A 144,179-nucleotide genomic window follows, 5' to 3' on the forward strand; every position below is an offset into this window, starting at 1 on the left:
ATGAAACTAGTCATGTTGGCAAGCTCCGAGATTGATTGACAGCTCTTGTTTCAATGATAAGTGAAAAGAGCCACAGAGGTAGATTTCCAACCTCAACCTCCAGCTTTCAAGTGTGTACACATACATGGGAAAAGATGAAGCAAAGTATAAGGGCTTGTTAGTCAGAAAACATACCAGTGAGGCAAACATGAATTTTCAACATGACTCTTGTTCTTGCATGTACTTGAGGTTAAGTCCCAGCTTGCATCATTAAGGATGGGGACACTAACAGAGTCTAATCGCCATGGAAGGGGTCAAGAAACTCTGAGAACCAATGTTTTGTTTGGAGTCTAGAGTCTCCTGGAGGCCATCTCTATGGTTCTCTTTTAAGGTCTTGGATACTGCTCTATTGTGAAGAGACACTAGACCAAAGCAGCTTATAAAACAGAGCGTTTAGTTGAAAGTTTGCTTACAGCTTCATAAGATTAGTCCATTACCACCATGTTGTGCAGTGTGGCAGCAGTCAGGCAGACACTGGAGCAATAGTTGAGAGGTTGTGTGTAGAGACAACAACCATGAGGCAGAGAGAAAGTGAACTGGGGCATGGCATGTGCTTTTGAAACCTCAAAGCCCGCACCCTGTGACACACTTCCTCCAACAAGGCCACACCCACTTCAACAAGGCCACACCTCCTAACTCTTTTCCGAGAGATCTACACCGTGGGGATCAAGTGTTCACGTAAACGAGTCTAAGAGGGCCATTCTTATCCAAACCATCAGATTTGATATACCTGAAGCAAACAGCCTTGGATAAGACAATGAAAATGACTGATAAGGCAAGTTATTTCTTGACTATCAAGTGTGAAGAAATTCTGTATTTCTACTTTTTAAAGATCTTGCCTTCATATGTTTAAATGTGCTTCAAATGAATTGTTTGAGAAGACAGTGTTCCTTTGAAAACATGTTGCATCAGGACAGGATGTGAACATGGCTGAGTGCTGTTGTGGTTAGAAGATGGAATCAGGCATAGCACTCACTACAGGCAGATTGAAAATGGCAAAAAACGCAGAAACAAGTTGCCATGGAAACGAGCCCACTAAATGGAGCTTGGCAGTTCTAAACCTCTGTATCATATAAAGAAAAGCAAACGGGTGAGGTAGGACTTGACGGCATAAGCCTGAAATTATAACACTTGGGAAGCTGAAGTCCCAGGTTTGAAAGAGACGGAGAGACAGAGAGACAGAGAGACAGAGAAAGAGAAATAGAAACAGAGAGACAGACACACAGAGAAACAGGGAGAGAGACAGAGAATTTGGGGTAAGCTAAGTCTTGGTTCCAGGCCCATGGTCACATAAATTTGGCTCTAGAATAAACTATCTCCGTTTTAGGTGAGAGCTGTCATTGTTTTGTTTCCAGTCAACAGTATGAAACAAAGACCAAGACAGATGACCATTGTTGTTAAGGACTGAGAAGTGGTCCCTGTTAACTGTCTGCTACCAGAAAGAAAGCTAATTGTTGCCATAAAAGGGGTTCAAATTCAGAGCCTGTTAGTGCTTTTCAAATTGTCATTTGTTTCTCTTTGTAGTGTTACAATTGAACCTAGGGTCTGGCACATGCTGGGCAAGTGTATTATCCCTGAGCTACCTTTCCTAGCACACTGAGTTATTATATTTTTATTTTGACATATAATTTCAGTAAGTTACAATCTCCTGCCTCAGTTTTCTGAATAACTAGGGTCTCAGGCCTGGTTTGCTGGATTCTCTCTCTCTCTCTCTCTCTATCTCTCTCTCTCTCTCTCTCTCTCTCTCTCTTTCTTTCTCAGAGCTGAGGACCGAACCCAGAGCCTTGTGCTTGCTAGGCAAGTACTCTACCACTGAGCTAAAAATCCCCAACAGTTGCTGGACTCTTTCAATTCACCTGTTCTCTCTCATCTGTCAGTTCACTCCGACTTGACTAAGGGTGACCTCTGAATGACAGAACACCCCAAATGTCCTGAATCTGACAACCCAAACAGAGTTTATGTCACTCCAGAGAACCAGCCTCCCTTTACCCTGTAGTTTTGGTCCTATGGATTGTCCCTTCTAGGCCTCCTTTCTAGCCAACAAACCCCACTGTCACCTTGCCTAGGACTCTCATCTTCTTGGCCATCACCCCCAGCCCAGTGGCACGACACCTCTCTTGAGGTCACCCTCTGCGTGTTCAAGCCTTGTCCCACAGAACTCACTTATACCACCTGTCTTACTCACCCTGGTCCACCCCCCTACAGCCTCTTTCTCTCAGCCCGACCTTAGCTTTGGTGTGCTTGCATCTGGCTCTGGATTGAGCATGTGTCCCTCAGTGTGGATTGACTCAGAAAGTGCCACACTGTGAGCTGTCACCCATACCCCAAGCCTCTGTACCAATAAACAAAGCTCTAGCTTCCCCCAGCAGGGCGGGCGACACCTCCACTTCCTGGAGACAAGGCTCACCTTCCTTTTTTACCCACGTTTTTTTTTTTTCTCCCCAGCCTGTGGCACTCTCCTTGCAGAACAACCCTTCAGTGTGACTGTGAGCTCATTCATCTATTTTTACAGCCCCCCCCTTCGCTTTCTAATTTCTCTCACCCTATGTCTGCTCTTACTAGCAATTTCCAGAGCAGCTGACTGAGCATGACGCTCAGATTGTCATTCTATTGCACGCGTTACACTGTTATTGCTTGCTCACAAATGTCGCCTCTTTGGGTTCTTTTAAACAATGCAGTCAAGGAAGCAGAGGAAATTTTACTGTCTCCAGTTCATAGATCAAGAAATGGAAGTTCATAAATGGGAAGTGACGTCATGTTCCCCAGACTACATATATTCTGAGAATCGCAGATACCAAGGCATCTCCAAATGCCTATGTTGTATATTCTTATTGCAGGAGGTGGTGTCACCACCATCCACTCTTGCTGAGTCCTTTCTTGTTGACAGGTACACCAGCATCCTGTAAAGAACTGGTGCATATTAACATCAAGCCGTGTCTGTCCTCTTTCCTCAGCCTTCAGATCCAGGGCCATAACTTCATAGTCTGAAGAATCATCATTTGTCCTTTGTTGTCTACAATCAAAATGAAACAAGGCAACAGGCCTATCCTCAGAGTCGGCCTGCCTGCCTTCCTTCCTTCCTTCCTTCCTTCCTCCCACTCCGAAGGACCCTGAAGTCCCAGCCCCTTGGGCAGAGCTGCCCGCTGCACCTCCAGGAGCTCCCCCCACCCCGCACCTCCAGGAGCCCCACCAGGCATTCCCAGATGCCTCCACTGCTACGTTTTGCTCCCCCAGACTCATTTTCCTATCTTCTTAATGTGCTGTAAACCTCTTGTCTCCACAGACCTGTGCCTAACTGTAAATATTGATTGGAGGAGGCGTGTGCTGTGTTCCTTAAGAATGGAAAACAAGCCTTCTTACTACAAGAGTTCCCAAGACAAGTGAATTATTTTCAGTGAGATTGGCCCCAAGATGTGAAACCTCACAGAGTATTGTAAACAGCTTAAGAAAGCAGAACTAGGGGAGGTGGAGGCCAGGAGCATGAATTACTCCTAACCCGCTTATCTGAGGTGCAGAGAGACGTGCCTGTGTAAGAATGGCTGCAGGAACAGAGGGAGGAGGCAGGCTGAAGGAGCTCGGTGCACCCTACAGTCAAGTCTGCGACAGGTCCAGCCGGATTGGCTGGGTAGGCAGCGGATTGTGGTGACACCTGCTTTCCCCGCAGTCCCTTCCCAGGGCTTTGCAGTAACTGGGGAATGGCACAGGCTGGATAATGTGCCAGATGCTGGCTCCCTTCCGGCTCTGTGCTGGCTGCTCTGTGTGCATTCGCCTCTGCCTCACCACATCCCTACGACTCTTCTGCTCATTGCATTGTCACAGTGACTCAGTTCCTTGGCCACGGTCTCTGCTGATCGATGCTGCCTATTGGAACCTAAACCACCATAAAACACGGTGTTCAGAGCTGTCAGTAGCTGGATAGATATTCTCTTCGGGGTGGAAACGACTGTGTCCTCTCTGAGAATGTGGGTTCCTTGTGTGTCTTGTTTTGGGGCTGAAGAACCATCTGACTTACATTTGCATGACAACATTTGCATTACAACAGTTATTTACAAATAGACTGGGGTTTACATCTTGAGTCACTTGCTAACCAGATGCCAACACTTTGGGCAATTACTAAGCCTCTCTGAGTTTTGGTATTCTCATTGTTAACTAGGAGCAATGCCTTCTCAGAAGCTTGTAGACAGAATAAGGTGATAGAGTCCACATAGAGCTTATAGCCCTGGTGCAGGCACATAACATAATAAAGGTAACTAGGGGTTACCATTTAGGATCTACTGAGCACATTTAAGGTTTCATTAGAGAAAAACCCAGAGGTCCTGTGTTCTTCTGGAGACTACATTCTATTGTAAGGCAAAAATAACAAAACAAACAAATAAAAACACAGTTCGAAAATGCCCAGCTAACATGTTCTACCCCTCTAGCTTTTATACAAACACCCCGTCTCAGAATCCTAAGGGCCAGGCTTGTAAACTTTGTAAGTTGACAAGCACCACTGATTCACCATAGATGGCTCTTGAAAGAGCAGTAGCCCCGCTCATGAACACACATCACTATTGTTTGTTGAGTTGGCTTTCATTATGCAGCCCAGCCCTCTTCTACTCACTCACTACCTCTTATTCCCAAGATTACTCATTCCTCCAGTGTGCTTTCCTGGGCTGCTCCGTGCAGCTTTTCAGGGGCAGTAGCAACTGAAAAAAAGGGTCTGCAACTGAAAAAGAAAGGGTCTGCACACAACAGGTACGCAATAAACAATGGCAGGGTTGTGGTTGCGCTGTTTAAAAGACTTGTCCACAACCATTTTCCAGAAAGAGGTAAAAGGAGAGAATAAGTTTGACAAAAAGAAATCTCATTATTATATTGTGTGCCTCCTTTGTGACCCAGTGTTGGGTAGTTGGAAAAGAAGAGGGGAAAGGCAGGTGGAGGGAGGATAGGAGACAGAGACACAGAGAGCCAGGGCATTATGCATAGTATCTTGGTTGTACTGGCTTAGTTGTATCAACTTAACAGACTTTAGAGTCATCAGAGAGGAAGGAGCCTCAATTGAGAAAATGCCTCCATGAGATCCAGCTGTAAGCCATTTTCTCAATTAGTCATCAATGGAGGAGGACCAGCCCATTGTGGGTGGTGTCATCCCTGGGCTGGTGGTCCTGGATTTTATAAGAAAGCAGGCTGAGCAAGCCATGGGGAGCGAGCCAGTAAGCAGCACCCCTCCACGGCCTCTGCATCAGCTCCTCCAGGTTCCTGCCCTGCTTGAGTTCCTGTCCTGACTTCCTCCAGAGGTGGACTCTAAATGAACTTTTTCCTCTCCAATTTGTTTTTTGGTCATGGAATTTCATTGCAGCAATAGGAACCCTAAGATTTTAGTCTTTAACCATTCTTGCATAGAAAACAATCTTAGCTACTGCATTTCATTAATATAAGAACTGAAACTTAGGATGTTTATATGTCTTGCTCAGCTGGTTCAAATGCAGCTTTTGCAACCTTCCAGCCTTTGACAAGTCTACAGTTCTGCCCCTTCCTACAGAGGGAGAAGAGCTCTTGCTGTGTGGCTGCCTCCATGTTTATCATCTCCCATGCTTCCAAATGTATCCCTGCTCATTCTGCTCATGGTACCCACATCCTGGCCTTCATGCCCACTGATGTCTCCAAGATGGCTGAATGCCCTCATCTTGTGCCTGGACTTGGACCACATCCCTTTTCAGAGCTTCTTTCTATTCTTCTTCCACCACTGAGAGATTGGTACTAACAAATGTCGTGAACTTCAAGGAAAGGACAGTGCGGACTAGGTTTTCTGGACAGCCATTTTTATTGACATTGCCAGCATTGGGCACTAAATTGTTTAGGACTTAGGTATCAAGGGCCTCAAGGTACCCTACAGGGACTCTTAGGGTTTTGCTTTGTAAATGAAGAAACTCTGGTTTAGGAAGATCAATCAAACTCCATAAGGAAAATGACCTTGGTCTCCCAGGCCATCTGGAAAAAACAAAAGGAGTCCCATATGCATTTCCAAGGACTTTGCTGAAGCCCAGGAATCCTGTAGCTACCTCCCTCTCTCCTAGACAGTGGTGCGGCTCCAGGGTTGTTTCTGCTTCTGAAGACTCTCTCACTTCATCTGTATCCACTGAAGAATTGGGCAGGAAGTCCTTCACTTCCTCTCCTATTTAAAAACTATAAAGTATCCACTGAGTGCCCCGAACTCACCTCACACTCTGCTGGGTGTGAGGGAGGAATAGTGAGCCAGACAAGCCCCTCCTTGTAGGAGCTTTCAGCTTCTGGAGGGAGGAGGAAGGAGGGAAAAAGGAGAAAGGAGGAGACAGAGAAGTGAAGCCATCAGCTATCTCAGTCCCTCAGTGAGTGTGCTTGGGGAATTGCCTTCAGCACAGTGTGGGTTACCCAGTCTGAGGATGCTGACCTTACTTATCTAGGATGACATCATGTTAACTACCCATGCTCACCCTCCCTTACACTTGAACCCATCTCTTGATCACTTTTATCCCCTAATGTGAAGTAAATGCCGTGTAGAATCTACAGATACAAAGGGTAACGGTACCCTGCAAGGGGTAAGGCACAGTGGTGGAATGGATGCTGGAGCCCACCATGGAGCTGAATAAAAGAAGGACCAACCTACTTTGGAAAGCCTCCAGGAGATGGTGACATTTCTAGAGCACAGTAAATGATGTGTGAGGACTGACTACTGGGTAAGGAAGCAGCTTACTCACTCACTGGTAAAGCAGTCTGGGTTCTAGAACTGCTTTTGTAGAACAAAGTGTATGGAGGGAAAAAAAAATAAGACGTTTTGCAATGCCTTTTAACCTGAGGGAAAAAAAGATTTGCAGTTTAATTGAGCTAAAGATTTCTATTCAGGTACAGCTTATCATCCTACCTTCTGTGTGCTCAGAGCAAGTGACACTGGGCTCCACTACCCTTCCTTAAAGGATCACATCCTCTCCTGGGCTGGTATACCAGAGTGTGGGTACAGCCCAAGAGAAGCCCAGCCTTGCTGCACAGAGGGACCAAGACATGACCAAGACACAAGAAAGGGCCTGGGAGGAAGAGATCACCATGGTGACCTCATGTGATGCCAATTTCATTTAATCCCCTCAAATCCTGAATCCATCAATGGAATTGGATATTTTGCCACAGACTCATTTAATGGTTGAGTACCGGATCTGATTTCTTGAGACCCGTCATGGGGCTTGACTTACAGGTGACACTGATACACAAGAAATCATGTTCTCTCACCAAGACCAATCCTCAGGGTCTTAGTCCCATCCTGTAGGTAGAAGGGCACACATGGAACTCAGACACTAGAATACAGAACAAAGCTCCCGATGTTTATTAATTGTGATGAAATGTAAAATCACAGTGATTTTTCAAACAAATGTAGACATTAAAACAAAACAAACAAACAAAACCTTTTTTTTTTTTCTTTAAAATTCCAAAGAAAGAAATCTAGTGCAAGGAAAGATGGCATTTGAAAGGAATCCTCAATGAGTCTTCATGCAGACGTTTCATCCCAATAATGTTCATTTATATCTTCAGTCTTCCACAGCCACAAAGGCACAGTGAGGCAGACAGTTATCGCTTCTGAGAGAAAAATCAAAGAGGCCTAGATCGATGATTTCTCCTAAAGGATTGGGGGGTGGTGCTTCTCCAGGGGTTTGCAGCGCGGTGGGAGAGGGACCTCGGAAGCCTTTGCTCTGCCTTTGCCTTTGAAGAGAATAAAAGGCATTCAGTGTAGCATTCTCCCTCACAAAGAGACACTGGATTCAAGCTAGCGCCAAGAAACGCTCTAATCAAAGCAAACACTAAGCCGGCTCCTACAAAAAAGCTCCATGTAACACGTGATCACATCGAACACCATTTCTTTCTCTTGCTAATCTCCAGAATTTTAAATATAAACTTTCCGAATCACATGAATATTCCTGAAATGTGGAAATGACAGAAACTCTGAAGCTTGAGGCTGGTGTTGTAAATAATAATAATAATAATAATAATAATAATAATAATAATAATAATAATAATGTTCAACAATGAGAGAGCTCACTGCGCGTGGGTGCCAGGTCTGCAAGGTCTCGGTGCTCATTGTCCAAATCCCCGTGGTCACAAGGCTTTTGACACACAGGCTGTCAGATGGGAATGTATGCAGTGCCACAGTATGTAGAAACCAGACCTGCGTCCAGCAGTGTTCCAACCGACACACATGTACACCTCCATCCATCCGGTCGACTTCTAACAGCAGTGCCTGTCTCTTTGACATCGCCCTGTGACATTTGTCCTCTCTAAAGTTTACACTTGAGAAACGTACAGTTGCTGGGCAGTGGTGGCGCACGCCTTTAATCTCAGTACTTGGGAGGCAGAGACAGGTGGATTTCTGAGTTCGAGGCCAGCCTGGTCTACAGAGTGAGTTCCAGAACAGCCAGGGCTATACAGAGAAACCCTGTCTCCAAAAGAGAGAGAGAGAGAGAGAGGGAGAGGGAGAGGGAGAGGGAGAGGGAGAGGGAGAGGGAGAGGGAGAGGGAGAGGGAGAGGGAGAGGGAGAGGGAGAGGGAGAGGGAGAGAGAGAGAGAGAGAGAAATGTACAGTCAAGTCCCCAAGAAAACAGCTGATTTAGTGTTGGCTGTATTAACAATCTCTGACCCACAGGTTATAAACTGCACATGTCCACTAGTGTAGGACTCTCCAGATGGCTACATGTTGAAGCATACAATATACATCACAATATACATCACAATATACATCACAAGTACAGCCATCAAATGGCAAAAATGTGCATTTTACTGACTCAGTGGAAGTGACCTCATAGAGACGCTAAAACTGTAGCTCTGTCCTTTAATACCAATTTGGCAGAGGAGGAACAGAAAACAATGGAGGGAAAGAAGCAGAAAAATAGAAGGAAATAGTGGGAGTTTCAAAACAGAAAGCTCTGTATGTCCAATGACATCATGAGACTGGACAGTGTTTCAAAGTCTTCCTGTACTGAAATCTACACTCCTCCAGAAACTCCATGTCAGTGTTGCCAAATACTTCTAGAAAACTATAAAAGTTGTGTAACTTTATTTCCTCATTTGTATTCATTTTCCATGCACTCTGAATCATAGAACACAGCTGCATTTACAATACAAAGATTCCTCTTCTTCCACATAAAGTTCTAGTTGGTTGTCAAATATTGACCATGGAACATGCTTTTAGTACAGCAGGCAGGGCTCTCTGCCTGAGCTAGCTTTCTGCCTGAGCTAGCCTACCGCTTTGTTCTCATAAAAGATTCTCTGGGGCTCTTTTGGAATATTCGTGAACACTCTACAGAATGAATATTTAGCTAGCCCAAGGCCTACTTCATCTAATCAAGGCCCATCTAATGTTCTAACTCTCAGGGCCTTTATCAGAGTTCCTTCTACTCTGAAGCTCTGGACTCTTCAAAAGCCTGGGAAGAAAGACGCTGATCTTACGTGCTGTCATCATATGCTGGTACTCACTCCCTAGCTCCACAACACTTACATCAGGAGTAGCCCTGCATCCTGGTTCCAGCTGTGACATCTTCTTTTGTTTCTCTGGGTTTCAGTGTGGTGGCTTCTCCCTTGTAGGGCGCACGCTTCACTGGCACAGGCGTGCAGGTCTGGAACAGAACACATGCCATTTCTCTCTTGTGCCTTCCTCACATCGTGAATTCCAACTTACCTTCTTGAGTAGCCAAGTTAGTGTGAATCGTGAGCAACAACTCTGAGTGTATCATATGCAACCTATGCTCTTACCGTCCAGTCTCCCTCTGGATTGTCTTCTTAGTTGGTGTTAATCTGCATCACAGAAAGACCCACGAGGGCTGGGGAGGGTGGCTCAGTGGGTAAAGTGCTGCCACTCAAGCTTGGGGATTAGAGTTGTCTCCTAAGAACCCAGGTATAAGTTAGGTAGGTAGGGAAGCTGCTTGTAATTCCATCCTAGGGAGGCAGTGACAAGGGCTCTCCAGGATGAGCTGGTTAGCAGGACTAGCTGATCAGCGAGTTCTAGGTTCAACTGAGAGACCTTCCCTCATTAAATGAAAGTGGCAGAGTAACAGAGGAAGGCACATGAGGTCAACTTTGGGTCCCAACATGAATGACATATGCACATACACGTACATATACATACATGTATGTGTACATACCTGTGTCTACACACATTCAAACACCCATATACACAAGCAAACAATTCTAGGAAAAAGAAAGCAAGCCAGGAATTGTTCCAGCTGGCCTCACACTCTGTAAATCTCACACCATTCCCCATAGCCCTCTCTCCCATTCTTACAGCATATTTGGAGGATCAGGCAACGAGAGCCTCTGCCTCTGCCCTACCTCTGTCCTAGGTCCATCAGGACTTTGCTTGATCCCCATCATGGCTTTCCTTGATTCTAGTCCTATTGTCATCTCCACACGTGCCACTCAAGTGATGCTCTGGTTACTTGGAGATCTAAAACTTTAAACTTACCTTAACCCCATGGTCTCTGACTATATCCTTCATCTCAGGTTTTTATCTCTGGGCTTCTCTCTCTCTAGGCTCTAGCTGCCCCAATAGGCTGAACCCTATGTAGTTATCGTCCAAATCAGGACACTTCTGAAAGTGGGAAAGGTACCCGACGTTGTAAGCCACCATAACCCAGGCTGCCCTGCAAGCAAACCAAGATTTCCTCGCACCCTCTTTTCACCCTCTCTTGCCTACTACTTGTGGGTCTTGTCATTTTCTCTGTCCCTCTTGGCTAACCCCATGGTGTATTTCAGTGACTGCTCTTGGGGAACCAACACAGCAGGCAGACATTTGTTCATGCATTTGTTTGACCTGCCACTTCCCAGACCCTGCTCCACCTTCCTCTTTCTACAGCAGTGTCTGGACCTTAACTGCCTTGTTGTGTTCCCTTGTCACCTTTCTGTGTGTCCTGAGCACACCCAGAACAGACCACAGCACCAAGTGTGTGGGGTCCTCCTCATTTATGGGAGGCTTGTTCTAGGGCAGTGATTCTCAACCTTCCTGTTGTGGTGATACCCAGTCATAAAATTATTTTCATTGCTACTTCAGAACTGTAACTTTGCGACTGCTATGTAAACATCTGTGTTTTTAGATGGTCTTAACCCTTCCCTGTGAAAGAATTATTTAACCCTCCAAAGGGGTTGTGACCCATATGTTGAGAACTACTCTTCTACAGGCTGGTCAGCTGCTCTAAATATCCCTTTTCAGGCTTGTGCATGGGCTGGGATACTTAAACTTTTCTTTCCTTTTGGTTTGTTTTTGTTTGTTTGTTTGTTTTTCTGTCTTTTAATGCTCAGCCCAGGCAAACACCAGGCCTGAAGCTGCAGTCCTCTTTCCCTCGGGAACTCTTGGGTACACATACCACTGTGTTCTGCAGTTGCCTTTGCCTTGTCTGTCTCTCCCAGAAGACTGGGGCTTGGTAGATTACTCTGTTGTCTCACAATGATAAATATAAGTAGTATGCTAAAAAATAAGGAAAATGGTCTTTGGAGCAGAGAGTCAGGGTGTTTTCCAGATAACCCCCCTTTCTTCTTGTGTGAGATGTTCCGGTCCAGACTGACTCCATTTTCCCCAAGCTCCTTTGTTGAACCCATCATGCATTACGTTCTGGGCTGCCCTTTCTTGTTAATTAGCTGCATTCAATGTCCAGGTCTCAGGTCACCTGGTATCTAATAATTGCTTTCCAGCTGTCTAGTCACTGCCCTGGTCAGGCCTCTGAACAGCATGTAGCCTGGTAGTGCCCACTTTGGTCACACCATCTATGTCTCTGGCCTGCCAGCCAGGTCCAGACAAACATTCTACTGTATGTCCACCTCAGACACTTTGGGTGGGTAAGGCCTGGTTTTCTACCAGAATAATGAGGTGACAGTGGCCACTCCTACCCACACTGCCACCTTAGAAATAAATTAACTCCTCTCAAGTGCCCTGCCACCCTACATTGCACAACCTTTCACGCTATCAGATATGTGAGCAGGAATCTATGACAATGACGGTCTAGCCTCCAGCTTCCCAGAAATTTTAACCTTTTGATATTTTCCTTTCCTTAGAGGTAGGTAAACTCTGGAGCTCTGTCCTGGCTGGAATTAAATCAAATCATCTGCATTCCTATGCTGGGGCTTGGTAGCTTCCTCTTGGTAGATGTTCCCCTGACATCCTGCTCTATGTGCTTCTCAGAACCTCAAGGGATAATCACTGTGACAAAATGACGCTGGCTCTGCAGCACTGCCCAGGTGAGCATTTGTTTTCTAAGTAAATGCAACCTACCACTTTTAGCAAATTGAGTCTTAATCCTCTCCTCTAGTTAGAATCACAAATTTCCATGTGAAACATGAAATGCCAGCATAATACAGAGCCCAGATTCAGTGGAACCTCACATTGATGCTCAGAGATTACACTATTGGTTCAGACTCCACCCCAGTGTCCCCTGCTGAAAGGATACTCAATTCCCAGCAGATTTTTAATGACGCATAAATCACAGGGTCCTGGGTGAAGGCTGAGATGATGCAGTTGAACATAATAAGTGGATTCAAACTCCTGCTTGAAGGAATTCTTCTCTCTTTTGCTCTACCTTGCAGGCCAGCTTTCTCCAGCTCCCTGGGTAGCTTTGCTTTACTTGTTCTCTGAAGCTTGGGCTCCCTGAGCATGAGTAGGACCTCTCTTTTAGCCGGTTAACAGTTGCCTTGGTGACCTCGGACTTGGGATGTAAATCTATATTTGATGACTCTTAACTTGATCTCTAGCCTTCATCTTTCTCATTTCAGATTCTTCCATCCAGATAGCTAGAGAGGTATGTAAAGTGAGTCACTAAGGAGGACTTACACACTAGGAGCTGGAGTTAAAAGAGGTAGGATGTGACCCTTTGGGATCATTGACTGCTGGTTTCTGGGTCCCATATCCTGGAGGTCCCACATGCTAGTACCTTGAATCTTCCTGACGATCAACAGTATTTGTGAAATGAAGGGAGGGTGCTTGGATATTGGACTTCTGTGAACTGTTTATCATTCTGTTGAGAGCAACATTATTTAAATTATTCAACAGCTCTCTCAAGTTGTATCTCAAGACACTGGGGACCTAAGGACACATCTGGTACAGGTCATGTAGTCTCTCTGAGATTTGCCAATCATACTTGGGCAACGGTAGTTTCCATCTCAAGAGTACAGTAATCAAATAAGATGATTTGAAGGTAAATACACATGAAAGGGTCCCCTGAGTGCAGGGAAACCAAATTAGCCCCTCACTTAACGGAATACCGGTGGATTATTTTAGCAGATGAGAGTTCAATTTGAGTTCATATTTAATTATGATTGTCATTGCGATGTTTTAATAGAAAGACAAAAATGAGAATTATATGTAGTGCTATGAATAAACATTAATTGCAATCATCATTATATCTACATAATTACAGAAATGCTTTTTGGTTAGTTGATCAGTCGAAGAGGAACATGTAAATTGATAGAAAATGTGACTGTATTATCTACTGAGAGAGAAATGAAGGGATGCCAGATTTCTGAAGGTAGCAAGAACAATAGAAGAGACTCCTTTGACCTCAACGGAATGACTGATACTGTGTCACCCGCGGAGAACAAGATGACAGCCCCTTGATAAAGAAATTCAGCCCACCTCTAGTGAAGTTCAGGGGAGGGGGTGGGCTTTTGGACATGCTAAGCTGAGCCACCCACGATTTCCCATGAGTCATTACAACGTGAGCAGCCCTTGGGTTCAATGGAAGAGGCTCAACAATAAAAACATATGTACTTTAGAATTCTTGAAGTGTGCTGTGAACTATTGCCCAAAGGCAGTGCAACGACATTGAACCTTCTCACTTTGGGGCTGGCTCCCTGTTTAAGTTTGTTAGCTGAAGGGGGAGCCCCTCCATGTTGCAGAGGGAAGACTGAGGACCCATTGAGAGATAGGAGGCGGGGCTACATACAGAGTAGGGTTAAAACCTTATGATTAATGTGCTTTATAGTGAGCCTCAATTTCTTAATCTATAAAATAGGATCACTTCCTTCATCTCCAGGATTGTGAGATCTAAACTGTGACACCTCAGTGATGGTCAATAAATATTACCAGCTGAACAACGTTGAATGGTTAGGTGAAGCAAAGAAAGAACACAGGCTGAGTGCCCCTCGAAATCCTAGAGACTAGACATCTTTTATATTTTGATGTGTTTTGTTTGGGCATTCCCAGCTATAAAATTGGACATTCAAAATTCCTAGTTTTCAGATTTTGGAGGCTCTCAGTTCTCAGAGAAAGTACCTTTCATGCAGTAGTAGTCTGGTGAATATTATCAGCAAGCCCCCCTCTTTCTTTCCTTTCCATCTTTAACATCCTGGGTGTAGTGGTTGCCCGTTTCTGGGATGTAAGTGTGCCCTTACATTTGCTTCCCCGCTGCCACACTGACATCAGTGGCTGAGGGCTGGACAGAGATAGAGATGCACCAAGTGTTTCTTTCAAGCCAGAGGCAGCTCCAGCAGATGCTCCACCTTTGCTGCTTATTAGCCATCAATCCAGTGAATCCGGACTGTACGGCAGGCGGTGACATGAATTAAATGACTTTCTCACACTACCACCTTGAGAGAGGCACTGACAAACTATAATGTTGAAAATGGAAAATACCCATTTCAAGGACCCAGTCAGTCATCCGTTCAATTTTCTCTTATCTACAAGGAAAATTACGCTTATCACTGCAAAGATACAAGGAGTTTCAAAGCTTTGGCAGCAGTAACCTGAAACCATATATTTCTCTAGGAGGCTGTTCTGATTTCTCTCTAAAGTGCAATGTGACCGTATTCTCCAGAAAAGGTTGCACTTGCCTAATACTGAAGAGAGACAGACAGAGACAGTATCTCAAAGAAGGCTCATATTTTCAATTTTTGTTGAAAATTATTATACTCTAAATATAAAAAAAAAAAAAATCCAGGGATATAATGCATTTGAAATTAAAGAGCTTTTGTGTTTGGTAAAGAATTAATAGTATGTAACTTCTTTTTGTGGATGGGCCTGGTACTGTTTGTATTCTAATGCTAATTCTACTCTCCTGGGAGGGGCAGTCTGGAACAAGGAATGAGTCACTACTCAGGACTTCTTGTGAATAATGAATAAAGGAGCCAATCACTGGGAGAGTAGGAGGCGGGACTTCTGGGTTAGACAGAGTGAGAGAGGAAGCAGGAAAGAGTTAGGGCCTTTTGAATCGGGGATAGTGTAAGGGCAAAATGTAGTTACTAGTGGTTTCCGGTGTTAATATTCTGTCTAAACTGCCCACAGCCTTTTTAGACTAGCTCACAGAGACAATACAGCCTTAGAGAGTGAGACTTAAATTATATATAAAGTTAAATGACTCTTTTGGCCTACAATAAGAAGACTCTAGAACCTAAAACAGATATTTTAAGATTAAAATTATTCACTAGACAAAAGGGGGAAATGAAAGAGAATTTTGAAATAGGCCCAAACTAATAAAAATAACAGGACCCTGTGATTCCATTCCTTTTCCTAACCTAAATAGTTAAAAGTGCCTGCCAGCAGGTTTGGGCCAAGTTAATTAGATACAGAGGAGGTGGAGTTACAAGACAAAGGCCTGTTAAAACATCCCAGAAACTGACTGGCCAAGAGAAGAACTACACCCTGCCCCCATGGACCGGTATAGCCTGCTGATGTTCAAAAAAGTAAAACAACCAATCGTGTGCACCCGTGCAAAAGTTTCCTCTTTTCCCCACCCTGCCCATATATAAACCCTAGACCCCTGAGCCTAGGAGTCAGTCCCTCTATCCCCTATGTGAAATATGGAGATATGGACTGGCCCAGAGCTCTGATTAAACCGCCTCATGTACTTGCATCAAGTCGGTCTCTTGTGTGTTTTGGGTGCGTGCTGTCCTGAGACTTGAATGGGGTCCCCTTCTGGGGAGTCTTAGACCTTTCACCAGCTTATGATGAATCCACAAAGATTTGTCACTGGAAGATTTAGATTTAATAATATGTATTACAAGATTATCATTCTAGTTGTTATGCCCAGAGATTGAGTTGCCATTGTTTCTAAACTAAGTTTGTGTGATGTTTCTCTTCTCATGATGACTCAACTGAATTCAAGAGGGAAAGGTACAGTGGCAAAGCCTGGGTTTGCCTGATGTGCCCTACAAAGGCTGTGGGGTGGGGATGGCTTGGTAGTTACCCGCCAGTGGGAACCTAGTGAGTTGGGTGGAGAGATTTTGGAGCTCTGGTGTCATGTGGCCCTCCAGTGCTGCCAGTAGCACGGGAACCAACCATCAGTTTTAATACTTACCACAACAACTTCTCCTTCAGGAAACTTGAAATATCAAGTTTCTGCTACTTTGGTCTTTCCTTTTATTTCTTTCATTTCTCTTTCCTTCCTGTTAAAGCTCTTCCTTGGGTGGCTTTTTGTGCAAAATTTAAGTACTTTTAATGTCTCCTTTTTTTAATTGAAAACGTTATGGGAAAAATTAGCTGCCTATATTCCAAAATAATAATAATTTTTAAAAAAAATTGCCTCCCCTTCCCTTCAGATTCATGTCTTTTATTTTGTACTTAAAATTAAAAAAATATTTTATGAGTATAAATATTTTGCCTACTATGTCTGTGTAGGCAGTAGAGTGTATCAAATCCCTAGGAACTGGAGCTACAGATGGTTCTGAGCTCACATAGGTAACCAAAACAGCAATGTGCTTTCTTAAGTGCTGAGCCAGCTCTTTATTTTAATTTTTTTATTGTTTTGTGTGTGTCACATGGCTGAAGGTCCCCACGGAAGCTAGACAGCTGCATCAGATCCCTGAGAGCTGAAGGTACAGGAGGTTGTCAGCCATCTGATGGGACTGTTGGGGACAGAACTTGGGTCCTCTAAAGATCAGCAAATGCTCTTAATGCCTTAATGGCTTCTCTCCAACTCCTGGACAGGCCTCTTAGTTCCTAAATATATCACTCACCTCACTGTGCTGTCAAGTCAGCCTGCAGGAAGCTCGCTCATTAAATGTTAAAACTGCTTCTTAGCACACAAAGCAGCAGAAAACCCCTGGGGTCTTCACAGTTACCACTTGTTACCTACCAGTGTCAACATTTCTAAATTAACCCCACAGCAAACTCAACACCATCTTAAGCATTGACTGTGTTGACTGAGAACTGTAAGGACAGGGTGTGGCTCAGCACAGCACAGGCCTAGGCTCTGTTCTAGGTGGTACCCAGAAAAAAAAAAAAAAAAGGAGAGGTATGTATGGGGGAAATAAAAATAGATTTGTAGTATTTGGGAGAAATTTAAAGTATTTAAGGGCACTGGTTTACCTAAGTAAAACCTTAGGAAATTATTTAAAAAGTAGATGTATTTATGTAAAGGACTCTTAGGTATCCTTAAGTCAAACAAATTCACAAGCCCTTAGAACAGAAATCAAAGAGACCATAAGAATTAAACAAAATGAATTGGAAAACAGCTAGAGAACTTTGGGGGAGGGGAATACATATATGAAACACGGGAAGCAAGCAAGTTCCTGAAGGGAATCCATGCATTACAAGGACTCTTGAGGTGGGGCTGTGAACATGGGTGAACTGGAGAACAGAAAAGCATGCTCTGTGAGGCCAGCCACCGCAGCTCCAAGCCACTTTGTTTGAGACTACAGAATTGCCTCCCCACCCTGAAAATGCAGAGTTCTAGATTTTTTTCATCTAAAAGATTTTAAACAGTATTTTAGTCCTTTTAGTGAATTTTAAAAACTATTCAAAACTGCATAAACTAAACATGAAAAATGCAAAATAAATTAAAAACAAATACAGTTTTAAAAATAGTCACTGAATGGTTACAAAGATTCTGAGCCTTTGTTAAGGAATCCATTATCAAACTGAGAAAGCAAAGAGATACGACTGACATTAATTAATTCTGACATTTCAAACTCTTATTTGAGGGTTAAGATGTTTCACTTGCAGGTGGGAAAGCAGAACCTAAGGACCTTGCTCCAGGCTGTGCTGCCAGCACATGGGGAAGCAAGGGAGAGTGCATATTCAGATCTTCCTTCTCCAAACACCCATGATGGTTACCCTCAGAAAGCTCCTTTCAGATTTTTAGCTAAAGGGAACACATTTTTGCTGCACTAAGACCCATAAAAGTGCATAGTCAGGTAGACCACACCATCCACAGCAGCTCCCAGCCAATGACTGGTGCCATTAGGAGCTAGCTGACCCAGAGGTAGCCTAGAGATTCTCTCTGAACAGAACCCAACAGAATCTGACCTGTACAGCCCTCTAGAAGGTGTCCCTCACTTTCCTGTCCTCTCAGGTCATTCTTGAATTGCATTTTTGCCTCTCAGCGTTTCCCCAGCTCCTTTAATTTTCTCTCACAGGTGTCTCCGACAAACCCCACTCTTGATCCATCTGCACGCCTGGTTCTTGGAAGACCCAGACCTAATAGTTGCTCAAAGCCCTACCCTGAACAAGAAAGTTAAAAACACTATTAGAGATATATGTATGAACCTCTGGCTAGGAGCTCTTTCACTGAAAGCTGGAATGTGCCTGTCCTCTTCTGGTCAATCTCAACATTCCAGGAACATGTTAAACGCACTCTGACATGGTGCTACCACCATGAACAATAAATAACAAACCTGACGCCCAGGGTGGGTAGACAGCACTGGTCACCATGGTACTGCGGCTCACCTGGTCTCGCTGCTTGATTCGTTTGTAAATGTATTCAGCGAAAGGTTGGCGTGAAATAAACTTCCCGTGTCCTGCTGTGACGTCGAAAACACCTGCTTCATACACCACTCTGCCTCTTGAAATAGTCACCAGGGGCACCCCGTGGCAAACCATGCCCTCGAAGATGTTGAAGTTAACGGCCTGATGATGTGTTTTGGCTGAGATCTTCCTGTGTTTGTAAAACCAGAACAGCCTCCTGTCATCACCGGCTCATCTGGTGAATACAGAATGCTACAAGAGTCAATTCTGACTTGGGAGCAAACTTAAAACTCAAAGGCCAATGCCGGGCGGTGGTGGCACACACCTTTAATCCCAGCACTTGGGAGGCAGAGGCAGGCGGATTTCTGAGTTCAAGGCCAGCCTGGTCCAGGGCGACACAGAGAAACCCTGTCTCGGAAAAAAAAAAACAAAAAAAAAACATACACAAAAAAAACAAAAAACAAAAAACAAAAAAAAAAAAACCAAACCAAAAAAAAACCAAAAAAACAAAACAAAACAAAAAAAACAAAACAAACAAACAAACAAAAAAAACCAAAACAAAACCCCTCAAAGGCCAGGGCTTCATCTTGGTACCAGGAGGCTTCCAGAACAGAACAGACCACTGACATTTTATTGCAAAGTTATCATATTCTTGAAGAGGAAAACCCAAGAGACCCCTCTTTATGGTGACAAACGGAGATAGACTGAGGTAGGGCAATGTCTGTCGTATTGATTTCTTAAAAGCATTTCAAAGAACAGCATCCCCATTCCTACATTTTAGTTCTAAGGCATTCTAAGCATGCTGGCTCAGTTCTACAGGGTGCTGACTTTGACAGATGTAGCTGAGGCTCTCTCAATACCCCGTCCCAGATTCCATTCTCACTCCTGCCTTCCGGGGAAACTACTACTTGACAGTTATTAAATTGAATTTGGTAGTTATCAAGGAAAGAAACACAGTTGGAAAGATTTCCCCTGGTCAACGACAAATTAAAAATTTGAGAACAATGGGAATAGATATGTTAAAATAACCACTTAGCATTTTGGAAAACATGTTTGCACATTCATTTTCAACCCCAGTAGCTTATTTTAATTTTACTTTTTACATCAACAGATAAAACTATGTATTTGCTGTGGGCAGTTTGTTATTTTGATATAAGCAGTATGGACGACTAAATGGCTAGTTAACTGATACATTACCTCAAAGAATGGGCTTTTTTTTTTTTTTTTTTTTTTTTTCAAAGAATACTTTGTATCCACTGTGTGAATGCTTCTCTATTGTAAAGACCCAGGAGTTAAATAGCTGGGACATGGGGTCCTTGCAAGCTACAGCAAGGGCTCTTACAGGTGAGGGAATGTGGAAAAGATCACTGCTGAGGAGGAAGAAATACAAATACAACCAGAACTTCACATACTAAGAAGGTGGGGAGGGCTGGCTCAGGTGTCTAGTTACTAAACAGAAAAATGAAGACATCGGCTATAGACTCAGTTACGATGGAATGTGTGTTGGCGAGAGAAGACTGAAAAGAAAGAAAAAGCAAACAAGGAGTCATTGTAGAGGCAGGCCAGACTTCCAGGTTAAAGTGACATCTGTGGCCCTTACAGTGTGTGTCAAATATTCCCGCAGCTTGGGTGCCACCCTCCTACAATTCATGGCTACAGTTCTGTGTTCTTACTGTAGGCTGCAGCATGGGCCTTCTTAGGCTGGAGCTTCCTAGCACTAGCACTCCTGGGACCCTTGCTTCTGGTGCACTTGTCAGATCAAGGCTTCTTGAAGCCTGAATATGAAGACCAGAAGAAGAAAAAAAGTCCCAAGCTTTTTCCAGTTGATAGAATCTAGCAAAATCAAGCTTAAAACCAAGCTCTCTCTCTCTTTTTTTTTTTTTAAAGCAATTTAAGCAGCAAAGCATTCTCAAGAACAGAGGAGATGAAGGCAAGCTGTAAATGCTTCGTCTAAGAAACCCATTCCATTGGAGGACTCAAAGGACAAATGGCTTTTTAAAAAGATCACAAATGGACAAGCCCTGCCTTTCGATGGGGCAGATAAAAGGCTTATAATTGATGAAGGATTTAGGACCAAGGGCATCTTTTTTCCTTGAGATCTTTCTTCTAGGCCTGTCTTCCTTCATCTGGACTAAAGTCATTCTGCAATGCTGCAAGCTGGGATCCGATTCCCTTCGTGTCTTCAAAGATGTTTAAGCTGGACATTTTTGTCAGGACTAAACTCTGTTAAGTTTATATTGCAAAATAAATGAAGTTCAGCAGTCAAAACAAGTGTTTGAACTGATGCTTTGGTGAGGTGGTTTTAGGGCAAATGGTTAAAAATGCTTGCTGGTGCTTGGGCCTGTAACAGGTAGAGTTTGAGATCTGAAAGAAGTGGACATCCCATCTCAGCCAGAAGCCATCTCCAATTGACAAACACTTGCAAATGAAAATTTAGTTTTCTCTAAGGGAGTCTCACTGAGGAAACAAACTACCCTTTAGGGTAGGTATGTGCCCAGCCATAGATGGCCACCAGAGAATTAACCCACAAGCATCTTTGGAGGTGTTTTTTCATCTTACAATGTCATGTCTGGGGGCTTTTCTTTTCGATTTTTATCTTATTTTTTATTTTATTTATATATTTTTCTTCTCTCTTTCCCCCCTGCAGGTTCTTTGTCTATGTATTATGCCCTTTAGTTTAGGTTAGTGGCTTTATGGTATCTTTGAGTGTGGAAACTGAGTCTCTACTTCTGTGCTTATTCCCTGTGATTTTCTTGGGCTTTCCCCTTCTGTTTGTTTATTTTGTCCTATTCTGACATGTTAGTTTTTGTTTTACCATAGTATAGTAGAGTATAGTTCACTATCCTAATGAGAGACAGAAAGAGGGTGGATCCAGGAGGGAGGGGATGCAGGGAGGAACTGGAAGGAGAAGAGGGAGGAGAAACCATAATCAGGATATATTATTTGAGAAAAAAGTCTATTTTCAATAAAAGAGAAACATTAATGCTGATGAAATAATAAGTAATTTTCTTTTTTAAAAAAAGAGAGACCGTGGATTTGAAGGAGAGGGGGAAGATGTTTGTGGAAGGGTTTAGAGGGAAGAGAGGTGGTCAAATCTCAAAAAAATTAAATCCATACTGAAATGGCTTTGTGAAGTGAAGAAATGGGAGAGAAACAAGGGAGAATTTGAAGGTGGGAGCCTCTAAACTAAGGAAAGCATACTGATGGTGTGTGTGTGTGTGTGATCTGTGCAAGTGACCGCCATTACAGTATCGTCTACACTACTGAAGAGCTGAAGCAGAACAAGTTCCCACTGATTCGTCAATAGACTACTTAGCATTTGTGAAAGATAAGAAGAATATTCCATCTAATATTAGACAGAAAGAGAACAGGCTATTGAGTGTATTTACCACCCCTAGATATGAAACACGTGCACACGTGGGCAATTATGAAAGGAGGCTGGGGAAACAGTTGTGGAGAACCCCATTTGTGGACCCCTGTTTCTGTGAGTTGACTTGAAATTTTAAGAGACGATTGACACGGAAAAACATCAAATCAGATTTCTCTGCTTCACACCAAATAATGGACATTACTTTGATTTTTCTCACCCTCAGGCTTAGCAAGAAAAAGAGTCAATTAGATGGCATCCAGGAGATGCTTTCTTTATAAGGAAGGCACTGTATAAGTGCAGTCACACTCACACATGATGTAAATTCTAGGCATTATCACCAGCAGCTAGAAGAATTGCTTCCACTTTCACAAGGAAGGTGTCTGACAGGGTGTCATTGGCGCCTGCGTTTCCCTTCCAGTCAGAGCTATAATTCTGCGGTTCTTCAGAGCGTTCACATGCCTTCAGCTTTGTTCTTCCAGCCCTTTACCCAGAATGCCTCATTGCTTCTATCTCCCCCCCACGCCTGTGTTCTCAGAAAGATATGCTTTAATTATCACACAGTACATATATGTAACTGAATGTCACACTAGATCCCATGAATAGCTACAATTGTTCCGAATGAAAGATTAAAAGGATTGTGGATCCTGGAATCCAACCCCCGAGCTCTGGCAAAGCAGCCCCTTTCTTCTCCCGAAGCCTCCAATTCTCTGAGTTTTATTTTGTTTCATTTTTATCTCTGCATTTCTGGGAATGGAAACCAGGCCTCAACTATTTCGAATCAGCAACTCCGCCAGAACCCAGCTCTAATCCAAGTGTATTATCAGGATCTCTTGAGTCTTTTTTAATCTGGCTCTATTCTCTACTGGGTATTCACTCTAAGTCATAGATCAGGTTGTTTGATGCTCATCACATAGTGGGTGCTTTATAAATTTGAAATGGCCAAATAAAATGATCATCAAATCAGATTTCTCTGCTTCACACCAAATAATGGACAATGGACATTACTATGACCCTCAGTGGTATCTTGTCCTTCTTCAAGCAGCTTCCTGAGTCTTTATTGCACTGTCATGTGACATGTGTCACGTGATATCCCTCATGTGACACCCCTAACGTGACATCCCTCAGGCTTTTTAGGTTTCCAAAAGATGCTGTCTTTCCTGTGAAGGTCAAGGTCAGACTTAGAATCTTCTCTGCCAGTCTAGTTGGTCCTGTGTTATGGATAAGTGGACAGTGTCCTAACAAGGACAAAGGCAGTGACATGCATGCACTGGCTTTGACTATGAGGGACCTAGTCAAAGTAACTCGTGGTGAAGGTCGGCAGACCAGGAGGCAGCTAGAAAAAGCCTTGTGTGTCTTTGCAGTGTATTCGGAGCCACCCACAGACTCAGAGTTGGGGGTTGGGGTGAGAGCTGCGGTACTAACCCTGAGCAGACTTCTAAAGAATTCTAGTATTCCCTTAAGAAACGTCTTTTCCTCACTGGAGAGAATCTGGTGAGGAATCAGCCACTCTACCCTCCTGTTCCCTAACCAAGAGATGGAAGGCCATGTCTTCATTCCCAGTAACAAGAAGAATTGAAATGTTTAGAAGGTACAGCCTCCCCACCACACACACACACACACACACACACACACACAGAGAGAGAGAGAGAGAGAGAGAGAGAGAGAGAGAGAGAGAGAGAGAGAGAGCACCCTATTATAGACTGTCCTATGATACTGTAGACTCTCTCCTTTCAAAGCAGTGACTGAGCCTTGGAGTTCCCCTTGGCCTACCATAGACTATATCTTCACATCAGTAATCATAGTCGGTTACTATGATCTGCTGTGGAAGACTGACAGAGGCTGTGTCCTTAGGGGAACAACTCATTTAATGAAGACCTATGCATGCTGTTTACCACAGCACAATTCAAAACAGTCAAGTTACAGAATCAGCTCCAGGGCTTGTCAGCAGCTGAAATGGATCCATAAGACCTGGCACATATGTGCAGTGGAGTATTACTCAGCCATAAAGAAGAATAAAATACTGTTATTTACTATAAAATGGATACAAGTAGAAGACACTATGTTAAGTGCAATGAGCTAAGCAGAAATGGCTCACATCATCTCTTAGATGTGAAGTTAAGCAAACAAAGAGTTGACCTGAAGATAGAATCATAATTATTAGAGACTGCGATGGTGCCGACAGGCAGACGATGAAGCTGAGTTTGACCAACACAGGCATATAGATAATGTAGGAAACTTTACATTAAATACTATTATATGTACAATTAATTCATACTAATTTTTAAAGGAGAGAGAGGGAGATTGCATGGATTTTTGAGGCAGAGTTCAAATGGCCTGAATAGATAAGAGGGTTGTAAGCAAATCTGCCTAGGGGACAGACACGGATGTGGAGCAAGACTCAGACACTCACGGGCAGAATAGAACGGCAAGACTCGCTATCGTGTCCTTTTCCAACCTCACGGACATGCAGGGCATCTTGTGCCATCCATCCATTGCATGGCTGACCAACAGCTGCCCCAGCCGCTCAGTGATTAACACCCTTCTTTCCCTGCAGTGAAGTGGGTTGTTCTCTCCTGGCACTGACCTGGGGAAGCTGACCTTTGTTAAGCTCACCCTGAGCTGGTACCACGGGAGTCACAGACAGGTCTCACTATGAAGGGAGGGTGGGATCACCTATGTCTACTGAGTCCTCATTGTGATTTATACTTGTCTCTAACGCGCCCCCCTGAGCCTAGCATCCGTGGGAGAGAAAGCACGAGACGCAGAGATCGGGTAGTTACTGCAAAACGAGGCTTTTTAATCTGTCTCACACACGTGGAAAAACTCGGAGAGGCGCGGAAGGGAAGGGCTGTGGAAGGGGCCTGGCTTAAGTACAGTCTAGAGTGACGTATTCACTTCTGATTGGCTGTTCGCTCACCACCCAACATTCAGTGACTTTGGCACGCCTAGCAGCTGCGCAGATCATTGTTTACATCTGGAGAAGACACGAGGCTAGCGCCAACTTGGGGTGGCAGATTATATTGCGGCTCCTTACACTTGTCTAAGGCTGATGATGGCCACAGGGAAGCAGAGGCCTCAAAGCTGCTTTCTGACTTAGTCAATTGCTTTGATACCACTCACATCACAGCCGCAGAAGAGCCATCTGTCCCTTTGCAAATGACTTCTATCAACCAGCCAGCCGCCTGCTCTTATGAATGACATCAGTGATGCAAAGCTGGCCCAGGCAGCAGCCCCACCTCTGAGCATATCAAGAAAACTCCCTGGAGGAAGAGGCATTCCTTACAGCACCATGGGTCTTCCTGACCCCAGAAAAGTGACTTGTCTGGGCACTCTACCGTATTCTTTTTAAATCCTTCATTCTATCCATGGCATGAATGGATTCCTATGAGATTGCCAGGAGAACCAAATTACAGAAAGAAAGTCAATACAATCATCTCAGTGCTATTAATGGCATCTTATTATTAAAAGTATACCTCATCTTTCCACGTTACGATACCTTGTGTACTCAGCATGAAACAGGAAAAGTTCATTGTTAAATTTTTTTTCCTATTCCCTAGGAAATAGATGCAATTATTATTCCTGTGCTACAGAGGAGGCTGAGGTTTAAAACAGATTAATACTTCACCCATGGCACACAGCCTGTGTTCAAGAAGCAGAGGTATGGGGATGAGTTATGTATGGATGGATAGATAGATAGATAATAGATAGATAGATAGATATAGAGATAGAGAGGATCTTGTATCTTTGGCTTCAGAAGCTGGGCTCCTACCACTGGGAAAAACTGCCCTTTGAGCTTTACGGGGAGCTGTACAAAGCGTGTACAGTTGCTGGAAACATTCTTCATCCCCTGACAATAAGTAAGAAGTCACTCCTTTTCATTTGTCCTGGTGCTTCTTGGTCTGCTTTCTGTGTGGTACCAAAGGACTTCAGATGCTAGTAAAATTTCCTTTGCTAGAATTTGCCAGTCATTCTCAATGTGACCACAGCACAAGAGTTTTGCTTTTCTGATGTGTGTTCCAACTGCCTCTCTGTCAGCTCCATGGACTCGAAGAGTTATGTAAACGGAGAGCAGGGCAGTCTCTGCAAATGCTAGCTGGTGCTTTCTCAAGTACACTGCTGTCATTAGCAGAGTTGCTCTTGCTGCAAACATAAATCTCCTTTCCTCTGTTCAGACTTCCACATCAGCTTCCCACAGAAAGGAAGATGGGAACCACCTCAACCACATCGTTAATCTAAATTGGACAATTGCTTAGAATCCAACTGATATTCATTGATGACAAAACATTTGACACGGGTTCCTAAAAATGCTGCCCTAACATTGACTTAGTGCAACTAACCAACCCTGTGCCCTGTTCTTTTGCTTTGGACTGGAATATAGGCCATGGTTGGTGGCATAGATCACAGCGGCATAAATAGTGTTAGAACTAGAAATCTGGGGTAGACACTGTGTTCTTCAGCCCATGTACCTCACAGCACTGAACATCTAGAAGGCATTTGCTACTTAACATAAATACTGCACATTTTAATCACTAGGTTTCAGAAAATGAGAAACTAAAAATAATTTAATGTTGTGAAGAAATAGGAATTGAATGTGAGCCAGGCAAGCTAGCAGGATACGAGGAGGCACAGCCTATGAATACTGAACAGGTAAGTGCTTAGACATGAAGGATGATTATTCGGTTTCTGAAAAGCTAGTCTATGGGCCTGGCCAGTCAGTAAGAGTTAGAAATAGCTTCCTGGGGCGGCATGTGGAAATGACCTTATAATTTTGTGACTGTCCTAGGGGGTTGCTTCACCTTTGATAGATGACATTTCTTGACATATCCCCCAAGCACATCCTGAGAGGGAAAGGGTTGGCTTCTTACACAGGAGGTAACTAAGATGAAGCCATGAAGTACCCTTCTTAAAAGTACTCCATGGGCTAGGTTCCTATGGAAACAAAGACGGGGACAAAAAATAGCTGAGGGGTTCAAAATTCACTATTCTTTTTGATGGAAGATGAACTATTTTTCTTCTAGCCTTACGGTAGTAGACAACCCCCCCCCCCCCCAAAAAAAAAAAGTCAAGAAGAAGAAGGGAAGGAGGAGGAGAAAGAAAAAGGAGAAGAGGAGAAGGAGGAAGAAGAAGAGGAAGAGGAGGAGGAAGAAGAGCAGCAGGAGGGGAAGCTGTTAGTGAGCATGCTTGCTGACAGAGGAGTACAAGTGAATGGAGTGGAACAGGTGGGACCATGCAGCTAACCACAACCATGCAGCTAACCACAACCATGCAGCTAACCACAACCATGCAGCTAACCACAACCATGCAGCTAACCACAACCATGCAGATATCCGCTTGGAGGAAATCCACAGAAGATTTGCAGCAAAGAGAGTTGAATAATGGGCTGGAGAGAAATGATGGCCTCTTTCACAGAGCTCCAAGTGCTAAACATTATTTCTTTGTTCTTTTCAGGTAACGTTTAGGCAGAATTGTGGTGAAATTCCATTAGCTGTTGGTTATCTGCTGAGTAATAATAGAGTCACCGTCCACTTTAGAGTAATACTGTGTTGAAATAAGACTTAAAGCGTTAGCTCATTCCCAGTAAGCATATGATGGCAAAACTTTTAGTATGCCCACTGAGGCTGGAAAAATCTCAATCAGGGAAGGGACTCATGGACCTTCTTAAAAACATCCTTGATGGGTCCATGGAATGAAACAGGTGGTCAGGTTTAGCAGCAAGCCCTCCCACTCACTAAGCCATCTGGGGAGAGTCTTACAGATGTTCCTGGGACCCCTCCTTCCACAAGGAGACATTACAGGACAGATATAGTAAAGGTCTCGGTGATTCCAGCTGCCATGATTCAAGATGGCGGCAGGTAATTCTAACTTGGAACAAACAGCTGTGTAAGAGTCAAAGGTGAAACTCTGAACTTTGGGTAGAAGACTGCCACTCAATAGTGAAAAGTTGCTTGAACCGCATTGCAAGCTGTGCACACTTAACTGGAAACAACCTGAGACAAATAGTTATGCAATATGCAGGTGCCACCTTATGTGTATATACTTCTTTGCTCAGTGGTGACTTTTCAAAAGCCACCACTCAGCTTTGAGTTGATGATGTTACTTTTAATCCAACTGGCTAACAGAATTTCCATATAGACATTTCAAACATGCAACTAAGAACAAAAGAACATTTTTCTCCTTCCTTCCTTCCTTCCTTCCTTCCTTCCTTCCTTCCTTCCTTCCTTCCTTCCTTCCTTCCTTCCTTTCTTCCTTCCCTTCCTTGAATCCGAGTCTCTCTGCAGCCCAGGACCACCTCTAACTTGATAGGCAGCCCAAACAAGCCTCTCCAATCACCGCTTCAATTGCTGTCTGAACCCTGCCCTGTGGAAAAACAGCCCAAGAGGCACCAAAGATTTCTTGGGTGTCTCGGTGGAGATGAGGATGTCAGAGAATGGTAGTTCAGTGTGAGGAATCTGCAATCTCCAATAACTGAGCCAAGGTTGGTCAGCTACAGCTCCTGGTCTGCAGCCCAAAGCTGGCCCGCAGCGTGCTTCTGTCAAATAAAGTATTGGTAAGCAGTCCCCTCCTCCACTCAGATGTTATCTGTGACCGCAGCTGCATTACAGCAGCAGAAATGAACAGCAGAGCAGCGGAAACCTACGGCTCACGAAGCTTGCAAGAAGTATTTGGACAGTTACAGTCTTTTTTTTTTTTACTCTTCTGATATTTTAAACGTCTCCAGGGGGAAAACAAACAAACAAACAAACAAACAAAACAAAACAAAACAAAAAAAAACATGCAAAATAACCAAACAAAATAAAACACCCACACAACACACTTCGGAGATGTGCGGGGAACGGAGGATGAAGATTAAAGCATAGCAAGTGGAAGAGTCACAAAAAGAAGAAAAAAAAAATGGCGGGTAAGAACAGAAAGAGAAAAAGGAAGGGAGTAAAGAAAAGAAAAATAATTGAGGAAGGCAAGAGCAACAGCAGCCGTGCCCGACCCGGAAGTCATGGGATTAGCGGCAACTCCCCGGTCTAGGCACTGACCCCAGCTCCTGTGAAGCCCGAGGGCATGCATGCACACGGCTTTACTTTATTTCTCAACAGCTCACGTTACTATGCCCTCGTAACCAATGGAGAAGTGGAAGCTGACAGAGAATGAGAGACTTTGTAGGAGTCACTGAGAATCTGAGTGACAGGACCAGAAGCCAAACACAAGCAGGTTGCTCTTCCTGCCACCACAGGCCCTGCCAAAACAAAACAAACAAACAAACAAACAAATACGAAACAACAACAAAGAAAGATAGCTGGAAAATCTTCACTCCCTGGAATGACTAGAACACTTCGGATTCTGGGCTAATTGGCTGTTTTCCAGCTGGTTGAGAATTTAGAGACAGGTAATCATCTCTGTCTTCTGCCTGGTGTATTCTAACATTTTATCTACCCTCCTGATGAGAATCTCAGAGGAGCTGTCAGAACCCACAGCACAGCCTGAATACCAATTAGCAATACAATGCATGGCTTGAGCTTGACCCAGACCAAATGGCACCTGCTTCTAGGAAGCATAAGTAATGATGAGCGGCTGGCTCCCAGGGCATCAAGGGAACAAGGCTATCTCAATCAGGTACAAGGCTTCCTTGTGAGAAAGGGGGTGGGGGGAGATTAAAAACAAACAAACAAAAAAAACCCTGCAGAAATGAAGACTGCCAGTCTGACTCAGCTTCTCCACGGAGCAAGCCCGAGGGCAAACTCACCCAGAGCTGAGATGGGTAGGCAGTGACACCCAGGGGGGCATGAGGAGTTAGTTATCTGTCACAGCCAGATACTCTGAGATCCGCTGACTTCAATAGGCTGGGGATAATAATCTAGTTCATGAGATGGCTAAAATTCTGAGCACTGTTGCAGAGAAGTCTTGTCGATCGGCTCTGGCTCTACCAAGCAGCTTTGATAGGAATGCTGTAATCATCCCCTCATGGCTGACGAGGGCATGAGGCAATGCAAGGCTACAGTGTTCACCTCACTCAGGAACTGGATGGGGGTTACTAGCCATGAACTGGGAAACACTCTCTCCATCTCTGTGCCCTCGTCCTCACGAGGGATCCTTGAAGTGGATGTTCAGGTGGATAATGGCATACGAGTTTCAAAGGATGGAAGCGAAGGGCAGTTTCTTCCAGATTGAAGAATTTCCTCATGCCCATTGAGGAGGGGCTTAGCTCAGAAGACTCACAAGAAATGTATGATGCAGGAAGTTCATGGAACTTGTAAACTTCAGAAGCCCCACCCTGGTGGTGTATCCAGAAAAGACTTGGTGTGGAGAGAGGACTCATTTGTGATGTAGCTGCCTGTAGTTACACAGGAAACTCATGATACAACTTCCATGAGCCCTCGTCAATGCTGGAGCACAGGGCTATTCAGTGATGTTGTTGTGAGTAGTCCCTCATAAATCCTCCTGTGACAGTAGCCCCAGAAAACTCGCTAAGCTAGACTCGGACGTGATCATTCCGTTGTTCTGTCATTGATGCACTCTCTGAAATAAAAATAGGAAGTTGCCCACTAAGACATTGAGTGGCAGGAGGGTGGGTCTCAGACCTCCAACGCTCACTGCCCTGCATCTTCCTTCATGTGCTATAGCTCCTGGGTCATGCATGTGTGCTTGGGTCCAAGACCAGTGGTGTTACACCACTGAAGACTTGAACCGTGGGTCTCACTCTGTCTTTATGATTCTTTATACTATGTTTCTTCTTGTCCTGCTTTCTCCTGTCAGCCTTGTCTCTCCATGGCAGCAGTCTGCCCTCTGGACTTCAAGCTCCAGCATCAGATAGAGAATGAAACTGCAGTCCTAGTCAGTGTGGAAGGTCAATCTTACCTATATGTGTGAGAAGTGTATGAATGTACATGGACAGACGGACGGATGGACGGACGGACAGATGCATGTACACACGCAAATCCTGACATACCCTAGATGGTTTACAGCTGGGACAATTGCTCATAAAGATCTATCTTTCTTTCTCTTTTAAAATCTCAAATGGTTCACCTTCGAAGTCACTTGTTTCCCTTGCGTTTATAATAGCATCTCAGTGGTTCGAAGTATGGTCAAGGGTGTCTCTGATGAATGTGATGATATTTAGTTATGACTTCAATTAACTGCATGCTTATCTATGAGACTCTGATATCAGAAGTGAGTTAAACCCTATTTTATTTAATCCTCATTACACTGAGGCTCAGGGAAACTGGGTCAGCCAACCCTCTCCATAACAGGAGTCTCTGTCACTCAAACGCCAGAGGTCAGCTCTAGTGTGTTGCTTCCTGCTGGAAGTGACACTTCCAACAAGTCTGGACCTAAACACACTTACCTAAAATTCTTCCCCAGATCTTTTAGGAAATACTAGGATATCTTAAGAAAAAACTAGGGGTCAAAACATAAAACAAAACAAGAACAAACAAACAAAAAATCTTTGGAAAAGACGTTTCCAGGTGCCCATGAGTTTTTCTTTCTTTTTTTCTTTTTTTAAATAGGAAAATCTACTAATCAGCACAAACTTCTATCTAACATATTTTTCCCAACGAGGGCATCAAGGGCTGTGTCTCTATGAGGGCGTGTCACTGTGTTTTCCCTTTCCCTCAGAACTTGCATACAAAGTGTTCTCACAAGGACTAAAAAAAAAAAAACTGATAAATGGGCATAGGAAAAGTGGTGGGTTTGTCCTGTATTTGGAAATTAGATGCTGGTAAGTTGAAAATAGAGCAACACTTTGGGTCTTTTATCAAATCACTGCAGGCTACTCTTGCATTAGTAGACCTCTCTTGACTTTTATTTCTCACACAAATGAGGTAAGGTTGCTAATTAGGCCCATGATGTTACCATAGAGGGATTAGGTTCTTAGATATGTTGAGGATTTTAAGGTAACTGCTTCATACCTCTGGCCTCTCGGCTTCATCTATATCACTGTACTTATCTCTGGCTTCAAATGAATTGAAGCATGGAATGAAGGAGAATGGGGAGGGAGGAAGGGAGAGAAGAAGGGAGGAATGAAGACGAAAACAAAACAAACTCCATGTTGGTAAAAGAAGGTAGCCAACTCTTGACTGTTTATGGGCCCAACTACTTCTCTCTCATCTGTACACTTACTGCCTACCTGCTGCATCCCAGGCACTGTTCTAGGTGCTTCGAATGGGCCAAAAACAGATGAAAATTCCTGGCCCTTGAAGTTGACATTCCAGTCATGATGTCTCTGAATAACAAAGATTTCTTTTCTATAAACGGGTGTCTTAATTGTGGTTTTACTGCTGTGAACAGACACCATGACTAAGGCAGGTCTTATAAAGGACAACATTGAATTGTGGCTGACTTACAGGTTCAGAGGTTCAGTCCATGACTAAGGCAGGTCTTATAAAGGACAACAATGAACTGTGGCTGACTTACAGGTTCAGAGGTTCAGTCCAGTATCATCACACAGAAACATGACAGTATCCAGGCAAGAGCTGAGAGTTCTACATCTTCATCTGAAGGCTGCTAGTGGAAGACTGGCTTCCAGGCAGCTAAAATGAAGGTCTTAAAGCCCACACTCACAATGACACACCTACTTCAACAAGGCCACACCTACTCCAACAGAGCCCTATCTTCTAATAATGCCACTCCCTGGGCCAAGCATATACAAATCATCACAACAGGACTCTAATGTAAGTTAATGAACAAGGTCAGCATTTCAGTAATAGTAACAGGCACTTCAGGGTTTGCCCTGAACACTTTCCGGGGACTACAACATTTATTTCTCATAAAACGTTGGAGAGCTTGCAAGAAATGGGCTAGAACCCTTAAGAAGACAAATTATGTCACCTGAAGAGACAGTAACAGGCATGAATTCCTCTATAAGAAAAAACGAAACAAAACAAAACCTGGTGACTAATAAATGAAAAAGCTCTCGGCTTCATTAGTGCTCAACTATCAGCAATTTGCAGCTGAAAGGTAATAATTTTTACATATAAAAGAAGCAAGAAGTGGAAGGAGAGAAAACAGTTGGGGCACAGCAGGAGTGGACTGTTGGTTAGGCCGGCTGGGTCAGCAGTTAGAGGTTGATACAATGGAAACAATCAGAGGATCTGGTTTTAAAATAGCAAAACTTTAAAAACTGTAAAAGGTACTCATTACCATGAGCCCAGAAGAAGGACTTCACAGAGAAGTCTCAGATAATCTTCCCGAGGCCGCTGCTCCATGCTGTCAGGCTGCGCTCCTGAGAATCAAAGGATTCTGAGATATATTTGGATCACCCCCAAACTATATAATGCATTGGCACAATGTAGCATCCAAGGGACATTCTGGTGACATTGTGGTCAAAATAGCACCCTGCAGACCTGTTGATGAAAGTTCAGGAGAGAAAATGCATTCACAGGGATGGAGACATGATTGACAGGCCAAAAACCAGGAAGCTGGGACTGTTGGTTTTTCTAAGCTTTGTTTGCCTCCAGGATTCCTCGTGTATGTTATGTCTCCCGCCAGCCTCTGAAACTCTAAAACTGTCATTCTTACCCGAGGTGATGACTGCATTAGTGTTTCTTTCTCTTCTGCTACACACTGCACACCAGATTTCCTTCAATGTTCAAAAAAATGATGATGCTATTGTTATTGTATCTGCATTTTACCAAAGGCGGGGGGGGGGGGGAACCTACACTTTACCAAGGTCAGGGGAAAGTTGACCAAGGGCTGGCTCTTCTCTGCTCAATTAGGTCCTAAGTTAAAAATCTGCCACTGAATTGTGAGTGCAGTCTGTTACTATCACCTGGCATTTACTAAATTATGGGTCACAAATAAACAACAACTTCTCTTTAACTCCATTGCCAGTGTTTCATCAATTTCTTGGAGAGAGTTTTCCCTGCTAAGAAAACAAAACAAAACAACCACAAAAACAAAAACAAAACAAAAAACCCCTCTAAAATCAATTCCTCTTTCTCTCTCCCCGTTTCATGGCTTCTGGTGGTATTTGTTTATTTTTATTTTTTTTTAAGCTAGAGATAGAGCCAAGAGCCTCATGCACGTTATGTAAACATTTAACACTGGGCCATTCCCCTGCCTTCTTTTCTGCTTCTGTATTTTGAGGCCATCTCCTCTCATTGGGTTGCCCAGGTTGTGCTTACACTCATGATTATGGAACAGGCAATCCTTGAACTTGACACTTCCTAGTCTCGGTGTCACATCATCTTGCAGACACCACGTGTGGTCTGTCATAGCTCTTACTCCCTCCATCCAAATCCTACCAACTGCGTCCTACACTTCTCCCGACTCCAATCCATCCTACACACTCGGCTGCCTCTCTAAGACACGATTTAGTCAGACTTCCTTAATAAATGAGCTGCGCACAAGACAGAAGGTCTCAAACCTTCTCATAGGGTGATAGTTTACTATCATTAATTCATAATCGGGGTGGGGTGGGGGGAAGGTATTTCCAAGGACATGGGTATCCCATAAAATTGGCAATGTCCCTGGCAAAGCAGGATACAATGTTGCCACAACATCATCTTGGTTTCTTTTTCTTTACTACCATGTATACCTTGAAAATGTCATGTAATTATGTAGTGATATGAAAGAGAAATGAAAGTCCCCTGCAGTCTCAGGCATTGCAGTCTCAGGCATTCCAATATTGGTTGTTGTCACTGTCTGGGGAGGCTTAGGAGGTGTGGCCTTGAGGAAGTATGTCACTGGGATTGATATCACTTGATATCCTTCTATATTTGATTCGGCATTCAAAGCCCTTGTCTGTATGAGCAAACATAATCCTAGTTTCTCCTCCTCACCATCTGTACCTCACCTAGCAGTGTCTTTATGACTTCTTAGTTAATCTCCCCCAGTCTTCTCATGGATCCCTGCTTTCTCCATCATGACAGCATGTCTGCCCTCTGTTTACAAAACTCAGAGCCACCCTCTAGGATTCTCTTGATCCACTGCCCATTCCTAAGCACAAGCCAGCCTTCTGAGGAGTCATTGCAGACGAACCCAGCTCAGGATTATCTTTAGATCATGGTTTTTAATTTTTTTTTTCCCAATCAGGATTCACTTCTTCCCCCATCTCTTGTACTAAGATTAATTGTGTCATTTTTTTTTTCTTTTGAAATATTATTTGTATTTTCCCACATTTGTGCCTTGTCTGCCCATTAACACACACCCTTTTAAATAACAGGTATTTTCTTTATGTACTCCATGGTGTTCAGAAATCACACATAGTAAGCATGCAATGAATCTGTTTATAACTAGCTGCCAGTATTGTCTTTTCCCCTGCCATGTGGAATTGAGTAACCTTCTACACTGATAAATATTCCATTTTAAAACATGGACAAATTTGCCTTTTCATTGTTGTTCCTTTGGAAGCTTGGCAGGAAAGTAGAGTTGATGACAGAGTCTGGATTTCCTGTCAAGAAAGAGAAGCCAGAGACAGGCAGAGAGATAGTATAATGGCAAAGAAAAGAAGCTACATGTCAAAAACCCAGAGAGGCAAAGGGCATTACAAACACAGAAAGATTTAGATAAAGAGATTTCCAGGAAAGAAAAAAAGATGGCATATCTGTCTACCTCAGAGGACAGGCAGAGGCACCCAAACAGACATGGGTCCCCTGCTTATGTGCCACACTCTGCCCAAGAGGGGTGGCCTACTTGACCCCTCCAGAAGGTGTTTTGTGAGGGCTCTAGACAGATGGGAAGCCTCACTTCATGACCAGGGAGGCCCTATAGCCACAATTACAGCACTAAAGGCAGGCCTGGTAAACCAATGGAAAATTCCCTTCAGGCAACATAATCACAGCATAAAAACCAGTATTGATCGATTTACCTCCCAGACAAAGAAAAATCAGGTTAGACAAAGGAAATTAGGCAACAGGTTTAGTGTGACTCCAGTTCCAGTGGTCAAATGAATCTAGCCTGCCCTGTCTTCTTCCCAAGCTCTCTGTGGTGTGTGCAGTCGCTCTTTCCTCGGGAAGACACTGAGTAGGTGTTCTGCAGGCACACAGACTCTTTAAAATTGGAAAGTCGACTGCCTTCTGGTGTCCAGAGAAGCCATGCTGCCCGCCGGATGTGCTCTAGGCTGGGGTCCAAGCACCCTGGCAGGTATGCAGGGATCTGTGCCATGTCTCAGCCAAATGAACTCTTATAGCCAAGGACAGACGTGCAGTCTGTTGCCCAGGAGCATAGGGAAGAAGCCTTGGTCTTGCTTGGATCAAGAGTCTCAGTTTATATGTCCCAAGAGTCAGGAACTGAAGGGTTAGTGTGGGTATTTGTGCAGGATATGCATGTCTATAATCAAAGACCTTGGTTCACAGAAAGCATTTCACACGTCTTAGGTGTGAGACAATATTTTAAAGATTAACTGTGTAATCAGAACAACCAAATAAAAGCACACTAGAGTCTAAAGGTAAATTTTTGCATCACCAGAGACAAGAGAAGGGTTTGAACTCTCCAGGCCCCCAGGCTCAGTTTCCATGGGTCTGGCTTAGTTGATATGGGTAGGTAGGAACTACAAAAGACAAAGATTGGCAAATGTTTCCATTGTGTCCTCACTGTGTGCTGTACATATCTACTCTGTATATGAAGTTTTTATACCTTCATTTATTCCTTAGTCTCAAAGTTCCTCATATCTATGTCATATTTTATTTATTTACGATTTTATCTGTACTCGGTGTGCTTGCTTGGGAGTATTTTATTTTCTTAGCGGTGCTGGGCATTGAGCCCATGTATCTGAGGTAAATGCTCTCTACCAGGGAACCACAGCCTGTTTTTGTTTTCCCAGGTGATCTCAAACTCTCCCTATACCCAGTCTCCTGAATATCCAAGACTATGGCTGTGCAACACAGTTGGCTGGCTAGATGTTCTTCTGATCAGTAGAGCAATGAATGGAATCTGAGACCGTGAAGCAGAGCTCTTGGCAGTGTGCTGTGCAGAGCCGAGACATAATCCTGACAAGGATAATGTCTTGAGTGAATGGGTGTCTTTTTATCACTTTCTCTTCCCTTCACCATTAAGCATGGCCTTTTCTTCTTTAACTACAGAGACTCTTTATCTTGCTCTACATTAACAGAGATGTGAGCTTTTCGTATATTTTCTCATTTCGACTCAGCATGGATAGGCTCCAGACATTCACATGGGTTTAGAGGCCATGAATCATGGTTTGAATCGGAAATTTCCTCTACGAGCTCATATCTTGAATGTTGGTTTCTCAGCTGGTGGCACTATTTTGGGGAAGACTGTGGAACCTTTTGGTGGTGGGACCTGGCTCACAGCAGTAGGTTATTAGGGGCCCAGCCCTTAAGTGTTATAGCCTGGCTTCTGGTTCTTTCCTCTCTGCTCTCTGTTCTACTGTGATGTAAACAGCCCATGATAGGTATTGCTGCTGCTGTGAGCCAGGCTGCTTGGCCAGGCCTTCCTCTCCATGATGAAGACTCCCTAAAACCGTGAGCCAAAATGAATTCTCTCTCCCTTGTTTCCATGCATTCTGGTCACAGAGATTTAAAAAGCTAACTAATATGCTATGCCTTGGGATCTCTTATTGAACTGTCACAGTTATTCTTAAACCTCATTCTTCCAGTCTTGAATGAAGAGAAATTTAGAAAACTTTAAAAAGAAACAAAAGAGTGGTTGAAGCAATAAAACAGAAGGTATAACCTCTTTGCTGACCCTGCTTTAACAACTTGGGTATAAAAAGTGGGGTTAGGTCGTATGACTTTTCCCTCCTCCTTAGTGTGCCCACCATTGGAAGGGGCCAATCTATTGGCCTAAGTCATGGAATGCGTGAGCAAAGGACATATTACAATAGGAAATGTCTGTGTCCAGACAGCACTGGGTTTTCAAGGACTAAACAAGCAAAGATGAGTGAAGCCTTCTGCCTCTGGGGCCAACTGAGCTGCAGTCAACTTTATGAGTCTCCAACAAACTCCAGTGTGTCTTGGACCCCCTACAGGGCATGTTGAAACATGACTACTGCATGAAGAAGCCAGTGTGGGATAGGATTTGAGAATTCACATTTGGAATAAATTCCCAGTGGTGGCATGATTAGTCCAGGGACCTCTCCTCTGTAAAAAGCAGAAACAAACAAAACAAAAATCTCAAATTATGAATTGTGGTGTCTTGCTCACGCCATTGGGAAAACAAGCAAGCAAACACACAAAAAGCTTTTCCCTAAATTACTTCATCTCCAACTATCACTGTGATCTTTTTCCACGAGGGAGTGGTGTTTGCTGGGCTTTCTCCAAAGCCCCTTGTAGGAAGCCACGACTCTTCTGCACACGGCAAGTATAAGGTCCCTAGGATTCCTGTTAAGTACTGATATCAAATTTCCCTCAATCTTTTTGAAGTCCTTTGGGCTTCCTCTGTGACCTAGATCCCGTGTTGTCAGGGTAACTAGCTAGAACTAAGAGTGTCTCTAAGACCTACAAAAGGGTCCAACCTGGAGTAAGCCACCATAACGCCCAGGCTGGCGATGCTCCCTGGCTGTTGGCTATAGAGCATGGCTTTTATCAAGGGCAGCTTTAGGGGTGATGAGAGAAATGCCTGGAATCCATTTCTTCTTACCTTTTTAACTCAGAGGGGAAAACTGTAAAATGTGGATCTTGAGATGGGGCCAAAAGCTGGTTCAGAAGGGAGAAACACACACACACACACACACACAGAGAGAGAGAAAGAGAGAGAGAGAGAGAGAGAGAGAGAGAGAGAGAGAGAGAGAAAGAGAGAGAGAGAGAGAGGTCTAAAAGCACATATTTGCTTTTAGTAGTCCAAGGTTACTAAAATCTGGCTCATTCACTCAGCAAATAACCATTTAGCTCCTGTATTTTCCTGGAACTGTTCTGGCATCGAGGCCGAGATGAAGACATGAGAACACCAGTGTGCACTGGGTGGGAAGGAGCTTAGCTGAGCCTCGTAAGCAGCTTCTCTGGGGCCTTAAGCTTTTGCCTGGTTTTAATGCTGAACACAAACCCTGCTTGCTCTGGCAAAGGGAACCACTCAGGATTGGCTGGTCCCTGAGAGTCACCTCTGACTTGCTTCATTTTCATCAGGTGGAGAACAGTTTAGCCATTGCTAAGAAAATTCTCAGAAATCATTTCTAGTTCACTTGAAAGGTTCAGTTGCATAAGGACACGTTCAAATAAACAACATGCAATAAATAGTGGTTAATATTTTACCCCTGTGTGTTATCAGGGAAGCTAGACTTTTTTCATGAAGAGTCCAAACTTATTAAGCAACTGTCTTCCAAAGGCCATAAAATAATTTTAGGTGATTTGTTTGAACAGCTTCACTCCAAATAATTTCTAAGAGGTATCAGCTCCTGGAGGCACCCAATTCTGATTTCCTCAGGCTAATGAAAAAAACAAAAATATAAAAAAAAACCCTGCCAGCTTCTCAGTTTCTGTCTTTCTTGGTGAAAACTGGAGGTGTCTATGAAACAGGAGGTGCCTTAAGTGTCATTCTCTTACACTGTCTCCAGTTCCTGCCTGAATGAAGCCATTACACACTGAGCTCTGTTTGACAGCTATGGCTAGCCAGAGCTCCCACCCACTCCACACATTGGCCCCTGCTGATGCGTGGGCACTACTGTGGGCACTACCAAGTACTGTGAGCATGACTTATATGCTAAAGATTTATGTGTAGCCTCCTTATAACAGCAATGTTGCAAAACAACAACAACAAAAATGCTGTTATTGTTTTAACCAAGTAACATTTTCAACATCACAACCAGCTCAGAAAAGGCAAAGTTGTTAGTCTCAAACCATTTGAAAGAAAAGTTTTAATAAAAAGGTTTCTTCTCCCACCAGGGTATTACTACCCCAGTGCCTGAATAATGAGCTGGATTGTGTGTGGAATGATAACAAAAAAAAAAAAAAAAAAAAAAAAAAAAAAAAAAAAGGAACACTCCTACCTCAACATCTCTATAACTATCATCTACCAAGATATTGTCCTGGGATCATAGACATCTGTAGTAACAATTCTGTGGAGTTGCTCCTACAGCTGTGCAGATGCGCGTGCAGCACCCAACGCCATGCTGCATCATGACAACACGGCAGGGAAATCATGGGTTAACCACCCTTGTTTCTACGTAGGCACCTGTACAAGCCCCCGTGTGCGCACTCCTCTCCCCTTACCATGTGAATTGGGATAACCGAGCTTTGGGGACCCGGGAGCAAAGTTCTTTGGAGTCTGTCAGCAATGGGTGTGAAAAGTAAATCTTTATGCTGACCAGTTTTTCAAAAACGATCACAGACTGCGTGTGCATGTGCATGTGTGTGGTGTGATTGTCTGTTTGTGCATGCGCTTATGTGTGTGCTTGTGTGTGTGTGTGTGTGTGTGTGTGTGGTGTGCACATTCACATTCATGCATATACTTCTTTGGAGGAAGAAGAGAAGAATTCCAGTTCAGAAGTTAGATGACACACAATGAGCCACTGAAAGGAAAATGCCAAGGACTCTTTGAAGCTACCCCTGATGATGTGGCTGGATGCACACACCCTAAGCTTCACTGTTTGATTCTTGATGCTTTTTCCTCTGCATTGCTCCATACTCCTTAAAGAACCATCCCTCTCCTGCTCAATTTCATACAAAGGTTCCTTGACAGAACCCAGGGGCACATTCATAATCCTCTAGTCATTACTCTTTACTGAATATAAAGTTAAATTTGCTTATCTCTATCTACACTGAGAAAAGGAAGGAAATTTAGCAGGAGAGGCAGCACAATGCCTTCCAGAATAGCGGATTCAAGGTCAAAGCTTGCTGTAATTGAGTTTAAAAAAAAAAAAAAACCCAAAATAATTGGAAACAAAAATATGCCTCCTCTGCAGAATACAGACCAGCTAGAAGTCTTCATCAAATGTTTCGACACACACAGTAGTCAACTGTGTGTTTGTGTGCTTGAGATGCTGTGAGATACCCTGTAGCTCATAAATACTGAAAAAGGACGGTTTCCATAGTAACTAAGTGCTCTTTAATGAATACCAAAGAACCAGAGCTCAAAGGATAGCCTTAAATTGCCAGACCGTGAGTTACTGCTGCTCCTGCAGACCTGCAAGTAGTGCCTTCCCCTCTCTCTGATCAGACTTTTTAACAGGTTGTCCAATTTGGCTGATCTCTGTTTCAACCATATGACACCTTAAAATTCTGTTCCAATATCATATGAAAACCACACTCTTGATTTCTTCTCTGTAAGCTAAGTACCAGAATATTAAAAAAAAAAAAAAAAAAAAAAAAAGCCAAGCAACTAGATAAGGGACAAGTCCTTAGATCTGAAGCTTTGACCTGAGCAGTGAAGCATAGGGTACACACTTCTGTCACAAGAGATAGACGTTGGCTCAATGAGTTGTCAAGCTGAATATAGGGGACTCTTCATTTCCAAAGCAGGAAAAAAAAAAAGTTGATGACGTTCTCTTTGCACTAAATGCAGCCTTAAAAAAAAAAAAGTGCAATGACACAGAAGAGGTATTGCAGTTGATTTTGCAGGGACTTTTTTTTTTTCAGGCTTGTTAAGTCTCATCAGGATTTCCAACCCTTCCCCTCACACTCCCACTCCCAGTCCTCTCTCACTATCCAATAGCACACATGGTCAAATGCCTCACTCTGGAACCCTGCAGCTTCTTTACAGATCTACAGAACAAGAAACTGAGGAGAAAAGCATGGATGCCTTTCTTCTGACCTCCTTTGGTGACATTAATGAAACCCGGTTTTAGGGCAGCAAATTATGTGGCAGGCAAACTGTTTTCTACATGCCATTAATAATCAACACGAATCAAAAACAAGCAGAAACATCTAGGTACCATGTAGCCCCCAAAGCATTAGTAGCAATCTCCTCTCTCAGGAGGCTGCCTCTTTACATAATCAGCTGCTCTGGCAGCCCAGTGTGGGTTGTGGGCGCCCCCTTCAGGATACAGGGTTCAATGCACATTGTTGTCATCCGTAATAACTGATCAAAGCAGGCAATCATTTTTGCTGAAAGCACTTGAGGAATTTTGCAGAAAAATAACTGGTGTCTAATTATATAATAAAACAGAAACCATACATAAACACTGGACTATAGTTAATGTTAAAATCACAAACGTAGGATAAAGGGGAGTACTTTTTTTCCAAGACAAAACATCCCCCTTCAGATAAATCCATTTCTTCCCTTGATTAAATAATACTTTTCCACAAGGCTAACTTGTGGAACATTCAGCTCAATCTATGACAAACAAAATTAAAATTGAAGGCAGTCTGTGACTGCCTTGTCTTCCTATTCCCTGCAGTCTGGACTCCTCTCTCACACAATCCTCAGCTTTAACTGCTTCACTCCGGACTCCTTCCTGGTGCTTCATTTCTCTGCCTCTGCTTCAGTCTTGACTCAGATACGGATGTTCTACCCGCTTTCATCCCATGTGACGCACACCTCTCTCTGCCCTCATACAGGAGCGTTCTGCTCGGAACCTCTCAAATTGTATTCTCAGCACATCCCTTTGAGAAGAAGACCATCTCATTTTATATTTCCTCTCCTCTCCCTGGACTGACAGTGCTAGTTGTTTTAAGAAAAAGTCCGACCGCAGCTCAGAACAGACCACTCCAGACCAGGTGGTTCCAAGGAGGAGGAAGTTTATTCAGGGGATAGGGCAAAGGTGGGGAGAGGAAGGTGGAAGAGATAAGAGAAAAGAGAAGTAGAGGCTGGCCATGACCACGTGGAGAGAGAGGAAGGTGGGGGAGGGGACAGAGAGGCAAGAGGGTAAGAGAGAGAGTAAGAGAGTAAGAGTAAGAGAGCAAGAGAGTAAGGAGGGGGCAAGCAGCCCCTTTTATAGTGGATCAGGCTTACCTGGCGGTTGCCAGGTAACTGTGGGGAGGAGCATACCTGGCTGTTGCCAGGTAACTGGGGAGGTGGAGTTTAGACAGAAACTAACAGACAGTTTTCCAAAGGAAGGACCTGTACAACCTCGACCCTCAGAACCTGACTCCAAGGTGAAACAGCTCAGAGTTTGGGAGCACACGAGAGCAGTTCTCTTCGAGCCCCATCTACTTCTGCTTGACAAACTGCTCTTAAACTCAAAAGTCAAAGCCTGCTTCAAGAGAGAGAAGGGAGTCAAGCAGGGCATCCTCCTGCACTTAGAAAATCAAATCATATTTTTACTGATCTGTGTCTGCATTCGTTCAGTCCTTTAATCATTGCAAGATCTTGTACAGTAATTAAAAGCAGAGTGAGGGGATGCTCTCCTTGACTTCCTCCAAAGCACAGCTGTTGCTGAAGGCAACCTTCCCAGTGTCCCCAAGCCGCTGCCAAGTCCCAGCAGGCTCCTGTGCAATGTGGAAGGCTGTTCTCTTCCACTTCGCTCAACCTCATTCGCTGAAATTCTACTGTGCCGGCGCTTGACCCATCCCGAGTTGCAAAGTACCAATGTAAACGTCGGTCTAGGGCGTAGCACCTCACTCCTTAAATTTTGCTTGTGTACAGCAACTTCCTTTCCAAAAATGTCATACAGAAGAAGCAGATGCTGGACTATAGCTATGCCTGGCAAAGACTGCACTAGCCAGGTACCCAGTGCAGCATCAGCTGTGTGGCATTATATCTGCCACATTCACCCTTCATGGCTAATGGAAAGTGAGACTTTTGTATTATTTGTTCTCCAAACCTGTGGCTAGGAAAGAGAAATCCATCAGAAAGAAAAGCACAATGGAGACATTCTCCAAAGTAAAGCACAATGGAGACATTCTCCAAAATACTTGAGTATGATTCCTCAACACTGGCAAGGCGATTAAAAGCAAAGGCAGAGAAATGGTCACACCCCGGTCCAGACACGTGGTGAGGAATCTAACATGGGATCTTAGAGGGGATCCTGGAACAGAAATCTGCTGGGTGCGAGCTAAGCAAGCCTGAATGAAGGAGAGGCTCTACCTACTCATAACATAGCAATATCAGTTCATTGACTGTGACAGTAGTGTCATTCTGTCCATTAATAATAGTGGGAAAGAGCTGGGGGGCCCAAGGGGATTCTCTCTGCCATCATCGTAAGCCCCATTCCTTTTTTTTTTTTTTTTTTTTGCACCTCAACAATATAACGGAGAGTCAGAAAGTAAAGGAAGACTATGGCGGCACTGTGAACAGGTGTGAAGGAGTCACTAAGCTCCAGTGTACAAGGTAGGGAGAGGCAGGAGGTGATGGTGGTGAGTGAGCATTCTCCATCTCTAAGGACAGTAGGGAGCTGTGGATGATGTGTGCACTGAGGCTAAAAATATTGTGGTGCATTAGAAATGGCCCAGCTGAGGTCATCTGCATACATTTTGGCTGGGAACAGAGAGCCCAACTGAGTACCTTTCTCATAATAAGCAGGCCAAGAATAGAGAAAGCGGGTGTTGGTATTGACCTAGATACTCCTGTTTCTCCTTTTCTATGCGAACTATGCAAAAACACTCTTTTTCATTGTTTAAATGTTCATCCAATCCTTTATCCCATGAAGCCTCCTCCCCAAACACCCCCTCTCTCTTTTCTCCATATTCTACAAGTTTTGCATGTTAGTGCAAAATTCTTATGATGCATGAGTGAAAAAATTCACACAGAATTTAAAATGTCAAATAAAAGTTCCAAAGAGGATTGGGCTCCTTTATTAGCTTGATAATATTTTTCTGCCTTCAATTGAATAACAAAAGCAGAAAAAGTTGGAAAGATCTATGGTTTTCTAAGAGGATGTGGTAGTCAGCACAGTAGAATCCTTCGGTTTACCTGCCTGCCTGGTCAGGGAAAGGAACTGAGTATAACCCAAAGTGCAAATACTCAGCAAAGCACAACACCAGCCAAACTAGAAAGGATACTGTCATGATAACAATGTATCTTAATCACACCATCACCATGTTTCCTAGCAAGCTGTTTTAAAACTCACTATATATTCCAAGACAATCTTGAATTTCTGCTTCTCCTGCATCTACCTCCCAAACTCTTTAACCACAGGTATGGGACATCATTGAATCTAGTGTATGCAGTAACATTGTATCTAGTGTATGCAACATTGTATCTAGTGTACACAGCACCATTGCATCTGGTGTATGTAGCAACATTGTATCTAATGTACACAGCAACATTGTATCTAGTGTACACAGCAACATTGTTTCTAATGTATGCAGCAACATTGCACTTAGGGTATGCAGTGCTAGGGTTTGAACATGGGGCTTTCTACATAAAGCAAAGACTATCAACAGGGCTAGCTTAGCTTATAAAATATGTTCACATATGTTGCTTCATAGTAATCTTGTAGACACAGTAATGAATGACTTGTTTTATAAAAGAGGAGTAGGTATACAATGACCTACTTTCCTTTATTCTTTATGTTGTGCGCATGGTACCAGGAACAGAGCCCAGAACTTCAACAAGTCCAACAAGCTCTCTGCCACTAAGCTCTGCAGACTTTAAGTGGCCCTTGGTGGAGCCCAGTTCAGAACTTCCAGTCACTCAGGCCTGTGTTGCTTTTCATTGCTTCTTGCACTGGGATATTCATGATAAACAGACCTGACTTGGAAGCATAGGAGTGATCAGAGGACTGCATAGTGCTAACACATATGTGTCATGGTAAAAGAAGTTTAGTGCTCACAAGACTGAGTACATACATATACTCACCAAAAAAAAAAAAAAAAAAAAAAAAAAGGTTTTAAATATTTAACTTTCTTTTGTCATTATTATATAAGGAACAGTTGTTATGTAAAGATAGGTAAAGAATAAATAAAAGAGATGAACAACTGAATAAATACCTAAAAGATTATGAATAAGATGCTATGCAGTACAGAAGCAGGAGTTTGACCTTAAGTTAGTTATTCTTAGACTAAACTAGAGAAAAATTAAGTAAGTAATATATAGACCATTAAAAAAATAACTACACATCTGGATCATTATGCGCCATTCTGAAGCAAGTGACTAGGACAGGAGGGACAAAACAATGTTACAGAGATTAGTAACTGGAGCTTGTGAGAAAGTGATCTAAATTTGTATAGCCTCAGGCATGACTCAGGGAGACATAATCACAGCCTATAAATACCCAGCAAGCAGCAAAGTGTGGTAAATAAAGAGAGTGCATTATTCACAACCTTGCATTTCGGTCATTCCTTTGTCCAGTTGTCTGAGGAAGACAACGCTTTGTACCTGAGCTGGTGTGATTCACAGGACTCAAACCAGCCAAGGACTCTCAACTTGGGTCCTGCTGGAGACACTCAGGTAGAAGGTTAGAAAGAAGAGCCCAGCAACTCAAAATAAACTCAATGGCATTTTTAGAGGTGCCTTGTCTCACAATGCTTTGTCTGGATATACTCTTCCTTCCTTCCTTCTTTCTTTCTTTCTTTCTTTCCTTCCTTCCTTGTTCCTTCCTCATTACAGGCCTTTTGCATCTATTGTATGTTGTATTTTTCTGGAATTACTGTGTGTAATAATACGTGTAATAATAATATGTGTGTCTCTGCATCTATGTTTTTTGTGCTTTTTTCAAGCTCTTTTTCTTCTGTTAGTTTGTTTGCTTCTTTCTATTCCAGCTTGTTTGCCTTTACTTTATCTTATATTATTTATTGCTATTCTTTAGATGTCTGTTTGTAGCCTAATAAAAGAGTGAAAGAAAGGATGTAGGTTGAGTGGGTGGAGAATGAAGGGGGGAGTCTGGAAGGAGCTGGGGGAGATGAAACCATAAAGAGAATATATAATATGGCAAAAATCTACTTTCAATAAAAAAGTGAAATGTGTTACAAAAACTAGTAAATAAATAGCTGAAGAAGAAGAGGAGGAGAGAAGGAAGAGGAGGAGGAGGACCAGGAGGAGGAGCCATGGAACCAGCCTCCCAGTGTTCTCCCTGGGGTTAGAACTAGACTAAAGAGTTTCCTAGTTCAACAAGAGTATTTTATTTTCTTTCCACTTTGATACAGGAAAACACAGAATAGAAATAAACTGTCCACCCCAATGGGATAAAAATAGAACATGAATAAAACATGAATAAAAATAAAGTATAATTCTTGGACATTGTTGACAGTTACAGTTTTCTCATTACTTTAGATTTAGCTTTCTTGGTCTTACCTGATGAACGCCATCTTAGATACAAAGTACCTTCTGCCCCACTGACTTTCACACAGTGTTACTAAATATCATTGTGATGACTCAAACAGAATGCTTCACAAGTTATCGCTTTTCACATATTCCTTCCTTGAGAGAGGAATCTTGAGAATTTCTGGGTTTTCTAATTAAACCTTGTGATCTTTATAAGCCACAAGATATCTCTAAAGACCAACCTGGTTCCAGCCTTGAATCAATGGCCTATATTACGTGACTTGCACCAAGAGGACCATTGCTGAATAGCAGTAGGGCCTACAGAGTGGAACTTTCAGACTGAGGAGTTTTCCAAATGACAGCCAACACAGATCATGTGGAGGCTGTGAAGCCAAGCGATTGTCCTCCCATTGTCCTTCCTAGGCTAGAAGGCCTGTCCACATTCAGCTTTATCAGGGATAGATTCTTTAAATGTAACTCCCTCTCAACATAATGACAAAGGCCTCAGGTTGTGACTGGCTGTGAGCCCAGGATATCTCCTGACTTGCGGCTTTCACACAGCTTTTTACTGCTTGGCATGAATTTTAAAGCAGCAATGACGTGATGCCCTGGAGTGTTGGCCAAAGGCTACCTGCCATGACCATGGCCTGCCAATCCCACGAACTGATCCCTAGGTAGGGACAGTGAGTGTCCCGAGGAAAATGCCAACCACAAAAAGACCATCTGGGGCTTGTTTCTAGGCTCTCAGCCATAGGAGCTTCCTTCATGTTCCAAATTCCAAATGGCCATCTTTTTCCCAGAAGGTGGTCCAAGGGCACTTCTGTATCTTTGTAACAATATCACTTCCTAGAAACTATGCACTTTTGTTAACTACAATAAAAACAAACATAATAGACCTTGAATAAATCCCATATAGTGAAGGCAGAAGGACCATCAAATTTCCATGTTCACACACTGTGCACACAAAATGTTCATGTGCAGAATTTCCTCCCTTACCAGTGTTTGCTACAAGGACATGAGCAAACAAGTACTGTTGGGGACAGCATCTTACAAGAAGAATTTAGCAGAAATTCAACCTCTATCAGTGCTCTTTTGAATTGGTGGAATTTGCCAGACCCACAGTATTAACATAGAATTATGGAAATTGAGAACAAAGGCTTAAGCCTACTGGGAACAGCAGGATGAGGCTGAGCTCATCTGGAAAGTTCAGCTAACTAAAAGTGATGTCTTTTGTGCTAGAATCTTTCTATCTAAAAGCTTTTAAAAGGCTGTAATTATTTTGAGTTTCCAATTCAGTTCTTTTCAAATTAAGCCTTTCTTTTCTTCAGGGCTCTGCACTTTCCCTCCATGTGAACTTGGACCTTTGCCAAGCACTAGAATGGCAAACTCATATTGGTTTTCTATACATATCCATTTCCAGTGAGTTCTACACAACGTTAGCATCCTCTGTGCCAAGAAAAACAAAGAAACATTTGTACATCCAAACCTTTATCTTCTGCACAGGCTTAGAATTCCTGAGCACAGAGAAATAAATTACCTAGCACACGCTGGGAAAGGCCTAGATGAGATTTCTTTGCAACTTAAATGCTTTTCTTCAAGGGTAAAACCTGGTGACACAAGATCTCAGACTTACCTTGTGGCTTCCGGGTCCCAGATCACAATGTCAGCATCTGAGCCTACAGCTATTCTTCCTTTTTTTGGATAAAGATTAAAGATTCTGGCTGCATTTGTGCTGGTAACTGCCACAAATCTGTTTTCATCCATTTTACCACTGTGCTGTAAAACAATTCAAAGAAGATGCATTTGTTATGATGATCAAACACTAACGCTTCCTCTGGGGATAAAAGTGAAAGACTTACATCTATTAATTCAAACAGAACTGTATCTCATTTCCTACATCAAGGAGCTATGTCTGTGCATGCTCAGTATAAACCAGTCCCAGCACCATGGATGAAGATGAGAGTGTACAGAAGCCTGAAGACAGCTTTCCAAAAACCCCATCAGATTAAAAGACAACCCTAGTATCTCTTCCCCATGTGTCCCCAAAGCATCCAAGATTACTACACACAATAGCGAGTGGCTTATTATGGCACTTTCCATTCCCCTTTAAAGTTTTCCACTGTTATAGTAATATTTATTATCTACTTCATTTATTGTAGACTTAACTCTGTGAGATGATCATAGGCAAAATGGATATTAGGTAAAATACTACATAGTCAAAACAAGATAGTTACCATGCTTTTAAATTCCATGGCATTTTAAATTCCATGGCTTTTAAATTATCGTGTCTTTACAAGATAAATGATAAACACAAGAGGTACAATTTTATATAATTTAGATTTATGTGAAGCAAAAAATTATAGAAAGTCTATTTTAAGAAATCTTAACATAGAATCCTTATAGTATATGACAAGACTGCCACTGAGGATTTGTTTGTTATTTATATTAGTATCAGAAGTAAATAATTTTACTGTTTCAGAAAATTATACTTTCATGCATGCTATTGAAAATGCTCAATTATTTTAAAGATCATATTTAAAGATGCATATAAATATATCTTTATGTAATGGGAACTAGAATAGATTATGAACATCTTTAATAAAGATATTTACTGTAGTAACACAAGTGTAAGGAGGAAATTTGGACTGTAATTTAGAATATTCAAGCAAGGAAAAAGAGAGGAAGAATTGGAAGGATGGTTAGAATTAAGAGTGGAGAAAGGGGGTTAAGGAGGAAATTCACCAGAAGCTAGGGCTGGAGAGCTGGAGAGATGTTTTGAAGACCCTTGTACTAAATTGATTGCTTGAACACGACCCTTCTGGTGACGGACAGCATGAATGTGTTTTTGAGAAGTAATTAATGTGAGCAGAGCTTCACTTACAGTGCAGAGTCACAGCTCAGGATTGAACAGATCGGAGCAATTGGTCACCGAGAATAAGGAAACCAGCTTTGAGACTATTGGAATGGTCTGAACAAAATTGGAGCCTCCCATTATATAGTAGCCTCATATTACATAGTATATAATATGGAAACGAGGAGGCATTCTGAAAATAAAATCAATAGAACTCAGAGCATAATGAATGTCCTGGCTTCTTGACACAAGCTAAAGTTATTTGAAAGCAGGGAACCTCAATTGAGAAAATGCCTCCATAGGATCTGAATGTAAGCAAGTTCTGAATTAGTGATGGATGGTGGAGGAGCCCAGACCAAGGTGGACAGTTCTATCTCTGGGATGATGGTCCTGAATTCTGTAAGAAATCAGGCTGAACAAGCCCTCCTAAGCACACCAGTGAGCAACACCACTTAGGGCCTCTGCATCAGCTCCGGCCTCCAGGGCCCTGCCCTGTTTGAACTCCTGTCCAGACTTCCTCCAATGATGAATTAAGATGTGGAAGTGGAAGCCAAATAAGCCCTTTACTCCCCAACTTGCTTTTGGTCATCATGTTTAATCACAGCAATAGAAACCCTAAGAAGAACAATGAGAGTTAGAAAATGGCAGTGATGTAGGAGAAACAATCAAGGAGAATTCTCAAGTGTAAATATGATAAATGTATCATCTAAGAGAGGGATCTTTGAAAAGCATGACAGGGACTTGGGTCTACCTAGTCTTGCTGTAGATCTTTGTAACCATGCATGGCACCTGGATAGCCAGGTTAACACCTGACTTCTGCCTATGGGATTTTGCTCCGTCCTTAGAAAGAATCGAAATTGTTTTATTCATTCTTCATTTATTATTAGTCAAAAAAATCACTTTGCCCACAGATTTTGTTATCTATGTAACATCAAACAGCAAATTTAATATTCTCCATATATTTTCCCATCATTTCAAATATTTACATTAATGTCACATGAAGAATAAGCCTATCTGGACCCAATCTAAATTGGTCAGTTATGTCTGCACAAATGACAGAACACATCTTCTGAGATGAACTGTACAGAGAAACCAACTGTTTGTTTGATGATAATACCCTGGAGGGTCATGGGGTGGGGGTTGATAGTGACTGTGGCGATTTCCAGTTTGTGTGTGTGTGTGTGTGTGTGTGTTTGAGAGACAGACAGACAGACAGAGAGAGAGAGAGAGAGAGAGAGAGAGAGAGAGAGAGAGAGAGAGAGAGAGAACTTTCTATGAAGGTGTACTTCTTTGGTCCTCAAACAATATGACCCTGAGTGAACCCCAGACTCATTCTTGTGAAACTCACCACACCCTTTTCCCATATCACCGACATCCTGTCCTCAACACCATTCACCCCATTGGGAATCTTAGTGAAGTCATCCTTCCCTATAGCTTTCTGGCAGGTGTTGAAAGTGCAGTTGTCACTCCCTGTTGTTGTCAGATCGCCACTGTAAAGAATCAACAGGAAGAAAGGCAATAATGAGGTGAGTAGACCCCCACAAGGAGCAGGATAGCCTTGGTGTTTCCTAGCCTCCTATCTCCTCCTTGGGATGCCACGCAGTGGGAGAAGGCCTGAGTAGAATTTCTAGGGACACAACTCACCTCTCTTCTTTCTATCTTAGAAGCACTTTTTGAGAACACACACATAAGGATTATGGTGCAGAATCCTCTATAAGTCTGTCTTTTGTTGTTTTTCAATTTTCTAGCCAAATTGGAAGAAGCTGACTAGTTTAAGGAAGAAGTGATCTGCGAGGTGATAGGGTGCCTCCTAGACTCTGCATCAAGACTTACGAGGCCAGGGCTGGCAGCTTGTCCTGTCTAGAAACAGATAGTTGTATGGTCCTGGCAATACAAACAGCAGGCTCACAAGGAACAATGTAGAGAGAAATTTCTTGTGAATAGAATATCACAAAAGATATTCTTATGGTGACCTATGGCAATGGAGACAAGTCCTACAGAGCAGCCCAGTGACAGATGTCCATATTGTCATGAACACAGATGTAAGATGGGTGGAGAACAGCTCCATCATCAGGGACAAACATCCCAATTTGGCTGATAAATAATCTCTGGGATCTAGAAGTGTGAAGGAAGAGGGGAGCTAAAGGAAATGGGGCAAGTGGATGCTTGTCCAGTCTACTATGAACTGTTCCCTATTAATTGGCATCTGGGGACATGTGAACAGGGCATGTTAAAATGTTCAGAATGACTAGAAAGGGGTATCACCCATACAACAAACATAGACTGTATCAGCTCAAACATCTTAAGTCCAGTGTATTCTGCTCCTCATATACCATGGCTCAATCAGAACAGAAGACCAGGTCCTTGGATCTACAGATTTAGGCCAAGCTTTCCTCCATCCAAAGATAAGACTGATAAAGATATAAAGATATCTCCCATCCAAATACTTCACAGTCATCTGAAAAATTATTACTTAGCCAACAGATTCATGAGAAAGCCAGGTGTTGAAGGATCGGGTCTCAGTGGAGGACCCATGACATGGTGGGCTGCATGGCTCCATTCTTTACTCCAGTACTGGGTGCCATCAGTGCCGAGACCTGCTGCAATTGGTTCTCCATAGACCACCTTTCCTGGAAGGTTCAAAGGCAGAATTCAGTCCTTTAGTGCAGGTTTAAGAAAACCATCTAACAAACACACAGAGAGTCTTCTCTGTCCCAGTAGAGGACGATACTATAGCTTAACAGAATCCCACCTCACAACTCACTTTTGTGAACCAGACTCAATAGTCAATGGCTGATAATTACTGAGCATTTAGTGAGCTCTGGTCATTTGCATTGTAAGGTATAGATCATTCTCCCAGTTACTTGCCATTGGGCTGGGCTATGTGTTTGTTTGGGTCAATTAGATTGAATGCAAATGGCATGCTCTCCTTCCAAGTAGAGGTTATTAAAATCATGTTGGATTATCCTCCAGTGTTACTGACGCAGAACCCAGAGGATGCTGGGGGTTACATTTATAACACTATCCTAAAATCCTATTGCATAATGCTAGTACTATTTCAATGAAAAGCTACAGGATTATGTAATTTCTCTACAGATACTTTATATACATTTCACATGTGTAGAGTGAAAGAGGTAGGATTTGAACCCAGGAATTTTGAGTCAGTGATATCAAATTAGATGCCATCTAGCCAGATGATAAACTACTGTTAATATAGCCATATGGACTCCAACCATGGTGCACCTCTGCTGCTGATTGATTGATAACCTTTTCACACTCTCAAAAAGAACTTTCTGAGAAGACTTACATTCAATAAAGGAACACTCAGATAATAAAATCGTAGCCCGAAATGCACACTTAAAAATCATGCAAATGAGGACATCCAAAGCACGCCATGTTGGAAAACTTAATAGTGCACAGTGAATTTGAATTTAAAATCAGGCTCCTATCTGATTAGCATTTGTCAGAATAATAGATTCACTGGCATCAACCTCATCACATGCAAGCAATCAAAAGAGAGAGGGGGAGGGCGGTGGGAGCAGGGAGAGAGAGAGAGAGAGAGAGAGAGAGAGAGAGAGAGAGAGAGAGAGAGAGAAAGAGAGAGAGAAGGAAGAGGGGGAGGAAGAGGAGGGGGAGGAGGAGGAGGAGGAGGAGGGGAGGAGATTCTAGTATGCCAAATGAGCTCACTTTGGTTGACCAGATGCTGAATTTTAGTTACAGTTCAGATATATAACTGAAATGAACTGATTTCCTTAGAGAGCATATGCAGTGGATGGCCACCAGCTGCCAGAGTCCTCAAAATGGAAACATAGCACCCTATTATCTCACAAATCGTCCTTCCTCCAAACCAGCCTCTTCCTCCAGCTAGCCTAGGGAATAGAGAAACAGTCAAAGCCAGGCTTGCCTAAGAAATTGACTTGAGTGCCACACTATGGCCTGTGAAAAAGGTCCCCCAGAGCCTCCATGCCATGGCCTGTGAAAGGGGCCCCCCAGGACCCCAACCACTGCTGATCTGCTTCGATTTCATGACACACATGATGCTAACCACTCCAGGTCCTTACTGGCCTGTTTCCATAAAAGAGAAACAATTTTAGTATCTCTCTGTGAAAGGCAGGATAAACATTGGTCATGTGTAGTGAACTAAGAGTAGTGGTCTCTACTTGGAGAGACTAAGACAGCACAGTATCTATTTGCAACTTCAAAGAGAATTTGCTGTTTCAATAGCGCATCTCCCAGTTGCTTGGACAACAAGACTCCGACTTGATTTGCAGTCGCTCCATGAGGTGCCAACTCAGGATTTTCCTTGGTGCTTCATCACCAAGGAAAGGTCCTGTCACGTGTTCTGTTCAGTCAGTTGGCACATCGAAATGATACAGGAGTGCAGTTCCCAAACTTCTACCATCTTAATAGCTCTTGGGAAAAATTAAATGTCAGCATCTACAAGGAGTCTGCCAGAGCTGCTTCAAGCTTAGATGACAGGTAATTTCCTCAGAAGGCCTTAGCCCCTTTCAAATGTGACATGCTACTTTTTTTTTTTTTTTTTTTTTGTATATACAAGCTCTTCATTAAGGAGTGTATTTTCATCTTTATTCTCATTACATATTTATGAATATAAAAAATTAAAAATAAAAATTTCCTAATGGCTCATAGCTCCCTTCACAATTTTTAAAAGACCAAAACTCATGCATAAAGTATAAAGGAGAAGGAAAACGGAGTCCAGTAGTTAGTCCACAAATTGAAGTATCAAACTACAAAAATCCAATTTAATTGCAAGTCCTGGTAGATCTGAGCTAAAAATAAGGCAAGCACAATTGTGACCACAGATATAGACTATAGAACTTTCATATCTCTTGGACTTGACCTCACTTGATGTCACAGCAACACCTCATGCTGCTTTGATCGAAGAAGAAACTGATGCTCACTGAAACATATTGATCTGCCAGAGATACACGCGTGGGCAGTGGCTTAACCAGAATTAAAGCCTTCCTCCTCTGAGACAGGACCACATACACACTGTTACAAGAAAAGCAACATTTTCACTCTTTGGTGAGGAGCATACATTCCTAAACATTTTTAGTCAAGCACACAAGCTATCTGTGGATGTGACCAAGTGATAATCCCCTTTCCCTTCCTGGTTTCCTTTGCTCTGCACTGCAGGTGGCTGTGAACAGCGCTTGTGGCTTGTGTCTGTCTTCCATCTGGTACTCTTCTGATTGTGTTTGCATCTACATGGATCCAATAACTCTTGGGTCTTTATCACCCATCCCTGTCCCACCCCCAGCACCTTTCTTGCTTGGTTGTACTGTCTCTCTATCCACATTTACTCTCTGTAGTCTTTCTCCATCCTTGGACACAGAACCAAAAATGCAAAGACTACATCCTGTAGCAATCTCCCACTTAACAGCATTTATATGTCTGAGAGATCCTAAAGATTTCTGAGTCATGAGGCATGTTAGATGCGTAGGACTCTCTCAGTCACCAGACAGCTTTATTGGAGGGAAGTGACAGAGTGGGTGCTCTTGTGTGGAGCCTTGCGTCCTGAGAGCTGTGAGAGAAAGGTGAAGAGCATCCACTCAGATGTCGGGGAAGACACTTGAACTAGAGTTTGAAGATAGCTATGCTTTTCAAAATAACTTTCCTACTGAATAACATGGTGAAGCTCTCTGCTGGGCTGCACTGATTGAAAATATTATTTTTTCAAAAGAAAAAACTACTTGAGAAGAAAATTAAACAGAGACAGGATGGTAGTAAATGCAGACCAGAGTTCAAATTCTGAAGTTGTATTTCTTCGCTTTGCACATGATGAATCAATGTTCTTTGCCTCAGTTTTCTTATCAAGGAAATGGGATTGCAATAGGCTTCTAGTATGGTAAAATTTGTGAAGGTTAACAAACAAACCAACTACCCCAAAATACAAACAAACAAATGAGTAATAAAACGAACAGCCATGATGTCTACAAAAGCACGTAGCATGCCCTGGGAAGCCTGGGATCTCTTCATGTTTATAAATTGATTTGTGTATCTCACCATGGAGTGGTCACTTTTCTATTGCTGTGATAAAACACCATGACTGAAGAAACTCATAGAAGAAAGCATTTAATTGTGCTTACAGTGGTGGAGGGTTAGAGTCCGTGATGGAAGAGGAAAGGCATGACAACAGGAACAGCTCACCTCTGGAACCACAGGAAGGAAGGAGAGAGTACTTTGAGCACAGCAATGGTCATTTGAAACCTGCCTCTAGTGACACGCCTTCTCCAACAAGGCCATACCTTCTAATCCTTCCCAAAGAGTTCCACCAACTGGGGACTGAGTATTGAAAAACACGAGCCTCTGGGGATCAGTCCCATTCCAGATACCACACACCAGAATTCAGCTCTTGCAGTCTTCAAATATATTTAATAAGGTCTTTGTAGAGGTAGTGAAATTAAAGTGAGACCTTTGGGGTAGAGCCTAATCTAGTAAGACTGGGATCTAAAAGAAGTGGGGGTTGGAATATAGACACCAACAGAAGGGACACATTGAAAGCAGAGGAGAAAACCCTTCTAATGAAGCCAAGGAAAGAGGCCTGGGACATTGCATGGGACATGGCCTAGGACACCTAGGACGTGGTCTGGGACATCTGGGATGTGGCCTGGGACATTCCCTGGGATATGGCCTGGGCTGTGGCTTCCTCTACAGCTCAGAAAACACTGGTGCTGTTGACACTGCCCTCTCAGGTTTCTCATCTCCAGTACTCTGGAGAAACACGACCTTACTGCTTACACCATGGCAGTGGTACTTTGTGTGTCAGGGGCCTTAAGAAATCTACACTGTCCACAGATGCTATTTCCCTCAGAGCCACACAGTTCCGGTTTTTGAAATGTTCTTAAATGGCCAGTTTTCAACTGCTTTGAAGTAGATCTTCTTCTAAATTTAAAAAGGCAATGAGATAATCAGATACACAAGACCAAGAAAGAAAACAAGGTGACATTCAAATTCCCTTGAGCTCAACCACACACTAGTCTCCCCTCCCCTGGACCAAAACCGTCGAGAGTCGGTGCACTGAAATACAGAAGAAACAGGACTTGACTCACTGCTGTTCATCAGTAAATAACATGAGAGGATGCTGCCTTTTATGAATCTCTCTTTCGTCTTCTAAAAACAAGGCTATGTGGAGGATGGGGTTAAAAAGTGGGAGCCACCCCGAACTCTGTGTGAGAACTTCGTGCCCTACAACAAAAGGCTTGGCTGTGGATCTCTGTGCTGTGGGAAAACCAATACAACTACAGTCCAAACAACCATAAGCAACCAAATAGACAGCAAACCAACCACAAGGCCCCGCTCGCCATGAGTGGCTTAGGAACCAACTGGGCTTCCCTCTAATTTACAAACCCAACCCAGAGCACAGCAACAGCATATTTGTAACCTGTAACCTGTAACTTGTTTGTGTGTGTGTGTGTGTGTGTGTGTGTGTGTGTGTGAAAAGCACAAAGAAAATGTTTCATCAATGTGCTTAAACAAGATGCACATTTGCTCCCCCCCCCCCACTCCAAAGACAGGAGCTTGGGTATAAAATAAGATTAAATTTTAATAAGATATGTCAAAACAAGTTAAGGGTAGACTTCTCTCTCAGTTAGGGTTCTATGACTATGAAGAGACACCATGACCAAGGCAGCTCTTAGAAAGGAAAAGATTTAATTGGGGCTGGCTTACAGTTCATAGACTTAGTCCATTATCATCATGGCAGAAAGCAGGGCAGTCTGCAGGCAGACGCGGTGCTAGAGAAGGAGCTGAGAGTTCTACAAACGGACCAACAAGAAGCCGGAAGAGACCTCAAATTCTGTCCCCACAGTGACGTACTTCCTCCAGTGACACCTACTCCAAGAAGGCCACATCTCCTAATAGTGCTAGCCCCTAGTGCCAAGCATTTAATCACATGAGTCTATGGGGGCCATTCCTACTCAAACCACCACAGGTGGGCTATAGTTGACATTTCTATCACAGATGGGAAACAATAACAGGCAGATTAAGCTGAGAGGCTGCGTCTCTGCTCTAAATAAAACAACAGAATCCATGGGCATCCAAGCACTAGTGGCAGGCTGGGAAGAACCCCGTGTGCAGCACCGTGGCTAAAAAGGTACATGCATGGGGAAAGCTAGTGAGATGCGAATCATCACAGATGTCAATGGCTCAGATTGGCACATGCACTGTTTGGCTAAAGACTAGACTACGGCTGGAAGTGATTGCTTGCACCTGTAATCCGAAAACTCTAGAGGGTGAAGCAGGAGGATCTTGAAATCAAGGCTAGCCTGGGCTACACAAGAGAAACCCCAACCTCAAAAAATGCAAAATGTCAACTGGACTATAGGGAGTAGGTCAGATCTGGGCTGTGCTGAGCAGAACTTCCTTCCTAGTGAGTCACAACACCACCAGGGGGCATGCCTAGCTTTTAGGCTGGGTTCTCTGAGATAACGCTTGGAACAGATTTATGGTGCTTCCTTTATGAACAAGTGGTTTAGCACAAGAAGGGTGGGTGGGAGTTCACTTGTTTAATTACTCAGGCCAAGCAAGACTTAAGAATGAAATAAACATTTATTCTTTGCCAAGGTCAAAGGCAACTCAGCTATGAATGGTGTGAGGACCCCTTGGACACCAGACATGGTGATGCAGACTTTGGAGTTTGTCCAGATGGTTTTTGGTCTTGTTTTGGTCCAGTATTTCCTCAGGATGCTCCCTTTTCGATTCGCAATGTATATCCTGTGCCATTAAATGTTAGAAATATGCGATCTGCTTTTTCATTCTGATTTTACAAGGGATTGCAGTTAAGAGATTGTCTGAGTCTCAGAGGAGACTTTGAAATAGACCATGGAGACTTTTTCATAATGACAGAGCTATAAGCCTATGGGGGGGTGGGGCAGGGAGTCGGATGTAGTTGAATGACAATAACCCTAAAGGCTCACAGGGACTGGCAGTATCGGGAGGTGTCCCTTGTTGGAGGACATGTGTCTCTAGGGGATGAGGTCTCAGAAGCTGAAACCTGGCCAGTGTCTCTCTCTTCCTGCTGCCTGTGGAGCCAGATGTAGAACCCTCAGCTCCTTCTCCAGCACCATGTCTGCCTGTGTGCCACCATGTTTCCTGCCTTGACGATAATGGACTAACCCTCTGAAACTGTTAGCCAGCCCCTATTAAGTGTTTTCCCTTTAAGAGTGTGGTCACTGTGTCAGTGACTAAGACAGAAGACCTGACCTTGACAGTTCGCTTCCGTATCCTGTACTTGGACTTTTGCTTCTTCATCACGGGAGATAAAGGTAAGAGGTAAACACTAAGGTTCCAGCCAAGGAAGCCTGAGTTTGAGATTAAAGGTGAGGAATTGAACTTGATTTTCTCTTTCTCCACAGTCCATGGCAGCATCTGATGAAGAGGCTCAGATGGAGGGAATCCACTGTACTCACAGAAGGAAGAGGGGCCACGGATGCCGGGAGGCTCTGAAGCTACTGAAGCTACGGATGCTGGGAGGCTCTGAAGCTACTGAAGCTACTGAAGCTACTGAAGCTACTGAAGCTACTGAAGCTACTGAAGCTACTGAAGCTACGGATGCTGGGAGGCTCTGAAGCTACGGATGCTGGGAGGCTCTGAAGCTACGGATGCCGGGAGGCTCTGAGGGCTCTGAGGATGGTGGGAAGCACGGGATGGAATAACAGGTAGGGGAAATGAGAGGGGTGAGCTCGGAATTCAAATGAGCAGAGGGAGACAGGATGGTGGTTCTGGAGAGCAGACAGTAAGTAAGGGGAAGAGGAGAGGGTTCAGGTAGCAGAGCCCTCACCTCTGCCTCTCTGCCTCTCTGCCTCTCTGCCTCTCTGCCTCCTCTGCCTCTCTGCCTCTCTGCCTCTCTGCCTCTCTGCCTCTCTGCCTCTCTGCCTCTCTGCCTCTCTGCCTCTCTGCCTCTCTGCCTCTCTGCCTCTCTGCCTCTCTGCCTCTCTGCCTCTCTGCCTCTCTGCCTCTCTGCCTCTCTGCCTCTCTGCCTCTCTGCCTCTCTGCCTCTCTGCCTCTCTGCCTCTCTGCCTCTGCCTCTGTGTGGGTGTGTTGGGGGGACAGCCTTCATAATGTGTTGATATCACCCAGTAAAGACCTTATACTTGTATACTGTAGCTCACCAAAGACCACTTTCCCTATTCACAGAGCTCATTCAGGAAACAGATCTACTCAGAGAAGAAACGCATGTCTGCTGCTCACACTGTGCATCTGAACTGTCCAGTCACAGGGGCACAGTGACAGCCAAGAGCCACCAGATGTTTAAAGAACACACAAACATGGGCAGACTCTGTAGGTAAAGGCACTTGCAGAACAAGCCTGGTGGTCTAAATTTCATCCCCAAAGACTCACACAAATGTGTAAGAAGAGAATCCACAAAGTTATCCTCTGACCAACACATGTGTACTGTGGCATATGTGTATCGACAGGCATCACACAAACACAGGTGCACACATACACACACATACACACACTATAATAAATGAAAATTAAAAAAAAAACATAGATCACACCAGAGGAAGACTAAGTGTGTGTGTATTGTGTATGTGCTGGGTATGTGTGGTATGTGTGTGTGTTGCATGTACATGAGTTTGCGAGTGTGTACACCCATTTATGCAGATGTGGTCAGAGGAAGAAGTCAGGTGTTTTCCTCTATGCACCTCTTTGGACAAAGTGTCTCATTGAACCAGGAGCTCACCTGGCCTTTTTTTGCTAGGCTGGCTGGCCAAAGAGCCTTTGAGATCCACCAGTCTCTGCCTCCCAACCTCCACTCTCAGTGCTGGGGTCACACCCACAGATGTCTACTCCTGGGTCTTTATGAAGGTGCTGAGGATTGGAAGTCAAGTCCTTGTGCTTGTAGAGAGAGTGCTCTACCCACTGAGCCATCTTCCTAACAGTGGAGAAAAAGACTAGGGATTCATTAAAAAAAAACAAAAACAAAAACCAACAACAAAACGAACAGGAAATGAAAGAGAATTTTAAAGCCTCATCTGTATTCTTAGAAAAGAATAACATAAAAAAAAGAGGGGGAGGGGCTGGAGAGATGGCCCAGTGGTTTAGAGCTCTGGCTTCTCTTGCAGAGAACCTGGGTTCAATTTCCGGCACCCACAGGGAAGCTCACAACTGCATGTAACTGCAGTTCCAGGGGATCCGACACCCTCACATAGACATACATGCAGGCAAAACACCAATCTACATAAAATAAAAATAAGGTAACAAGTACACAGAAAAGATTACCAAGACAAAAGTTCATAGGAAAGACAAAGAAAAGCAAACAAGACAGAGCAAAAACCTGAGATTTTTTTTTTTTTTTTAAGGTGAAAAGAGAAGAAAACCAAGAAGGAGATGGAGATGAGACGCTGGAGGAGTTGATCCTGGGAAAGTAAACAGAGAAAATAAATATGGAAGAAATGACAGAAAACAAGTTCAGAATTGAAGATCAGCTTTCTGATTAAAATATTCCCTAAACATGAAGGGGGATTATTTAAATCTTATGACCCAATATAGGATTAATGAAATTTCTGAATCTCTATGATGGACAAAAAAAAAATGAGAATATTCCAGATGGTAAAAACAGTCAGAGAGAAAAAGAAAACAATTGTCCAGTATTGGTAACAATGCCAGAATAAGACCAATCTGTTGTTTTCCAGAAGTACTTTGTGACCTAGAATTCTGTGCTCATTCAAATCAATGAACAAACTTGAGGAAAATTAGAAAATTCGCTTTCTACATACTTTGCTTAAAAAAAAACAAAAACCCTGAGAATTCTCAAAGTATCCAAGAAAGTGAAAACATGAGAATAACTCATCTATTGAGCCTAGGATATCAAAGGGTGTGATTCACACAGCACATCTGTACGCTATCAAACTGTGGGAGTTAACTATGGATCCAGCCACCAGAGCTCAGTGGTCAGTCCTGTGTGCTGTGTGCAGGGGCTGCTTACAGCTAATGGAAGCAGGAGGGAAAGGCTGGAAGCTGCTCACGGTGTGGTACAGAGGCCTATGCTTATTTTATAAACCTATTTTAAAAGAGCTAACTGGAGAAATCACAGAAAATCCAAGAAACTTTATAAGACAATGGTCTAAATATGTAGCCAACTAAAATTAGTTTTGCTTGGGAGCCTCACTGGTGTGAAGGAAATGCTCCTGACCCTGGCACTTGAAACTCCTTCTCTGTGAGCTAATGTGACTAGTTCAAGCGTGCACTTCACTGAGTGGATACATTTCTTTTCCCAGTGATTATTTTGCCAGTGAAGACTATGTCACACTTCTACGTTGTACCTGAACACTGGGCTTAGCCTGTAGACAAAGCAGGGAAGGACTAGGAAACAGGTGCTGTGAAGAACACTATCATACCCAGATAATCATAATGCAGTTGTAATGGCAGCCTGAGTTCCTTCTGCAGCTTAGGAGAGGAGAAGGGGCTGGCAGACACATTCCTGGAGTGTCACTGAAAGCAGTAGCCAGCCCCCCCCCAAAAGTCACTTGAAGTGACAATTATTATTAACAAAACTCAGCATTGACACGAGTTAGGTTTACTCATTTTTCATGGTTGGAAGATAATTGATACTCCAAGTTGTAAGTCACCATTACCTGCTTACAGTCTAGGATTTTGAAGGTAGCATCGCTGAAGTGAAAGTCAATGAGACCAAAATCACTAGGCCGGAAGAATGGCTGACAGAAATGAGAGCTAGCAACTCTCCAGTGGATGCCAAAATGTTAAGATAATGATAATGTCGTCAATATAACTTTCTTCTTTTAAAAGATTTATTTATTTTTATGCATATGAGTACACTGTAGTTGTCTTCAGACACACCAGAAGAGGGCATCGGATCCCATTACAGATGGTTGTGAGCCACCATGTGGTAGGAATTGAACTCAGGGCGTCTGGAAGAGCAGTAAGTGCTCTTAACCACTGAGCCATCTCTCCAGCTCCTCAATATAACTGTCAAACATAATTACGACCCTCCTAAACCAGCTAATTTTTTTTAAACATCAAATCAATGAATTATGAAACACGGCATCAACACACTCCAGAGTGCTTCAGTAGAGCTAGTCACTGAGAAGGTTTGGTTTTGGGTTGGTGGCCTTGGGCTGGACCAGTAGACCTAGCACTTGCTAGTGAAGTCATATTGAGTTTTGCCCACCAATCGTCCCCACACCTTGACATCATCAGCCACAAAACAGTCGTAAAGTTGAACTTAAAGTATTCTGATGACAATTCAAAGCAACAATATATTAAAATAAAACAAGGAATAAAACCTGAAGGGACCAATGGTCTCAGAGTCCTACTCTGAAGCATGGATAGTGTTAGCTGTTATAACTTCAGCCCACCTCTTCTGTTTATACAGTTGTCAACTGAGGTATAAAGTTAAATTTAACAGTATTGTATCCCTAAGTCATAATAGAGACAGACAGCCAATAATTTGACAACCTTCGTGGCTGGATTCTGACTTTAATAATCATATGAACCACCTGAAGTTTCAGTTAAGCTCTTCAGATCCAGCCAGTCTGGGCAGGAACCAGGGTTCTGTGTACTGCTTCTAGGCAGCACAGGGTTGTATTCAGGGGACTCACTGTATCAGGACCCAGGGAGAAGGACGTGGGGACAAAAGCATTTATAGATTTCCATATTATACTTTCATAAGAATAAAGTGTTTCTTTCTTTGGGGGGGGGGTTCGAGACAGGGTTCCTCTGAGTAGCCCTGGCTGTCTTGGAACTCACTCTGTAGACCAGGCTGGCCTCGAACTCAGAAATCTGCCTGCCTCTGCCTCCTAAGTGCTGGGATTAAAGGTGTGCGCCACCACTGCCCGGGGAATAAAGTGTTTCTTATGTAAATAAGGTTACAGAGAGCAGGCCGTTATTGCACTTCTGTGTTCAGAAATGATGGTAGAGGAAATGGTGTCAGAGGGTAGTAAATCACAGACAGGGTGCCTCAGTCCTTCACAGACACCTAGTGTGGTCCACGGGCTCTTAGCCATCACGGTTCCAGAGTCTTTCTTTGGGTTTACTTATGCGGTCTTCATGGGGACAATTTGGATATGTTAGTCTATCTTCTCTTCCTTCTGGTCCCTCCTTGATCACATGTCAAACTCACCCAGGAGCTGTTACATTCACAGAGTGGACTAGCTCACTATGAATCATTCTGCAGTTCTGCTATCTCTTTGACAATTGGGCACTTGGGTATCTTTTACAAGTATTGTTACTATAAATCCAACTTAGCTGCCATGGCATGCTTGAGTGGTGTTTAAACTATCCCATACTTAAGGCTCCTTTGGAAATAAATATAGCAGTATCTAAACAGCTGCATGTCCGTTTAACCTTTGAACCAGCAATCCATCTAGAAGATACCCTTTTATGCTAGGCATATAATGGAACCATAAAGATGTCCACATGCCAATCGATAGTTTATTCATATGCTATGTAATGTAGAAAAGGGGACCTTGTAGACGTGGTTAAAAGCCTTGAGATGGGAAAGTCTTCTAAATTAATGGAGTTGGCTTAATGTTATACAAGAATCCTTAAAGTGGAAGAGAGAGACACGAGGCCATTCAGAATAAGCTGACACCAGCATGCAAAACAGCAAGGTTGCCTTTAAAGATTCAGGAAGGCGGAGGTGGAGGTGGGCAAGAGCCGAGGAAACTGAGTAGGCTCTGGGAAAGTTAAGGAGGGGGCAGGGCTCTCCAAACACCTGGATACTCTGTTGTCTAAACAACCAGATAGCAAGTTCATGTTAAGTCATTAAACTCTTAGCAATTTCTTACAACAGCAATAGAAAAGCCACATACCTTCTACAAATACCAAATAGTCCCTTACAGAAGGTGACAGCTGTGGTGTTCATTTGTAAGAGCCAAGGCTGCCACAGACCAAGTGCCCACCATTGGAGGGTTATTTGAATAAACATAGTAGAACATTTTTAGACCTACAAATGAGAATGATAAAAACCCACCTTCTGAGAACTAACCTCAAGGATATATTTCTACAGAAAAGCAGCAAGGGGCAAAATACTGGCAAGGTTTTTTTTTTTTTTTTTTTGTTTTGTTTTGTTTTATGAAGTAAAAGAAGATATAGATATTTCTTACAGGATATGACAAGAACCTAGAAGAAAAACAATCCTTTGAACGTTTGTTGGGGGTATATAATTTTGAACTTGGATTAACATAAAATTAATTTCAAGAAGTAAAATTGTGTTTAAAACTAATTTAAAATCAAAATCAAAATGCCTATACTTAATAGTTATCTGTGATTCCTAGATCTTTATAATCTGTCTCTGATCGAATATTGTACATGTATAAACTAAATACCCACTGTCAAGAAGCTTCCAGCTTTAATTTTCAAAATTATGGCTTGATGGTGGGTTAGGATGGGCATTTCTGCAGATTTTACTGCTCTCTCTAGTCTAACGTTGTGTACCTGGTGTGTCCCATAAAAGGGGAACCTTTACCAGTTCCATAGAGCTGGCAACATCACCATCTGGTGGCAGAAAGCTAGAACTGCATCTTGTGATTTTCAGCTACTTCTGTTTAGGTGAGTGGAGGGAGCTGTTTCATAGCAATCCTGTTACACTCGGGGTGTGGAAGGGAAGAAGTCCATAACAGGTGCTAGTAGGACATTATGAGCGCATTTGAAATTAACCTTATTCCTAACACATGATATAGTGGATTACAAAGTGAACACGGCTCACAAAATCCTTACGAACCCTTCTTGAAACCCTTCAGTTTTGACAAAGTTTGTTTTGGTGTCAATTAGAAGCATACTAAATCCATTTCGTGGATTTTAATGAGGTACATTGGCCACCGGCTGTCACTCTCAGGAAGGTCGCTAACAGTATGACCTCCCCCACTGCAGGATTGCCTGTGCTTCTTACCAGCAAGATGGGGGCCCCAGTGAGGTACCCATATGTGGCTTTCACCCATCTTTGTCTAGTACTAGCAAACTAATCTCTTTTTCTTTGCCCAGGACCACATTTTCTTTCTTTTGCATGGCTACATTTAGACTGAGCTAGAGAGTTGAGGCAACCGTCAATTTGAAGTTAAAACATAACCTTTAAACAGCAATCATTAAAATGCACTGGGAGCCACTGCTTCAGCTGACCCAGCATCCAAGGTGCTGTCAGACAAATCGATTCCGTTCAAAAGCAAATTTTTGAGCACAAACTCTGCCCTGGCCTCATCAAGTCCTAGCAGGGTAAACTAGATGATCAGGAAAGGTGGGGGTCGCTCTAAAATTAGCTTTAAAATTAAAATTCACTATTGTGGTTTTGTTTTTGCTTTTTTTTTTTTTTTTTTTTTTTTTTTTTTTTTTTTTAGGAAAAGACCCAGTTTGCTGCTTATGGTGTTAAGAGACGGATTATGAGCTTGAAATACGTTGAGGCCCTAAGTAGAAGGAAGAAGTATCCGGAAGGAAGTGAATAGTCCTGAAGACGGACAGAAAGGAAGAAAGAAATAGGCATGTGTAAGGATGAGTGAGGGAGGCAGACCACAAACACAACTTCCTCATACACTAAGCAAAGGAAGCACGTGAGCTCCGCTCCCTTGAGTGTTAACCCAAGGCACCCGGGTCCCACTGAGGGTCACCTTCTCTCCTCGCATCAGCTATCACCTTCGCTGCAGATTTGCTCATCACATGGACGATGTATAGAGGGCAGTTGACAGCACTGGCTATGGTGATGGCTCTCAGGGTGGCCTCTGCCTCCACTTCTTCCGGACGGCACAACTCATGCCCCTCGGGGCCTGTTATCCCCAGTGCCAGCATCTTCTTTGCTCCCTAAAAGGCAGCAAGAATGTAAGAGAGAGAGAGAGAGAGAGAGAGAGAGAGAGAGAGAGAGAGAGAGAGAGAGAGAGAAGGGTTGCTAACGGCAAATATGATTTTATTGGAAATGAAAAGTTCTGATAGGTTTTTAGATGTGTCAGCTATCGGTGTGGGGGCGGGGCAGAGTGAAATACGCTGACAGCATAGATTCATAGTGACCTGTGCATCATTTCACCATCAGCTTCTTTTGATTGGAAAGGTGGGGGAAGGGAGGGGCCGCGGAAGTGCTCAGTTGGTAAACTGCTTGCTAGCAACCACAACCGTGGCAGCCTGAGTCCAGTCCACAGAACCATGTGAAAAAGGCAAATGCTGGGGCGGCAGAGACAGAAGGATCCACGAGACCACTGGCCAGCCAGGCTGGCCTGACTGGTCAGTTCCCAGTCAGTGAGAGACAGACCCTGACTCTAAAATGAAGTAAACTGGCTTCCGAAGAATGACATTTGAGTTTGTCCTCTGGTCTCTACTGTCTGTGTGTCTGTCTGTCTATCCCAGCCCCGAAAAAGATCAGGAGGTTTGTACTCACGGTCCATAAGAAGCACTGCCCAGCACTGTTTATGTTTGACATTTTAGTATATTAATTCAGTAAAGCAAAATAGAACAACAACTCCAGAGACTTGCTGAAGTGACCCACTTAATAGGAGTTGTATTTTTTGATGGAGTCAGTCTCCACTGCCCCTCAACTCAGACCACTAAAGATATTAGTTAGATCCATTATTTCTTTAAATTTTTATTTCTTTCTTTCACAAAAGAACTGCGAATCAAGATTCAGAGGACTGACAGGACCCGAGGGTATCACACAGTGAGGAAGTCACATTTAAACTCTGGCCTGTTTGAGAGTTTATAGCTTACACCCCCTTCTTCTTCCCAGGGCCTCCTGGCTACTGAACTGCAATCTTACTTTAATGGGAGCTAAGCCTGGGGAAAGGAAAAAAATTGGCTAACATCAAGGGTTAGAGACAGCTCTTTAAATCTTGCAGATGGCACACCCTTTGGGCATTAGTAATGGAGCTAACATGAGGAATAAATACCTTCTCCAGAGCACATTGCGGTTTCCAGCCTCTGAAAAATGTGAGGCTTTAAAATACTGTCTTATACACTGCTCACACCCTCGGCTTACATCCTGGTCCACACATTAGCGTTCTGTACCAGCAGCGTGAGTCTCAGAAAACAAACCAGTGCTGAGGGACACACAGGAAATGCTTGACAGTCTGGAGAGCCTGCTCAGGAGTTGAGAGCGCTGGCTGCTCTTCCAGAGGACATGGGTTCAGTTCCCAGCACCCACATGGCAACTCATACTGGCCTGTAACTCCAGTTCCAGGGGATCCGACTTCTCCTGGACTCTGAAGGCACTGCATGCGTGTGGCACACACGCACTCATGCGTGTGGCACACATGTACACATAAATAAATAAATCTAAAAAAAACACAACTCATAGCTTTATAAACTGAATGTACATTAAAAAAAAAAAATTGAATGTATGTAGCTAGTTGGAAAAGGAGAATTCTTCACCCAATCATGTAGAAGCACCGAATCAAATCAAAGGCAGTGGCAAACAAGCCAGCTTGGGAATTTATGCCACACAGGTAACGAGTGACTTAATTCCTGCCCTTCCATGACTTGAGTCCACCTTCCTAGGGCTGGATGTCCCTGCTTTAAGGTACAGCTGTTTTCCTGTCTATGGAAGGGTTGGAATGTCAGTGCTCACCTCCGCAATCAAATCTCCATTCTCGGCGTGCACCTGAGCAATGGCGCCTATCTCCTTGCACTGAGAGAAGGCTGCATACATCTGCTCGTCACGCACCATGTACAGATCTTTGTAAGCCATAAACATCTTGAAAGAGTTAACGCCTTTATCTTGGGCAAGGGTTTTCATTTCTTCTTTTACCTGGGGGGGGAGGCGACAGGTACACCAACATGTCCTTCGTTAATTTAAGTGATAATTTCATCATTCCTCAAAGATTATATTCAGAAAAGAAATATGAACATAGGGGTGACAATTTACCTCAGAATCAAGCAGTTAAGCCCCACATCATATCCCCTTGTACCTGATAAACGGCTGCTACTGTTAAATCATGTTAAATCCTTAAGTGGATTTAACATGAGTGTTAAAAAATGACGAACATGGAAAAGTTAATAGCTTTCCCTGAAGTACTTCATTTCTATTCTTGAATACAGAATTCTCTGCACCTATCTTCCAGTTTGAGGAGATTGTTCCAGCAAAAGAAGATGAAGCCACATGGCAGCAACAGTAGTAGCAGCCATGGATCTAGAAGGAAGCAGAGTTTATATGTACACACACACACACACACACACACACACACACACACACACACACACGCAGCAGTGCCTCAAATCTAAAAGCTCTGGGGCGAGGTATCAGAGGAAGGAAGTGGACGGACCCAGGTTTGCTGGAGGAAGCAGACACTGAGTGTCATGCAGCAGCTCCCTGGCAGCACCCCTGGGAGGTGAGAGGTCACAGATGACAAGACTCTGGACAAGTTATAGCTTGGGGGAGCTTCAGGGTTGTCAAACATCAGAAGCAGACAGATCAGAAGTGCCCAGTAAGAGACACTGAAGGCCCACTACAAGTCTCAACACGGATTAGGACTTTAAAAGGAAAGGCTAGTATGCAACTACATAGCAAGCCCCCCTCTGTGTTAAACGTAACTATGCAGACATTGCTGCCCAATATTACAAATCAATTATGAGGCATCCCAGACCCAGACAGGTAGGTATGATCAGTGCCTTGTTCAGCCATCATCAGAGAAGCTTCCTCCTGCAGCAGGTGGGAACAAATAGAGACCCACAGCCAGACATTACACAGAGAATGTGAGACCTTGAAACACTCAGCCCTAAATGGGATGTCTCCATCAAATCGATCCTCTCAGAGCTTATCAAACCCAGCAGGAGAGGAGGAGGAGAGAGTGTAAGAGCCAGAGGGGATGGAGGACACCAGGAAAACAAGGCCTCTAAATCACCACGAGCAGAGCTCATATGAACTGAGAGACAGAAGCAGCATGCACAGGGCCTTCACAGGTCTGTAGCAGGTCCTCTGGGAATATGCTATGGCTTCCAGTTTATTGTTTTCATGAGATTCCACAGTGTGCAAACAAGTGGGTCTCTTAATTCTTGTGCCTTCTCTTGGGCTCTTTTCCTAATGTTGGCTTGTCTTGTTTTTGTTTTATCTTATTATATTTTACTATTATCTCTTAGAAGCCTGTTCTTTTCTAATAAAAGACAGAAAGGGGGTGGATCTGGACAGAAGGGGAGGTGGGGAGGAACTTGGAGTAACTTAAAGGCTGGGGAAAACTGTACTCAGAATATATTATGTGAGGGGAAAATCTGTTTTCAATAAAAGGGGGGGAAGACTACAAAAATCTTCATAAAAGGAAAGTTTTAACAAATTGACTTGTGTACCCCCTAACCCTTATGGTAAAGTCTTAAGTCCTTATTTAGAAGCAGGCTTACTGCAGATGTGATTAGTTATAATGATTTCATTGGTATACGTTCTAACTCCTGATGATTGGTGGTCTTCAAAAAGAGGAACCTGAGATGCAGTATGTACAAGGAGATGTAAGCAAAAGTTAGAGATCCTTCTGCCAGGCAAGGGCCACAGGAGATTACCGCAGTCAGCTAGGAGCTTCTAGTAAAACATGAGCTAGCTCCTAGGATACCAACAAAGTAGATTCCTTGGAATCTTCTAACTTTCAAGACTGACAAGAAGTTTCTGTTGCTTGAGTGTTTATTGAGCCCTTGGTTAGAGTAACACAACAGGACCTGTATGTGGGGAGCTATTTACTTGTTAAAGGATGAAAAGGACTGGTTTAGGCTAACACTGTTGCCTGTGCTGTCTCTTAAAATAAGAGAGGAAGAAAAGGGGTAGGGGAGGAAAGGAGAAGGAGAAGGAGGAAGGGAAGGAAGGGAGGTAAAAGGAAAGAGAAAGGGGAGGAGAAAAAGAGGTAGGAGAGGGTAGAAAAAAGGAAGGGATGTCCTTTAAAGGTATGCAGCAGACCAAACTCCTCATTTAAATATCATTGCGGGAGAAAAATCGATTTGGGCAATGGACTATAACCTTTGAAATGATGTCTGCTGGGTACTTGTTACAGACCAGTTATTTGTTTTATGTCTACTTGATGTCTGAAACGATTTTTGGAAGGGGTGTTGGTGTATAAGCTTCTCCAATAGTATCACCATGGACCACCCTCCCCACCCCTAACATTTCTGAATGAAGTCCAATATGAAGAGAGGAGTTAGGACTTAAATACCAGGGGGATTTGTTCCCAAGACGCACACACAGAGTCTCAGGAGAAAATCAGCCTATTTTAATGGCCCTCAAGATCATCTTTTCTATGTGAATTTTGCCATTTTCTTCATGACCTACATAATTATCAGGCATGGAAGGGTGTGTTGAGGTCTCCCGTAAGTGATTCTCAGGTGGAACCAGCTGTGTAGTGTTGGGAGAGCCCAAGTCACAGCTGGACACAGCTGGGAGAGGCCTTGGAACAGATCCTCGCTTGTCTCTTCCTGTCAAGGAGTGGAAATGGAGGCTTCAAATTGGAAGGGATCCTAAGTTTAGGATTTCTTTGATGTTTTTCTCATAAATTAAAATTTTCTAACATGGTTTAAAAGACTCTAGGCACGTTGATGTTGAGAATAAGAGGGTCGGGTCCTATGGGAATTGAAGGAACTGTTGACAATTTTCTGAATTGAATACAGGATAATGCTACTGTGAATAAGCATAGTGGAAACCCATTGTGTGCTTTCTCTGGTGTTTTACATGTTAGTGTTTTTAACCCGGAAGAATGTGCAATGAAGACTTGTCCTCCCAGTCCCCAGTCACCCCCCCAGAAAGGGACACTACCAGCGGGTGTTTGCTGTTTGACATGGCCAGTTTCTTGCTCTCCTACAGAGCAAAGGACAAAGGGAGTAAATGGGACACACTGGGGGCCAGTCACCTTACCTTTTCACTCCACCACGTCACTGCTACATGCAGGCTATAGTCACAGCAGACTTTGGGGTCTGCCCAGTTGCGCCAGGTCTCAAAGGCCTCGATGAGGGAGCTGCCTTTCTGAGGAATGGCAAAATCAATGATCATGGTGGTGCCTCCTGCCAAAGCAGCCTGCAAACACAAGAGGCTTTTGTCAATTCGCCATCCGTCCCTGGTTAGGTCATAGGTCATACTGTGAAAGCTGCACATCTGTCAGCCTCTCGGCCCATCTGATGGGTTCAGGAAATTTCAAAGATGCTGTTTTTAAAAAGACCTGAGAGGCATGAACAGACTCCCCTAAAACTAAAGTTTGAAGTCTTAAAATGCCTGGAGCTGCTTCTGAAAAAGAAAGCAAGACTATAAAGAAAACCCTGAAGTGGGTGGATGCGCTGGCTCTTCCCAGTTGTCACCATGATGACGTCTGGAATGAACTACAATCCAGAAAGGGAGGGCACACCTGTGATCCAGATCCTGAGGCCATACCTTCTGCTGGAAGCCTACTTAAAGACAGTGGAGGAAGGAAAGCTTTTTTCTTCGTCTGCTTGCACTTGCTTGCACTTACTTACCAGCACATCTGTTGGAGCCTTCTTCAGGATTCCAGATTGCATAGACCAGCCTCGTGGGACTGAGCAACTACTAGACTCTTGAACTTCCTGTTCACAGCTGCCCACTGTTGGGTTAGTTGAACTGCAGACTGTGAATCATTCCAATAAATTCCCTTAGTATATAGAGACATCCCATTTGTTCTGGACTCTGGAGAACCCTGACTAATACAGTGGCTGTGCTGGCTCATGCTTGGGTAGCTGAAGCAGAAAGGTTGCTGTGAGTAGGTGTCCAGACTAGGCTACAGAGTGAGACCTTTTCTCAAGAAGCCCTCAGATGGGAAAAGGAGAAAAGATATAAACCATTTTAAAAAAACAAACAAACAAAAAATCCCAAACTATGCATGCTATTGTAAAGTCCGACTTCCTTAGGATCCATTTTAGGGAATTACATTCCCAGCAGCCCTGTCTGTGATCTACCCAGAGAGTCCTAGAAAACTTACAGCACTAACTAATGCCTCTGTATCCTGGGATTGCTGGTGACACTTTCGTCTTTTTTTGATTGACATCTGTGGTCACCGCCTATTCCCACTGCTCTGGTTTTAGCTCAGAACCTTTTCATCTCTAGCTGATTCCCAGTTGTTTTTTTTTTTTTTCTCTCTCTAGTTCTGCCCTAAGCATCAACCCACAGACCCTCAGTGGGCATTTCCAACCCACAGCCAAGCCACTTGGCTCAACAGGTTAAGGACAGAGGAGGAACAAAGGTACAGTTTCTCCTACAAGGCACATGCACTCTGGTTTCCATAGCACAGTGCAGAATTCTATCATTACCAGTTGTACACTGTGTGCCTCATGAACTAGAAGAGATTTGCAAAGTCCTCTCAGCAAAGAGATGCTAATGTCTGAGGCAGTAACTATGCTAATTGCCCAGTTTTGATCACCACACAATGTTTACACAGGTAAAACACTGCACTCTGTAAGTCCGTGGTTATTTGTGCCAACTGGAAATTTTAGAAAGTTAATGCTTCCTGTTGCCTCTGGGATGAAGTTTAATCTTCATAAACTTGGTCTCTGAGTCCCTGCATTCTGCCTCAACCCTCGATAGACCTGGTGGCATATTACGCTACATTACAAGTAATTTAAAAACTATTACAAAAACAAATGCCTTCGGCTCAGTATTTAAATTGATTTAATTTAAACGAAAATCACAAGGTAGTTAATGCACTTTTAATTGCTGTACTCAAACAATGTAGGTGAAGAAAACAAACAGAATCATGGGAAAGAGGTGGCCCAGTAGTTATGAGCAGGACTCTGGGGGGAGGGGGGTGCTTACTGGCTTCAAAGCATGAAGCTCAGATTCTACACCTAGCCGGGTCTCCTGAGCAGTTTCTTAACTTCTGTGTTCTTTGATTCCTCATCTGAGAAGTAAGGACAATACTTGCATCTGGACCCTCAGTGAGTAAGGAGGGGTCTACAAGATGATGAAGTACTTTTTCAACACAGTCTGCCTCCCGAGAACCGTTCTCTAACCCATCATGGGCCCTAGAGTCATTTGCTTATAACTACGAATTGTTCCACTTTTCTCATTCCCTGAGACATGACTTCATGGTAATCCAGGAGGGACAGCTTCTTTCCAGCCTCACCCCTGCCCCACGCCGTGTCCGGGTGCAGCCACTGCTCTCCAGCCTCACCCCTGCCGCACTGCTCCCACGGCTTGGAATGTCTGCTCTGTTCTCCTTCTCCCCCCCCTCTCTCTCTCTTGGATATATTTTTATTCCTCCTTAAGTCACTTGGTGTCTCTCCAATTCTCTCTACTTTTAACTGTCTTACTTTTTTACATAAGATTCAATCGCTTTGTTACCACCCTTAAATAACATTGTCCTTATTCATGCAGAAAATACATATTTGCATTTCCTAAGAAACTCCTGGCAGTACAATGACAAGACTTGGAAAAGAGAATTCAGGGTTTGTATTTTTATTTGAATAGAGATTAATCTTGTCGCCTTCTTCCTTTTTCAAGTGCCTTTTCAATACAAGGAGTCCCTCAGGAGTGGGGTGTATTTCTACTAGAAATAGTAGAAAACTGTTAAGTAAAGTGTTAGAAAAAAAGTTTTATAAGTCTACAGATTTAGAAAATCTGACAACATATAGGATATAAAGAAATTAGATACAATGGTTCTTCAGAACATGAGAAATTGATGCCATTACTCCTAGTGGATAAAAAAAAATAATCTGTGTTCAGTTCCTTTATATAGGACAGCCTAGTCATTGTACATACTGGAGGCACAGCCTCCTGTGTATACCCCTAGATATCTCATATATGTAAATGTCTTGTAAATAATTGTTATTCTGTATTGTCTAGGAAAGAATGACAAGAAGTATGTCAGAACCTGTTCACCATAAATCGATTAAAAATTATTGTCAGGATGTATACACAAAGTCATAGAAAATGAGCCGTCTGCTCCTGGTGAGAGCGTAGAAATATACAGATGCCTTGGAGTTCCTTAGATCGTTATACAGATGAAGCACGACCCAGGGGTCTACTCTCTGGTGTACACTCAAGATCAGTGCAAACATGTCTACCCCCAAGACTTGTGCGCCAAGATTCTAGTCAGCATTTGCTACTGTGGTCAAGAAGTAGAAACTGCCTGTTAGCTACACAGCAATGGGGCAGCATTCAGCCTTCAGAAGGAATGGACTCTTCACTCCAGCCACAGCACAGATGGACCTTAGAAAACATGACGCCCAGTGGGAGGTGGCAGTCATGAAAGGCACACATTGCACAATTATGGAAAATGCTCCAGAGAGGAAAATCCATGGGGACAGAAAGTAGAATGGAGATTAAGTAGGGCTGAAGGAGGTGTCCTGAGAGGAGGATGGTGCCTCAGGTGCTATTTGGTAGGAGGAGGAACTCAGTGTGGTGATATCTCCATGATCTGTCAATATTCCAGAAATTATGGAACTATACAGTTACATGGCCAAGTTTCATTGCATATGACTTATGTTCTGATAAAAACGTTATAAATTCACCACACATGAAACAGGGGAAGCCTGGAAGGATACATAATTCATAATCATGAATGCTTTCTTCTCCCCTCAGGGTGTGGATGCTCTAGAGTAGTGGCTCTCAAACTTCCCAATGCCACAACACTTTAATACATTTCCTCATGTCATGGGGACCCCCAACCACAACATTTTTTGCATTGCCACTTCATAACTAACTTTGCTACTGCTATGGATTGTCATGTAAATAGTTTTGGAAATAGAAGGTTGCCAAAGGGGTCGCGACCCACAGGTTGAGAACCACTGTGCCTGAAACACAAGTAATTGTAGCACAATATGCTGGGACAAGAGACAGAAGATCCATTTCTACCATCATACTATAGAAAATGCTACATGTGAGAAAATCTTCCTAAATTGCCTGATATAGAAAAGGCTACTAAGGAGAGAGAGAGAGAGAGAGAGAGAGAGAGAGAGAGAGAGAGATTAGAGATCTGAGGAAGTTTGGGTTTAAATTAAAAGTCAGATGTCCATGTGGAAACTGTCAGTAATTGGGGTAGTATCTAACACAGCACATGCTTGCCACACCCTCAGAACTGATTCATCTGGAGTCTTGTACCTGGTATCATGTCTACAGCTCCTCAGCATTGCTGGCCACGACAGAGAAGAGGAGACCCGGTAGAGAACGCCCATTAGAATACTCGGCAGAAGCAGGCTAGGGACAAAGCCACTGTGCTCCAGAGGAGTCAGAAGCTCAGCAAGATGTGGTAAAGGGCAGAGGCCATCCAAGACCGCACAAAACGTCACTGCCCAGCGGAGGAAGACAGGACAGTGTAGGGTAAAGGGAAGCCAATGAGACCTGACTGGGGAGATTTATAATATCAGCACTGGCAGGGAGAAGAACCATTGGACTTTGAAGAAGCATGAGTTCAGGGTTGGAGCACGCTGAATGTGAAGTGTTTGGGTCCCTGGCCACTCAGTGATATTTACAGTCATGATACTGATGGACCATGGGCAGGAGAAAGAAGAGGAGGCTGTCCTGTAGCAGATGCTAGAGAGAGACAAGCAGGACGCAAGAAGAGATGCCAAGGTAACATTCTACAAACACCAGCAGAAGGAGAACCAGGCCCCAGGCCGGACAAACGTCTTCACTGGAGATTGCACAGTGTAATGGCCAGTGTGATTAGAGGTTGGCTCATTTTCCCAGCAGTAAAACATTATTTTCAAGGTCTGCAAAATTTTCTATTAAAGCCTAACTCTCTTAATCAAAAATGTTTTATACTTGTATGACATAAAGGCAAATAGACAGATTTATGATATGTAAGTCATAAGCAGAGCTTTGGGTGATGCCCTAGAAGACAGAGGGGCCACCACTCTTGTAAAACAAAAGTAGGCAGTTTCTGGAGCAAATGTTACATCTTCTAACTAACTGGAAGCAGGGAAGAGAACAGAGAGGGGCAATCTCTTTTGTTTCTTCTCCATTTTGTTTCTGCTCCCCTCTTGTTCTCCCTGTCCTGCCTCCTCCCGCAAGACTAGACATGACTTTGTATACTCTAGTGAGTGGGAGAATGCAGTCTATAGCCACGAAACCATTGCTTCTTTACTCCTGATTGAGGGTTCTTTTACTTGTCAGTGAGCCAAACAAGATGCTTTTACCTTTTCTAATATTGGCTCATAAATCAATTCTCCCAGCTCCTAATTTTGTTGACTAGTTGCCTTCGAAAGCCTTCCAGTTTATCTAAACCCCTCTTCTGGGGACTGTGTTTCTAATATAAACACAATAGAGTGTACCTAGAGATACCCCCCCACAGTAGGTCATAATGTCACATAATGTGAGTTCTTGTTGAAGAATAGATTAGGTTGTAAACCACTACTGAAAAGTCCCCCAAAGCATATTCTTGTTTTCCACGTCTAAGCTCATCCTGAAAAGTCTGACTTTGTTCACTAAAATTTACCACAGAATCCAAATAAAACAAAAAACAGCCTCACAGTACGGTTGGGCCTTAGGGAGAAAAGCTCTGGGTTGAACTGGTAGCTTTCTGATAGTCACTAAGATGTATGAAAACATCTCAACCTAAGTCCCCATCCCAGAAGTATAATATTTGGGGTTTGGAAGGTGCACACTTGCCCTCCAAAAGCCACGGGACATTGAGGACACATTTTATCCAGTTTTGCACTAGATTCTGAAGTGTCCCACTTGAGATCTTCTAGTTTCCTTCCCAAAATTCTTATACCCAGTCCCTATACAAAATTCCTTGAGTCCACCTCTGATCAATCCCAGGGGTCCTTCCACCTTCTGGATTGCCACCTTCCATGATCTGTGTCACTTTTTTCTTAGTCTGATTAGATAAATGAGAATGGGGGAAAAAAGAAGCAAGAGGGGAAAAGAAAGAGGAAAGAGAAAAGCAGCACACGGGCTACAGGGGCTGGGTGAATCCCTTCCCTGGGAGTGTTCAGACAACAGACACTTAACTGAGAGGTAGGGGGTCCACAGAGCACACACCTGTCCCTGGGACATGGGCCTTCCAGTCTTTGTCTTTGCTCCACTCTTAAGATGAAAGAGCAGCTGTTATTCAGTTCCAAAGGTCCTGGTGGATCTCACCTCATACCTGACTCCTCAGCTTTCTGTTGTTATCTCTTGCCAACCTTTTCATGCCTCTCTAACAGTGCTGCCCTTTTTTCTCTGGGGCTCAGCTCTTCCCCTCTCAGAGAGAGGTGCTGGTCATTTTCTCCCCTCCCTTGACCCTTTCTCTGACTAGTGACTGACTCTTAACCTTGGTCACACGATAGAATCTTCCAGGGAACCTTGGTCCTATCCTTCATATTTATTGATGTTACTTCATTTCTGTGCCCATTACAGTGTTTGGCTCATTGGTGTACTCCAAAATGTTTAAGACAGAGAAAAGGGAGGAGCCAAGGCGCTCAAAAGTGTTGAGATGGAGGGATGATCCTTGACTTTTTCATTTACAAATTGGAAACGCTATGCCTTTTGCACGTTGTCAGAAAATTTCATTTCCCCAAAATTATGGCTAGCCTTACTCTTAGATCCTTCCATGTGAATTTGGAAAGCAGACTCTGGGCATATCTGAAAGCTCTATGTTGTATAAAATTCACCAGACCAGTGTGCACCCGGGCTCTAAGATGCCATGGTGTTGTCTGTTTCCTCTCCTCTGCCATGGTTGCCTCCTAGAACTTGAAGGTGAGACCTTACTGCTGAAGACATCTCACACTTTGAATACGGGACTTGGTGGAATCAAGTTGAAACTGACCTGGATTCCTCTTCCTTGAGAACTGTCTCTTAATAGTATCAGAAGGCGCTATGCAAGATGCCAAGAGAGACAGAGAGACGAGCGATTGGTAGTCCCACCTATGTATAAACAAATGAACTGCAACAATGAACCTCACCCGCACATGCAAGATACCCACCATGGTGCAATAGTGGTACTTTTATCTTGGGGCTAGCCAACAGCTATTTCAGTAGACTTAAGACCTTCTCAACAGGAGAGGATTCATGCCCAGCACTGTAAGCAAAATCAACTAATTATTCATGGCCAGAGAGGCCATAGACCTGAGAGAAAAAAATCTACTACTGCCATTTTCCTAAGCCAATATAATTTCTAAACATATTTGAAGAAACTGTTAATATTAGTTGGCAGTTAGGAATCCAAAATTGAGGCATCAAAATTATTTTGAGCTAAGGACATTTAAGGATAGGGGTTTTCTGATCTCTCACCTCTCCCATCAAGCAGAGCAGCCACTGTAAAGAACCCAGTTATTATAAATTCTCATCCCAAGAGTTTTGCTTCTAGAGGTAGATGGTTCCTCACTGGGGTCTAGATGCCTAAACAGCCATGGCCACACTGTCCTTTCCCTCATCTGTTTCCCTACGGTCTATGAGTCTTTCTTTTTCCCCCATGCCTGTATCCCTCCTCCCTTATCTTTATTAGGAAGTCATTTGTGCTTGTTAGAGTCCCACTCCCACCCTCCCCTACCTTCTCTTCAGATGGGATATAAGCACCAAGCTCTAAACAATTACTGGAAGCACATTTCTCCACGAATCTCCACCTACATGCATGATTAAAAAAAAAAACAAAACAACAAAAAACAAAAACAAACAAACAAACAAACAAACAAAAACACGAATCTGTCCTCTCTGGCAAAACTAACTCTTGCCATTTCAACTTTCACATTTCCAGTTACAAGCCAACATGGCAAAGGAGGGCTCCCCACCAGCAACCTTGCTTCGACCACCTTTGTTGAACATGGAGCATACTTCAGTCAGACAAATGAAGGAGAAATCATGGAATTACTAATATGGACTGTTTGAGTCTGAACAGCAAAAGGAAGACAAGTCCTGGACTTGGAGGGATCCTAACACAGGGCACCCCAACAGCCAAAGCCTACTTATGACATCAGAGTTCCGAATTCATCCTTACGGTGTTATTTCTTCTCCCTTTGGGGTAGTCTAATTCTAGCTTTATGATCATTAAATAGACATTTTTTTAAAAGCATGCAATTACAAATACTCAGTGCTAGAACAACCAAACATCAACACAATATGAGGGTTCAGCCTGTCTAGTAATTTTTAAAATGAGGTAATTTTAAAATAAGGATTTTTTTCTATTAAATTGACATAGCTTTTCTTTTAAAGCCGATATGTGCCGACGGCCAGGATGTGGTGAAATGTGGGTTTTAAAGGAGCGCAAATGACAAGCAGTCTGAATGTATCAAACTCCTTTAAAACAGTTAGTATTTGTTTATCCTAGCGTGGAATTCTGGGAATGACTTCTCAGAATATGCTCGTTCATATGCTAGTTAGCAAGCATAAGAACAATGATTGACCTGTCTGGCTAGCTGTTAAGGCTTAGAAGATGAGAACATTTGGTTTGCAGTGCCCTGACTTTGAGATGCTTCTTTAATATCTAGTTGTGATGCTGAAGATTGGTAGACAGACACCTTGCTACTCAAGAGACATAGAAGTTAAAAAGATGGAAGACAGTCTGAACAGGAGTGATAGGCCTCAAAGTTGTATGTATCTATAACATTTAATGACACAGGCAAGCATTTAAAGAGCACGGCTAGCTCTTTTTGTAGAAAAAAAATATGTTTTTATGTTTCCCTTCAAAGAAAAATATAAATGGATAGGTAGAAAAACCTTAAGATTGTAGGTCATCTAAATACTATTTTTTAAATTCTACTGTGTAATTTATTTAATTTATTTAATTTATTTAATTTATTTATTTATTTATTTTTGGTTTTTCTAGACAGGGTTTCTCTGTATAGCCCTGGCTGTCCTGGAACTCACTCTGTAGACCAGGCTGGCCTCGAACTCAGAAATCCGCCTGCCTCTGCCTCCCAAGTTCTGGGATTAAAGGTGTGTGCCACCACTGCCCGGCGCGTACTTTTATTTTTAAATGCAGTTTATTATACTAATACATGTTGAATACCTATAAGAGCTCTAACACAACTGACAGATATTTATTTATTTATTTATATCCTATGAATTATTTATCCAATGGATGCTGACAACCCCAAGGCAGGAAGTGATGTGCAGAGGTCACTGGGTCAGCCACCCAGCTCTTTAGCTAAGTCTAGTCTGGCAGGCATTAGAAAAGGGGATTTCAAGGTTTCTTCTACAAGGTGAGAAAGCTCTATAAATACAACTGCAAAACTGCCTAATCACGTACCTTGGAAGTAATCGCTCTCATGGCATGTCACCAAGGTTGCCCAAAGCAAAGCTTAATTTCCTTTCTCTATAATTGTGAGAACTTTCTGTCTTTTAAAAAAAGAAGATGAAAGAAAGAAAAGCAAAAAACAGAAAGGAAGAAAAAGAAAAGGAGCATGCTGGGCTGTTTCCCTGGATTACTGGGGGATGAGTCCTCTGCCTGCTGCTTAGTCCATCACCTTTTAAATGTGTGTCCACCCACCCAGCATGGGCCTTTGTCTCACTATAAAGACATATATTTTAAAACTTGCAGAACTCTTATAATTTTTGCTTTTATTATACAATGTAGTTAAGATGTAATTCTTTCAGGTTTATTGAATTCACAATAACTAAAAAATTCACAATTTTTTTTTTTTAAATCACACATGGTTTTTCTCTGTGGCTACTGAATTCTTGGAAGATCACTTTACAGCCAGTGTAGACAGAATGAGAGACGACTTCTTCAAAGCAGAACAGTTTCCATTACTTACCTTAGACAGAAAGCTTTTACCTGTAATTAAGTAAAACCATTACAGGCTTTAAACCAATGCCTGACATGAACTAGAGTTGCAAATACATAACCTTTAGTTGACCTATATTTCATTCTTCAGATTGGGCCCCATCGCAACGATCAGGAAAAAGAGCACCACACACAATCTCCCTTCTCTGTGTCAAATGTTATAATCTGATCATCCTTGTGGCTGCAGAAAGCAAGTAGCTTTGCTGTAACCTTTTGGCCCCATCTCCCGAAAGCATAATATATCATATTTACATTGTGACTTTCTGTGCGTGTCCTGTGGCTGCACGTGCGTATTTGGATGCCCTGTGGACATGCCTGTGACAGGTATTCAGTTTGATAACTTTAACTGCAGGTGAGCTGCAGCACAACTGCACTTCCTGAGGCCGTCTTGTGCCTTGTTCCTGAGAATTCCATCTCACATGAACACATGAGTCACACAGTTCTGTCACCCATCATTGGCCACTCCGGTAGATCAGAACACTGGATGTTTTCCCCGAAAGCACGGAGTCTGTAGGTGTGGGCTCTGGAGAGGGAGTCAAGCTGTGCTAAATTTTGAAAGCTGTTAACTTGGACATTTCCTAGCTGTGCCCCCTGAGGCAGGTAAGTTGCTCTAATTCTTTTTTTCAGTTGTTAAAAATACAGACGAAGGCACCCACTACTGTAAGGGTATTGCATAATGTAGCCCTATTGGTATACAGCGTGTTCTCTGTGGGAGAGTTGTCAGTTAAAAGGGCTAAAATGATGTTTCTTTAGGCTTTAAATTATGTAATATATTCATTCTCTACACAGGGTCTCTTTATTCCTAATTTCACAAACCAAGGACTTATTCATCAACACTGTCTGGAGAGCTGTTGTGCAGACCACGAAAGAAGACTCAGGCCAGTGACCGAGTGTTTGCGTGGATCTGGGTCTTCCTCATCCTGTTCCCTTATGGAGTCTCCTTCTTGGGCCTTTCTGAATGGTTTTCTTGGGATCCATTTTTAAGATCAACATCAACAATTCAGCCCCATTGTGAATACTCTTCAGCATTTAGTAGACACAGTGTGTTTACAAAGCCTTACTCTCTCTGTTCATACTATTCCCTGCTCATCACACTTGGCTCATTCAGAGTACATTTTGCTTTACATTCTGACAATCTTTAAAAATAGAAATACCCAAAGAGACCACTGGTGGCTGGCAGTCCTCTGTCACATGCTTCAAGGAGATACCTTCTTAGGGAGGAACTATAAATCCCTCTTTTCTGTAAAAGTTTCAGAATGTCTGAGAAGAGAAAGCACCAGCTGCCTGCACCTCAGGACACACACGACTAACTCTTAGGAAGGGACAACATGCCCCTTGTCCTAATATTCCAAACTCTTCTCCATAGCTGCTTCATCCTGAACCCTGACCAGATTAAAGGGAAGGACAGTTACTGCTAGGCCTTCAGGAAGATGCCGAAGTGAGTCCGGCAAGTGGTAGGCAGGACCTCTGCTCTCCATTCCACAGATGGCGTTCCTCAAAGTCATACCCTGACATCAGCAACCTATTGTCAATGATAGGTCTGCAATGACAGAAACGGCTCGCACTGTAAATGATAACGGCTGGTCACACAGCTTCATATACAGGCTTACATTTCCACACTCATGCACACATATGCCCCACATGATGTCAAGAATCTACAGTATACAAAATTAAGAAGCACAAGGGAATGAGCAGAAATATCGGCGGGCGTGGGGAAGGTGCTTGGAGATATTTTTCTTCTTTCTGCCTATCTATTATTATTCTAGTTATCTACAATTGTGAATTGTTCTGATCACTGACAGATTCATTCCAAATACAAAAATATATTCATGACCCTTTGTAAAAGGAGGTAGATTCACAATACAGTACTCTAATTTTGAAAGGGTCAACAGTTTGTCCTGCAGAAGACACTAACATGATGATAGACACTGGTAATGTATAACTAGGAAGAAGCATTCCAAAAGTTAGGCAATGTGTCCTGGACCCTTCTCTCTGGGTCAGATCTGCCTGCCTTTTTCCTTTCTGTTAACTGTTCTGTGTGGTTGTGGGACTGGGATAGTTGGCTGGGGAAAGTGAGGAGGGGGGTGGGGTTTAAAACCAGGTTAGTAAATGAAATGAACACCATGTAGTGTGAACTGCTATGTTGCTCTGAGGCCTCAGTGGCTGGACACGTTTAGACACAGTCCTGAGAGGAATCCATTGAATAACCTTGGCCTTGAGGAAATCAATGTATCTCCCCTTTGGAAGAAGCCTCTTTCTCTCAAGGCAGCTTAGAGGCAAGACTTAAAAATGGTGTGGAGTTGACATCTTCAGCCTAGGCATAGGGGATGCCTTTTTAATTCCCTCTAAAGCTGCCTTGACAATCCCGTGGTGGTTTCAGAAGCTCCAAGGAAACCTTTACCACACCTTTCATTGGTCTGAGCTTGTGGTCTTCGTTTGGACTAAGACCAGCCTTCCTCTCCTAAGATCCAGATCTGGCTGCTTCCTGTATATCACTAACAGTAGGCAGGTACTATTGCCTGGAGCAAGCAGGTAGCAAAAGAGGTTGGAGGGGTCACCTTGGTGTGAGTAAAGGCTGGAAGAACACTCCTAGAAGGCTTCATCTTCAAAATCCTGGACAGGCTATCTTACTTCTACAGGGATGGGCTCTGGAGGCTTCCACTCACCCAGCCCTCGCTAGTCATAGCAGTATCCTCTGGGTGAATGGAGTTTTCACTTGTTGGCTGGAGTGGAGAACTGGGAGAAAAGGCTGTGAAGGCCAATTTGGAAAACCAACAAGCCAACTGTATAGACAGTATAGCAGCTTTGCAAACCCCGGTGGATTATCACGACAAAAGAGAATTGCGGGTCGCCAGGAGGTGGTGCCTAGAGAAAAGGCAAGGGAAGAGGTAGCCTCCAGAGTGGCAAATAATCCAAAAGGAAAAGTAGAGAGCCCATATGCTGGGCTAGCACCACAGAGCACAGCATACAGTATCTTCGCCCCAGATGGGCGTCCTTTTGAACTCACAGCTAACTCAAGTGTCTCACTCCACCCCAGTCCCTAGCACTGCACAGGAGCCAACGGGGTGGAGGCGCTAGAGACCCCAGATTATAGGCCTGTGGGTTGGGTACCTTGGTGCCCTGGTAGAAGTCGTCGACTGACTGCGAGCCCATGAACGGGAATTGCATGTGCGTGTGCGTGTCGATGCCTCCCGGCAGGACGAGCTTGCCCGCGGCATCCAGGATCCGCAGCCCCCGGGACGCATCTCCAGGAGGCAGCAGGTCCCTCCCCAGCGCCCGCACCACGCCGTCCTCCACTAGCACGTCGGCCACCTGTGAGAAGTCATCGTTGACCACGCGACCCCCGCGGATGAGAAGTCGTCCCTGTGGTGCCATGGCCAGGGGAGCTGGGGACTGCGAGCAGAGTTGGTTTTCCTTTGAGTTTTCCACGAACTGCGCCCAAACTCCTTCTCCCGTTGGGCCGAAGGCGGGCAGATCCCTGGTGGCAGATGAGGTACAAGGGTTTAAGCGCAGGATACAGGCGTGGCTCCACCTCAGGGGAGGGCTGACCTGCCGCAGACCTGGACAAAGCCCAGAGCACAGCCTCTGGCATCCAGTTACAGAGAGTTGGGGTGTCGGCTGAGTTTATGAGTCAGTGGAGAGGAGAGGAATTTAAAAACTTGCCAACTTGCCGGCAGGGGCTTGCCTCCCTAGGAAAGGTACTTTAATGAAAGAAAGAAATTCACTTGGTTTCTTGGTGTACAATGTTTACACCAAAGACAGAAGGAACCTGCGTAGTCCACACCAGCAACAATGACACCTCAAAACAAACACACTTGACCTGACTTCCCCTTCACAGATCAAGAGCGAACCACCGCAGTCTCTGTGATTGGCAGGCTGTGCTGACATGTTTGGGATTCTGGTCTCCCAAACATGTTTGGATAAGCAAAGGAGATGTGCTGAGCAGAGACAGACTCTTACAGGGGAAGCTGGCAGACAAGGAGCTGCCAGAGAGAAGGCCCCAGAGAGCTGATCTTCGAAGGCAAGCATGATGGCTCATCTCCGTTCTCAACTTGATGTGATCTAGCATCACCTGAGAGATGAACATCTGGGCATGCTTGTGTCAAATTTCCTGAAGCATCAGAGGATCTACACCTCAAAATGATTAAAAATTAGAATGCACGGATAATATAAAGACCCATAGATTTGGTTGTCAAGCCAGGAAAAAAAACCACTAAAACCTCAGGAGGGTTATATAATTATTGTCAAGGGACCTTTGTGCTACTGTGAAAGGGGTAATTACATACACAATGAAACTCCAACAAGCCCTGCAAGTCAACACCACCGGGAGAGTGAGATTGGATGTCCCTGCTGCCTCTGGGGTTCTCTCTGAAACTGTCCAGATGAGTGATTTCAAAGGTTTCTTTATCTTGGACACTTTATATCATGACACAACACAAAACAAACTTCCCATATTTAATTAAATCGGTTTTATCAGAAGAGGGGCTTGCAGGGTATTACGGAGGGGGAAGAAATGGCTCAAGATTCAAAGACAACAATAGAAAAGAGAGCAAGCTTTAAGAAAAGGAAGACTGTCCCCTGGTGGAGTCACTGTCCCCACTCAACACCTTCAGGTAAGCAGCCTGAACAAACATGCTTGCCTGGGAGCTTGGTCTCCTAATGCTATTGCATGTGTGTCTGCAGACATTCTAGGTCCCTGGCCCTGTGGTAGGAAAGAACACGCTGACCTGTTAATGAACTTCTGCCTGGATGGGTGATGGGTGTGGAGTTTGAGGGCACAGGCAGAACTGAGGGGTGGAAGGAAAACGGAAGAGGACTTAGGATTGGAAATCAAACTGGCTGTGCTACGGACTCTATGCAGCTTGGGCAGGACACCCCAGGGCCTCATTCTTCCCATGTGAAGAGCTAGGCTGACACAAGTTTACAAGCTCATCCTTCTTTCTTCAAGACATCCTGAGAGACTTGAAAACGAGGTTGCTGGTGTGTTTCTAGAATGAAACTCTCCCGAAGTTTGGAGCAGTGAGACGGAGTCTATAAGGTTTGTTTTCTAGACTCTTGACCATTGTATCGCTGGCTCCTCCTCCTGGGTCAAGAAGTTCAGCTTGGGAAGTAGTTGTGTGTCAAGGTATGTAAAAGTGGTGTGTAAAGTTGTGGAGAGGAGGCACATGTCACATAAGTGTCATGGCTTCAATATTTGTGTCACTTGTTTTGAATGTGGAATGTCCTTCACAGGCTCCTGAGTTTGAACATTTGGTCTCCAGCTCATAGAGGTTTTAGAAGTCTGTAGAATCTGGAGTGGATGGTTTTAGAAGGCTGTAGAATCTGGAGCAGATGCAGCACCACTTTAGAGGAAGCAAGTCACTAGAGGTGTGCCTCAAGGTATAGTAGTGGCCCTACGTCCTGCTTCTCTCTGCTTCATGACTGGAGATACAATGTGAACCCTTGACTATGAGACAAATCAAGGCCTTCTTATAGTTGCTTCTGGTCAGGCACTTGGTACAATAAGAAAGGTCATTAACATTCATCACTTTCTAACTCATGTTGACACAATCCATGAAATGATAACAAGAAGTGCACCAGCCCTACCTCTGTCCTTTTATCCTTTCTCCTAGGTAAGGAGGACGCATTTGTCCTCTCTGGGGTTGGAGCAACAAGATGACATCTTGAGAGCAGAGGTCACCAGAATAGCCAGCAACTTGATGTTGTATTTCCCAGCCTCTAGCACTGTGAGATTGGAAGCTTGTCACTTAGGAATGGCCCAGACTCTTATGTTTTGTTATAGCCACAGATGGACTGAGAAATCAGGACTTTTCTTGAAGTCCTTGCACTGCAGCTGGGACATTTTTATAACTGCACAGTGATAAAGGGCAAGACAGAATGGTCACAGGGTTCTGTAGAGTTGTTGAGATTAGTCTAATACAAAGTCGGGAGGAAGCCAGCCCCAAAGCAACACTCCAGAGAGTTGCCTCGAGGAAGGGTACCAGGAGTAGGTAAGGTATGCTGAGTACACTTTGTCAGTAGTGAGCTAGATTTGGCACCTGCATAATTGTGTATATTCTTTCTGGCAATTCTTCAAGATAAGAATTATTCTGCTCTTTAACCCATGACCCCTTTGAGGTCAAATACTTTTTTTTTGGTCACAAAGCAGCAAATATTGGAGGCAAGGTTCATTCAGGAACTTTCAACTCTCTCATCATGTGACCCCCACACTCCAGAGCTGGCTTGCCAGATTTAATTTTAGTTTTAAAAGTCATCTGCAACTCGGGCTAGAGATGCACCTCACTTAGAAGTAGGGTGCTTGCTTACCACGGGAGGTTTTAAAACTTTGTGGCTACACATGGCTGTAGCCCAGGTACTCTTAAAGGCTGCAGACTCAGAAGGTCACCCTCTGCTGCACAGTATATCTGAAGTCAGCCTGAGTTTCATAGTAGGCACTACAGGAAAAAAAGGAGAGGAAAAGAAAAGAAAAGAAAAGAAAAGAAAAGAAAAGAAAAGAAAAGAAAAGAAAAAAACCTCTTGGTGTCAAGGTCTTAAAGCTAAACACAAAATGCACTGGGATTTATTGCAACTTTTACAGGAAGTGAGAGAGTCTCTGTCTAGAGTCAGTAGAACAGGCTCTATTTAAATCACTACAAAGACAATGACATTGGTAAGACTGGTGAAGTGGATGTGAATCAGACACAAGCCCTGGACAGACAAGGCATGGCCCCTCTGCCTGAAGATAAAGTGAGAGTGATGGGGTGAGGTTGAGGTCTCACTCATGAAACACTTAATTGACTAAATGTGTATATGTGTGTGTATATATATATATATATATATATATATATACAAATATAAATAAAACAAATAAAACAAATATATAAATTATATATATGTGTGTATATTTATAAAATTATAAAAATTATAAAATGACTCATGCTGTACTATTGCAAACAGACATAGTGACTTGTTGTAAGGGAAAATAATAACCAAATTATGTTAAATTACCAGTGTTCAGGGTCACCAATCCGTGATGTTTGGGCTAGCAGAAGCCTTGTCACACGTCAGTTGGGATGCAAAGGTCTAATTCAGAGTGCCGTGTAAGATAAACTCACGAATATTCCTTTTTACATTGGTGCAGTGGGACTCTATGCAGGCATTTAGTCTGTATTAAGGTTGCAGTTAAGAGTGTCCTTTAAACTCATTGACGTTCAAAACTCAGCTTTAGCATCTTTCCATTTCATTTCTCACTTTTGTCTTCAAAGTAGTTAAGTTTGAAAAGGTAATTGAATGAAATGCCTTGCAAAGTAACTGCAATTCTGATATACACCACTAGATGGCTGTCCTCTTGTAGGCTTGACATGCTAGGTAACTAGACCGCAGACCACAGGCATAGATGGCTTCCTGAAACCACCAGTTTGGTTGGCTCTGCTATCACAAGTGTCACTTCTAAGAATTGAGTGTCTACAGTGATTCATAACTTGTTAGTCTTTCCTCAAGTATGACTAAAACATTTTTAGTAAACTGTAAGTTCAGCTTCATATAGTAAAATACACACGTTCTAGATTTACACTTCCCTTTTCATTGGGGAAATAGTTCATATTATAATAAAGAAAAACATACTAAAAGTCATTATTCCCCTAAACAAGATTAGCAATGGTATTCTTTCTGTCTTGCAATTCCAACATTTTGCCTACATTTGATTTTCATACTGTTATTTGGGACTTAGCTTTCACATCAGCTATAGTGTTTATACAAATACAGTTGATGTATATTTGAGCTTTCATGGAAGGCAAGATGCTGACACCACCTCCTATATGAAGGGAAAAGAGTAATGAGGTAGACTCCAGCAATCTGCAATATGTAATATATTTCAAATTCTTTATCTTTTAGTCATTGTTCCCAACTCCTTAGCATCTAGTTTTTCCTATCAGCACTGACACTTTTCTTTGGGAACATATCATCATCAGGGCATATGATACACGAAGAATCTGCAGAAATGGCTTTGGGGAAAATGTATTTTTATTGTCATAATCTAAAAACTCGTAAGGGAACAAAAGCCTATTAGTCATAAAGGAAGTATAAGCACACAATTTCTCAAGGCATTGATTTTTTAAAATTTATATAATTTAATTATAAAAATATAAAAAATAAAAAGATAAAATATAAAATTTATAAAATATTTTAAAATATTAAAAATTTACATTTTTTTTTAAAAAATGAAAGAGCCTTCTTGGGTGGCAGCAGACAGAGAGGTTTCAGCGTCATTGCTACTCACTTAGGACTTCAAGAGGAAAAACATAAAGACAAATGGGCTGTGACTCTTCTAACTGGTAGCAATGCATCATGCTTTTCACAAGATTCACGCGTGTCTTGGATGCTCGTCCATCTCCAGTGACGGAACCAGACTAGGGAAGGCTTATGGATGGTGAGCCCTTCTCTTCCATCCCAGCCCCTTCCTGGCCTGGGAGAGATTGTGTGAATGTGTTTGTGAGTACACAGGCCTGTGGACACTTTATGTAGCTTCAGGCAAGAAGGACCAAGGACCAGTACAGCCAGTCTATATGACATATCAGCCATTTTGACAGAAGATTCTGGGATTCTAGGTGCCAAAAATTTGGTCCACAGTTGGGGGTGGGGATGGTGGTATGGGTTTCTGTCTCCATGTGTTCTTTGTCTTTTAGGGAAGCCTTTGGAAATATCAAAGGAAGATTGATCCAAGGCAGGACTCATGGTGTCAGACAGAGGTAGGACCAGCTAGAACAACACCTGGCTCTCCATAAGTATCTGTTAACTGTTAGGTAGAATTGAGAACTTGAGGCACAGACTTAAGCCTTTTTCTTTGTTCTTTCATTTCTACAGGTGCTCCTCTGGGTGGCGGTGTCTAGGGGATGGTTCATTGCTTGAGATGCAAAGGTGAAGACCAGGATTTCATCCCCAGCACTACATAAATGCCCAAGTAGGCATTCCAGCGAGGCATTCCCCAGAACAAACGGGCTAGCTAGATTAGCCCGCCCATGAGCCCTGGGTTCAGTAGACAGACTGTCTCAATAGAGAGGAGAAAAATCAAGGATGACTCCTGACATCAGGCCTCTAGAGACAGGTCCATCCACAGCACACACCTGCAGCATATGTGTATGTGCACACACACACATATATGAGAGAGAGAGAGAGAGAGAGAGAGAGAGAGAGAGAGAGATATCTTTCTTTGTCTAGCTAAAAGAGGATGTATCTTTTTACAGCCTCTTGGTAACTATGTAACTGGAGACTATGTTCTCCAGGGCCTGGAGCTGCCCCTTTAAATGTGTTTATAAAGGAACAGGTTTTCCAACCCCCTAGTCTCTGTGGAAGGAACAGAATCCAACCTCAGTACCATACAATGAACAATTCAGGTCAGTCGACCCTATTGATGGAGACTCCGTAATGTCCTTTAATGTGTTTTTGCCGCTCTTGCTGACTTCACATCTGAAGGTATGGATTACCTGTCTCTATGGCATCAGCCTTCTTGCTTGTCTCTATAACTCTGTGGTCTGTAGTTTTTGACACCTCTCAACTCATCTTCCCTTCCTGAGCCCTAAGGAAACAGACATACTGTCTCTCCATAAATCTGCTCCCTGAGAATCTATCAGTGGCACCACACACATTTGGAAGGCTTTTTGGTCCTGTTCATTAATTTGTGAAGTTGGTAGGATTTCCACTTTTGGCTGTTAGAAGTAACGTGGGTATTTGTGGATATATTTTATAAGCACATGATTTTGGTTGTATCTAGGAATAGCATTTCTGGCTCACGTGGTGGCTATGTTCATTTTTGAGGCACTTCCAGGCTGTATTTACAAAGCAGGGGCACCATTTTACATCTCCACCTGGAGTGTGAAGCGTCCGATTCCAAACCCTGCCAACAACACTCACTGCTCCCCTCTCTCAGCGCAGCCACCCTGAAGTGTTTGATTTCTAATCTTTTTTAATACAACAGAATCTTTTATTATGTGGCTTATTCAAATCTAAGTAGGAAATATATCTATTGAGCTACAAGTGAAAACGCAGTGTAGGAAGAATTAATTTGAGTTCTAAAGTTATCCTGCATCTGATTCCAGTGGCAAAGTCACTTGCTGATGTTCATGCTGATGAATGGATGGATAACGCTGACAACTCTAATGAATCATATAATGGGTCTCAACAACAAACCCCAGGATCATCTCAACAGATGCAGAAAAAGCCTTTGGCAACATCTAACATGCGTTCTCAGCGGTGAAGTGTCTCTGGGTTGTAAGGGGAGGGAAAAGATTACAGTCGAGGCAGTTTGACTCCAGATTTGAGCGCCTCTATTGCTGCCGCCAATAAATTCTGAACTATCATATAGAGACAGAAGTATTTTAAATGTGCATCATTTGCATTTACAACCTGCCAAAGCGTTTCTCTTACGTTGTATTCTGTTCGGTGTGTGTGCACACTAGAACCCAGGACCTGGAAGCAGTAATAAATTAATACACTCTAAACTCCCTGTCGGATTTTTTTTGGATTCCCAAAAGAAAGACACACATACATAGCCTTATATTTTAAATACCTTAAACAGCTCAATGACTGGGCCACTCCCTAATTCCATGTGGCTAACACACACTCCTCTCTGATATTCCTTAGTTAAGACTGACTAAATCTATTTTTTATTTTTGCTGCCCTGAACTCTGCTCCTGAGGCTGCTTCCCCTCTGCACCTACATGTCATCGGTCTCTTCCTCCTGCACCTTCCCTGCATGGTCTGTCTCCTTATGCCCTTGTCATACCAGAATCCCCTCTTCCTCCTACTGCAGTCCCTTCCTGGGAATCCTAAACAACTCGCCTCTGTCTCTCTGCCCAGCCATTGGCTGCTGGTAACTTTATTGACCAGTCAAAAACCAACTGGGGACAAGCTTCCTTTAGTCCTACTTGCGAGACACTGCAAGCAGGTTTTTGGGTAACATAATTAGCATAACAATACAAACTGCTACAGGACCTAAAACATGTTAGGCAAGAATTATGACACTTAACTACATTCCTATCCAGTGCTGGGATTTTTTTTTAGTTATATAATAAACAAATACAGGATGCAATCAGTATGCTTGGTAGATGACAGTGGAGGTGATTTGATATTCTTATAGCAAATAAGTTTCTTTTGGAGACAATAAAACTGTCTTTCTACTTATAATAACATTATTATAACATTATAATAGCATTTCATTATTTTTTAATGTATGTCACGAATCCTTTGCTGTGGGAAGCAGCTCCGCTCTCACCATTACAAGGCGGCGCTTGGCATAGGCATTGCTTGAGAGAAAAGACAACTCCATATATGGAGTTGTATACGCTGAGAGGTGTGGTTACCCGATCACCCCACCTCGCATCATTGAAAGTGGCCAATTAGTAGTGACATCGTGGCAATCGCTGATTGGAACAAGGAAAAGGTTTTAAGGGGATGCACAGGGAGGAGAAAGAGAGAGAGGAAGCTCGCTGTACACGGATAGCTGAATAAACCCCTTGAAGAAGAACACAGTTGCCGTTGCCTTATTCCGCGGGTCGGACACGGGTAGGAGGCAAGTGGTGCGGAAACCCGGGATCCACCGAAACCTCTCGGGATGTGTTCAGAACTTCTTGCAGCTTCAGGATAGTCGACTGGGTAAGTTCCCAGGTAAGTGGGATGAGTTAGGTTCTCCGGTAGGAGACAAGATAGGTTCCAGGTATTGGGACGAGTTGAAAGTGGCAGTTGAAAGTGACAGTTGAAAGTGACAGTTGAAAGTGAAAGTAGGTTCCCCTTTAGTGGGACAAGTCAGGCTCTCGGAAGAGACTATAAAGTTCCCAGGTAAGTGGGACAAGGATAAGTTCTAGGTTTAGAGACTATAAAGTTCCCGGTTTTGGGACAAGTTAAGCAGAAAAATCGAAGGGAGTAGAGCTTAAGAAGGCTACTTTGGAAAAGTTCTTACAGGCTGTGGATGAGGTTTCCGTTTCAGGGAAGGATCTTAAGATGGCCAAGGAACGAAGGGTCCAAGAATGATAATGTTAATTGATTTAACTTTTAAAATGGGTGTGATTTTGAGTTGTATAGTTATATTTTTCCTCTGGACAAAAGGTCAATGTATAGGTTTTTCTAGCTACTGGCTTAAGGAAAGGCTAATTTGGGAAAAAAGGCTTTTCTATGAGTTTTTTGATGAGGTCATTAAGGTAGTAGTTATATCTTCCAGAATTATATGGATCAGATATGACAGAGGTAGGCCTCCAGAAGACTAGATTCCAGAGAACCAAATAAAATAATTATCTTGATACTAAAATTTGTTTTGAGATTTGTATAGTACAGAATACACAGCTTTGGTGAATGAATCTTATCACCTGCATGTTCACTGATGCCTTGTACTTTCAGTTGGATGCAGTTAACACAGGCATCAGAGGCTTTTCAATTTACCATTTCCCTCATCCTTCTAATATCTCAACGCCCATGTTCAGCTTGAAGAAGTTAATGAAGAGATGGTGCCCCAATTCCCTGAACTTGGGGACTGATGTGGTTAATATTAGACTGTCTTTCTAGGGAAAAGTAATGGTTTTATTGGAACAGGAAAGAAGAGGTAAAATTGATTACACGGCTATAATCTATTGGTAGAAATCTATAATTGTTACTAAGATGATGCAAATTCAAGGATTTCATTGGTATAATCTCTTCTATTGAAAATTTGTGGATACAAGGCTTGCGCGGGCCTGCTTAACACCTGGCCAATATTTAGATTGGAAAGCCTATTTCATAGAATATTCAGCTGAATATGTGGCTCAAAATCAGGCAGCCGGACAGCAACAATAGGATCAGGACATGCTTTTAGGACAAGGTAGATGGACCATCTTGAATATCAGAGAGAAAAAGGGTTTTGAAAAGCAGTTGTTCTCTCTCTGGGTTGTATCAGCAAAAAAGAATGAAAAGGCTCTGTTTCAGAGCTCTCCTAGGAACAAGAGAAAATTCAGGAGATGTCTTGAGTTTCTCTCTTCCACAGGAGAAATCCTTGTTCTGCTTTCTTTGTTTATTGTCTTGTCCTTGGTGCACCAATGTCCACATGTGTCAATTGTTGTTTGAATGATTGGTGGTCTATGTTTTATGGTGTTCTATGTTTCAGGTTCAAAAGAAAAGATTGTTAAAACTGCTTGATCCAGCCTTTGATCTAGTTTACCTTGGTTTGAAAGGCAGTCTTAATATACACAGCAGAGGTTGACAAGTTACCCTACACCTGTAGCTAAGAGTCAAGCTGAGCTGGAAAAACCTTTCCAGGAACTGATTGTCAGCATAAGCTGCTTTTAAAAGGCCCAGCAGCTTTTTGGCTTCTATGATAAAGAAGAGTTTTCTTTCTTAGAAAAATCTCAGGGACAAAGTGCTTTTCTCTTGAAATTACAGCTAGAAAGACAAGAAAATTTTGTTTGGTCTAAATATGAAAATTTGTAGGGAAATAGGAGGACCTTTATCTAATGCAGGGCTAGCCGCTGCTGTGATGCAAATGACTCGAGGTACAGGTGCAGCAAATAATAATGCATGCTTTAAGTTCGGGCAACCAGGACACCTGAAGCGTCAATGCCCACAGCTGCAGGCTAATCAGGATCAAAGAAGCCAAACTCCAGGTTTATACCCGAAGTGCAAAAAGGGAAATCATTTGGAGGCACCATTAGCTATGACCCTGTTTAGCACACTCAGGGATTTTGGTATCACTGCTGCCATTGTGACACCTATTGCAGTGTCAGCTACTGCTGCTACTGCTGCTACTGCAGCAGGCCAATTCGGCTATGGCCCTGGATACACAGAGGCAGATTAATTCTCAATTGAGAGCCAGCATTATGCTGGTGAATCAAAGAGTGGATCTAGTCCAGGAGCAAGTAGACATGCTCATGGAATTAGCTCAGTTGGGCTGTCAGTGGAAGTATACGGGTCTTTGTGTGACATCTGTAAGATATGAAAATGCAAGTCAAGCAGCTCATTTGTCTAGAAATTTGTCTCAGTATTTTACAGGAAATTGGATGAAAGATTTTGATGGCTTGATGCAGAAGCTGTGGCTAGCCATAGTGCACGTGAATTCCACCCATGTTGACCTGTCTGTTGCTGAGGGCCTGGCCTCCTGGATCTGATCTGCAATGAACCACCTAAAAGAATGGGTGGGAATTGCAGCCCTTAGCCTTTTGCCTTGTTCTTGTTAGTTGCCTAGCACTATGGTCCATTCTGAAGATGTGTATGCAACAGCGCCAACGCTAATGCCATGATTGTTCAAGCATTTGCTGCTCTTGAAGGAGGCCAGTCCCCACAAATCTGGCTAAGCTATTTGAAGAGCTCTGAGTTGTAACATGCAGCAGGATGTAGGGCGTAGCACTGCAGAGGGCGCTGTATGCCCTCGGACATATGTCTGACTGCATACAGGTTTTGCCCTAGTTCCTGTCCCCTGGAAAATAGCATCGGGTTGGGTCGCCCATGGTAACCATACTGTAGATGGCAGGTGGTGAAAATGGGGTTGACAGTCTCCCTTCAAATACAGGGGTCAGACCTCTATGTCCTTCTGCTTGCATAAAACAAAAAAGGGGGAGCTGTGGGAAGTGGCTCCGCTCTCACCATTACAAGGTGGAGCTTGGCATAGGCATTGCTTGAGAGAAAAGACAATACCATATATGGAGTTGTATGCGCTGAGAGGTGTGGTTACCCAATCACCCCACCTTTCGTCATTAAGAGTGGCCAATTAGTAGTGACATCGTGGTAATCGCTGATTGGAACAAGGAAAAGGTTTTAAGGGGATGCACGGGGAGGAGAAAGAGAGAGGAAGCGCGCTATACAGGGATAGCTGAATAAACCGCTTGAAGAAGAACATGGTTGCCGCTGCCTTATTCCGCGGGTCGGAAGTGGGTAGCGACACTTTGCTGCTTCTATTACTAATTGTGAAGTTGATTTCTTTCCCTATCGGATCTGGATTGGCCTTAATGATGTAAGAAAGCAAATGTGGAGGATATATATGCTTGGAGGTCTGTAACTCAGTTCTAAGAGACCTGCAGCTTCTGCAGAGGTTCATTGACTATTTCTAGATCTCAGCTTCTATGCTGTAGGAAACACAAAGACCCTCGAGTAGGCTCACTTGCAAGATCTCAGGCTCTCTGAGTTCACAGCCAGCAGCCAGCAGCCAGCAGCCAGCAGCCAGCAGCCAGCAGCCAGCAGCCAGCAGCCAGCAGCCAGCAGCCAGCAGCCAGCAGCCAGCAGCCAGCAGCCAGCAGCCAGCAGCCAGCAGCCAGCAGCCAGCAGCCAGCAGCCAGCAGCCAGCAGCCAGCAGCCAGCAGCCAGCAGCCAAACAAGATGGTAGTTGCTGTAAACAGAAGGTTTGGGACAGTCTGCTACATAGCAGTAGATGGGCTGAGGCCTTTACAAGTGCCTGTTACTCAGTCTTACAAGGTAGTGCTGATTAGTTAGGATGAGCCCAGGCTCCCTGAGCCTGCCTCATGATGATCTGGGACCAATGCTTCTCTCAACTGATAAATTTAACTTCTCTGCTGATTCATCTTTCAACTATTGAGTCAAACATCAGTAAGGTTAAAGCTTAATCTTGTCATTATTGTTAGTCAATGCTTGTTTATTCATCATAGGATTGTGAAGTTGATAGAACTGGACCAATGATAGGTACTTAAAAATACTTTAATTTGCCTAGAAAATTCTATCCCATAAGGAAAAAGCAACAAAACAAACAAACTAAAAATCAAAACAAACAAAACTTCTCAAAAATGTTGATAGTGTGAACATGGGATTCACATTCAGAGGCTGGCCCATGTCAAAAGGTTCTCGTGTCTTTGGAAAAAGGTTTAGTATTTATTGATCATATATATATGATATATGAATGAGTGCCCTATCTGCATGTACACCTGCACACCAGAAGATGGCATCCAATCATATTATATATGACTGTGAGCCACCATGTGGGTGTTGGGAATCAAATTTAGGACCTCTGAAGAACTGGTCATGCTCTTAACCTTTGAGGCACCTCTCCAACCCTGGTCCTAGCATTTGTATGAGAAAACACACATCAGCAAACCACCATGCACACGTGGCTTATGGTTTTATGTGAGGGCAAGACAATTCTTTCTTGTGTTTACAAAGATCCTACTCATCGATCTCTATAGCCCTGTAAAACGTCCTTTCCCCTTTATCACCTTGAAGGGAATCTAAGACAGCAATCACATTTAACTTGTGATGTATGTGCTACCCCTTGCGAATTCAAGGAATCTAAGCAAATGCAGTTCTCTGCTGTCTCCGCTGGCCTTTAAACAGGGTGATGAGCAAAGCAGGTGAAATCAAGACGTTATCTTTTCTTTGGAACCCTGGGGGCATGGTATCAGAATAGAGAGAGCAGGTAGGCTGGAGGGCTATGACGCTTATGACTGTGGAGGGCACTCACTGAGCAGCAAGCAGACTGAATGTACTTTCTTTTATTCCTTTTTACTTCCAACTTAGGTGGGTTATGGGAGATGGCAGTAGGAACTCAAACCCCAAGAGCTGCTGGGATGCTAAGACCCTCAGTATGCTCCACCCTGGCAGGGCAGGTGGGATCCACAGAACCTGCCTTCCGATACACCTATTTTGTTTCTGTTCTTTCCTGACACTGGTGCTCTGATGATAAACTGGTAAGACCAAGTGTCGTACAGAAAATTCCAACAACAAATGTATTATCGATTCAAATGTGTGTTACATAAAAAGAGAATATTTTTAAAGTGCTCAGAATATTTAGAGAATGTAGAGAGAGGTAAGTTCCCCAATGACTGCTTTTGATGTCTTAAGAGATGAATATTCATGAGACCAAAAGCAAAAGCAAAAAAAAAAAAAAAAAAAAAAATCTATCAAACTCCCTACTTCCTCTGAAAAAAGAAAGTGAACACTGAAACATTACCTTTAATACTGTTGTGCTAGAGAGGAACCAAAGTGAGGGGTTAAGGACTGGAAAGGTGACTAGTGCAGTGTTTGCTGTAACAAACCCCTGCAGCAACCCCAGAACCAATGGGCGCCTGCTATGTGTCAGCGGTTGCTACATTGGTGCTTCTAAGACACTCAGCCTGAGAGGTGGTCAGAGCTCAGTCCAGGCTTGATCTTACATATTTGTGCATATATATGTACATTAATAACCAAAGAAAGGGAGCTTATATTTTAGAGTCTTGGGATGTGGGAGGGTAGGAGGGAGGAAAGAGTGCAATATTTAAATTGCAATATATCTTAAAAATTAAATAAAGAAAATGAATCACTAACGTAGGGGATTAGGGAAGTGTAACAAACATATTGAAGCAGAAATAACTAAAAGCCAAACTATATCACAGAATACACACAGAGCACAACATACAAAAACAGAACAGGCCCACGTTCTAATGTATATCCCCCCAAAGGCAGGATTTTATGTTGCTCAGATTGACTCACACTTACGAGCAGGCACGTGCCATGACCTAGACGAAGGAATTTATCAGGAATGCAAGCCTGGCTTAAAGTTATAAAACATACTAAGAGATTAATAGTAGGATTGAAGGAGAGGAATTGAATGTGCTTCCCCCATGGATGTCTAAAAGGCATGTGATAAAGTTTAGCATGTGTTCTTCAAAACTGGTTTAAAATCAGGCTCAATGGACACTTTTTCCATAGGCTCAGCTTTCTCTACACAAAGTTGAGGAGAGCTCTGGCATTTAATGTTATGGAGGCAGTAGACCATTCAGTTAAAGCGGAGCTCTGTAAACTGGGACAAAAACTGCTTACCAGTTTTTGCAGATGAAATGATTTTGTAGCTGAAACACACACACACACACACACACACACACACACACACACACTGAATTACTAATGTGAACTGTGAGTAAATGAAGACTGGCAGCTGGTAGATTACCCTAACAGACCGTCAGCTAATCTGAGTATGAACAGGTTAAAAGTAGAGATGGAAAGACAGTCATTGATAATGGTAAAAAAAAAAAAAAAAAAAGATAAAATCTGTTAAGAATTCCTAACAATGTTCCTGTAAAGTAAAACAAAGAACATCAGAATGATTGAACACAAGGAAAACGGCCGAGATGGCACTGATTCAGATAAAGAATTTAACATGATGATGTTCGATTTAAGTTAATTATAAACTAAAGTTGTCTAGGAAAAAAGTAAAAAGGAAACAAGTGAAAATAAGCAAAGACAACTGAACACAGGACATTCTCAAACTTTACAAGCTTTTTTTTCTTTTAAAGAAACTAGAACAGATAGGTACATATGTGAATGCATAGCAGATAGTATTTCTGGAGAGATGTACAAGAGACTGGTACTGGTAAGTATCTCTTTAAACAGAACTAAATGACAGGTGTCAGGGTGAGAGACTAAACTGTTACTGACTGAAGCAGGAAGGTGTGAAAGTCAATTAAAAACTAATTAAAACATTTGCCAGCAGCCCCAGAACCACAAAACAAACCAAACAAGCAAGCAAACCCAAACAACGCCTGAAGCACAAAGAAAACCAGGAAACCAACCCCCAAATTCCAGCCGCTTGAAGCATTACTAGGACCAAAAAGGTTAACTTGCTATTTGAATTCTTCCATCATCAGACTGGACAAGATTTATCAATTCCGAGGCAGCCTTCTAAAAGGGAAAATGATGCTCGCACCCTTGGGGAGTCTGACTGGAGTACTGGTGTGAGCCACTACTCACTGCAGTGCCCATGGCGACTGCCATCTTCCATGGCTTCGGCTGTGTTATGTACGGCCTGAATCTGGATGTGAATTGAAGTTCAACAAAAATAAAGAACAACTTTGATTTAAAAAGTACCTCAAGGCAATAAAAAAAATTATTTTAATTTTTGATACATATTAAAACATTTTAGTCAGGTCTTCCTGACAGCATAACAGGACAGATACACAAGACCTCAAACATGCTTTAAAATGACATTCAGCAAAGTATTCAGAATGTAATAAATAGCAATAATCGCACACAAACACGTTTTCATACCCAATCATTAAGCTGCTAAAACACACAGCTAAGGAATAAATAAACAAGAATTAACAATTAAAAAAAATAAATGGCGTTTGTAATTCACTCTACTTAAAGAGGGGGACAATCTGAACAATTAAATTTGCTTTTCTTCAAGATTATAGCATTGACCCCCTCCCCCAAGAATAAAATATCCTGGAAAAAAAATCACTCTTACAATAATAATGCAGTTTTTAAATACACCAAATAAATATGAAACCAGCAAAGCAATTTCAAGTTGTAATAAAAATGGTCCCCCACCCCCAAAGCTATGGAAATATAGTCACTGTAGTAGCAATGACAGACAGTACCTGCTGTGACAGTGCCTGTGTGCTGAACTCATCTGAGACCTTGACAGGACTGTAGTGCAAATCCCTAGGGTCCAACTCAGGCAAACCCCGTGTTAGAGAAACACATTACCCCGTGGAGCTGAGCGTGTACAATTTCTGTACGTAATTTATAAAGTTCAAAATGTAATGCATAGTAGAGTATCTTCATCCGCTTACTTCTGTCCCTACATCGAGATGAAAACAGAAACGTGCTGGGATTTCACCATTTGGTCTGAACCACACCAGAGTATTAAAGTCAGCGTTAGAAAATCTATAAAAGAGTTTTGTTTCCCCGACAGCAATTTCTCTAACTCTCCGTAAGTTTTACACCACTGAGTGCTGAGCGTAAGAGGAGATTCTTTTTCTTTGACAGGTCCGTGTGATGAAATCTACTAGCAGACAATGTTATGCAAACAAAGAGGTGACCATAAGCATCTGGTTTGTTTTTTTTTTTTGTACGTTAACAACCTTAGCATCTAGTATAATAAATTACATGATGGCAAAGAGCATAAAAAATTCAATTAAAAGAAGGTACTGCTTTGTACAAACAAACCTTTTAACATAAGATAGATAAAATGACAGTTACATGGAGTGAAGCAGCCATATTTCTACCATTAAACTGAAGTACCAGGATTAAAAAAAAAAACCAACAAAACCAAGTATAAACAAATGAAAGAACATGACTGAAGAATACAAATACATAATGCATTTTTAGCTGCTAAAACAGTAAACTCTAGCTCCTAGAGTTACACATTGTTAAATTTAACCATGCAGGCTAACATATAGTAAGAAATCACCCTGCATCTTTTCATTTTAAACTAAAACTAGTTTAATTGTAAAGTTACAAAACAATGAGTGGATATTGCTCCAGCTTGCAGACAGTCTCTGGCGACTCTGTCCTAACACAGCAGCAAAGCCTCGTCGTCACTCGTTTCGGTTTTCACTGTCGCTTCTAAGCAAGTGTCTGGTATCTGGGCGGTGTGCACAATGCCACAGCGCTCGCAGGGGCCGTCCCGGTTACTTGTTCTCACTCCAGGGTTTCCTGCACTGTGTGGCTGTCTAAACCCTTGTACTTGGTCTGAGGCAAGATCAAGAAGAGGCCTGGAGCAGTCATTGGCATCAATGTCTGAAGCTCCGTCAGAAACGGGAATTAGCATCTCGACATCATCGTCGTCTTCTCTTCCACTCACCCCGGTGTCCAGCTGTCTCAAAGGGCTCCGGTTCTGGTTTGTGGAGCTTGACCGACCTAACGTAAAGCGTACCCAGCGCAGGCCCTGCGTCATCCGACTTAAAGCACTTGTGAGCTGGTGACGTGCTGGGCTCACACTGGGGGCTTCCACACTTGACACTTCCCTTCCGTCTGCGTGGCCACCTCGGGTGCTCTGAGCCGAGGAATTCCCACCTGTTCCCACTGTGGCCTCGACTGCGGTTGCGGGAGGGACCTTCTGGGGCAAAGGTGCTGCTACCCCGCCCGAGGCGCCCGCTGTATCCCTTCTCTCGTTTTCTGTGTCTGTGTCATCCGACTCCACGGAGAACAGGCTTCTGTGAGGGTGACTCCTTTCAGTTTCTCTGCTGCTACTCTGCCTAGGGACAGCCTCATCTCCATCTCCTGAGACCAAAGCCAATGACCCTGAGTGACGTGATCTTGCAAAATTAAAAATACGATTCCAAATGTTGCTAGATCTGCCTGTCATAGGAAGCCTGATTGAAGTAAATCCCAGCTGAGATCGAACAGCTAGCCTCAGGTTTTCTAAAACCGAAGCCTGCAAAAGTAAGAGAAAGAAAAGATAAAGGAAGGCACTTAATAATGAGGTATTAAGATGAAAAACATTCTTTGACTCACTGTTACTAGGGTCAGGGATGAGCTAAATTCTCTCACCTCTACAGGTCCACTCAGAGAATCTAATCTGTAACTTAAATCTTAACTTTACAATGACAGCTGTGTCAATTATAGTAATTATAACCCTCAATAATAATCCACTCCTACAACTGTCCAAGCCTGGAAACTAGATACACTGGCAAAGCTCTACCATAGTTCACTAAACGACTCGGCATTGTTTATGGCTATGCTCCTTTGTCCTCTTAAAAATACAGTTAGATTTCAGTCACAAGGCTGAACTGTCCTGTCAATGTGGAAACTGCATTGTACAGAGCTGGTTTCCAAGGACTGAGAATGAGTACTGAGGATTCAGTTTTACTGTTTCAAATAAGGGCCTGAACATACTTGCAATACAGGCTAGAAATCAAATGTATACATTTGGATTCCTTCTCAAGTTTTAAGAAATAAGCTTTTCTCCCAGTTATTTCAGGATTAAATATAAACCATATTAGTCTTTAAAAACTGATTTAAAAATGTATAGACTTTAAAAACATGGAATGTTCCACAACTTAACTAGCACATAATGAAAACATCTCACCCGACTAAAAGAAAACCCAGAGGCCAGAGAGACGGCTCACCAGGCACTTGCCTGACCACCTGAGCTTGATACCGGGAGCCCACAAGGAGGAAAGAGAGAATAGACTCTTTGCAAGTTGTTCTCTGACCCCCACTGGATGGCAGCACTGCATGCAGCCTCTTCTGAACACAATGATAAATAGGTGTGATTAAAAGATAAATTCTTTTGTCTAGATGAAAGTGTTGGATGAGTTTTAAATAGTTTTCAAGCTCCACCTAGTGGCTATAGACTTAGGGCAAACAGCTTTAATAACCTCACACTGAGCATTTAAAACTAAGCAAAGGTTGGTGATGGATTCCTCCAACTAGAACAAGCTTCCCAGCCAAGGCTCAGCCTCTCACAGAAACAAAAAGGAAGTGGACAGTCAAGAACACTAGCCGGTGCTCTTCACCTGGTTGTCATGTGCATACAGTCATGCCTGTACAGTCTGAAAACAAGTCAGCAAGTGCTTAGAGGCCACAAATGCAGGAGCGTTTTCTAGCCAGCTTTAGTAAAATACACATCACCAGTAAGAAATCTGGCTGTCAGCACACATGGACTTTCAGTACAAATGTGAAAGTTTTTTTTTCTTTCACCAATTAAGAAGTATCTAAATAAAATTAAAAACAAATATAGTTCAAGTTTAGAATGAACATGTCCGCAGGTCTACTCCTGAGGGCTCAGCACTCAAACCACAGTGAGCACAGCAGCTCCTCTGCACACTTCCTCCCGACTTCCACTCAGCTGCACAAGCAGCAGGCATGTGCTACTTAGTTAAAAGCCCGTAACCTCAAAGGTTGCAAATTTAATGTCACAGGAGTTTGGTGGATAATTGTCTATGGTTTCATTTGTGAAGCAGTAACAACTGGCCAGAAAGCATTTCTGGTTTGTTCTAGATGGCAAGTTACAAAATTATTTTCTTTTAAAAATGTATGGAAAGTTAATAATTTGTTACCAGAAATTTCAAATAAGAATTTGGCTTCAGTAAACAAAGTTCAAGAACTTATGTTATTTAAAATGCTGTTTAAATGGAATTCTTGATACTTTCTAGCTTTAGAGAATGGAGCAGTGTAGAGTAGACTTCAATGTAACCTTGGCTTCTGGGACAGGATCTCTATACACTTGGAGTGTCATGGCTGACAGAAACAGTGTCTCCATTGGGAGACTGGCAGGCAGCTACAATACTGTGACTTAGGGTGGGGCTCTGGTGATTCATGGTAAGGAGACAGTTTTGGTAGGACTGTAGACTTACACTAGTCATAGACAATTGATAACGACTACGAGAGTCTGGATGGGGGCTCGGGTGAGCATCCTTGGTTGGTAACAGCTATGGACTGTTGTCCCACAGGTGTAAACAGTAATGTTCTGCACTGGGCTGGCTGAACTCTGCCTCAAGAGTATCTTCCCTCAGTGGTTTTTAATTTATACACTCTCATGGTAATAGAGTGTAGACATGGGCAAACAGCTCCCAGTGAGCCCTTCAAATCCTTGAGCTAGAAAACCAGAGGGAGCTGGAGAAGGCCCAGAACTTGCAAATGGCCCAGCAGTGAGCAGTCACAGGGGTTGTGCTCCTACTAGCTTCCCAGAGCATAGAGGGAAGGAGGTGAGGGCAGGCATGGAGGCAGCCATGATCTGTCACCGATGTCACCTACTTTCAAAAGAACTGGCTGTGGCATGTTATAGTTTCCAACCAGGGAAACTATAATCTAGTTTTTTTTTTTCTATTTTTTTAATACCTAACAATTTGACCAGTATAAATTCTGAATTAGAAATTATACCTAAAAAAATATTCAAAATTTACAAGCTCTCACCATGAATTTGAAAAACACACTCAACTAAGGTGCATGTGCCTGAAGTGAAATGGTGTTGGATTTTTAAAGTGTTAAGTCACTGAAAAAATACCAATTCTTCTTAGTCTTTGAGAGTCATTTTTATAAATGTTTGTGAATATATTTGAAATTTAAATGCTTATGACTAAAATGAACTGTGGTATATTTTTATAGCTTGAAATGTTTTTAAAAACTTCTTGAGAACGTTGAAGAACCAAGGAGTATGAGTTACAACCCAAAGAAAACGGGCCAAATTCTTAAACACAAAATCCAGCTTGAAGTTCTCCCTTAAATGTGAGGCAAATATTAACTCCTCTTCAATTACTTTCACTTAAAACTGGTTAATTTTCTATAAGTAACATGTTAGTACACTAATTTTACCATTCATTCTTGAATCTCTAAATGTTCAGTTCAATCAGAAAATTGGCCAAAAGTTTTAAATTTCAGTGCGCCTGCTCACTTATCCCCAAAAGGAAAATGTCTCAGAATGATAGTCATAAAAATCATAAAAAATCATAAAATCAGAGTTTTATAGATTCTGTGAAAATGTAATTCAATTGCCCATATATTTAATATTTGCTTGACTGTGAGAATTCCTAAAGTTAAGAATCCCTGCTTTACTACTTGTAGACTTTAAAAGATGATGAAACCCATTAGAATTCACAACTATACCTGATTAGGTGAACAGACAGGGAAATCTTCTACTGGGGGGATCAGGCCCTGAGCGATCAACTGTCCATACGAGGGAGGGGCCTCTCTTCGCAGCAGCTCTGCCTCCACCCGGGACAACTGGGTCTCAAATGACCTTGGAGTAAAGAGGAAGAAAAGGCTCAAAAGAAGGCAGGCAGCAATGTCTACCATCAGTACAGAAGCACTTGAATCTTTCCAGTCGCTAACTCCACTGAACCACTTCTACTCCGGGACGCGAGGCTGAAGTGAGCAGTATGTCCAGAAGGCACTTTATGCTAGTGAGAGCCTAGATTACTATGTTTTAATAGACAGGAAATATCTGCACAAGACAAAATAAACAGACTTTAAAACCCGAAGCCCCATACTCTAGGAGACAGTTGCTGAAGGGCTCAGCAGACACTTTGTCCATCAAGTCCGACACAGGTGGACTGAAGTGATGCAGTTTGAGACCTGACTCTCCATTGGTTTCCCAGACATTTATATTTGCTCAGAGAAAAGATGCAGGACGGCTCTCGTGGCCCCATGCGCCTGTGTACCAGCTGTGCTCTCGGCTTGGTCTTTGTTAATTGATCATTTGTAGTGGTTAGGATTGAAGGCAGCTGTCCCCACAATGCCCTCTGGGAGGTGCTGCTGCCATTAACATCTTTCAATTTATCTTACACCACACTGGAAGCTGCTCTCCCTGAAGTCCTTTCTCCCTGCCTAACTGTTACTCAACTGAGAACACAGTTCTCACTGAACTGCACAGAGCCAGGCCGAGCTGCACTCTCATGTGCTTTCAGTCCGTCATGTGTTCCCAAGGCTCCAGACCAAAGGCATTCTTCTACATACTCCCCGGAGAAGACCCCTCCGGGATCGCCTCTCTACACCCTACTCACACATTTCAAATGGCACCTCCTGGAATAAGGACCGTCACGTGCCCCCATCATCAGGGCACCTATGCCACTTTGTCTTAGAGACTTGAGATGACTCGCTGTGCTCAGCCTACCTGCCCAGCAAGTCTCCCTTCATCATGAGCCTGCTTGTGAAACTGCCTCATTCATTTCCTTCTCACTTGTAGAATGCTATAAACATTGGACTCTCAGATATGTGGAATTACTGAATATTTAGAAAAACAAGATAAAACTGTAACCGAGAATAACAGCTGGCAGTAAGCTGGTAAATATAACACTGACTTTTCTTACCTGATAAAGAAAAATAATACTTTGTGCTATGTTTATCTTTGACCACTGTGCTTTTCATCCTAATTTTATGTATCCTAAATTTATATATCTCTAAGCCACATCAAAAGGAATAGTGGCAACCATTTGGGGCACCCTTTTAAATCTTTTCTGTTTTTGTGTGTGTGCATATGTGCATGAGTGTGTTTTTCCTGTGTGCACTTGACTCTGGGTGTCAATCTTCAGTAGCCATTCACCTTTTATTGAGACCTGGAGATTTCCAATTAGGCTATGCTGGCTGGCCAGCAAAGCCCAGGGATCCCCATGTCTCTCTCTACTAGCACTGGAATTAAACGTGTATTCACTACCATGTTTAGCTGTGTGTGGGTACTCACACTTGTATGCACTTTACCAACTAAATTGCCCCCATGTCCTGATACTGACCTCCGTTCAAACATTCTCAGAGAATAAAGCTTGCAAGTGCACCCCAATGCGATGACAAGTAGGAGGCCACAGATGAGGCTCCCAATGACGGCTGCTGTTATGACTCTGGTGGGCACAATAACCGGGCAGTTCTCCTCATCACTGCCGTCACCACAGTCATCCTGGGAATCACACACCCAGCTTTCAAACACACAGCGGTTGTTCTTACAGTGAAAATTCCCTGGCTGGCAAAAGAAGCAGTTTTTTTCATCAGAGCCATTTGGACAATGATTTTGGTAGTTGCACCGGTCAGAACGAGGGTAGCAGACGCCATTCCGAGAACACGGAAATTCTTCCTTTTGGCACATGGTACAGTTGATTTCATCCCTTCCGTTTGGGCAATGCCAGTACCCGTCACAGCGCTGTTGCTCTGTGTAACACCCCCAGTTGCCCCCACAGGGTATTTCCCATGGCAAACAGAAGCCGTCAACTTGGTAAGTAGCATTGAAGCCTCTTGCAGCGTTCACTTTGTCAGCACAGAAATGCACCCTTATCTGTCCAGAGGAAGAAACGACCGTCAGAGGAGCATGAGAATCAAAAGCAGTTAGCACTCGCAAAAGCTTGCGAGGATTCTCCTCCAGTCCATCATATATTTTGACATAATCACCATATCCGGTACCATCAAGTTTAAAGTCAGTGAACCGTAAGATGACTTTCCGATGATCGCCAGTGTCTATCAGCCAGGTGCAGTTACTTCCAGGAGGATAAAAGTCGGGGTAGTTGGGAGAATTGAAGGTGCCATAGAAGTACTTTAACCACTGTCCGCACGTTGGCATGTCACAGTCAATCTCGTCTCCTAGGTCCAGGCAGTCGATGTTCCCGTCACACTTTAAGGACTCAGGGAGGCACGTGTAAACCTTGGTGAAGCGGGACAGACACTGGAACTGGTTGTAGGCGCAGGGCTGGAAAGCAGTCGTTGTTGGGGGGTGAGCATCTTTGGCACAGACCTCCTCGTCAGAACCGTCTCCACACTCGTCCATGCTGTTACACTTCCAGGCTTCTGGAATACACTTTCCATTGCCACAACGGAACTGATCACAGGCACAGTTTGGTTCCTCAGATTTCCCTGGAGAACGTGGGGAAGGAAAGAACACAAAACACATCCACACTTGAAAAGACAGTGCATATCTTTATAGTGATGACGACTGAGCTCAAGCGATACGACTTTAAGAACCATGTTAAAAGTCTGTTCAGTGCTAGCAGGAAACTAGCACTGGCACTGATATCAACAATCCCATTCATTAAATGTTTGTGCCTTTCCCACAAAGTTCCTTGCCCTTCAACCTAATATAGAAGGGTCAATTCTATCTGGTAGAGCCATTTCACTGTAGAACATTTAGTGCAATGATTTAGGACACGCAAGCCAAAGGACACACTGTCTGAAGAATGTAACCCTTCACAGACATACTTAGAACATGAGAGATGTTTAAAGAAGAAAAACATCCATGGAACTGCTTCTCAAGTATTCTTCTCAAGTATTTCTTCTATGGTTCTTGTCTCTGTCCACAAACAGAGCAGTAACTTATTGTGCTCACTGTGGTGTGTTTACAATTTCGGCCTGCTTTTGATAAACTGTCATCTTAACTTTGCATTGCTTATGGTTAATGTAATGTAATGTTAATGTAATCAGGATCAAAACCATGTGTTTGGAAATGGTTTAAGAAACGCAAAACTTTAAAGTCTGAGACTATAAACTGTGTGGGTGGGGTGGGCTCCAATCCTTTAAGGTGTAATGAAAACAGCAATTCACACACCAAATACTATGCTCTGATGTCATGTTTGAGATACGGGCAAATGCTTGAAAGAGGCTTGGAGAAAAGTGTACTTTCAAGGTAAACATATTTAAGATGTTTTAAAAACAGACCTTAGTTCATGAAATTAATAATTTTATTATGGTTATACAATACATCAAATGAGAATCTCAAATTTGAAGGCCTCTGACTCTAGCTTCTAATCGTCACTCTCATGATTAGATGGACACTGTTCAGACAATTAACTACAAAGTGGCTGCGCAGGGAACAGCACAAAACGTGATGCAGCATCTTCTTTTAAAAACACACCTGAAAAGTACGCCAACCTGAAGCCTTTCCTGGACACACTGTCATCCGAGTGGAACCGGATCCAAACGTGGTCTTGGGAAGAGATATACGGAGGCGGAATTGTGGACCCACAAGCTCTGTAACTTTCAATATTCTTGTATGTTTCTATTGTCAGCCAGTCCAAAGTGCATCTTCTGGACCCCTGGATATCAAAATCCTGAAAACTGTAACAAGAGAAAGTAGGAAGAGACTTTAAAAAAATGTGACAGCAATGTCCATAAAAAGATGCAATGTTCTGAAGACAGAACTCCAAGTCCCTGCTACTTTTGCCCCAGCAGCGGCCACAGCAGAGTAACACACGCCTGCTTCTACATTCCTCATGCCTGCATCTCCCAGAGTTTCCACAACAGTCTTTTCTCTTCATAAGGTAAGAGCAGATTCCAGAACCAAGCTGGACACCAGCTGACAGCACATATTCTTTTTGTTTACATATTTGAGGAAATATATTTCTAATCCAGAGCGTCATACATTTCTCCATGCTTGGGGCAGAAGTTCAAGCATGGAGAAAGAACGTACAGAGGCTCATCTTTCTCTTCAGTTAGACTCTGTCACCCACTTCCTTAAAGCAGCTTCAGCTGATTTTCTGGACAGCAAATCAGAACAGTGGGGGTGACGGGGTGGAGGGGCAAACAAAAGAGTAACATTACGTGAGAAGTCCCCGAGTTTGAGAACACTCTTTCGTATAAATCACTTACAGTTGAGCATTATCATGTAGTTCCTAAAATACAGGCACAAGTAAATGACAAAGTCAAACGAGAACATGAAAGCAGCCATCACTGCCTGTAGAAATGAGAAATTCAATTTTGCTTTTAACATCTGAATATGGCTCGCTAACAAATGAGAATCCGACTTTCTCTCTCTCTCTCTCTCTGCCTCTGATTTAAATCAGGTGATAAGGAAGTTGCCTGGAAGGTTGATGTTATTGTTTTCTCTTCAATACTCTGAGCCACCCCAACTCAGGCTGTTTGTCTCTGGCCCGCCATTATTACGTACAGTGCTTTCAGAGATCTCCACACACAGGCATCTCTCTTACACACCAGGAGTCAGATTTTCATAGTACGGTTAAGTTTTTAACAGTCTAAAAATACTTCTTACATGAAAAAGCTACTAGAAATGTGATTTGTCTTAGCCAACATGCCAATAAGCATACATTACTATATTATAAATATTCAAATATATCCAGTAGCTACATTGAAATACAGTTATATTTTATAATGCTATTTGATTTTATAAATTAAGAAACATTCTGGTAATTAGTTCATATGTTTTACTAGACTATCAAGTATTGAGTGGACAAAAAGGTTGTGAAGAAACCCCTGATGTCCCAAACATTGCAATGTCTGAGGAAGCTTCTGTTACAGGTTGACTTCATTTGTTTTATCTTAGCATTTACTTCTTTCATACAGTCTGGAGTTTGGGGCATGAGCTTAAGTTACGTTCTTTGGACAGACTTCCCCTTCCTCCTCCTCTCCTCCGTGCTCCCTCTCCAGGTTTCTACTTTACAGCTCGTCTTGCATGGTGGCTCACACGACTGCATATCCTGCCATGGGGGCTTCACATGCTTTCTTAAGCAGACAGCCAGGCCCTGGTCCTTGGCTCTGACTCCGCACTCTCTGTGTAGGGCTGAGGGAGGAGGAAGCGGTTCGTGTCTCCAGCTCCAGAGTTTAGGAGGGAGCTCTCACTTGTGCATCTAAGTTGTGTCTTCCACCTTACTTCAGTTCAGATGCTTTAAGGAGGCTGAGGCAGGAAGATCATGCGGCTCAAGGCCACTGGCTACATATCCAGCTCAGGTCCTTGAAATATTAAACAGACAAACAAAAACTAGTGTACTTCCATATTCTTATATATTTCGTGTTAAGGATTTTAATTTTATCGTAAATTTAAAAGTGAATGCTCATTTTATCCTTACTTGCTTAGATATTTTAAAGCATCTACCTGGAAGCATTGCACTTTTTGTTTTACTTATTATAAAGTAAATCAATGTAAAGTTTCCTATTGGGAGCTCATTTGCACATCTGAATGGGTTACATGTGATCATGCGTAGGATTCTTCGAATAACTTAAAACCATATTTCAACAACTGCACATGATGCTTGTCTCTATGTATATCCATCTGTTATTTTTTCTAAAAAAAAAATTGGCTATTGTTACAATAAAGATTTTATTACTAAAGTCACCATTTATTAGTATAAATCTAAATTCATTAATTCCTTCCTAAGTCAGGAAAAACCCCTGTAAGTGTGGGGCTCACTTCCAGCTTTGTCCTGCACTTCAACTGTATTTTGCTTTGTGAAATCTCCAAGATGCAACACACATTGAAGTTCTCATGGCAGTATTCCACAACATTCTGCTGCAAGAATCTCCAAGGTTTACACGAGTGAGCTGGTGAACTACAATTTTAAAAAAGATTTATTTTTTTATATTATGTATATGTGGTGTGTTTGTGTTGTCTGGAAGTATTTAAATATACCACATGTATATAGTGCCCTAGAGGCAGTGATGGTGTCAGAGCCCCTAGAACAGACCTCAGACAGCTGGGATTTTCCATGGGAGTGGGTGCTGGGAATCTAGCCCTGCTCTCTTGCAAGACCAGCAGGTGCTCTGAGCTGCTAACCACAATGTTAACTTTTAGGTTCAGATACGAATTTCTATTAATTCCAGTTTTACAGTAACAGCCCCATATTTGGTAAAAATATTATTTTGCCAGCATATTCATGCTTAGTCATATTACAAACTACAGAAAGGAGCCTAACAGCCAGACTTCAGCTGTGGTGGTGTTTCTGCAGACATACGTGCTGTCAATCAAGCGAGACAGTCACATTTGTCACCTCTTAAGTTCTAGGAACTAAGGGAAAGTACCCTCCAGCTGTGGCCTACAGCTTCCACAGAGCAGATGTGGGAAGGGACACAGTTGCTTCTCAAGGGACTGGTTCTCTCATTGTGTGAAAATATACAAAAAACTAAGTTACATAAAGCTGTAGAAGGTATTTGAGGCAACGTCCCATGAACACCCTGTAAATCTAAAGCGTAAATCTAAACCCCACCCCTGAACATTCAAAGGGAGTGAGCACCCCCTCCTCCGGCCTCACTGCCCACTGCTCTTTGCTTAGGCACACTATTTTCCCATAACAGTCATGACATAATGCCTGTAAGAACACATCAGCAGGTTACTGAATCACCATGTTTTAATCTTACTCTCATAGTATTTTTCTCTATAAAGTTATACACTTTAAAATTTAACCTTTTTATACAACATTTAAATTAGAATCTGAAGCTGATGGTGAGTTTTCATAGAAATGTCATATATGGGGCTGTAGAAGTGGCCGGGGGTTAACAGCACGTGTGTATGCACATGTTCCTGTGGGTGTATGTACACAGACATGCACGTGCGGCCAGAGGTCATGGCAGCCGATTCTTGTTCCTCAGACTCCACTCACCAATGTTTCTAAGAGTCTCTAAATGGACTGGAATTTGTTAAATGGGAGGTTTGTCTGTTCAAACTCTGTTTTCTTGCTTGTGTGACACTTCTGTGACTGAAGAGTCTCCCCGGCCTTTACTTTGTATTCTTAAACAATGTTATTTTGCTTCTAAATTATAAAAAGAGGGCTGAGAAAAAGGCTCTGTAAACAAGGTGTTTGCTACACACACACCAGGCCCTGACCTGGAGGCCTAGAACCCATGTGGCATGGTGCACATGTTTGTAAGCCTAGTGCTCAGAGGGTCGGGGGGTGCGCTCCTGCCCAGAGCTCACTGGCCACTAGTTTAGTTAAAAGATAGCTCCAGGTTCAGTAAGAGACCCTTCTCAAAAGAAAACGTGCATAGTAATAGGGGATCACACGGCAATATCAGCCTCTAGCCTCCATGTGCAGACATGGGGAACACCCTGCACACGCCAACATCAGCCTCCATGTGCAGACACGGGGAACACCCTGCACACGCCAACATCAGCCTCCATGTGCAGACACGGGGAACACCCTGCACACGCCAACATCAGCCTCCATGTGCAGACACGGGGAACACCCTGCACACGCCAACATCAGCCTCCATGTGCAGACACGGGGAACACCCTGCACACGCCAACATCAGCCTCCATGTGCAGACACGGGGAACACCCTGCACACGCCAACATCAGCCTCCATGTGCAGACACGGGGAACACCCTGCACACGCCAACATCAGCCTCCATGTGCAGACACGGGGAACACCCTGCACACGCCAACATCAGCCTCCATGTGCAGACATGGGGAACACCCTGCACGTGCAATCACACAGCAAAGAAAGACAAAACCTCTCAGAATATGTTAATAGCATGGCTATTAACCCCTGCGATCCCATCTTAACTCCCTTAAGGCAGAGGAGTTAACTAATGAGGGTAAGCCTGTGGAATGGATCTTTGAGTTGAGGAGTGATTTTTGTTTGTCTGCACATTGCTAAAGACTACTCTTGATCCTCACAAGCTACGTAGAAAATTATACTTTTGTTAAAAAGTAGTTGCAATGTTTGTGTGTAGTGATGTCTTCCTACTGGTGCTCACAGAACATTGATTAGATCATTACTTACTTTTCAAATGACACTGATAGCCGTAACTTATTTTATGGTCTGCAAAACATTTCATATTGCTGTACCTATAGAAATTGTATTTATATTTCTAAATAAAAGAATAACAATATGAAAGGTATCAGAGTTACCTTATAGTAATGATTTCCCCTGGGTTTGCCCTTATGAGCCAGCTACAGTTGACTTTGGCAGGATAGTCTGAAGGCCAGCCTGGACTCGTGATTATTCCACTTGGTGCTCGGATTTGTTCTGGAGTCTCTCCACAAGCTGGAAGACAGCCACAGCAGCCTTAGCTAGTCATGACATCTTAAATGTAAGCAGCATTTCCTTGAAAAAAAATCAACACACTTCCCATCACATGCAGTAAGACATGGTTCAGCAGGCTCAGAAAGCCTCTCTTGTCCATGGTGGCATTCTATTTTCTTCTCTAGAGAAACCTTCTCCTTATTTGGATATTCCTAGCAAACAAGGAGCTTTTCCAGTGAGATCACGCAGGCATCAGAGCATTAAAGTCTAAGCACAAAAATCAGTCAATTCCCCAATTCATCTTTTCTCAGATTGATCTTTTAAATTTATTTTGTTGTGAGCTACCTAAAGTTCAATATTTATTCAGTAAATGTACTTAGATCTTTAGAATCATCAAGCTGTTTTCAGTGAGCTTTAAATAACCATATGATACTGAACTGTAGTTTTTGATTCAAAAGAGATGACTGGATAAAGACAGTAAGATATCAAAATACCATTCCTGAATTTACTCCAGTACAGCTTCAGACATAAGCACAGGGTCGTGATCTGATGAAAAACTCCTAGGCTCACATGTTCCAATACCTGGTCCCTGGTTTGTGGCAATATTTGGGTAGGTTTATGAGGTGTGCTGCTGAAAGAAGTATGTCACAGAGAAAGGGACTTTGAGGTTTCAAAAGCTACTTGTCATTCCTAGGTCACATTTCCTGTGTGCGGAGACGTGAGGCCTCAGCTCTCAGCTGGCTGCTCAGCCTCCATCGGCACTGTTTCCTGGATACAGCCTCTTATCCCCCCTGGAATCAGAGGTACCTCCAAGCCTCCTTCCTCCTGTAAGTTGCCTGGGTCGTGGTGTCTTATCACAGTAAGAAAAAAATAATTAAGACAGGTCTTGCAAGAATCTAAACTATTAAAAACTAAACTTCTGATATGATACTTAAAATAAATATCTGAACAGCACCAAAGGAAACATTTATGCTTATCTATGGTTTCACTTATCTAGACTCCTGCTGATAACCTGACAATGTGTTCTTCCCTAATAAAAACAAAAGAAAGAAAAGGAAAGAAAACAGATAAAGAACAAGAAAAAATAAAGCTAAAGGTTTTAGTAGAACTTAAACCCTTGTGAACTATCATTTCATACAATTTTAATGAGGTACATTGGCTGACTTCTAAAGTAATGGCTGACAAGAAGAAGCTGCAGATTAGTAGTGGGGAAAGTAGCTGCTAAGGGTACATAATGAATTATTGAAAATCTTGGGACAATTTTCAGAAAAATGAAAAAAGTTGTATGTCAAAGTAAAAAAAAACAAAAAAACAAAAAAAACCTGATGAGCACAATGTCCCAATTAATTACGTAATTAGTATCTGTACTTAAAAAGGCATTGCTGAGGGGGAGAACGAGCCAGTGTGAGCAATGGACTCCGCCCCACATATTGCCTGAACTCTGACACCAAGTTTAAAAAATCTGCCGTCCAGACTTGAAGGTAGCCAAATACCCTCATTGCAGTGTATAAGAGGCAAACTCTTCCTTACAAACAGAGGTTGACGCCACTCAATTTAGGCAAAGGGCGATAGGAAATACACTGCATAGTTTAAGAAATATCATTGAGGTATTCAAAATGAAGCAAGCCAAATTGCTTCCAGTCAATTCTTGGATCTACAGAACAAGTCGCTGTTGGTAGAAAATCCACTATTGACGAAAAGCCACTAAATATGTCCTACTCAGAGCGTAAGTTCAAGCCTAAGAGGGAATTAGGATGTACTGCCAGAGGGGTCAGATGCAAACCACTTTTAGGACATGGGGAGTCATGGCTGAGAATACAGGAGTACACATCAAGGGTTCTGCCTTCATCTCACTACCCAGTCTCAATCACTTATTGAGTGATTATGTCTGTCTATCTGTATGCATTTAATCATTCATTGCTGTCATTAAGTTTCATTGCTAGTAAAAGTCTTGAGCTGGGCATGGTGGAACACTCCTCCAGTCGCAGCGCCTGGGAGGCAGAGGAGGGGGATCAGGAGTCTTGAGGTTATCTCTGACTTCACCACAGCGGAAATTCCCCCTTTACAAGGAAAATGATTGATTGCAACGAATGATGGGTCAGCAAAGACTCAGTTTCTGCAAGTGTGATTCCGTTACGAGAACTTCGTGAAAATGAAGGGCTGCGTTCCCTCCGTGCACTGACGCAGCCACAGTAATCTCACGAGATGATACCCTAAAGACCTTCGTGTTGCTTTTTACTAAAGCAACTAGAACTCTGGACGCAGTAGATTCTGACACACCAGAAAACCTCCAACTTTTAAATAAATACTAGACAAACTCTAGGGAAAAACTAGAAAGATTATTATTGCATTATTAGGTTTTTTTTAAAATTAGGTTTTAAGAAAAAATTCAAGTATATGTGAAACCAATAAATAGGTGGTGCTCACATACAAAAAAGGTAAAACTTTTGTGTGATGCACAGGACATGTGAATGCACGTATACATGCAGAGCATACATGAACATGAGCAAACACAGACAAATACACATGAACACATGTATATGAGTGCACAGGCCTGAGACATGCTGTCACAGATAGGACTAAGATTTACCACACTTATAATTCCATCTGTATTCATCGTGACATTCCTTTAAGGCATACATCATTCCCCTTAGTAAACACAAAACTAGACTACAGTATCAAAGATTTTCCTTAGATTCATACTGACTTTGTTTTGCACATTCATAGAATGGCAGAATTTGATATTTTGATCCTGTGGATTTAAAAGTACCTTCAACTGATCTATAAATAAACTCATGAAAACTGTGTGTTAACATGATTTCACATAAGTATACATATGATGGTATAAACCTTTAAATCAGGGTTAACATAACAATCTCCTCAAATATTTATCATTGTTTATGGTGATCTGTGTCATTTTAGTCAATACATCCAAGTATAATGACTGGGTTTATAGCACAATCATAACATGACCTCATATACCTAAGAAAAGCTACATTAAATTCCCAAAACAAACTTGAACTGTGCTTTTTCTGCTTTGGGTAAGAGTTTGTCTGTACTGTGCTGGTCAACGGGAATGGGAAGGTCCGAGGCCTCCTCTATCTGCCATTACTGGCTTTCCTGCAGTATAAACTACTTAAACTTACCTAGTTGTAATTTCTTCCTGTTAGACAAGTAGTTATGTCTCTTGACTAGCTCCGACTTCTACTCCAGCCCTCTCGCCCCTCATCACTTTTTGTCTGTGGTGCGTTTCTGAAATCTCGCCAGGATAAGCAAGACATTTCTTTCTTTCCATGATTTGCATTCATTTAAGCCACTAAAGTCACCTTTAATTCTAACCTTAGCATAGAAACTACACACACATGCACGCACCTCCCCCAACACACCACTCACTGCCAAATCTAGTGGGCCCCAGTTCTTGAGATACTTAACCTTTTAGAGCACCTGGCGTTAACCTTTTTTGCTTCTTGTTCGGGTCTTGTTAGAGTCTACCACACATCTGTGGCTCTCCTCCAACTGCACTGAAGGCTTTCTTGGATTAGTGCCCCCCCCCCACTCTGGTCGGGTGTGTCCCTGAGCCTCTTCTCCACTCAGTGCACTTCACACACGTGCAACCTCAACTACAGTCTACAGGTTATGTGCTTAACTAAACTCTCTAGCTAGGGGGCCAGCATGGTCAAGATGTTCCTTGGATACCCTAACCTCAAATTCAACATGGTCAGAACATTGTGTTTCCTAAACCCTCCTCTCTGTTCTACATTCCACACTTCACTGGTGCCAGCATCATTTGGTCAAGAGAAAAGGCAGGAAATTTATGTCAACAATATCACAAGTTGCCTCAGAAATTCTCAAAACTAGATTTGGTAATGAGGAGAGCTGGAAGCTTCATCTGGAAACCAAGTTTGCATTCACTACCTGTTCCCAAGGCCCATCCTTTGAGTTAGTGCCTTTCAACCCTTCTTCTTTTTATTATATCAGTGCACTATAAATGGCCCATCCCATCTCACCCCAACACTTTAGCTCTGATGTTCAACCACAATTTGAAGTAGTTTACTGTGTTTAGTGTGATTAAATCTAAGCTGTTATCTTCTTGCTTTTAACTGGGTATTCAAATGGTGAACACCAAGCAAAGGGTACTGAAGGTGTAAATATAATTACTTTGATAAAGAAATGATATGCTTTGATTGACTGTAATTTGGCCAATAAATAATATTGCATATACCAAATCAGACTGGTGACTGGTAAGGCCTGGATTGCTTCAGGGAGACCAGGCTTGGTTCAGCAAGGAGGAGGGTAGAGGAAAGTTAATATATGCTCTACAGTGAAAAAATACCACACAAGTGAGTTGCTGGATGAAACCAGGGTGAGGATGGGGGTAGGTCACATGCTCTCCAAACATCACATTATGCCTTTTAAAAGAAACGGTTTTGTTTGTTTGTTTGTTTGAACTTTATGTGCACTGGTGTTTTGCCTGCCTGTCTTGTCTACGTGAGGGAATCAGATCCAGAACTAGAGTTACAGTTGGGAGCTGCCATGTGGTGATGGGAATTGAACCCAGGTCCTCTGGGAGAGCTGAACCCTCTCTCCAGCTCTTACATTTATAACGTTTTGTTTTAAACAAAATGCTTGTATATTCAGCCCTTTTAAACCTCATCTTTCTAGACTTTGACAGAACTCCTAATTTACAGTATTTCAATCTTGACCTTCTTTTACTCACACTCATTCAATCCAGATTCCTCTACTGCTTATACACAATTATATGGTCTAGTTAATTCTTTACAAGAGCTAATTTATATGTAATTGGCAAAGGGAGAAATTTTGTTAGTATAATATAAAGTTGTATAAAAAATTTCCTAGCATGCTAATGACCTAAGGTAGGAAAAAGCCCAGGAAACCTTAGATAGAGTGGCTACTTAGGGTTAAGGAGCTGCCTGCTTTCTTCTGGATGTCTCTTGGGAAGCTGCAACTGCTGATGGAGATGCGAGACCAGCACACACCTTGTTAAAACAAAGCACCTTCCTAGAAGAACACTGGTCTAAAATGACTTTGTTTCATTTTGTTTTGGTTATGTCAGTCCCTGTTGGAAATGAATGCCTTGAAGAAACAAGCATGAAGCCAGGCCTAGGCAGCTGTGCAATAGAAATCAACTATAAATACAAAAAGTCTATGACTATCTGACCACATAAGTACTGTGACAAGTACTTATTTGTTTTTTTCTACACTTACGAAGTTAAACAGTTGTCAAAAGCCTTGTTTTAGTATATGCATGAGGTTTCCAAGAAGACACACACACACACACACACACATGCATGTACACATGGCATGTCAAAATTGCTATAGTCTTTGTTCATTTTGCTTAATAAATTTCATAATTAGCATCAGCAATTGTTTTTTGAACACAAACATCACCCCCCCCAAACCCCACCAAATCTTCTTAATTTACTTTAGACATAAACAAAAACTCAGGCATGCATGATGACACATATCTATGGTCTTTAATAAATTCTCCATTAACTCTAGGAAAAGAACCTCGCCACCGTATCAATAGTTATAACCATGACAATCGAATTCTTAATTCAAAAGACAGCAACTTGCTGGGGTTGGTGGCATTTGCACTTGGGAGATAAAGGCAGGAATTCTGGAACATTGAAGTCTACTTAGACTACAGAGCAAGACCCATCTTGAAAAACAGAAGTCAATTAAACAAAGAGAACACCAGAAGAATAGAGGCTGGCAGCTTCCAAGTTGATGGTAGCAGTGTCTTCACAGGTGTAGGCATGTGGCGAGGCTGAGAGAACCTCAGGGTCTATTAGTCACTTAGAGGAGACCTAGTACACAGGGCATTTGCAGTGACTGACAGAAAACAATAACATGCTTACAACCTTAAGGTAGCTACGGTACACAGAGGGCTTAACTAAATATCATCCTAGATAACATGTATCCTGTTCCTCAGGAGAAAATTTACTCAAGAATAAAGGGTTTGAGAGGTCCTTTAACCTGGATTTCTTAGTAAGATTTTTGATTTAGTTTACTAGTTTAAAATAGTTATCATTTGTTGGACTTAAAAACTAATAAAACACAAGACTTCAAGTTTTTGTTGATATTCTAATAATCTCACAGTAAAAGCTCAGAACTGTGGTTGTAAAAGTAGATTAATACACCAGGCTTCTCTCTGACAGCCATTTTTACAGCGGTCATTTAAAACTGAAGCTTCGGATGACCTCTATTAAGGTGAGGATGGGAGAGATGAGCTCACGTCAAAATCATGTCAAATAAATCCTTCAATTTCAGACTTCATGGGTTTTAAAGCTTGGAAAAAGGAGTTAGCAATGAAATTTATGATTTGACCTAAACTGCTTGTAAAAGAAAATGTACAATTTCCTGTTCAGAGGATGAAAATGCAGGTTTCTTTTGAGAACTGACAAGGGTTGACATTTTACAGCAACAAGTGGCTGAGACCAAGAGGAACGTGAAATGTACGTGGTTTGAGGTTGTACAAATCACAGAACTTATTAGATACAAGTTAGTAACTACACTCACTGATGACTGAATTTCACAAGACAAACATGAAGGGCGTGAAGAAAGAAACTGATATTCCACAAAAATAAGAGCTGTGGGAGGATGCACAACTATCAGCTGAATCTAAGAAACGCAAGTTATTATAAGAAACATGTAATGAGTGCAAGGATAAATTATAACATTTATACTTAAGATAACCTTAAAAATGTCATACTTAACATAATCTTTACAAGATAATCTGAGCCCTGCCCCTTCCCATCTGTGAGTTTCTCTTGGCTACTGTCAATGACACCAAGTCACTGCCTTCTGAACATGCAGGCTCAGAACAGGCTTTTTTATACCTATATTTACATACATACTAATACAACTCCTTAAAAGCTTTTAAGAAAACACCTAAGAAAATGCTATTAAGAAGGGGTTGACTCCAATTAAAGAGATGTGTTTTGGGGAAAAAAACCATTGCTGGGCCTAGAAAGACAGCTTAGGTGGTAAACTGCTTGCTTTGAAGCACAAGGACCAGTTCAACCCACAGTGTCTATGTGAGAACAGAGATGTGTGCTTCCTGCAATCCTGCTGTGGGGGAGGCGGAGACATGTGCAACCCTGGGGTTCACTGGCTGGCTATTCAGTCTATCCTTTCCCACAGACTCAGAGATCCTGTCTCAAAAACCCAAATAAATGACAGTGGTGCACTCAGTGCTTAGAGCAACATCTGTATTACAGCCCACCAAGGTTCAAGGAACATCATGGTGAGGCTCAGGGAGGCTGTGGGAGCCAGAGGCTGTGGAGGATTTCACTGAAATAGTGTCTTCTGGTCATGACAGAGCCATTGCAGGCATGAATCCTAGTGGCTATGCTTGGTTGCCTGCATCTGAACTGCACAGGCTCAAGCCAGTAGACACTCCAGCATAGGGCGGGGAGAGGCTCATGCGAGCTCAGCCCTAACTGGTGATGAAGAGCTGCAGGGACCGGCAGATGTAAGGGTGTGGCTCCACAGGCTGCCATGCTCGAGGGTAATTTAAAAAAGAAAAGAAGGCATGAAGTTGGAAGGGGAAACAGTGGGTTCTGCAAAGAGAGGCAGACAAACAACAGGAGGCAGATTATGAATGAATATACACACACACTTTTCAAAAAATAAATAAATAAAATAACAAAATAAAAAAAAAAAAACCCACACCAACGTGGGTGACTCCTCAGGATGGCCCACCCAAGGTAACTAACTTCTGGCGTCTAGACCCAGGCACACACGTGCAAGTGGGTGAATCATTAAACATGTGGGGATAGTGTAGCCATGTAAGTCAAAGGCAGTGAGTGTTGAAAAACAGACTGTCTAGTTAAAGAATGTACATGAAAATCCAAGAGCATAATTCACATGCATCTTCTGCATCAGCACAGATGCAGATACATAAGGGTGGATATGCAGCAGAACTATTCCCATTACTCTCAGTGGCATTCCTTACCAACCAAATTATTTTGCTTGGACATTAGTTCTAACCAAAGCAGGTAATTCCATGGTCTCTTGAAGATCACAATGTTCATAACAAATAATGAGAAAAATGATTTTAAACGATGGTAAAATAAAACACCCAGTAAAAAAATCAGAAGAGACATAATACTGAAGGGAACTCTAGAACGTAGTAAAATGTGATCTGAGGAAGGCAATGAAGCTGAGTGTAATTACACTATAAGAAACTAACCATTCCCTGGGAAGTTTCTAAGCACGACGAGTAATTCTGAAATCGCTGGCAAAGCACAAGATAAGATGAATTGGGAGGATTCAACCTTTTATACATTCTTTAAAGTTATAAGGGCATTCTTTTTTTCCTGCAAGGGCATAAAAACTATTGTTACAGTGCCTACATTTTCTAATTTATACACTAGAGAATTAAATGCCAAGCAAAGGATTATTTCTATTTCCTGGATGGGGAAAACTATTAATTTCTGAAGCTTGTGACTCTTTCGGGAAGCAACTGCATTGATGAGCAGAGACAAGGCAGGAAGTGGTACTTGGCAAACGAGCTGGTCTCAGAGTCCATGATTTCCAAACCATCTGTGTCACCTATGACACAATGTCCATTCCTATCTAAGTCATTATGTCCTCTGTGTGCTGAAGTGAGGGGAATACAGGCTATCACCTCCTTTTCTCGGGACCATACTTCTATTTGTACAGATTATTTTGAAGATCACAAAACTTCCATATTTATATTGTGCTTCATTAGCAAGCTGGTATCAAAAGTCCAGTTCTCCCACCTGCAGCATAACAGAGTGCCAAAGATAATCAACTTTAAAACGAGGTTCTTCTGGCTCACGGCTTCAGAAGGTTGGTCAAATGACTGGCCTCACTACTTGGACTTTGGTGAGATAACTCATCACAGTAGGTGTGCCTGTGATGCCTCATGGTAAGTCAGAAATCCAGAGAGTAAGAAGGGACCGGCGTCTTGCAATCAGCACGGGGGTGGGGGTGGGCGGAAGCTGCTGCTGCTGCTGCGGCTGCTGCTGCTGTGGATGCTGCTGCTGCTGCGGCTGCTGCTGCAGATGCTGTGGATGCTGTGGCTGCTGCTGCTGCTGTAGATGCTGTGGCTGCTGTGGCTGCTGCTGTGGATGCTGCTGTGGATGCTGCGGATGCTGTGGATGCTGCGGATGCTGCTGTGGATGCTGTGGATGCTGCTGTGGATGCTGTGGCTGCTGCTGCTGTGGCTGCTGCGGATGCTGTGGATGCTGTGGATGCTGCAGATGCTGCTGTGGATGCTGCGGATGCTGTGGATGCTGCTGCTGCTGCTGCTGCAGATCACAAAGCCTCCCATGGTCTTCACCTCTGAAATGCCCAACGCCTCCTACAAGTGTTATCTTGGGGCCTAAGCTTTTATGTGTGGACCTTTTAGAACTGTCCAAACTAAAATACCCACTAAATGACTGGCTTTGTACAACAGAAGATTTTGCAAAATTACAGATAATGAATATGCAATCATACTTTGAAGAACTTTTCTCAAAATGTCAGAGAAAATATTACATATACGAACATGTGTGTTTTATACCCTCAAGGCGTCTTGCCCACTTAGTGCAGTGGACCTGTTCACCTGACTCCCATCATCTAAGCATGACATGCAACATGCTCTGATTGTCGTCTGATTGTCATCCCTAACTATTCTAAGCTGACTTTATTCACTGTTCCAAATGATAATGCAACATGAAAATTCATTGTAATCTTATTAAAACAGCCACTTAATAGATATCTAATAACATACAAAACATGATTACATAACATTAATATAAATGCATTAGTGTATAGTAAAATATTAACAAGATTAAGTTACACAGCATATAATATAAAGATTATGGTACCTCATTACCTCCCTCAAGCTCACGGGGGCGCTCTAACACAGCATCTGGAGCATTTCATGACCAGGCTCTGGGGAGGGAGGCAAGCCACAGTATCCTATATTAACATGTATTACTTTCTTCAAAAATGTAGTATCTTGTATCACCACTCCCTTTCTTTGTCTGAAGAAGTTTCTTGAGTTCACACTAAGTTCTATTTTATATTCTCTAATCTTAGAAATCCTACTGGGTTCATTATCAACTAGAACATAGTACCTTATGTCTTTCTTCATTTGAAACATGGATAAAAGCACTGGTCAATGAAAAAGTGAAATTCTTTTTGGTTGCTTCAGCAGAAGATCAAGGTACTTGACTGAAAAACTGTAAAATATCATTGAGATCCCACAGAAAGGTATAAAAGACCACTCTTTATTCATGTAACTTTCCATGTTAAAATTATCCACATAGCACTATTAAATAATTTCCATTTAAGTTTCCCTTTCAGACTCCTTACTTACAAGCCCTTAAGAATTCTAGAATTAATATTTCATTAGACTAAATGTTCTTCAGTAAAACTGTAAAATACTACATTATAATATTTAAAATTAAAGCAATAGCTAAAAACAAGCCATTTCACCACAATGCTATATACATCACAAATTGTTAACTCTTGTGTAAGTAAAGAACTGCAGCTCAGACAGTAGTAAGCACCCCTCCCACATTTTTAAAGCTACAACTAAACCTTCAGTTGTAAATGGCTTTGGAGATCAGCAGTGTGCTGGACCTCTAAGTGTCAGGATAGGTAGCTATAAAATGAAAACACAGAAAGGCAACAAAGGAAGATGATTCTGAAAATCAATTCTGACAATCAAAAAAATAATGTTTAAAAACCATTTGAAGTCCACACCAAAGTTAATTAATATTAACTAAGTTAATTAATTAACTAATTATTAAGTTAATTAATATTAACAAGGATTAAAGAATTTTGACGACAATATCCTTTTTCTTAGCTCTCACATGTTCATTCTGCCTGGTAAAAGATTCCACATCAAATGTAGAATAGATTCCAGACAAACTAACCTCACTTAGCGCATTCAACTCTCGATATTAAACGGTAAGAACGCAGAGCTGTCTCATGTTGAGTGAGTATGACATGCCAGTCCTAACATTAAAATAGAATGTAAAAACACCAAAGCCTTCCAGCTGAGAAAGGATTAAGCCCGCAGATCTCTAATAATAATAATAATAATAATAATAATAATAATAATAATAAACCCAGCATAGTTTCTGTCTAATTATAGACAGAAGTCAATCTTATTTTGTTTTTGTTTATAATATTACATTTCTAGGCTACGAATCAAAAGAAGAGGCAATTAATTTTTTTCTTTTCATTTTTAAAAAACAGATTCAGAAAAGTAAAAGGTTAGATCTTGATAGAATTAACCACAAGGAAAAATATTAAGCAGGAAATGATGATCATATCTAATGTAAATACTCATATACACTACAAATAGCTGTGTCAACTAGTACAACCCCTTTTAATACAATAATTTTACTAGGATTTTATACTATGAGTACAGTCTTAGAAATAAAAATGTTAGTTACATATTAACATATCTTGCAGCATGATCCACACTAGGGGGAGACCACTGGACACAGCTCCAAACATTAAATATAAATCCCAAAGGATGGGAATTCTATGCAAGCATTAAAATGGACATAAACATGAATATAAATAAAAATATAAAATATAAAATTTTAAATGGAAAGGATGGGAGATAAGATTAGTTATAATACAAGTGAAAAATGTAATTTTAAGGTATGCATAGAAAAGACACAAATGAAATAATTTAAAATATTATATATACTGTGACAATGCATCATGATAAGAATATCTCCTACGCTCTAATAGACTGGAACTTCTGGACCTCACAGCCAGAGTTATGAACACATCTGGAGGTCACTGAAGAGACAAGAGTGCTAGCCCACTGTATTCAGCCTGTTTGTTTAACTTGCTTTTAAGAGGCCCATGTAAAAACCTTGCTTGTCCTGGGCTCCCACGTAATCAATTTTTAGAACTAATGGATAGATGCAATCTTAAATTATGTAGTCTTCCATACCCAGGCCCAGAGTAATACCTGTGTATGTATCATTGCTGAAAGTAGTAAATACGAGGCAGAAAGTGATCTGAGTGACTCACCACCATCAATGCTGGATCAGCATTTGGGTACTAGTTGATAAACTATGACTTTGCTCTCTGGGTCAGTTAAAGTAAGTGGCTTAATCCCTTTCATGGCTCCATTAAAGACTTCTCTTTCTGTAAAGCATTCCTCCTTCCTTCCCTGTGGGAAGCCCTTCGTTAGGGACACACAAGGACAGGCATAGGATGGATTCCTAGGACAGCCTTCACCTAAACTCAGACTCAGACCCATACAGCAGACAGAGAGCAGAGAGGATGAAGCAGAAATCCAGATCTGAACTTGTTCTTGATTAAATGGCCCGAGGGTTAAGCGCTTTTATTTCTTTTCTTAATGCAGCACATTTGATGCTCTACTGGTGACTCAGAGTTAATCACTAATACAGTTAGTCCCTGTAATGTGCTAGGAGGCTAAGAATAATAGGCGATTTTCTTTATCTTTTTGCTTTTTTGGTTTTTGAAAAAGTTTAATGAAACTGTAATTCATGAATAAATAAAAATTTTGAAGACAAACCTGATTTAGAAGCAATCAAAAGTAAGAAAAAAAGAATCAGATATTGTTTGTTTGATTTAAGTCAAACTCATAAGTTAGAGAAAACCTTAGTTTAAATTAAACACATCTTTAAAAATCAAGTATGTTTATTTAACAAGTACTAATGGCTTGTTATTAACAACCTGACCTAAAACATGTTCCATTCCAGTGGAGTTAAGAAGCTACATTTTGGCTATTCTTTAAGTAAAAAGATTTAAATGAACAATTTAACTTAAATGAAAATTTAATTTAATATTTAAAACTATACTGAGATAGTCTTTCTGTTCATATATAATAATTAAATTACTTGGTAGTGTTCAATATAATTTTATGATTATAAAATTCACAAAACACTTGTCTTTTCTCCTGCTTATAATATAGAGAAATGTTAAAATCTAGCTCATAAAAAGTTCTTTTTAAAAAATTTTTTATTGGATATTTTATTTACATTTCAGATGTAATCCTCTTTCCCCCCCACCCAGGAACCCCTTATCCCATTCCCCCTCCTCCTGCTTCTATGAGGATATGCCTCCACCTACCCTCCCACTCTTACCTCCCTACACACCATTTCCCCCACACTGGGGCATCCAGCCTTCATAAAAAGTTCTTAATTAAAAAAAAAGATATTTAATATTTTTTCATATTCACAATCATGATTTTATAATTCAATATTTCATATGCCAATCTATAGTCATGAAATGAGCAAAAGAACAAGTACATATCTCTTGGAAGTTTTTGAGGAAGACCGAACAGAAATGAAGACTCTTAGAAACAAAGTGTTGCAAGCCTGGGTAGCATAACATCAGCCATAAAGTAACAATTCCCTCGTTCTGGCCCGAGTGAACTCAGCAAGTCCCATCGCTCTCACTCTGTCAAATCAGGAAAGTCAAGTCATCTACTGCTCACGAGACATCATTTGTAGGTCCTTTGCAAACGTATTAGCTGTCCTAACATGCTAAAGACTTAGCATAGATCTACTGTGATAAGTAAGTAGATCTGCACTGCTCATGTCTTCCATCCAGTAGGCTCCGTCAGACCATTACTTACTGTGAAGGTTTGTGTTAACTGTGATTCAACCAAACCTATAATCACCTGGAGATGGGCCTCTGGATGCCTGTGGGGATGATCTACATTACATTAACTGATGAGACAAGAGTCATCTTAATTGTGGCAGGAACCATTCCCTGGGCAGAGGACCTTTGACTGCACACGACAGAGGGAGCAGGCTGAGTCCGAAGTCCTCCTCTACCAGACAGTCTCAAGCTCTTGCTGCTTAGACTTCCCTACCATGATGGACTGCACCTTGAATTCTGAGCTAAAAATAAACACTTTCTCTAGTAATTCCCTTTTATCAGGGTATTTTATATAGCAATAGACAAGTTAAAACACTCCCACTATTCTGGCACAAGGTCCATACCTGTGCTTTAATATATGCAGAATAAAACAAAGTCATTACAGACAGGCTAAATATGCATCTGAATGGTCCTAGTTTTTCCTGTTGTAGAAATATGTATTTTTCATTTTCAAAGTGACTGTACTAACAGGATAAATTAGGACCTAATTAAACGTTTTGAGTAGACTTTCCGCAGCGCAGACAGCTGGAGCAGGAGACTGCAGTACCAAAAGAGCAGAAAGGCTTAAAGTGAAGAAGGCCTAGTGCAGAACGGGCAGCAGCACAGACTGCTGAGCTTTCTCCTCCTAGGGAGGTTATGCTTGCATTGGAGTCTGCACAGGGGAGACAGCTCAGTGATCAGACACATCTGTGATCAGAGCCAAAGGGACCTAATTTGCTAACCTCCAAATCTAAAACCTTAAATGCTCTAAAATCTAAAAGCTTTATTTATTTATTTTTGTTACGATAATAGATTTGGAGTATTCTAGGTTTCAGATTTTTGGATTAGTGATGTTTAATTAATAAAGACTACATAAATATTCCAGTTCCAATATTCCAAATTGAAACACTTCACACAAGGGATACCAATGTATAAATAGTTCCTCACTGGCCAAAGCCTTTGAGAAAACATACGTTTATTCTTTTTAATATGTAATAATGATAGGTCTTTTATGCTATTCTTCACAGAAAGATGATTTTTTTTATAAGACTAACCTTTAGAAAAAACATTTCACGTTAACAATGTTTTACTGTCTTCTGAAATAGAGTATTTTATTGATTTATAAATCCACTTAATTAAAATACACATTTTTATGGGATGAATTGTATTTTCCTCAAAATTCATTTATTAAAGTCCTAACATCAGTACTTCAGTGTCACTGTGATTTCAGGGAGACTCTCTGGGGAGGCAATAAGTTAAAATGACATCACAGAGGTGGCATATTATGGTGTAACTTTAGGAGCCGTTAGAACAGATCTAGGGCAGGACACAGTAAGAGCATCTCAGAGCCACGGAGAGAACACTGAAGAAACTCTCCCTACCACATCTTGGTTTTGGGCTTCTGGCCTCCAGGCTCACAAGAAAACACATTCTGTTGTTTAGTCTGTGGTGCACTGAGACGGCAGACATAGCAAGCAATAAGTACATCTAGATGGGTGTGAAATTCCTAAGTAGGGAACGGCTAATAGAGAACACATTTTACTACTTTTACAGTATGACTTTCTGCTGATGCTTCTCAAATAGGAATTTACTGAAGAGCAAAGGCAGCACTACAAAACAGCCCAGCAGTCTATCTCAGGCTAACAGAGAACAGTAAGACATATAATCTAACCCTGATCAGTTGATGTCAAGTTTACCATCTGATACTGGATATGTCCAAACTTCACACTGCATATTGATCTGCCCAAGTCAGCAACCAGTGACTGACATACTATAAAATCATACCTGGTAATGAGAGTACACTCAAAGGCCAAAGCCAACCATCCTGCAATGTCACAGAGAGCAAAAAGCTCACACAGGAACTCAGATTCCAACTGCAGCTAACCTTTTAGAAGCTACCACTTGTTAGATTTTTGTAACAAAGAATATTTACAATTGTCTGAAAAAGACTGCAAAACACTCCTATACTTTTTTAGTTATATATCATTAACATTATCTTCATGTGTCAAATAAAACATTACATTGCAAAAGAATGAATGCAGAAGCAGATGTTGAGAAACCAGCTACTTTAAATGCATTGATAAAAGCTTTACAGTAAGAAATGATACTGTTGACATGTTTGTTCTAAAATTTACTTTAATAAAACTATGCTATAGATATAAGCTTATAATAAACTCATTCCTGTTATTTTACATTGGATTTCCAAGTTTTGCGGTAATTACTCATCTTTAATTTCTAGTAAATACTGATAGTGATCAAACACTTTATATAGACTTTTATTGGACTCGGTGCTGTGCACCAATAATTCCAGTAACAGCTTCACTAAGGAAGAAGGATTGGATTTAGAACAGCTTGGACTGCACAGTAAGATCCTGTTTCAAAAACCACAACAACCACCAAACGGGTGGGCAACACACATCCACAATCCGTGATCTCAGCATGTGAGAGGTGGGGGCCACAGGGTGAGGCAGCTAAGCACAGCTGTTTAAAGACAGTGAGAGCAACAGAACCCTGTCCTAACTGACCCATCTGCCCCCTCAGCAGCAGCAGGAGTTGGAGCAGTGGTTCAGTAATAGACACGCTCAAGGCCCTGGGTTTAATCCCCAGAACTGCTAACAAAACACAACTCCATTTTCTCAAATTTCTTGTCGTAATTCATTCTCCCCTTAAAACTCACATGCTGAAAACCTTCTCCCAATATTTGAGGACCAAATTGTTTTAAAACTGTTTTTCACGTTCGCTCATTTTGTGGATGGGAAAGAGCACCTGGGCTGAAGAGAACACGTGTGGTTCAGGGGAAGGAAGGTCGCATGCAGGCCTGGTTCCCTCCTGCCATTATATGGGATCTTGGGACTGAAGTCGGTGGTAAGTGCATTTACCCAAAAACCATGCCAGTGTCCCAGGGACAGTCTTAAAAAGAGGTAACTGAGATAAATGGGGATGGTTTCCAAGCCAATGAGTCAGACCAGAAAGAACCAACTCTCACTAAGGGTAGGCTAGATGTTAAGCTTTGAAACAGTTCAAACAAGGTGATTGTCTCAGGCTAGACTTAGCAAAGGCTCTCCTGAGAAGAAGGTCACTGCCTCCATGGCTCCTGAGTTCAGTGGGGTTACGGGGGACCCTGCCTCCATGGCTCCTGAGTCCAGTGAGGTTATGGGGGACCCTGCCTCCATGGCTCCTGAATCCAGTGGGGTTACAGGGGACCCTGCTTTTGCTCCTGAGTCTATCAGGACGGCAACATTTTCTCATCTGTCCCACCATTTTCACCAGAGCCATGGCAGCTGCTTATTCCACGGCTCTTTATGCTCTTGATGACCTCCCCACAGTTCAAAGAAAGTCAGAGCCAACAGATGGTGACAGGTGGTGACTTCAGACTAAGTGCTAATGCCTGAAGGGACTGATTATAGTCTTGAGAATCCCTGCAGTTGGCATGGCCACTGCTTTGCTTAAGAAGACTTGGCTGTGACAGCTCCAATGACAGACCCCAAGATGACCCCACCTATAGCTACTTCCAGTGACCTTACACACAACCTCTGAACTCCTCACAGTAGGTCTTCCTGGAGTACTTCCCCGACTTATAACAATAATGCAATATAAGCAGCATCCTCTCACTATCCCAGGGAGCCTCTGTCCTATGCACTGGACTTTTTGGTGTTGTAGCCTTCAACCCAACACAGTTTTGATTATCTATCCATGGTTTTATTCCAGGTTTCATTATCTATCTGTGATTTTTATCAAGGCGCGAGGGAGGCAGGGTGAGGTGGTTTTACAGAGAAACCAATCCCATGACTGCCAGCCTCTGGCACAAGCAGAAGCACTAGCCTAAGAGTCTAGGGATCTACCAGGAGCAGAATGCAAAGAGAAAGACTATAAGGGAGTGGCCAGATCCAGTCACAGGAGGAGTACCAGTAAGCCCCTGAGAGTTACTACCTTTGACTATCTGTTGTCTATTAGTTTCCCCCTAATTGTAACATTCCACCCTGTAGGTGAGTTCTTAAAACAGAAGGTACACAAATCAAAATAACTTCAGGAAGTTCCTGAAACTGACCAAATTTACTAGACTCCTCTCTCTTAAGAGTAAATTACAAAGATGGCTGAGGGTCATTCTCAGGCAACTTTTAAGACACGTAAAAAGAAAAACAAAGAACTCTCAGATGAATAAATATGCAAAGACTTGGAGAACTGATCAGAGACACAAACCAGCCCAGCTGCCTGGAAGAGGTTTAGAACTGAACCATCTGAAAAGGATACTCTCCAACCTATGGAGCTGCCTATAGGCTGTGCAGTGTGCTCTAGGTTCCTGATGCAGCTGTCTTTGAGTCATATCTGCTCCTGTAAGTAACCCTTTAGTCATGACCCTGTAAGTAACCCCAATAAAACACAATGGTTCCCCCCAAGGTGGACTTTGGTGGCATCTGTGCTTTAGTCTGTCATGGGCTTCCTGTCTGGGGTGAGTAGACTGCGTATGTTCATCTCCCCAGAAGTCTGTGGCTTAATACTAAAAGGACTCCTACTACAGAGAGTCGAGGGTCCCCACAACCAAGGCTTGCAGTTACTGACACTAAAGGAGTTTTAGATTTTGTGTTCCTGACTTCCATTAGAACAGATCAGCAGAGAGGTCACTACAATACTAGATTGAGTGTCCTTATAAAAGGAAAAGAGACTTTCTTGTCCTCTAAGCATTCTCAGAAGAACAGTCAATGAGCCCACAGATGCACCAGGAATCAAACTTGCTAGCACCTAACTTTGGAGTTCCAGCTTAGCGTGTAGAACTTTGAGGAAATTGCTGTTACTTAAATCATCTGGTTAACTAAACTGCTATGGCAGGCTGAAAGAATCAATATTTGAAAAGAATCTGGAGATAATAGTTTTTAAAAACTTCTGAGGCAAAAAGCCTTTGGTTATGGAAATTTATTTATAAACAATACTATTTCCTTTTGTGAATTGGGAATATAATCATAATTCTCATTAGCTATTAAAAACAGGACACAAAGACACACAAGATCACTTTTAGAACTTAGCTTTTACTGAGCCAGTTGGATGGCTCAGTGTTAGGTAAAAGCACAAGTGAAGCCCTGGGTTCCATGCTAGCACCCGCTGGAAAAAGAGAACCTTTTCACCTCCTCACATATGCTGTGTCATACAATAATAAATAAGATGAAAAAATATTTGCTTTTAGTTGAGATATAGTCAATACACAATTAAAAGCCTATGAAAAAGTGAATTAAATAATCAAACAAGGCTATTTTGATTTCTGGGAGACCTGGCATATTTGAGTTTGGTGAGCACACAGACAAACCCAGAGCTGGTGATAAGCCCATTAACTTCCTGAACACAAAATCAGAGACACAAAACATACAGCAAGCTTCTAAGTTTGCTTTATGGGAGAAAAAAAAAAACAAAAGAATTGTAAAATTTATAATAAAAAATCAGTAAGGTGATAAATATTGCTGTGTAACTTTTAACTACCTAAACCTTATCAATAATACAGGCAAATGGCTAATTATTAGCAATTATTAGTAGTTGGAAACTATTTCAATGAATGAAAAATAAATTATTTTTGATATGCTCATAACTATAGTTAGCAGAGCAAACACAGTATCAAACTGAAGTCGTTCGCAGCTGTGTTGTCACGGCCTTTGGTAACTGCGCTGTAGCTCAGGAGGATGAAGAAGGACGCTGGCTCTCTGGCTGACTCCAGAGTCGCAGACATGAGCATGCTAATGGATTACTACTGGTAACAACTGCACTCAGATAAACAGCTTTCTGTGGAGCACTGCTCTACTCTAAAGCGTCTAACAGGATACTTCTTTTCCAAGTCTGTAAATTCTAGGGACAACATTCAAAATTAATTTCACTTTTACCCAAGTTTGCACAGGGAGAAAATACTAATTCTACTTGAGCATTCAGCTTAACTTCCACATGAAGACAATTACGTAGTCGGTTTGGGAGAGTATAATCAGCCCTTCGGCATGCAATATCACTTTATCGTATGAGAATTTCCCTGTGTTCCAGTTCCTTCCTCCCTGATTACATGCTGTGAAAGCAGCAATAATTTTTATAGCCAAATATCACCCCATAAGGTTTTCAATATTTACCATATAAGTCATGCATGAAATTTAAACATTACAAAAGATGACTTACCAGTTGACACTCCTGAAATATGCACATTTTCAGAAAGTTCTGCAAGAGCACCATTTCCTAAAATTAAACATAATGAATAAACTAATTTCCAAGGTACAACTCATAGTTTCACATTCTTCTTTAAAAAAGACTTTCAATTATCAGAAACTAAATTTTTCTAACAATGTTAAAGAAGAAGAGTAAGACAAAACATTTTGGAAATTACAATACAGTGCAATATAGAGATCTCACAACCGCAGAGAGCTGATTAACACGGAAACCAACGGCCAGCTACTGATGAGCGGGAACTGAGCGCAAGTGTGGGGCAGAGCGAGCACTGACTTTAAGGCATCCTGGTCAGAGCCTGTGCCGTCGGCCACCATTACTGTTGGAGCCCCGCTGACAGAAGCTCCACTTGAACCGAGGTCACTCATTGTCCTGTATCTTCCAACCCTTTCTGCTCCCTCAAACTAATGAAAAAGGAACCCCTTCAGGTATTTATTTTATAAAACACATTTAATATAAATTAATTCCCATCAAACATCACCCTCCCCCACACTGTTGCTTGTGCTGGAGATGAATCCAGGATCTTGGACGTGCACAGAAAATGCTCTGCCACCAAGGCACCTCCCAGTTTGCTCTCGTACAGCTCGCTCATTACTTTTGAAGGTTTGCTTTCTTCACTTACAGTCCAGACTGACCACCACAGTCAGGAAGGGCAGAGGAGGGGTTATCTGTACATCCGAGGTGGAGCAGGTGAGCTACCTGCTAGAAAGTGAAAGCAGAGTCCTTTGTGGTTGAATAAGGAGAAAGTGGCAACATTCTAACTAATAATTTTTCTTTTTCCGGCCACACAACACTTTTCTTCAGATCGTAGAGCAATAGATCCTCGTCCCATTGAGAGATGAATAAATGAGCGGTGCCATCATTCCTGAGATGAAACCATGTCATGGCACGGAGCACTCAACAGCCATTGATTTTTTTCTGACTGTATAAAGTGTAGAATTACCACTGAAGAATAAAACAATACTAAGAAAAGCACACTTAGTCAAGTACAGCTCTACTGATCACATGAGAAGAACTGCCATATTGCCCTCAGAGACAACACAGCAGGAGTGAACGCAGGTGTGACATTAACTACACAGGCAAATCTGGTTCCCTTATTTTACATTATGTGGCAATGCCATATACGCACCAGTTCTTTTGCCCAGCAAAGTAAATCATAGGGCCACTGGCAAGTGTGCATCCACTTCTTTACCACATACACCTTACTTATTTTAAAGTAGAAGAAACAAAATAGGAAACACATTCAATAAAGCAACTACCATAGTTTGACAAAAGGCAGTGTCCACTGCCCTAACCTTTGCACTCCGTGCCCAGAGAACCCGAGTCCTTGTGAAAGCTGGAGCGGCAGGGCAAGGTCTGGCTTAGGCCTTCTATGACGCACATCTGTTCTATGACGCACATCTACTCTATGGTGCACATCTGTTCTATGGTGCACATCTATTCTATGGTGCACATCTGTTCTATGGCGCACATCTATTCTATGGTGCACATCTATTCTATGGTGCACATCTACTCTATGGTGCACATCTATTCTATGGTGCACATCTGTTCTATGGCGCACATCTATTCTATGGTGCACATCTGTTCTATGGTGCACATCTATTCTATGGTGCACATCTGTTCTATGGTGCACATCTGTTCTATGGCGCACATCTATTCTATGGTGCACATCTGTTCTATGGTGCACATCTATTCTATGGTGCACATCTGTTCTATGGTGCACATCTATTCTATGGTGCACATCTGTTCTATGGTGCACATCTATTCTATGGTGCACATCTGTTCTATGGTGCACATCTATTCTATGGTGCACATCTACTCTATGACGCACATCTATTCTATGGTGCACATCTATTCTATGGTGCACATCTATTCTATGGTGCACATCTGTTCTATGGCGCACATCTGTTCTATGACGCACATCTATTCTATGGTGCACATCTATTCTATGGTGCACATCTGTTCTATGGTGCACATCTGTTCTATGACGCACATCTATTCTATGGTGCACATCTGTTCTATGGTGCACATCTGTTCTATGACGCACATCTATTCTATGGTGCACATCTATTCTATGGTGCACATCTGTTCTATGGCGCACATCTATTCTATGGTGCACATCTATTCTATGGTGCACATCTGTTCTATGGCGCACATCTACTCTATGGCGCACATCTGTTCTATGGCGCACATCTACTCTATGGCGCACATCTGTTCTATGGCGCACATCTGTTCTATGGCGCACATCTGTTCTATGGCGCACATCTGTTCTATGGCGCACATCTGTTCTATGGCGCACATCTGTTCTATGGCGCACATCTGTTCTATGGCGCACATCTGTTCTATGGCGCACATCTGTTCTATGGCGCACATCTGTTCTATGGCGCACATCTGTTCTATGGCGCACATCTGTTCTATGGCGCACATCTGTTCTATGGCGCACATCTGTTCTATGGCGCACATCTGTTCTATGGCGCACATCTGTTCTATGGCGCACATCTGTTCTATGGCGCACATCTGTTCTATGGCGCACATCTGTTCTATGGCGCACATCTGTTCTATGGTGCACATCTGTTCTATGGTGCACATCTACTCTATGGTGCACATCTACTCTATGGTGCACATCTACTTTATGGTGCACATCTATTCTATGGTGCACATCTGTTCTATGGTGCACATCTGTTCTATGGTGCACATCTATACTGCACAGGCCTTCTGCCTGGAGACCTCCTGGACCACCAAACACCCAGCTGAGCAGGGACACCATTTTAGGCCAGGGGAACAGAAACTGGGGTAGAGAGGCAGTAGAGTAATACTGCCAGATATTACTGATATAGCATGATAGAGTGAAACCTTGCAAAAAAAATTACCTCCAAAATGTGCATCAGGGTCCCCGTTTAGACTAATCTGCATATGTGTATGTTGAGTTTTCCCAAGGGACAGATCAAGAGTTGCTACAAGATAAAAGTTAAAAACACTTCTGGATAACCTACTTGAAGAAATTCTTCTCTGTGCAGAAGAGCTCTCATGTGGAGTGTCCCAGACAAAGGCCAAGGCAGCCCCAGCAATCAGAACACCCATAGCCGCGGCTGGCCCGAGTGCTTCACTAAGTTGCCGCTCACATTCTCCTCCTGAAACTCCTAGTGAACTTCCCAAAGGTTCGGAGTTAGGTAAGCAAGTAAGGCTTTGTGCCACCAACCCCAGTGACCTGGGTTCTATCCCTGGCACCCACACCAGGAGAAGAGAGAACTGGCCTGCAAGTGGTCTTCTGAACTCTGCCCATGTGTTGGGGGTGCTGTGTGAGCCGCTCTAACCCTTGGGCCACACACCGCTGCCTTCATCAGCCTGACACAGCAGCTGCAGCAGTTCTAGACACCACACCCACAGGAAGCCAGTCCTACCATTCTGTTTAGAGCTGTTAAAGTCACATGACCAGTGGTCCCAGGCTGAGGGATGAGGTGTTAATTTTTCTGAACCACACTAGAGTGAGATAAAGTAGAGAAAAGGAAAGCCAGACGGCTGCCAAGGGTCAAGCTACAAACTGCATGCAGCATGTTTCTTTCAGCTAGAATCAGAACCCTTTCCCTTACCTTAGGATTCACAAAGTTGGGCTCATTTTCAATTTTTACTTCCTCTATTCCTTCATGCACTTACCAAAAGTTTGGGAAATGGCACAGCCTAACTAAATTAATGCAGCAGTGAAGCTTTTGGGGATCATGCTAGTGAGAGGTGACTTTAAAACTCTGGTCAGTATTCTGCATCCCTTAATGACATAACAGACTTGGTTATTAGCCAGGAAAGCCAGAAAAAAGAGATAAACACTGTCTGGCTCCCAACAGTTGAACCCCAAAGAAAGTGAATCTGAGCAAGCCTTTACTTAACAGAACTGTGGCACAGGACTTTCTACAGAAATGACCACACACCAGAGACACTATCTAACTCTGGCAGCCCTTTGGCACATGTGCCTGTTGGTCATTTGAAATATGGGCACTGTACCATAACAAGTAAGTTAATTTGATTTAATTGTAATTAATTCAACTTTAAATTTAAAATAGCCCCTGTGGCTAGTGGCTATGTAGCCTTGGTTCTAAATCCGATTACCAGTTTATAGCGAAGGCACAGGACAGGGAACATCTTTAATTACATTACTGAGATACACTTGGCAAACTTCAGGATGAAAATTGTAAAAACAGTTTCTTTAAAAAATATTTGGTGGTTTACAAAAACAACATTCAAAAGGCTGTGATTTGAACTTACAGACTGGAAAAAAGCTTTTTAATGAATGTAAATTTGAACCTAGCTGGATCTTTTAATAAAACTGAGGGAGTTTTATTTAAAACTAACAATAAACTAAGAGTATTTATAGTTATTAAGAATGAAAATACTTTGTCTTTTAGAGGTGAATTTTAAAATACTAAAATCAGAATAGATATTGCCTCAGGGTAAAATGATAGGAAAGGATATTCCAAGGAAATGGACCCAAGAAGCAAGCTGGTGTAGCCATTTTAATATCTGACAAAATAGACTTCAATCCAAAACTAATCAGAAGAAGAGATAGGGAAGGACGTTACATACTCAGAAAAGGAAAAAACCCACCAAGAGGACAATGAAACTCTTAACATCTGGCAGTAAAACTAAGAGCATTCAAGTTTGTAAAAGAAACACAAATATAGCTTGTATCACATACTGAACCTCACACATGGATAGTGGGAGGCCTCAATACTGACTCTTACCAATGGACCAATCATCCAGACAAAAGCTAAACTAAGAAAGGCTGGAGCTAACTTACATCATAAACCAAATAAACCTAAGAGATAGTTACAGAACACTTAACCCAACCACAAGAATATACCATGTTAGCACCTCATGGAACTTTCTCCAAAACTGACCATACACTCGGACACAAAGCAAGTGTTAACCAATATAAAACAGTTGAAATAACCTACTGCCTCCTATCTGACCACCATGCATTAAAGCTGGATATCAACAGGAACCACAGAATGCAGGGATACTCTCTTGTGCACTATGTAAAAGAATCGTCTGTCAATAAAAAGCTGATGGCAGCCGGGCGCAGTGGCGCACCCCTGTAGTCCCAGCTACTAGGGAGGCTGAGACAGGAGGATCGCTTGAGTCCAGGAGTTCTGGGCTGTAGTGCGCTATGCCAATCGGGTGTCCGCACTAAGTTCGGCATCAATATGGTGACCTCCCGGGAGCGGGGGACCACCAGGTTGCCTAAGGAGGGGTGAACCGGCCCAGGTCGGAAAAGCTGATGGCCTATTAGCGAAAGGCAGGAAGTAGGAAGTGGGAGTTCCAGTAGAGAGACGAGAACTCTGAGAGATAGTCAGGTGCAGGAAGATTCACCCCAGACTTGGAATGAGTCCAACATATGATACTGAGAGAGGTTAACTAACCAGCCACTTGGCAGACATGGAATAGTAAAGAATTCTCAATAGAAAACTTCAAAGTGAATCCAAGAACACTTTAAAAAGACCATCTACCATGATCACGTAGGCTTCTTTTCCCAGAGATGCATGGATGGCTCAACATACACAAATTGATAAATTTAACTGACCATATAAGCAAACTGAAAGACAAAAACCACATGGTCATCTTATTAGATAAAGAAAAGGCCTTTGACAAAATCTAACACCCCTACATGATAAAAGTTCTAGAAAGATTAGCAACACAACAGACATTCTTAAACATAAATAAAGGAAATTTCCAGGAAGCCTAGATATAACCAGCATCAACTTAAAATGGGGAAAACCTCAAAGCAATTCCACTAAAATCCCAAAAAGACAAGGCTGTCCATTCTCCATACCTACTCAATAGAGTAAAAAGTCTTAGCTAGAACAAACATACAGCTGAAGAAGGTCAAGGGAAGACAAACTGGAAAGAAGTCAAAATACCTTTACTTGCATGTGGATATGATTGTATATGTAAGTGACCCTAAAAACTCCACTGGGATAGCCCACAGCTGATAGCACTTTCAGTAGCTAGATACAAAATTAACTCACAGAAATTAAAGTGTTCCTATATACAAATGACAGACTGAGGGGAAAAAAAAATCAGGGAAACATCCTTTACAATAGCCACAAATATTAAACAATGTCTTGCGGTAACTCTAATCAAGCAAGTAAAAGACCTGTATGACAAGAATTTCAAAGTCTTTGAAAAAAGAAACTGAAGAACATTTAAGAAGATCTGGAAAGATCTGCCATGTTCACAGATTGGTAAGATTAACATTAATAAAAATGGCCATCCTACTAAAAGTAATCTATAGACTCAGTGTGATCCCCATCAAAATTTCAACAGAATTCTTTACAAGTTTTGAAAAGATTTCAGCTTCATATGGAAACACACACACACACACACACACACACACACACACACCCCAAATGAACAGATAAAAACACCAGGATAGTTATACACTGGAAAAAGAACATCTTCAACAAATGGTGCTGTTCAAACTGACTGTCTGCATGTATCTGCATGTAGAAGAATCCATATAGATCCATACTCATCACCCTGTATAAAACTCAAGTCCATCGGGATCAAAGACCTTAGCATAAAACCAGATAGACTGAACCTGACAGAAGAGAAAGCTGGGAGTAGCCTTGAACTCATTTGGCACAGGAAGACTTTAGGATCAGAACACCAATAGCACAGGCATTAAGATCAACAAGTGACACACAGGACCTCATGAAACTGAAAGACTTCTCTACATGACAAAACACACCATCATTCAAAGTGGCAGACTAAACGCAGGAAAAATGTTTACCAACTACACGGCTGATAAAGGGCTAACATCCAAAATATAAAGAACTCCAAAAATTAGATATTAAGAAAACAAATAACACAATTAAAGAGCAGAGTGCTGATTGACACAGAATTCGCAAGAGGAAACTCAAATGGCTGAGAAACACTTAAATATTTAACATAATTAGCCGCCCGGGAAACTCAAATCAAAACCACTCTGAAATTTTATCTTACACCAATGGGAATGACTAAGAGCAATAAAACAAGTGGCAGCTTATGGTGGTGAGGATGTGGAGCGAAGAAAACACCCATGCATTGCTGGTGGGACTGCAAATTTGTGCAGCCACTAATGAAACCAGTGTGGTGGTTCCTTAGAAAGGCGGGAACTAGTCTACATCAAGATGCAGCTATACCACTTGTGGTGGTTTGAATAGGTTTGACTCCCATAAACTCATATGTTTAAATGCTTGGTCCACAGGGGGTGGCACTATTAGGAGGTGTGGTCTTACTGGAGGATATGTGACATTGTTAGAGGAAATGTGTCACTGTGGAGGCAGGGCTTTGAGGTCTTATATGCTCAAGCCATGCCTAGTATGAAATAAAACTCTAGTTTCCTCCTGGTACCTTTGGATCAAGATGTAGAACTCTCTGCTTCTTAAGCACCATGTCTGTCTGTAGGATGCTATGGTCCCCACCATGATGATAAGACTAAACCTCTGAAACTGTAAATAAGCCAGTCCCAATTAAATGTTTTGTTTTATAAGAATTGCTATGGTCACAGTGTCTTTAGAGCAATGGAAATCCTAAGACACCACTCTTGGGCATATAGGATGCTTCATCCTACTATAGAGACAGACACTTGATGAGCCATGCTCATTGATGCTCTACTCATAATAGCCAGAAATGTAAACAACCTAGATGTCCCTCAACAGAAGGATGGGTAAAGAAAATATGGCCCATTTACACTCAGCTGTTAAAAAAAAAAATAAAATCAAGAAATTTGCAGGTAAATGGATGGAACTAGAAAAAAATTCATTCTGAATGAGGTATCTCAGACTTAGAAAGACAAATACGGTATGTGTTTATATTTGTTTTCATGTGGATATTAGCTGTTAAGTCAATGATACAGCCAAGCTACAATCCATAGAACCATGGAGGTTATGTATAGATTAAGGGGATGGGGAAGAGATTGATGTCCTAAGAAAAGGCAGATGGAATCATTATGGATGGATGGGGTGGAGGAATTGGATAGGGAGGATCAAGTGGGGAGTGGGAGGAAGAGGGCAATGAGGGAGAGAGCTAAAATTAAGGGGCATTTGAGGGGTAATATGGAATCTTCATACAGTAGACACTTCCTAAAATATATACATATATGAAGGTGATCTAAATGAAATCACCAGTAGGGGAGAGAGAGAGTCCCGACTGACAATCTCTTCTCACCAAATGAAGCTTCTAATACCAGGAATTGTTTACATCTAATTGAATTGTTGGCCCAAAGAGTCCCATGGAAATCCACAAACAAATTATCAGTGAATACAAAGACAAATAACTAGAATCTAGTTAAGGATTATGCTAGTTTAGTGAAGTAGTGATTGCTGGTTCTCTTCCAAGATCCATGATTTCCCCAACCATGGGTAGTTGGCTCTTTCCCTACTACTGCACCCTCTCAACAGTCATGTCTGCTGGTCATCACTGTGGTTCACAGGTACTACAACTGGGTAGGACTGGTTGGTGCTTCCCTCTTTTGGAAGTATATATGGCAGCTGCTGGTCCCAGAAAAGCTAGTTCTCAGGGAGAAGACTTTTGGGTCAGTTGTAGCTCAGGGATGCCTAGGCTGTGTGTCAAAGGGCATGGGATTAGGAGTCTCTTGGACAACCCTGACAAACAACTCCAAAGGGTTGGTGGTTTTTTTTTTTTTTTTCTGTTTTGTTTTAATGTTAGATGATATTTTGTTCTTGGAGGGTATATTGTCAGCCTAGATGTGAAGCTTCCATTTAAACTATTTGTATGTTTATACACGCATTTACTTATTATAGGTACTTTCAGGTAGACAGTCAATAGTATGACCTTTGTGACGTTTATGCATAAGCCCCATAGAGAATTATCTTAACCTCTGTGAGAAGACAGGCAGCCTCAGGGAGAAGCACTCAAACCCTGGTCGAGGGCTCAACTCCGACATGCTGCAGACTGACTCACCCAATTACTTTTTAAACAAAACAGAGGGAAAGAAAAGGCAAATGCATACTTATCTTTGCACTACCAGTAAGTCTTTTACACGACACCGTTATGTGGTCTGCTAGAAAGAGCAGTTTGAGGGGAAACAGTCTTTTCACCCGTGTTACAAAGGACAGGACTGAGATGTGTGCAGAGTGGCCATATCATTTCTCAGAACCACTCTGAACCCTGGCTTTCTGCGAGAGAAAGTTCTATGGTCTGAGCCCTAATCTGGGCATCCTCTTAAGAGAAAAAAAGTATCAGAGAGTTTTCTCTTAACACGCACACAAAGAAGATACGTGAGAGGACACAGGAAGAGATGCTTCGTTTGGCAGAAACTTTCATCGGACATCATATAAACCTCAAACTTCCACCATACACAACTGCAGAAAAACAAGCATTTGTTGTTAAGTGCAGTTGGTGACATTTTGATGTGGTGGTTTAAACTTACTAATACATACACTTTCCCCAGATATAATTTGACCTGTTTATGGCTTCTCTAAAAATACGTAAAAAATTCAGTGCAATAATCTGGGGAAAGGCTTCCTAGCATCTTGGGGCTAAAGAGATGGCTCCGGGGTTAAGAGCAAAGGCTGCTCTTCCAGAGGATTCAGGTTCAATCCCCAGTACCCACATGGCACCTCACAACTGTCTGTAATTCCAGTTCCTGGAGATCCAACAATCTCACACAGAAACATATGCAGGCAAAATACTGATAATTTTATTTTTTAAATGCCTATCCCCTCCAAAAATTTAAGATTGGATTTCTTATTTTATGCACTTACTAGTAGTCTGCAATTATTTAATTTCTATAACCTTCTAATTTAAGTCATCCACAACAGATTTTTATGAACTAACCAGAATATATATGCCACTTAAAATAATAGTGACGCTTATTTATAATATTACTTTCATGAAAAAGATACTTCAGGTATTTTACTGTACTATCTTAGTAAGATTTTGTTTGAAATACCTTAAAAAGAAGGATCTGCTCTTTCTTAGAAGTAACAAAATACTCAAGGGAGCAAATATAGAGACAAAGTGTAGAGCAGAGACTGGAGGAGGGGCCGTCTGGAGACTGCCCTACCTGGGGATCCATCCCATGTGCAGCTAACAAACACAGACACTGT

General features: G+C 42.4%; 2 protein-coding genes and 1 long non-coding RNA gene across 10 annotated transcripts in view; 1 reads left to right on the forward strand and 2 right to left on the reverse strand.

Annotated features, from left to right (window-relative positions):
* Positions 1 to 7,352: 7,352 nt before the first annotated feature.
* On the reverse strand, positions 7,353 to 84,958 carry Dpys (dihydropyrimidinase). The gene is made up of 10 exons (XM_034516497.2): positions 84,575 to 84,958; positions 71,671 to 71,829; positions 68,416 to 68,595; positions 66,476 to 66,665; positions 52,363 to 52,519; positions 51,238 to 51,379; positions 48,672 to 48,814; positions 18,685 to 18,892; positions 9,538 to 9,655; positions 7,353 to 7,749 (listed from the first exon to the last, which is right to left on the reverse strand). Exons 1-9 carry the CDS (start codon positions 84,836 to 84,838, stop codon positions 9,539 to 9,541), a joined length of 1,560 nt encoding a protein of 519 aa, XP_034372388.1. The 5' UTR covers positions 84,839 to 84,958; the 3' UTR covers positions 7,353 to 7,749; position 9,538.
* Positions 84,959 to 85,535: 577 nt separating this feature from the next.
* On the forward strand, positions 85,536 to 91,938 carry LOC143434065 (uncharacterized). 7 transcript variants are annotated; one of them, XR_013103252.1, is made up of 6 exons: positions 85,536 to 86,076; positions 86,412 to 86,501; positions 86,696 to 86,842; positions 90,127 to 90,189; positions 90,305 to 90,358; positions 91,537 to 91,938. It is a non-coding gene; the product is annotated as an uncharacterized LOC143434065 (long non-coding RNA). The 7 variants fall into 7 exon arrangements; XR_013103249.1 differs by having other exon boundaries at positions 85,541 to 86,076; positions 86,412 to 86,588; XR_013103250.1 differs by lacking the exon at positions 85,536 to 86,076 and having other exon boundaries at positions 86,086 to 86,588; positions 90,305 to 90,401.
* Positions 91,939 to 100,244: 8,306 nt separating this feature from the next.
* Lrp12 (LDL receptor related protein 12) overlaps positions 100,245 to 144,179 on the reverse strand; it is a 71,515-nt gene continuing 27,580 nt past the window's right edge. Inside the window, exons 2-7 of one of the 2 annotated variants that reach the window (XM_034516495.2) lie at positions 134,032 to 134,088; positions 114,156 to 114,291; positions 109,431 to 109,633; positions 107,332 to 108,436; positions 105,710 to 105,842; positions 100,245 to 102,536 (exon numbers count right to left, since the gene is read on the reverse strand). In XM_034516495.2, the coding sequence (XP_034372386.1) occupies positions 101,673 to 102,536; positions 105,710 to 105,842; positions 107,332 to 108,436; positions 109,431 to 109,633; positions 114,156 to 114,291; positions 134,032 to 134,088 (2,498 nt within the window). In that variant the 3' untranslated portion in view covers positions 100,245 to 101,672. The remainder of the gene's footprint in view (positions 102,537 to 105,709; positions 105,843 to 107,331; positions 108,437 to 109,430; positions 109,634 to 114,155; positions 114,292 to 134,031; positions 134,089 to 144,179) is intronic. The other variant, XM_034516496.2, reaches the window with a different exon arrangement.

The sequence above is a fragment of the Arvicanthis niloticus genome, chromosome 13, assembly GCF_011762505.2.
Source record: "Arvicanthis niloticus isolate mArvNil1 chromosome 13, mArvNil1.pat.X, whole genome shotgun sequence".
NCBI lineage: Eukaryota > Metazoa > Chordata > Mammalia > Rodentia > Muridae > Arvicanthis > Arvicanthis niloticus.

Bases quoted from the DNA above. Each gene is read 5' to 3' on its own strand.
- Dpys (XM_034516497.2), bottom strand. From the start codon at position 84,838: ATGGCACCACAGGGACGACTTCTCATCCGCGGGGGTCGCGTGGTCAAC. The intron at 66,666-68,415 runs GTGAGCACTGAC...GCTGCCTTTTAG, and splicing joins ATGGAGATTTGATTGCGGAG to GGAGCAAAGAAGATGCTGGC. The intron at 52,520-66,475 runs GTGACCCTCAGT...TGAACCTTCCAG, and splicing joins AGCTGATGCGAGGAGAGAAG to GAAAGGTGGTCTATGGAGAA.